This window comes from Dama dama, chromosome 5 (genome assembly GCF_033118175.1).
Source record: "Dama dama isolate Ldn47 chromosome 5, ASM3311817v1, whole genome shotgun sequence".
NCBI lineage: Eukaryota > Metazoa > Chordata > Mammalia > Artiodactyla > Cervidae > Dama > Dama dama.
The window spans coordinates 108981908-109100542 of NC_083685.1; the positions used below are offsets into that span (position 1 = coordinate 108981908).

Genomic DNA, 118635 nt, shown 5'->3' on the forward strand with positions numbered 1-118635 from the left:
AGGAAATTTCTAACAGATAATATATTGCTGAATAATCCATACAGCTGAACTATGTAGACTCACCCTCATTTCCATTGGGCCACATGTAGATGATTCACTCTAGGGATTAGCTGTACTATTTTTTTTTTTTTTAGTTGTGCTAAATTTTATATCCCCAGAGAGTTCTATTCAATTTCAATTGAACAAGCACTTGCTGAAATACCTACTACATGCTTCATTTCATGTTAGGGAGAAGTGTGTGCAGTAAGGGAGCATTGTGAGCACTGCGCACAGAAAAGTGGGAGGCTTCTCCTCTTACTGGGGAGATGAGACAAACCCACGATGCAGTAAAACTTGAAGTCAAGGAGCATTTAAGTAAGTCAGAACACAGGGATGGCAAACACAGCAGCAGAGTTTCAGAGGAGGGTGAAAATACGGTCAGTCACAGCCCTCACACATCAGGCTAGAACGGAACCTAATGCCCCTCCTGGTATTGCCAAGAGCACTTGACACTGGAAGAACCTACAACAAGATCACGTTACACCCTGCTTAAAAATCTTCCATGGCTCCTCACCAACCTCAGGGTAAAGTTTTAACTCCTTAGCCTGGCACTTAAGGTCTTTCCGGATCTGGCTCAGACTCGGCTAAATTGTATTCAGTTTACTTCTCTCAATGTAGCCTTACTATGTGCCAGTACTGTCCCAGAAGCTGCAGATACAAAAACAAAAAGATATGGTCTCTGCTTAGCTGGGAAGACAGACAACAAATAACAAATAAAATGTGACGAGTGCTATAGAGTTATGGGTAAAAGGAGACGAAACAGCAGACTAAGAAAAGAGTGATTCTGGGAGTTCCCTGGTGGCCCAGTGGTTGGAATTCCAGGCTTTCACTGCCATGGCCCAGGTTCAATTCCTGGTCAGGGAACTGAGGTCCTGCAAGCAGTACAGCATGGCCAATAAATAAATAAAATTAAAAAAAAAAAAAAAAAAAAGACTGAGTCTGCCTGGGAGTGGAAGAGCTGGTTGCTAGAAGCTATAGAGAAATGCAAATGAGAAAGGCCTAAGAGGTAGTTCGCCAAAAAAAAAGAAGAAAACACAAAACCCAAGGAAGGGAATCCCAGCTGTGGGAACTATAAGCCTCAGTGGTATAAAAGTATATCGCTCATTTTTGGTAGGGGGGAGGGCAAGGGGAAGAGTGGCAGGATAGAACAGGTACTAAGTAGAGAGAAATAGTACAGGAAAGACAGGTGAACAGCCTCGGTATTATCAATTAGTAAATAACAGTTGCTTCTATTTATGGCATGTCTATAAATGGTCAGTTCTCTATATTATTATGTATCATATATCTCACATACATATATTCTATTCTGTATTTCTAATACTTAATAGTCACATGAAATATTATTAATCTGATGTTGCCTTTTGCAAAAGATTCACGGTACCTCGTTCAAGGTCACACAGACAGTATGTGCAGAGTCAGGATTTGCTCCTAGGTCTGCTGGTGCCAAAACCTGGGCGTTGACACTATGCTGTGCAATCCTTTCTATGGGCAGCTACCTGGACTAAGGTAGTGTTTTCCATCCCTTCCCTCTGTCCTAATCATCTTCAAGGGAAGTGTTATGCTCATTTTATAGAAAAGGAAAATGAAGCTCAGAGAGAAAATTACTACTCCAAAGCTATACTAAGGCACACAGCCTGAATTTGAACTTAGTTTGTCCACTATATAATAACTTGAACTTAACTGTGTAGGCAATGGGAAGACCTCTCATAAGTCCAGGAATTCACATGATCAGATGGGTGATATAGAAAGGTAATTCTGGAATCAAGTAAGGCTTGGAAAATGCAAAGGTAAGAAACAGCAAGACCATTTATAAAGCTATTAGACTAGTTACCAGGTGACGCTAGTGAATCTGCCTGCAAACACAGGAAACACAAGAGACACAGGTTTGATCCCTGGGAAGAGAAGGTCCCCTGGAATAGGAAATGGCAACCCACTCCAGTAATCTTGCCTGGAAAACCCCACAGACAGAGGAGCCTGGTGGGCTACAATCCATAGGGTTGCAGAGTTGGACATGACTGAACACATACACACACACACATAATAGTTCAGGTAATAGACTATACCAGCAAAAACAGAAGAAGGAATAAAGCTAAGAGAATCATCCAAGATATGGCTAAATAACACTTCTGTGAAAGCTTCCCTGTTTTTCCCAGGTTGAACTACTCACTTGTTCCTCTGTTCATCTTTATATCCTATCACATTCACTTGGGGAATTACTTGTTTACATGTTTGATTTCTCCACTAGACTCTGAGCCCTGAGAAAGAAGAGACTATATTACTCATTTTTATGTCCCTAGCACAATGGCTGGCACATAGCAGTTACACAGTAAATGCTGGATGGAAGGACAGATGGCTAGAGAAAAGGGGACTGGAAGATGACTAACACTAGGAAAAAGAGATGGCAAAGCTGGTGTGACCACGCCAAAGGTTCATGGTCTGGAGGATGGAAAAGAACATTAAGGTTAACTACTGAGGCTATGACTAGAATGTAAAGAGTCTTAAAAGCCCAGGAGGGAAGAATAAACTTCACTTGGTAGACAAAGGAGAATGACAAAAAGCTCTGAAGTGTGAAGGGCTATGACTAAAGCACCGTTTCAGGAAGATCGGCCTTTCTTTACTATCTAGCACACTTCTGGGTCAACCTCCTTCACCTCCAGCAGAAGTGCGCTTGCGGAATGCAAACTCATTTGAGTAGTATGATAAACAGAATATATTAGGGTGGTAAATCTGTTGTATCTCACACCATGTAAGCGGTTCTGGGATTATCCACATGATCAACTCCATGAGCCATCAGCATAAACAATGAGGAGGCTAAAACAAGCTGTGTGAGAAACAACTTAGGAGCAGTGAGTTCACTCTATGCTGATCCGACTGGACATGAAAATTCAGTCGCTAGTTCTAATCTGGTGAACTTCTGATTCCAGAAGCCTCCAACTTCCCTGTTTGACCTTCATAGGAATTGCTACCCAGGAAGCTTCCTGACATGTGCCAGGGTTCCGTGGGTGGCTCGGCAGTGGGCTGGCCACCGCTGGCAATCATTTGTTACCTGCCACCATCAGAAAACCTGACATGCTGGGAAACGCATTCCCGAGACCAAGGACGTCCACGTGAGACCGAAACTCCAGGAAAAAAAAAGAACAGAGAGCCACAAGGGCCAACAAATCCACCCCTGGGTTTATGTCTCCTTTTTACACCTCGGTTTTCCTGCTCCCGTTTCTGAGTCTCAGTGCTCTCTGTGAGGTGGGAAGGTGTGCTGAAGGACAAATCTATCCAAAGGCTTTAGAGAGGAAAAATATTTACTGAAGATTTTTAAAGTAGCAGGAGAAAAGAAAAAGGCAAGGAAAGGAGGTTCTGGGTCTGCATTAAGCAAAGAAAATGTGTGGACAGAATGGGGGAAGAATGTGGGGGAGAACTGAGCAGACTTAAGAATAAATCTGTTCCTCACACCATTCACAAAAATTAACTTAAAATGGATTAGAGATCCAAATGTAAGAGTTAGAACCAAAAGAGTTTTTCTTAGAAGACTGAGTTTTTCGCAGAAAAAAATATAGGAGTAAATGTTCATGATCTTGGGTTAGCCAAAGCATTCTTAGATATGACACCAAAAGTACAAGTAAGCAAAGAAAAATAAATTGGACTTCATCAAAACCAAGGAAAAACAGATAAATTGGACTTCATCAAAATTAACTTGAGCTTCAAAAGATACCATCAAAAAAGTTAAAAAGATAATCCAAAGCATGGGATAAGACATTTGCAAATCATGTATCTGACAAGGGACTTGAATCTATAATATGTAAAGAACTCTTACAAGTTAATTATAAAAAAATAAATAGCCCAATTTTAAAATGGGCAAAAAAGTAATTGGCAAAGGATCTTAACAGATATGTCTCCAGTGAAAATATACAACTGGCCAATAAGCACATGAAAAGATATTCAACATCATTAACTATCTAGGAAAGGAAAACGAAATCACAACGAGATACTACTTCAAATCTACTAAGATGGCTGTAGTAAAAAAGACAATAACAAGGGTTGATATGATTTGGAGAAATTAGAACTCACATACACTACTGGCAGAAATGTAAAATGGTACAGTCACTTTGAAGAATCAGTCTGGCAGTTTCCCAAATGGTTAAAGATAATTACCATCAACCTCTCCTATTCCTTCTGATCACTGGGGTGAGGCTTCATACAGACCCAGTTCCTAAAACAGCCAAAAGGTTATCAAGCCACGTCTGCCTCCTCTGGTCTCTACATACTTCTCTCAGGCCATCTTGTCCCTAACTCCAGGCTCCCTGAACTGTATTTCATCCACTAAAACACTGGTTTCTCTCTCTTTACTAGTTCTCCTCTAACAGATCCAAAGTCTTCCGATCTTTTCTTCCTGTTTCCTCCATAAAGTCTAGGGGCTGCATCTCTTGTGCATGACAGGAGGTCCTGTTTCAATACTGAGGTCAAAGGCCTCTTTTTCTACCCAGAAGTAAATCAACCACCTCACGGGAGAATATGTAACTGACTTGTGCTATAGATAAAGACATATACATCCTTCATCTACCATACACCATCAGCCAGAGACCATCAATGCCTAAATGCGTAAATGGGTGAGAAACTAAAGAAACAAACAAAAGGTGACATTTTTTTTCTAAAAACTTAGATTGCAAAAAGTTGCAGCAGTGGGCTCTGAAGGTAGGTAAACTCCAAGAAAGGTTATCAATCCACCAAAAGAAAGTGGTCCTGACTCCCTTGAGAACTGCAAGATGTTATAGTCTTCTGGGGAGATGCTCCATTTCACATGGGGACCCACGAAATCCTAGACCTTATTGCAGGTCAAAAGGAAGCAATAAAACTCTTGACTAACTGATCTTCAAAGCTGGGCCTGTCAAGGACAGTGGTGCCCAGTACATTTCCCCTGAGGTGCTTGCTCAGTATATCCAGAGGCTTGGGTCTTACTTAAAGTCAATGCCTTCCCAGATAGCTCTCAAACAAACTTTCTTAAAAGTTAGCAAAGAAAGAGGGTGACTGCCTAGTCAAAGAGAACCATAGATACCTCTTCATTAGCAGAGTTTCACTGCCTGCCTCTGGGAAACCAAGTACCACACACACTCAGGGAACTGGCAGATACAGGCACACACATCTGAGCATACATTCAGGTTCTCTAACAAGACCATAATTCTCATCTGTCCTGGAACTTGGCTGAGAGGCAGGACAAGGAACAGGAGGCAAATAAAACACGACCTCTCATTCAAGCACATCATCAGCCAACACAGCCCATGGTGTGGACAATGAGCTGCATTTTTTTGCTCTGCAAAAGACCACAGGTGAACTAATTCTCCACTCAGGGCTTTCATTTCTTGATGTATAAAATAAGGGACTCAAATCCCTTCCAACTAGCAGTAATATTCCTGACTCTCAGACCACTACCAGTTCTCCACAGGATGCCTTCTAGTGAGAAGCAAGCTCCACAACAAAACCAAAGATTGATTTCCAGGCAAGGACATAGGGTTCACATTTTAATGACCCACTTTCCCTTGCAATATTGTCAGATGACCCCTAAGGCAGCAGGAAGCAGACAGAACAAACTCTGCTGGACTATTGGATCAAAGCAGCTCCCAGAGAAGATTAAATTGGTCAATTCTAAAGGAAATAAATCAACCCTGAATATTCATTGGAAGGACTGATGCTGAAGCTGAAGCTCCATGTGAAGAGTTGACTCATTGGAAAAGACCCTGATGCTAAGAAAGGCTGAAGGCAAAAGGAGAAGGGGGCAGCAGAGGATAAGGTGATTAGATAGCATCACTGACTCAATGGACATGAATTTGAGCAAACTCTGGGAGACAGTGGAGGACAGAGGAGCCTGGCGGGCTACAGTCTGTGAGATCGCAGAGTTGGACACCACTTAGCGACTGAACAACAGCTCCCAGAGGTCTAGGCATAAAGCTAAACCACAGAGACCCAGTGGTTCTCCCCACCCTAGCCAGGACCTTCACCTCAGTGAGGTCTCTGAAAACAGTAACTTGGCCAACACCAGGAAACCTGTTGGTTGTCTTCGTTAGACCTCAACATACTCATGCATTTCGGTATTAGAGGTAAAACCCTGGCTGGGGCTGTGGTTCATCAAACTCCAACCTGAGGCTGTTCCAGTAAAGCAAAGCAAAAAGTCCTGCTAGCCCTGCACCCCTTTGTCATCACTTGGTCTTGTGGGCAATTTCAAGTGCTCCGAGAAGTCAGGGAGCCTAAAGAACTGATGGATATCCACAGAAAACTCAAGCCATTAGCTTCATTCTCCTCATTCCAAACTTTTAGCTGGTGAAGTGGCATTTCAAGTCTTTATACTTCCTTCTCCTCATTTCTGGTGTAGGGACTCAATGAAATGGTCAGAATGCAAGAAGCAAGTAGTTGGAAGAGAAAGACAGACTCCCAAACAAACAGGACACAAAGTCCTCCAGCTCAAACACTGTGCAGGGTTCCAACTTCCTAACAGGAGCTATTGGACAATCCCAAAGCTACCCAAGGATCCAGGGAACCTCTTATCCTAAACATCGTTACATACAACAGAAAGCACACCACCTAGGAAGTCAACATCTTTGACATGAACCCCACAGCATTCAGGTCCTCCACTATGAACGGTCCTCATAAGCAGCCCTCACTCCTCTCAGATGGTTACGCTCTCCCTTCCCCCTAACCCAGGAAGACCCCAGTGAAGTGTCCATGGTCCAAGGAAGCCTGTGCTTCTCCGTGGATACATCTTCAAGAAGAAAAAGAGGAAAGCCAGGGAAGATTTCCAGTCGGTGGTAAGGAGGTCTGGAGGATGGGGAAACTCTGAGCAGCCACATCAACCAAACGATCACAAACAGAGGAATACTCAGCAGACTAATGCCACTTGCCTCTCAACTGGACAGCGAGCTAGGCAGCCCATTACAAGGAACAAGGAGGAAAACAAATGCAACTAACGGGATGAGGTGAGAGGAGAGGAAGTGGGGATGAAAGCCCTTTCATCCCACCCAGGCCTTCTCTCTGCGCTCCGGGGGCTGCCCGAAGCCAGATGTATGAAGCTTGAGAGGCTGGAGGGAAGGGGAGGACGCGACGGCACGCCACCGTCGGTGACACCAGGCCTCGCGTGGCGCGTGGGGAGGCACACCCGGCCGGGACAGCGTGCAAGGGTGGGGTGGGCGTGCAACTGGCTTGGCTAGGGGTGGCAGGCGTCACTGGCTGGGCCTGCCGAGCGAGGGCCCTGGGGCTGCGGGGGGCGTGGGCACGCGCGGGGCCGCGCTCGGAGGGGCTGGTTACCGTGTGGTTCACCCCCCACATCAGGACGCTGAGGATCGGCTCGCTGGCCCGGAATAGCTTCACTTTCTGGCACACGAAATGCTTCTTCTTGGTCTTGGTCTTGCTGGCGCTGAGTGGCGCCACCGCCACCGCCGTGGTGCTGGTGCAGTTGGACGACATGCCCGGGGCGGCGGCGGCGGCGGCAGCGAAAGGGGGGGCGGCCGAGACGGCGCACGAGCCAGCGGTCCCAGGCCTCCCCCGGACCGATCCCCACCCCCCGCTCCCTCACCGCGCCATGGTCGCGCCCGTCCCGTTACCTCCCCACCCCGCCCCGGTGGTTCCGTCCGCCCCACGCTCCGCCCTTCCCGTCCCGCCCCGCCCCGCCCCGCCCCAGGGAGCCGGCCGGCCCGCTCTGCACCCCGCCCCGGGCTGTGCCGCAGCCCCGCCGTCACCAGGCCCTTTCCTCCCTGCCTGGGTGGTACCGCCCGTCCCGGGGAGGTAGCGGGCCGCCCAGCCTGCTCCTCCTCCCCGGGCCTGACAGGAGCCAAGCCGGCCTCCGCGCGCCTCAGAGCCCCGCGCCCTAGCAGGGAGGGGAGGAGGGCTCGGTAGGTCTCGCAGACTACTGCGGGAGCATCTCCCTGATCAGGCCCCCCAGAGCTAGGGTTTGGGTCTTTCCTCAACCTGACGTGCCAAGATGGCGGCGGCACCACGGGTCCGGAGGGGAGGAGGGGCGGGAATGCGAGGAGGGTGGGACGTACCATCCCCACCCCGGGGGAGAGAGGAGGAACACAGCGAGGGCAAAAGGAAGTCCTGCCGGGAAAAGCAAGAAACGCCCCCTCGCCCCACCCATGCGTGGATCTTTCCCACTCCCCTGGGACCGGGGGCGCGGTCCACCCGCGGGACACGCCCTCTCCCCCCAGGGCCAATGAGAGGAGCCAGTCGGAAGCCTCGGGTTTTATGAATGGGTCCCGCTCTCACCCACCGGCGGCCGGCCTCCCGCCAAAGCGTCCGGTTCAGGGGCAGGCCGGCACCTTAAGACACCTATCATACGGCAGGGAATTATAATCGTCTTACTCTCTGGCTCACTCGGTGAAATCTTTGAGTAAGCTGCCCACGCTTTCTTCATAATTCCTCTCGGACTAAGGCTCTCCGTTTTATGTTGGACACAAATCGTGGATCAACATAGTTCTGTATGGGAATTCGGTACTCAGCACAGGTGGCTCTTTACACAGTTACAAAAATAAATGTAGTTTTTATTACCAAGTAATAAAAGACATAATTAACCCTAGTATAGGGAAGCGGGATAAGGTGTTAAATTGAGTAACAAGTGTATGTTACTTTCTCTCTGGGGAAAGGCTGGGTTTTAAGCATAACAGTGTCTGGCAGCATAAGTGCTCAAAAAATGTAAATCCAAATTCGTTTAAGAATTAGGAATTAGCAGAACAAGGAACTAGCCCAACTAATGTGTGGATCAAGAGTACCTAGGACTCCTGAGTCAAATGAGGGCTTCTGGTAGGAGACAGGAAAGGGGTGAAGACAGGAGATTGAGCCTATGAGTTTGGATTTTTTTTTTTTTTTTTAATACCTGACTAAAAAATAATACCAAACAACTCCTGAAAACCTAGACTTTGTAATAAGATTACTACATGATGAAAGGGAAGGCATGAAATAAACAGCTTCCACTATACTTTAAGAGCCAGGGTGCATACTGAGAGTTTGGTCCTGACTCCTAAAATGATTTGACTTCATTTCTGCACTGCCCACATCAGAGACTATAAGCAGTGTAAAAAGGACAGATAACCTAGATCCTATCAACAAATCCTGGGCCCTTCCAAAATTTGCCAGATTTGCAGACTAAAGAAAAGCTGACCTGCCTTACTGTGTTACTGGATAACAAGATACAATGAGGTTCTATTACATAGTAAAGTCACTTACCAAACAAGATAGTCTCACAAAGCTAACTTCTTTTTTTCCAAAAGCATGTAAAAATTATAATTTATACATATACACACACTATATTTTACAGTTTGATAGTCCAAATAGTTAACAGTTCATTTAGGGTTTTTTTTTGCATTGTTTTCCCTCCCAGATTCTTTGTCGCTGCCTTGGCTCTGCCCTAATCTGACATCATTCTGTCACATCATCTACTAAATCAAGTTAAGTATTCATTTACCTTGGTAAGAACAATCTTTCTGGGTGATTGAGGGTGAGGTGAGGAGAGAGGTTTCTGGGTGGGTGAGGAGAGGTTTCTGAAAGGTCCAGTCTATTCTGAGGTGGTAGGGTTAACTCTGTTCACACAGGAGGAGGGAAGAGGCATAGGGAGGCTCCCTCCAGAGCAAGATGAGTGCTCACACCTAAATGTCCCAGTGCCTACCCATTGAAAAACCTACTCTGCACCCAGCAAAAGTTACCAAGGGTCCCACAGAGCAAGTCACACTGGTTCTCAAAAGAACTGAGCTGTTTCTGGAATCCGTGGAGGAAAGTCACTTTGAACAGTGGTGGTTTGACATCTGTGAAAGAAGCCATTTGAACTCTTATAAAGAGAATTTTTAAGGGATCAGCAGCCTCCCTGGAAATTTCAGGAAAACCAGCAAGAGAGGGGATGGCTTTCATCTTTTCATAAAGTTCTTCTCCAGAGCTACTGAGGTTCTCTGGAGAGAGTAAATATTCCGCTTCACCCGATCTTCCAGAGAGGAGGTAGATGCGCTCTCTAGCTTCATGCGGCTGGAAAGAGAAGACAGGGGAAAGTTAAGTAACAAGCATTTGTTAACTGGTCAACTACCTGGCAGAATTAGAAGAAACAGGTTGTTAGCCATAAAGCAGCTGTAGAAACACAAGGTCTCTTTAAGTCTACATAGATAACTTTTGAGTAGCTCCATCTGGAACTCAATTTTTTTACAAATTTGTAAGGGAAAATTTATCTGTTCTGGAAAATAAGTCCAAGCCTCATTTGAAAAAGGCTTCCTGAGCCATGAATTCTTAGAAGGCCAAGAAGATTCAGTAAAATACCAATTCATTTCTCCTCCCCTCAAATCAAAAGCATCCCACTGTCTGGCCAGAAGTTGAGAAGAGCAACAAAGGTGTCTGGGGGCTGAGCTCCACACAGACACAGAAACACTGGGAACACAGTGAATGAACCAGTTTTCTGATTGCCTCCTTGGGACCACTGCCATGAAAGCTGTTAGGCAGGGAAAAGATGCACTCACTGGATAAACTTCCCATCCCGGGAGTCTAGCTTCTCCAGCCTCTGCTCCCGCTCGTCATCCTTGGCATGCCTCTTGAGGATGTTCAGTCTCTCTTCCTCCCGCCACTTGGCGTTTTCCATCATCTCTTGCCTTTTTCGCTCCAGCTCCTCTGATGAGAGCTTTCTGTTGAACACAAAAATCACCCTAGGGCCTACTTCTCTCCCAGACAAAAAAATAGAAATACCACAGGAAGAGAAACCAGGTAAGACCCAGGTTCTCCAGCCCATAGCTCTCTTCCCTTGGAAATGCCCAGCCCAGTGCCACACTCAGCAAGTTTCCTTCCTTCCTAACAACTTCATCAGGTGGTTTCACTCAAATTTCAACAACTTTTAGTAAAGGAATCCATACTCTCATTCAATAATCTCTAGAGTAATTATTCTGAAACAATAAATACATAATAAGAACTAATCAGGAGCCTCCATCTATGGCAATTATATTCCAATTGTTTGTTTAACAACTTATAGAAGAACAGGGAACCAAGTTTATCCATGTGATGGATGACATCTACCACCTACCCACTGGAGATGCTTAGAAATTCATGAACATAGCTCATGAGTGTATCATTCAGGACTAAGCTAGAAGCAAGTTGCCTGAAGAATTTAACTTAGTCTTAGACAGTAATAGATAGGTCTTCCTTCCTAGCACTCACTGCAAATGAAGAGCAAGAAGAGGAGGTGATGAACCAGCTCAATCACTATTTACCTATGTAAGACATCCAAATCTATTGTTTCTCAAATTGGTGTGATATACAGATCCCCCTTTAAAAGGAAAAATAATTATCAGAGTCCCATAAGGGAGTGGGAGCCCAATTTTGAGAAATAAACTTAAGATACTAAAAATCTGACATTAAGTTATCTATAGCGAAAGGAAGACTCCCCTTCAAAAACCCCACTAACTAAAAAGAAAATGGAAGAGGAAATAACTCTAGATAAGACACATGTGAACAAACTGTCAGAAGATACAAGAGGATGAAGCCGTGGTAACCACTTTAACAGATTAGAGGAAACTGAATCATAAGTGCCCGATACTGATCAGAGGCAATTTACACTGTAAAACCCAGGAGAGCTTCAGGTACTGTAGGCTCTGATACTTTGGAGTGTGGTGCACGAGGATGAAAACAAAGGGGCTAATTTAAAGTCTGTATAAGGAACAATTAAGACATCCCGGGATCCTCATGCTTGACTCAGGGGAAGTCAGGGCCTGCTCTCCCAAATATCTACAGGAGACCCTCTAGAGGGTAGACTCTGGTCTAGAGAAACTGAACCACACAGGAGAACCACACCAGACACCTACATGTAAAAGAATAAAATCAGAACATTTTATCACACCACATATAAAAATAAACTCAAAATGGATTAAAGACCCAAATATAAAACCAGAAACCATAAAACTCCTAGAAGAAATAGGTAGAACATTCTTTGACATAAGTCATAGCAATTTTTTTTTTAATCTGTCTGCTCAGGCAAAGGAAACAAAAGCAAAAATAAACAAATGGGACCAGATTAAACCTGAAAGCTTTTGAACAGCAAAAGAAACTATCAACAAAACAAAAAAAATTACTGAATGGGAAAAAATATATTTGCAAATAACATGACTGACAAAGAGTTAATATCCAAATTAAATAAACGCTCAAACAACTCAATAGCAGAACACACAACCCAACTAAAAAATGAGTAGAAGACCTGCAGAGACATTTTTCCAAAGAAGATATACAGATGGTTAACATGCACATGAAAAGATGCTCAACACTGCTAAACATCAGAGAAAAACAGATCAAAACCACAACGTGATATCACCTCACACCTGAAGAATGGCTAGCATCAAAAGGACCACAAATAACAAAGGTTGGTGAAGATGTGGAGGAAAGGGAGAAGCTTCATCTTTTCAATTGACAAGAAAGGTGTTTCAGATCACTAATTAAAACAAAACATTCAAAAGAGAGCTCAAAAAATTTTAAATTCTTGCAGAACCCTCAGACCCTTGAGGAAATATCCAATGACTCAGATCTGAGAAACAATATAAATAGTGCTAAGAAAGGTTTTACAGTTGTAATCTTTCTTTCGTTTTTCAGTACCCAAATCTTGGTTACATCTTTGGTGTTCAACTACCTGGAACACCAAACCAAAAAAAAGAGATCACAAAATCCATCCTTTCAAGTTTCTGTGTTTCCATTCCTGGAAGACTGAGATCTTGAGGGCTCTAACTCACTTTTTTATTTAAATTTTATTGAAATATCGGTCTATTGGTCCTATACAGTAGGAACCTGTTTATTCTAACTCATTCTAAATCACAAAATTCAACAAAAATTCTAACAGCACTAAGGAGAGGTTGACAAAATGAGACAAATTCAAGTGATGGCAGATGGCAAAAGAGATAGAAAAACAAAGCAGGATCTGAAAAAGCAGACCTGGCACTGACCAAGAGTCTTAAAAATATATTAAAAAAAAAAACACATAGTCATGAGCATCCACCCCTAAGAAGAGCATGGATTAGAGCACAGCTGAAGAACTGACCCAGCGATACCAACAAGAGATTAAATACCATGCAGTATACCCTCCCTCTCTGGAAGGCAGGGAAATATGTAATATTTTGGAAAGTTGCCAGTCAAAATTAAACCTTAAACTTAGGGAATCAGGCAATTAAGAGTTAAAAGGGACCTTAGGGTCTGCATCTCTTCTAATACCATAGTGATTGAAAGAGGTTGTTATGAACTCAGTGATTTTTCAGTGCTGGTTGTGTACTGGAATTACTGAGGTAATTCATGTCCATTGAGTCGCTGATCCTAACTAACCATCTCATCCTCCCAGAAATTATGTCATAGCAGCTGCCAGGGAATGGGATTTGGGGTTTTCTTTAAGCTTTTCAGGTGATTCTAATATGCAGCCAACTGGGGAGGCAGTTAAAGGAAGTACACAAAAGTTGCCCAACTCTTTTTTTTTTTTTTTGCCAAATCTTAGTTCCTTCACCAGGAATTGAACCCAAGCCCTCAGCAGTGAAAGTGCAGAGTCCTAACCACTGGACCACTAGGGAATTCCCTCATCTAATAACTTCTAAGAGCAATTGAGACCCTTTGGGACAGCCTCTCAAGGGCACAGCCAACTCCACTCAGGTCCCAAGACTGTACATCCGTTGTCTGTCAGACCCAAGCCATACCTAACTCAAATGCAGAGTTGATCTTAGGGCATTTGCCCTCAAGACCACCCTGCTTCCCTTTCAGCTGATGCCTTAAGAAAGGAGCACTCTTAAGAAAAGCTTCCTGTGGAAATCTCTGTGAGAATAACCGTGGTTTACAGATGTTGACAGAGAATCACTTAATGAATTGGTCATCAGTTCAATAGTTCAAAACTATTTACTTTGTCCTTTCAATGTGACTCACATGGAGTAAGGGGTGGGGGTGGATGGTTAAAAGTTAACAAGTGGAATAAGAAAGGGGTAAACAAAAAAGGTGATACAGATTATCCTCTTGCCCTGGTCTGAGCCACTCCTAGACTCAGGCCTGGGAGTCTGAAGTGGACCTCCTGGGCTCTGGACTCACCTGGTGTACCCAGGAGCATGCCGCCTTTGGTAAACCTCCTTTTTAGGAGATGGGCTCTTACTTTGGCCTCTGTCTTTCCTATTTACCTTAGAGTTGTGCCTGTAACAAGATACAAAGGGCAGAGAGGAGAAAAGCTTTTTCAATATAGGGGCTTCTATCATGTCCTTCAAAAGATGGAAGAAAAGCTAACAGCTTCAGAATCATAACCCAAATTGAAGAAAATAGAGGGAAGAACTGGAAGAAAAACAAAGGCATAAGGATATGTAAGATTTGGTATTACTGTCACTCCAGAGATTCCACACATACAAATAGTATATGTGTATGTAGTTCTAGAAATTTGAGCTTTACATTAAAAAAAAAAAAAAAAAAAGGAACAATAGTAACAAAGCAAAGACATTTGGAAGAGTTGATGAACAGATATGGCCAAAAGCAAACCCCAGCTGTGACCAGGCCCCCCACATTCACAGGTTATTGCCCATTGAATTCCCACACTCACGGTTTGCTTGGCCTTGGGGACCGAGACCTTCTGCCAGGGGATCGGGACCTCCTATCCCGGGACCCTGCTTCCCTGGTGCTCTTCTTGCTGGTATGTCTGGGAGGTGAGGAAGAGGAGCTCCTGGACCTGGAATAATTCTTTAATCCATGCGCTCCCTTTCGTTCAGCCATCAGAGAACCCTGCAGTCCCTGGCTATGGTCGGAGTTCCTGACCTGTATCATCAAGGAAAGGAAGGAAAGCTGTATGTAGGAAGATCCAGCAGCTCAGGAGAAGATGCAGTGAAACAAGAAAAAGAATAAACACTGAGGTCCAATAAGGGGCCCACTGGGTACACCAATCCCATCATACGGTTATCACTGAGAGCTACATACACTAAGGAAAGTCATCCTCAGAATGCCCTAAAAGGATATATCGCCCAAGCACTTAAATTGGCCTGGCTCTTCTCTATAGCCTGAGGGGGAGTAGGACGCAGAACATGGAGGACAGGACCTGAGGGGGAAAAAGGAGTCCAGAGGGATGTACATTTATCAAAAAATCATCAACCCATACACTTAAAATGTATGCATTTCATGTAAATTACCTGCAGAGGGAAGGGGGGATGCCTAAATGCCCATTGGTGGTTTAGCCCATCTACTCAGAGGGACTTCAGCTTAGTGAGAGGCTCAGGAGTAGGGAAGAGGCCTGTTCCCCAGCAATCTCAGTCTCTGCTGCCCAAAGTCCCTTCTTTCTGTGTGTCTGACTGGCTGCTAAAAATGCTCTATGTCCTTGCAGCAACATGAATGGACTTAGAGACTGTCATACTGAGTGAAATAAAAGTCAGTCAAAGGAGAAATATGTATGACATCCCTGATATGCAGAATCTAAAAATGATAGAAATGAAACTGTTTACAAAACAGAAACAGACTCAGAGAATGAACTTATGGTTGCCAGGGGGAAAGACTGGGGGAAGGAATAGTTAGGGAGTTTGGGATGGACAGGTACACACTGCTACATTTAAAATGGATAACCAGTAAGGGCCTACTGTATATTGCACTGGGAACTCTGCTCAATGTTATGTGGCAGCTTGGATGGGAGGGGAGTTGAGGAGAATGGACACATGTATATATATGGCTGAGTCCCTCTGCTATACACCTGAAACTATCATGACATCATCTATACTCCAAAATGAAATAAAAAGTTTAAAAAAAAAAGCTCTATATCCAAAAAGGCTGCCAGGTTGGCACGTTCCATGGTCCCACAGTCACTCCCTTTGAGAAGCCATATCCTTACCTGTAAGCCATATCCAGGGACTTTGGACAAAACAGGGGAAGAATTTGCCATCTTCTTTTGAGATCTAAGAGATTAAACACATACTATTGAAAAAGAAGACGCCTAAAGGTCCAGTTTACAGCTCTGTGCTGAAATGTGCTTCCTGTTTCAAATGTGACCTCTCCCACCTCCCGGCTCTCATGTGGGAGTATGTTTCTCTCTCTTTGCTGGAAGATGCATCAGCACAGTCATGTTTTTCCTGTGAAAAACCGTGGGCCTCACTTTTCAGCCCCAGCGCCCGAGCACATTCTCCTCTCACCTCGTGCTGCTATTCTAGGGACTCTGAGTCAGCAGCGACAGCGCTGGCGGCTCCCTCAGAGAAGACACAGAACAGGCCCAGATGGGCCCATTAATGCATTTAAAAAGAAAAAGAAAAAGCCTCCATAGAACCCACTTCAGTCTTGGTGGAATCAAGAGCTGAAATGAGGGACTGCTCTGGCAGTTCAGCGGTTAAGATTACGAGTTTCCAATGCAAGAAGCGCAGGTCCCATCCCTCATCGAGGAACTAAGATCCCACATGCCATGCGGTGCGGCCAAAAAGTAAATAAATAAATAAAAATAAAAAGAGCTGAAAATCGCATCCAGGACATCTGATTTAGGACTGACACGGCTGCAGCCAGTCCTGCTGGGGATCTTGCCAGCACCTCTAGGAACTCGAATGCTATCTGGCAACTCCATGGGCAGAGAGCCAGAGTGTGCAAGTGCCCTCCACCGAGCCCCCAGAACCTAGCGGTTCTCGGCCCAGAGCAGGCGCTCGTCCACTTCTGTGGAAGGAATGAGAGTGAGTGAATCAGTGGTGCAGGAGGCCGCGCAGTGCTCTCACCTCCCCCGGCTGCGCTCATCCTCGCTGCTGCAACGATCGCTGCCTGAGCTTCTGTGCTTATGTTTCTTGTGCTTCTTTTTCTTCTCCTTCTTCTTCTTCTTCTCCTTTTTTTCCAGACTCATTTGCAACTAGAAAATACCCAGAACATAACAGCGTAAGATTATCCAGACCTGTCAGTCTCTCTGAGGGTCATGCGCAAACTGCCTGACTCCAGGTCGCTGGGTCTACAGGGATTCGGGGACATGATCAATCAGCTGCCCTCTGTTGACAACAGTGGAGGGTCTTGACCCTGGTTGTGCAGAAACACCCACTAGACTACAGAATGGACTTTCTGGTGGGTGGGGCTGGGAATCTGTGTTTTGAAACAGTCCCCAGAACCACTGCCTAGGAATTTCTATTCTCTCAAAAGAATCCAACTCCACTAAAAGTAATTAGGGACTGCAAGATCAATTTTTAAACTTTTCTTACCAACTGATCCAAGAAACATGCACATAAAGGGAGTTTAGGGGAGAATGGATACATGTGTATATAAGCCTGAGTCCTTTGAGGTCAACCTGACACTATCACAACAGTCAGCTACACTCCAATATAAATAAAAAGTTAAAAAAAAAAAAAAAGAAACAGCCACATAATATGTGAATGATGAATGGGCCCTAATGATGAATGGGATACCACCTGATCTCCTAAACACAGTGTACAATCATGCTTTCCACAGGCATATCCCAAAACCCTTCTTTTTCTGGAAGAATGACATCACATGCTGCATTTCCAACCAAAAGACATAAAAGAGAAAATCAAGCATAACTAAGCTTGATATAAGATTGCATAAAATCACCAGGAGACAGTCTCTAAAAGACAAAGACATTTAAAGCCATTCTGTTTTCCCTCTCATAAGAATAAATGGAGAGAAGGAAAAAAAAAAGAATAAATGGAGAGGAGTTCTCACATTAAGTAGTTCTTAATGCTTACATAATGCACTACTTACCAATTCTTTGATTTTCTTCATTTTCACAGGATTATTCAATACTTCTCTCTTTTTCTCCTCCTCTTTCTTCCTAAAGAAAGAGAAGAAGTTATAAAAATTATGATTATTTCTTCAGAAAGGGAATTAAGTCATTCATTCTACTCTCCATAACTCTATGCAGCAATTTTTTTCTAAATGCAGGCAGACAAGCCCTATGCTGCAATCTGCATGATGGTGTGAAAGCCAGAAATCTTCCCCAAGTCTGCATGAGGGATTGCATATTGTGGGTAAAGTCCATACTGGCTCCCTGTTGTGCAAAAAAGTAAGTTTGGTCTGTTGCTTGTTAAGCTTCATGCTCAAGGCTTCCTAACTGGTCAAGTAAATGTATGTCATCTTGTGTATCAAACGTATGTAGCATTTCAATACTACCTCCACTGTTTAGCATGATAACACATTGAAAAGTAAAGAGAATGGATTCGTCTTTCAAGAAGTCTTATTCTCATATATTCATAGGAGGATAAACAGGTCAATTTTCCTGGAGGACAATTTGGCAACATTTATCACAGCCTGTACCTACTCACAAACTCTTTAATCTTACAAATGCTTCCTCAAGAATTTATTGTTGAAGGGATATAATCAAGGAAGGTCACTAAAAAGTTGTTCATATTAGAACCATGAAAGCCTGGAAACAAGTTAGGGATTCAATAGGAGAATATTAATAAAATAAATTATGGTATATCCATACAATATAGATATTAAAACTGATGTTATAAAAGCGTGGTCAGGAATAAAAAAATATGCCCCACATATATGATTAGGTGGAAAAAAGGAGTTTATAAAATAACATGCATATTTATACACCAATGTTCATAGCAGTATTATTCATAATAGCTAAAAGGGGGAAATAATCCAAATGGGCATGAGAGATGAATGGATTAAAAAATGTGGTATAAACATGCAACTATCATTCAGTCTTAGGAAAGAAGGAAATTCTGATACAACCTGGGTGAACCTTGAAGATATTATACGAAGTGAAATAAGCCACTCACAAAAAAGCAAATACTGAACGATTTCACTTCTATGAGGCTGAGAATAGTCCAACAATAGGAATGGAAAGCACAATAGTGGTTCCCAGGGACTGTGGGGGAGGGGAAATAGAGCATTGTTTAATGGGTATAGATTTTCAGTTTTGTAAGATGAGGATTTTCCTGGTGGCCTAGAGGTTAAGATTCCGGGCTTTCACTTCAGTGGCCTGGGCTCAACCCCTGGTCGGGGAAGATCCAGTAAGCCTCGCCAAAAAACAAAAAACAAAGAGATGAAAAACTTCTGGAGATTGACTGAATAATAATTCAAATGCCCTACTACTGAATTGTATACATAAAATGGTTTAAATGGGAAATTGTACATCATGTGCATTTTACCACAATTTTTAAAACAGAAATTCTGACACATGCTAACATGGATAAACCTTGATGACAAGCTGAGTGAAATAGGCCAGTCAACAAAACAATAAATACCATATGATTCCACTTATACAAGTAATTAGAGTATTCTCATAGAGACAGAAAGTAGAAGTGGTTGCCAGGAACTGGGAAGAGGAGGGAATGGGGACTTATTGTTTAATGAGTATGAGGTTTCAGCTGCAAAGATGAAAAAGCTCTGGAGAAGGATGAGTGGGAGTGATGGTTGCACAACAATGTGAGTGTACCTACTGCCACTGAACTGTACACTTTAAAACAGTTAAGATGGTAAATTTTATGTTATGCATATTTTACTACAAAATGGGAGAAAATATGTACATATAAAGATATATAAATAAGAAATAAACATTTTCAATGTTCAATCTCATATCCTTGAAATAAAATTATGCAAATAAAAAAAAAACCACACACACTACATGATTTTATTTAACACCCAAAAGGCAGCTTTACTTTGATCTGTTCTGTATTAAGATTTCAAGTAAGATTATAAAGTTTCTTTTTAAAGGGTTCTGCTATGAAAACAGGTAAACAAAGGGAAGGGGAGAGGGGAGGGGAAAAGAACTCTATACATATCCCCAAATTTCTAAGAAGCTGCCAGTCTTTCTAACCTTGCTTCTACCTCTTATTATTTAACGACTAAGGGTAAATGGATAAATCTGGTTTGGTCTGGTACATTTACCAATCTCTTCCCAACTATAAAGCAAGAGGCAAGATAACATCTCGGCTGAGCATCTCTACAAAACCCCCTTCCCAGACCCTCATCAGTACCTGATGATGAAAAGCGGGTCCTCTCGGATTTTGCTGGCCATGTCCAGAAGGGAATTGGCACCTGACGGGGCAAAGATAGAGCCTGGGAGGAGTCCTGTCTCCGAAGAACAGCCTGCCTCCTTCTCCTCCATCTTTTCAAAAACATATTTGTCAATAGGACGCCCCAGCAAATACTCATCACGGTTCACCATCCCACCAGGACCCTGGTACATCCAGTCCAGTTTTTCCTCCTTTTTCCTAGTTCAAGGGAAAAAAAAAGAAATAGTCAAAGAAAATGTAGACTCCTGCAAACCTGAACACAAGCGATAGATAAGCACAGCTAGGGGAATTCCCTGGCGGTTCAGTGGTTAGGACTCCATGCTCTTACTGTCTACGTTGTGGGTTCGATCCCCAGTCAGGGAATTAGGATCCCACAGGTTGCAAGGCACGACCAAACATTAAAGAAAAAAAAAAAGTGTGGCTGGTCAGAATAGGACTCATTCTACAGGCTCTTCAGCAAAGGCTAAACACCACACTCCATGAGGCACTTGGGAAGAAATGGTACTTGCTGTCATGGAGTTTACATTTTAGTGGAGAGATCATTTCCACACAACTAAAGCAACCTGTGAGGACAGAACGTTCCTCAACCTGGGGCGTGGATCTTTGCTCAGGGCTTCTCAAGTCTCCTTTACAAAGTCTTTGTGTAGTGCCTTCATGTCGAGGATAATCTGAAACAGCTAATGTGCACATTCTGGATCAGTTCATCACCAAGAACAATTCCAGTGACCACACACGCAGTGGTGTTTATCACGTGTTTTGGAACTTACTGGCACATTGGTACCAGTGGTAATACCACATTCAAGAAGATAATGAGAAAAGATAAGCCATAACAAGTTACGTTTTCAAGCCAAAAGAGGGAAGCCAAATTATGTCACAGTATCATGCCAAATATTTCCCTGCGGTTCTGAGAGAAAAAGTGGTGAGAAAATTGGGTCTCCATGCAACAAACAATAAAGGTGTGCTGAACTCATAAGAGTATGTATTGGGGCAACCAATATCACATTCACATCACAAGCAGCAAAGTAGTTTCATCAAAATAGTACTATCTATAACATTAGTTCCAATGATTTTTGAATATGACATTTTTTGTATATTGATTTTTAAGATTATGTAACAACTATAAGCATAAATAATATCTTTCTAGCTATATCTTTGCACATTTAAAAAAAATGTTTCAAATATTTACTTTTATTTATTTCGTTGCGCCAGGTCTTAGTTGCCACACGTGGGATCTAGTTCCCTGACCAGGGGATGAACCTGGGCCCCCTGCATCGAGAGTTTGGAATCTTAGCCACTGAACCACCAGAGCAGTCCCATGTTTGCACGTTTTAATAAAAATAATTTAAACCAATAATAGAGGGTCTAACCTTTTAGATACCTCTTCTCTTATTAAAATTATTGGTTTGGTTTGATGGACTTCCCTGGTGGTCCAGTGGTTAAGAATCGCCCATGCAATGCAGGGGGAACGCAGATTTGATCCCTGGGGAACTAAGATCCCATATCCTCAGAGCAACGAAGCCCTTGTGCCACAACTACTGAGTGCGTGAGCTCTGGAGTGCCTTGCAGCACAACCAGAGGGAAGCCAGTATGCCCGCAGCGAAAGAGCCCATGTGCCACAACTAAGACCTGATGCAACCAAATGAAACAAATAAACATATCTTAAAATAAATAAATAAAATGAAAGGACATGTCAAAGATGACTCAAAGGATCATGCCTATACATGCCTGACATGAACATGGACTGGGAAGCGGGGACTAAAGGCTCATTTTTATTCATTTGTAAACACTGACTCAGCATACTTCCTGTGTGCCAGGCAGAGGAGTAACACTGGACAGATGACAAAGATTCAGGCAGCTGAGCTGCTCTCAGGGTACCTGATAAGGCACAGAGGTTGACAAATCACCAAAGGGTGCCACTGAGAGCTATTGTGACGAGGTGACTGTGGGGCACGTGAAGCAGAAACACCTGAATATGCAGAGATACACGTGGGAGTCATCAGCATGAAGCTGACACTGGTACCAGAGGAATGAAGGCACTCTTTTTTTAAAAAAACAATTTTATTTTATGTCTTCATTTATTGGCTGTGCTGAGTCTTCATTGTGGCTTGAGGGCTTCTATCTTGTGATGCACAGGCTTAGCTGCCCAGTGGCATGTGTGATCTTAGTTCCCTGACCAGGGCTTGAACCCACGTCCCCCACACTGGGAGGCAGGTTCTCGACCACTGGACCACCAAGGAAGTCCCTGGAGGCACCCTTAGAGAATAAAGGGAGAAGAGCATTGCGCCTTGGGGAGCAGGAGCAGTTATGAGATGAGGGAAAAGAAGCTAAGTGACAGAAAGAGAAGAGATGATATGAAAAGGTAGGAGGGCTGGGAGCCTGAAGGCAAAACAGCAAAACCTGTCCAGAAGAAATAAGGAAAAATGAAGACAGATACTTCTATGAAGTAGTATTTTCAGGGCTCCAGCTTTTAAAAGGACTCAACCAGGGCTTCCCTGGTTGGCTCAGTGGTAAAGAATCCACCTGCCAACACAGTAGGCATAGGTTCAATCCCTGATCTGGGAAGATTCCGCATGCCACGGAGCCACTAAGCCCATGTGCCGCAGCTGTTGAACCTGTGCTCTAGAGGCAGGGGGCGGTAATCACTGAGCCCTCGCACTGCAACGCCTGGAGCCTGAGCTCTGGAGACTGCTCAGCAATGAGAAGCCACCACAGTGAGAAGCCCAAGCAGCACAACTCAAGAGTAGCCCCCGCTCCCCACAACCAGAGAGAAGTCCATGGAGCAACAATGACCCAGCACAGCTGACAATAAATCAATTAATTAATTAAATTTTTTTTTTTTAAAAAAAGGACTCAACTAATATGAGTCCTCCTCAGGCCCTCTGGTAAGAAACCATGTTGTAATCACAGAGATCCAGTGCCACTGGACTTGGCCTGGTTCCACCACTAACCAGCCCAGTAACCATGCAAATTATTTCTTCACACTTCCACATCCTCACATCTAAAATGGACCTAGTTTCCCAATACAGGGGACATGAATTAGATCCCTGGTCCGGGCACTGAGACCCCACACGTCACGGGGCAACTAGCCCGGGTACACTACTGCTGAGTCCACGTGCCTCAGCCTGTGCTCCCCAACAAAAGAAGCCACTGCAATGGGAAGCCCACACATGGCAATGACAGAAAGCCCTTGGGCAGCAATGAAGTCCTAACCAAAAATAAACAGGTAAATAAAATGTTTAAATAAAATGGAGCTAGTAACTGCCAACGCTCATTGTTTTTAAATGAGATCCTCTCTCTGAGTTTTTAAATAAGAAAAGATATAGGGTAAAAGTCATATAAAAATGAAATAATCTATAGATTTTTGCTGTTGCTATCATTAACAATATAGAACAGGTTCTTGAGGCTGCCCACAGGGCTCACCCAGGGAGATTTTTGTTTTTGCCATGCAAGTGGCTTGTGAGATTTTAGTTCCCTAACCAGAGACCAAACCTGAGCCCTCGGCAGTGAAAGCCAAGAAGTGAGAGGTGTCCTAACCACTGGGCGGCCAGGGAATTCCCAGGGAACTCTTAAAATCTACAGATGCCCTTGCCCCAAACAACCCCTGCTATTCTTAGGAAGTTGGCTGACTGGGAATCACTCCCATCTTCATTTATCTAATCTCCCAAGGACACACCGAAGTGTAAGGACTGAGAAATGCTGGTGTAGACCGTGCATGGAAAACACAGTTTTCTAATAATATCAGAGAAAACTAAAGCAACACTCCACTGCAAAGAGGAATCTGGATGAAGGTCAAGGATAATGTAGATATTAAGGTTTTTTTCTTTGTTCTAGGAGAGAAGCATAGTAAACATAGAAAAGATCATCTGAACCATAGACGTGAGCTGTTAAACAGGAAACGGTTTTCACTGGATACATAAAAGGCACGACACTGCAAAGAACCACACAAGCCAGCCCGCTGGACAAGCAGATCGTCGTCGTAACTACGTCTACAAGGAAAACCCGAGAAAAGGGACCTACATGTTGACCTTTGAGTTTCACGATATTGGAGGATATGGGTGATGGGGGTGGGGCAAAAAATCAAAAGAATATACAATCACCTTCCTCCCATTCACAGCAGATAAGAGGGCGTGAGGGTCAGCAACATGGTAAACACTGGACTCCCAGCTCTGAAGCTGCTCATCTATACTCTGACCTCATCAGACTCTGCAAAGCCCAAAATTTCTGACATATCAGGTGCATAATCTGTAACATTTGTCTGAATAAAAATTTCAAAATAATTTTTTACTTTTGGTTAGTTGGGAAGTAAACTCTTCTGATTAACAGATAGTCTGTCTAAAGTTGACATTTGTTTTAAAATCAAGGGTTCAAAAAAATAAATAAATAAATAAAAAATAAAATCAAGGGTTCACAAAAAAAATAAATAAATAAAATCAAGGGTTCACAAAATCTAAAAGGTCACATATAAGAATGTCTTATAAGCTGCCCAGGAACTAGTCCAAATGTGTGAAACTGATTTAGTTTAAATTATAAAGGATGTAATTTATAAAAAGTATGAAAGGTAAAATAATTTAATGTGTGCCTATGGTTAAAAAAAGAGTACAGAATTTGATTCTCTTAGCTCATTTTATATATTAATGGCCTAAATATATTGTGTTGTACTTTAAAAATTCCAAAACTCCTTTTATTTTAAAATATTCCAAATATTTTAAACTCATACTTAAGTCAGAATGGCATTCTCCCAATCCATTTTCCTGAAAGAATGTAATTGTTATCCTGCCTAAATTCCGTAATACCATTTCCATGAACTGAAACTAAGTCTCTCTCTTGGTCTGTGTCTCTTCTCTCTCTCTCACTCACACACACACACACACACACACACACACACACTCAAATGTCATTAATCCTCCTGTCATGAAATTACTAAGGAAAAGTCTTATATATCCAATATAGTGTAAAGTATGTCACGTGTCACCCTGGAGACTTGTCCACAGGATACAAACAAGGAACAGTACAGACTACTCAATTTTATTCTAGAGTTTTTACTCAATTCTGATTTAGGAATATACTGCATATTTTATGCTTTTTATTTTTCTCAGAACACATTTACTCCTATCGCCTTTTTTGGAGGCTGGTAGGGTACATCATCTGTTACTTCTATCGGATATTATACAAGAGGAAGCTGAATGAGACTGTCCACAGTCACAAAGCTTTCACTGACAGACACAACATCTATCTCCTTCCATGGGACCTCACTGCCTCCCTAAAATGAGCCTGCAGTACACACATTAACAAAGCAGGAATGTGGCCTCAACACAGTAAGCAGGGTAGAGGCAGTCATCCTCAGTCACAGTTACTTGTCAATTGTGTCCCATGAACTTGGCCTACACTAAGGTCTTTACATGTCATCTCATCTGATCCTCTAAAAGCCTTAGGAGTTGGGTACTCTCACCTCCCCCCTGGTTCTATTGAGGTCACTGAGGCTCCCAAACTTGCTCCCAGATACATAGCTGGGCTAGTCCATACAAAGTCAGCCTTAGAACCCAGTTCAGACTGACTCCAAACTCATTCTCTTATGCAGCTATTATGCAACAATTGGACGATGCACCCACAGGCCTGCAATTCCCCACACACCAAGACACCCCCAGCCCAAATGGCCCCAGCGCCTTGCTTACTTGACAGCCCCGACATCCTCCGCATAGCGCTGCATCTCCTCCCGGGCCCTCTCCTCCCGCAGCTCACGCTGAAGCTCCTCAATCTTCTTCCGCTCAGCCTCATGCTTCTGCTCAGCCTTCCACACTTTCTCCACATTGCGGAGGGTCTGAGGGTGCCAGCTCTTCTTCAGATTCTGTGGCAAATGAAAGGAGGGAGAAAACAAGACAGGGAGTAGGTGTGTGGTGAGTATAACTGGCTTGCCTCACCCCACCCTGTTCATGCCAAGGCAGCCATGTAAGGGCAAGATGTCTCTAACAATGGCGAGGTTGGCACCCAACAATCTCTCACATGTGGCAGGAGGAGGAGAGGTTGTTCAAGTATATAAAATTTCAGAATAGAACAGGCCCCTCCGAGATTCCCTTCAACTACTTCTATCCTGAAATGTATGAGTCTAACTTCCACAGGCCATGCCTGAAGTGAGGGTCGGCGATGACAATACAGGAATGAGGCAGAGAGGTGGGAAGGTATAGACTCTGAAAGGTGAAAGAACTCAAGTGTCTTTGGCATTGGACACATTCTTAAGAATACAGCCTTCTTTTCCTTGAGTCCACTGAACTTGCCTTGAACTTGCATGGTTTACAACCACACCTAGTATCTCTTCCAACCTTCCTTCCCAAGAGTCTCCCCCTGACTCTGATCTTCCCTTTCACCCTCAAGAAGTGCTTCACTTCTGCCTTCCTCCCCATGAGTCACTGCATTGGTTCAGCTTCCCAACCAGGGAAGGTTTTCTGGAGGAAGTGACATCTAAGGACAATTAAAAATTATCCCAGTGATGTAGGAAGCAGGGATGAGAGGAGTAGATTTCCAAAGAGAGGTAACAGCACACACAGCTGCAGGCCCAGAGGTGAAAGAGAACAGAATACAAATAATTCAGCATGGCTGGAGATAGGAGAGTAACCTGATGGGAAGGGGACTCAAGATGAAGCCAATAAAGAAAGTAACAGGTTAAGGGCCTTATAAACCATGTTAAGGGACTGAATTATCCTGTTGGCAGTAGAAAATATTAAACATTCATATGCAGCTAACATGCATGACCAGCTTAGCACGTAAAGAATGAATTGGAGAGGATCAGGATTGGAAAGGCCTGGTGAAATTTCCTCAATCTTGAGGTATCTCTCTTATCTGATTAAAAGCTTTCTAACAGACATAAAACACCTTGTTAAAAACTAGCAAGGGGGCACTCTGTCCCCTTCTGACGTCTATGTCAGAAGCTTTCCCTATCTCTGTTATACTTTAATAAAACTTTGGTACACAAAAAGCTCCAAGTACTCAAGCCTCATCTCTGATCCCAGTTCAAAATCCTCTCCTCCGGAGGTCACAAATTCCGGTGTAACACATGGCTCACAGCAGCAACCCTTCCTCCCCCACCCTCCACCTTGTCCTAATGGTCCTTTCTCGCTTGCCTTCAATACAGGTGATTGCGTCTCAGGCATCATTCGGGAATGTCTGTAGACACTTTTGGTTGTCACAACTCAGGGAGAATGATGCCACTAGCCAGAGGCCAGGGATGTTGCTAAACATCCTACATGCACAGGACTACACACACAACAATTATCCAGCCCAAAATGTCAATAGCGGTGAGGCTGAGAAACTTTGGATTCGAGCTTTCCTGTCCCTAAATGCAGCTACTTGAAGACACTAAATCGGACGAACCTTGATGGTATCTTGGAAGTCATTCTAATTGATAACATCTGACAAACTCTAATATAGCTACTAGACAAATGGCTAAACGGATCTATTTGCTGATTCAATTAGCTACACTTTCAGGAGATTAGCATTTTTCTGATATTGCACCACATTCTTATGGATATATTTTCCCATTTGGTGGCTATACAGGTTATGAGAACTAGCCACATAACTTATAATCACTGCGGACAGTGACTGAAGCCATGAAATTAAAAGACACTTGCTCTTTGGAAGAAAAGCCATGACAAACATAGACAGCATATTAAAAAGCAGAGACATCACTTTGCTGACAAAGGTCCATATAGTCAAAGCTATGGTTTTTCCACTAATCATATATGGATGTGAGAGTTGAACTATAAAGTAGGTTGAACATCAAAGAACTGATGCTTTCGAACTGCGGTGTTGGAGAAGACTCTTGAGAGTCACTTGGACTGCAAAGTGATCAAACCAGTCAATCCTAAAGGAAATCAATCCTGAATATTCATTGGAAGGACTGATGTTGAAGCTGAAGCTCCAATACTTTGGTCACCTGATGCAAAGAGCCGACTCACTGGGAAAGACCCTGATGCTGGGAAAGACTGAAAGCAGAAGAGGATTACAGAGGATGAGATGGTTGGACGGCATCACTGACTCAATGGACATGAGTTTGAGCAAACTCTGGAGACAGTGAAGGACAGCAAGCCTGGCGTCCTGCAGTCCATGGGGTCACAAAGAATTGGACACGACTGAGCAACTGAACTGAACTGAACTGAGCGACTGAACAACAATGAATGCATAAGAAAGCTCTGCCACTACAGATCAGAATGCTGCACCAAAGGAGTGAAAGTCAGAAAGGTGAACATGAGGAAGATCTGTGATCCCAGAACACGGCTCAGGGATGAGGAGAATGGGGCACAAGTCATCACAACTACAGCGCATGACAAGACTGAATTCCTAGTTCAGGAAAGGCGAGGTACCTCAAGACAAAATACACAAAACAAAATCTGCGTGACACGTCCTCCATACCTGCCTCCTTTCCTAGCCACGGTTGGAACCGTCCCAAAGCTCCCCAGAATTTCCAGCCAGAAGGGTTTCCTGCCAACAAACATCACCTGCCATCCTTGGCGACCCACCTCACACACCTTTCCAAGTCTCCGCCCCGTCCCTCCAAGGCCTCAGTGATCCGCCCCCTGTCCAGGGCTACAGCTCCCTCTCACCGAAAGCACAGCTGCGTTATCAAGAATACTCACCGCCACAGCCGTCCCCAGCCCCACTTGGTCTCGGGCCTCGGTCCTCCCCCAGCCCTGGGCTCCCTCACTTACCAGGTCTCCGCCTCCCATGATGGTGGAGATGTTTCCTCACTCCGCGGATCTAGAAGACGCAGGAAGGATAGGAGAGAAACTTGGAGAAATAGTTCAACAACGACCTCCCGAGATCTGGTCCCGGGGGCAACCGGCTACCACTTTCACTGCCCGATCCAGAGCCCACTTCCGGGAGGGCGTCCTATTACAGAGACAGCGTCGCAGGACAGTGACGTTTAATACTAGCTGTCGCGAAAAAAAAAAAAAAAAAACCACCTAGCTGTCGCGTTACGTGGCGGTAGCTTCGCGAGCAGTATCACAGGGTACGGCCCATGATATCGCGGGATTTGTGGTTTACTTTCGGTCACCTCGAGTTGGCTCTTCCCCGTGGCTTTCCAAATGGTGTAAGAGGAAGCTCTGTGGGGTTGTGCTTCCAAGGTGGCGCTAGTGGTAAAGAACCCAAATGGCCAGTGAAGGAGACATGGAGAGGCAGATTCCATCTCTGAGCCAGGAAGATCCCCCTGGAAGAGGGCATGGCAACCCACTCCAGTATTCTTTCCTGTAGAATCCCGTAGGCAGAGGAGCCCCGGCTACTGAAGCGACTTCTCACGCACGCGCTGTTTGGGTGTTCTAATTGAGCCTGGGCCTCACCTGGCGGTTCTGTTGCCATGGCAGTGCACTGTGGCATCCTTGGGAGCTCCCTTCCGGATCTCACTCCCGAGCCCCAGCGTGGACCAGCCTAGGCCACCCAGAGTTTGTAAAACGGCTTTTTAAATCAGCACTCTCCTCAAACCTCGACTAACAGCCACCTCCCTTTCCCCCCTTTCCCCAGGCTTATTTTACGGAGTTAAACAGAAACCAGCCAACCGAAATTCCATCAGCTTCCCTGCATCACCCTTTCCTTTCCCTTCGTTTATGGTGGAAGAGGCATCCCTCCTAATCTAAGGCATGGAGGTTCATCTGCTGGGATCCCACCCCCTCACATCTGGTATTGATAAAGTACTTGATTAAATAGTTAATGCCACTAGGGGATTGTAAGTAGAAAAACTATGGGAGACCCTTCTAAGTTAATGCTTACTAAAAAAAAAAAAAAAGCAGGCTTCCCTTGTGGCTCAGCTGGTAAAGAATCCGCCTGCAATGTGGGAGACCTGGGTTCCATCCCTGGGTTGGGAAGAACCCCTGGAGATGGGAAAGGCTACCCACTTAAGTATTCTGGCCTGGAGAATTCCATGGAGTGTATAGTCCACGGGGTCGCGAAGAGTTGGAGAACGACTGAGCGACTTGAAGAAAGCAGGCTTGCTTAGCAATAAACCATGCAACAGAAGCAGGACACATGCCCATAAAACAATGAATAATGGCATGAGATCCACATCCTGCCCAGTTGCTAGGTCACGACTCTCTGCTCACATAAAAAACAATAATTTGTGGACCTAGCTTGATCACGTAGGAACAAGAAAACTCCCTTGCCCAACCTGGAGTAGGAACTGATAGTAGAAGCATGATGTCTACTGAAGAAAGACAAAGGTCTTCTCCCCCTCCCCACTTTTCCTTTCCTTATAAAACTGTAGCCTGGACACAACACCACCTTGCCCTCCTGCTTGTAAGCCTCACAAGCATCCTATTCTAATAAATCGCTTCTTGTGTATCAGTTTGCCTCTGGCTGAATTCTTTCTGTGCTGAGACATAAAGGACTATGGTTAGGAGCTCTTTGGAGCCCCTGAAAGTGACACCAAACATTTTAAGTATTACTCAATTTCTCACTCTCTCCTCTAACTCCCTAAGTATTGGCTTATTATCATCACCATTTTAGATATCCTTAGTTGATCCTTTAAAAAGAAAGAAGTTCATGTCTTTCCCTCAGCTGCTCCAATCTCCTGTCTTTAGCAAACTTAAAACAAGTTGCCTCCACTGTGGAGGCAAGATGCTTCCGCTTCAACTTTGGCTTAACCTGAACTCTCCAGTCAACTATTCTTCCCATGACCTTCAATAATACGCCCCTCCTCATATTTAAATAAAAAACCACATTTCACCCTCATCTGGACTACCTTTAACCTTTGGTATTTAGGACTACTCTCTCCTTACTGAAATACTTTTTACTTAATTCCTTCCCATTACTGTCCAAATTTTCATTCTCTAGATCCTTCTCAGGGAACATTTTTTTTTTCTTCCTCACTCCAACTCTTAAGTTCTGTCTTAGGCCTTTTCACAGTGTTCTCCTTTTGTGACCTTATCTACTCACAGGGCTTCAGTTACCATCTATTAAAATATGCTAATGATCCAAAATTCATTATCTCCAGTCATTGCTCCCTTTCAAGCTCCAGGGTTTTAAGCCTGGCTATTAGGCATTTCCACCTGGACATGTCAAGATTTAGAGATATCTTGCTTTCTATGTGGGTGCAGGCTGTGTCTCTCTAAAACATATGATTTTATCAACCCACTGCTTTAAAAAGTTTCACAGCTCCCCATTATTCATACTATAAAACCCACATTTTAAAAATGTCAAGTCCTGGGAATTCCCTGGTTGTCTGGTGGTTCGGACTCCACACTTTCACTGCCAAGATCCTAGGTTCAGTCCCTGGTTGGGGAACTAAGATCTCACAAGCCACAACGAGCAGTTCTTTCATGACTTGACTCTTCTGACTCCTCCAGCCTCATAAGACTTCCTACCTCTCACTCACTACACTACAGCTAAATTTTTATTTCCCTATCCAAACACTCTAAACAAAAACATTTTTAACTTGTAAATATGTTTTTTTTTTAAATATTTATTTACTTACTTTTGGCTGTGCTGGGTCTTCATTGCTGTGTGGGCTATTCTCTAATTGTGGTGTGTGGACTTTTCATTACAATAGCTTCTCTTGTTGTGGAGCATGGCTCTAAAGTATATGGGCTTCAATAGTTGTGGCACATAGGCTCAGTAGTTACGACTCCAGGCTCTAGAGCAGAGTAATTGTTGCCCATGGGCTTAGTTGCTCCAAGGCATGTGGGATCTTCTTGGCCCAGGGATCGAACCCATGTCCCCTGCATTGGTAGGAACAGTCTTTACCACTGAGCCACCAAGGAGGCCCTGTAAATATGTTTTAAAAGATAGAAAAGTCAACGTGGTACAGACTTCCCTGGTGGTCCAGTGGCTAAGAATCTGTGCTCCCATTCCAGGGGCATGGGTTCTATCCCTTGTGAGGAAACTAAGATACCACATACCATATAGTGCTGTCAAAAAAAAAAAAAAAAAAATCAATGCAATAAAATTCTCCCACCATCCTTATATCCTCCTCAATCAGCGTTTCATTTATCTCAAGTTTCCTTTATGTATCATTATAGTTTTATACTAAATAATGTTTTTAGTCTTCAACCCATTTGGAATTTTTTTAATTGTCTTTCTGATTGGCTACACATTCATCTCAACATCTCTACAGAGTAATCTTATATTTTCCCCACTGGTGAGAAATACATGCGTATGCACATATACCATATTCCCATTTGTATCTGAGTCTGTTTCTGAATTCTCCATTCCACTCCATTAATCCATTTATTCATGTGTTCTTATCAAACTGCCCTGAGAGCTTTGTTTTAATGATACAGGCCCACTGCACCCTCGCTACTATTCTTTTCCTAGAGTTTCATGGTTCTTCTTACAATTTTAATTTTCTAGTCAACTTGTCCAGTTCCAGAAATGATGTTTTTAATGTTATTATTGAGAAATATATTAAATTCATAGATCACTGACTCTGTATTAAAATTGCCTATATATATGTCTGCATCCATGCAAGTTCCATAATGCTAAAGACCTTCACTTTGTATCCCTTATGCATGACACACTTTCTGGCACATAGTAGTTGTGCACGTGTGTGTGTGTGTGTGTGTGTGTGTGTGTGTGTGTGTGTGTGCCCAGTCGTGTCCAACTCTTTGCACGTCCCTAGACTGTAGCCCACCAGGCTCCACTGTCCATGGAATTTTCCAGGCAAGAATAATGAAGTGGGTTGCCATTTCCTGCTCCAGGGGATCTTCTCAACTCAGGGATCGAACCCAAGTCTCTTGCATCTTCTACACTGGCAGGCAGATTCTTTAGACTGCACCACCTGGGAAGTCCTGTTTAATATTGTTAAGTGAATACATGAATGGATGGATGATCCTTAAAGGCCCTGTGTTCAGAAATCACCATAGACTAAGGTGTTTTGCATAGGGCATGAATTCATAGAAATAATTGTTAATATTAATAATTTCACATAATAATAAGGGAGTTATATGCTTTAAAAGTTAAAAAATAATGGGGTTATGTGTTTACCTCCCTCCTGAAAAACCTGTGTGCAGGTCAAGAAGCAATAACTAGAACCAGACATGGAACAACGGACTGGTTCCAAATCGGGAAAAGAGTACGTCAAGGCTATATATTGTCACCCTGCTTATTTTACTTATATGCAGAGTACATCATGTGAAATGCTGGGCTGGATGGGTGGAGAGAAAAATCAATAACTTCAGATATGCAGATGACACCACACTAATGGCAGAAAGCAAAGAAAAGCTAAAGAGCCTCTTGATGAAAGTGAAAGAAGAGAGTGAAAAAACTGGCTTAAAACTCAACATTTAAAAAACTAAGATCATGACATCCAGTCCCATCACTTCATGGCAAATAGATGGGAAAACAATGGAAACAGTAACAGACTTTATTTTCTTGGGCTTCAAAATCACTGTGGACAGTGACTGCAGCCAATTAAAAGACTGCATTTAAGTGACTGCAGCTCCTTGGAAGAAGGAGCTCCTTGGCAGCTCCTTGTGATCAGCCTAGACAGCATATTCAAAAGCAGAGACATTACTTTGCCATCAAAATTCTGTCTAGTCAAAGCTATAGTTTTTCCATAGTCATGTATGGATGTGAGAGTTGGACCATAAAGAAGGCTGAGTGCTGAAGAACTGATGCTTTTCAACTGTGGTGTTGAAGAAGACACTTGAGAGTCCCTTGGGCTGCAAGGAGATCAAACCAGTCAATCCTGAATATTCATGGGAGAATTTCAGAATATTCATCCTGAAAAACTGAAGCTCCAACCCTTTGGCCACCTGATGCGAAAAGCCGACTCATTGGAAAAGACCCTGATGCTGGGAAAAATAGAAGGCAGGAGAAGGGTACGACAGAGGATGAAATGGTTGGATGGCATCACCAACTCAATGGACATGAGTTTGAGGAAACTCAGGAGTTGGTGAAGAACAGGGAAGCCTGGCGTGCTACATGGGGTCGCCAAGAGTTGGACATGACTGAGCAACTGAACAACAACATGCTTTTAAAAACTATGGCTTTGACTTGAATTTCAATCTCAAGTCTGTCAGGTATGTTACATAACCTTGGACAAGTTACACAACCTCTCTGAGGATTTTTCCTCATCTGTAAAATAAGAGCGATACCACCTACCCTGCAAAGTTGTAAGAATTAGAAGCAATAAAATTTGTAAAACATATTACATGGTATCTGTTAGATAGTAGGTGTTTAATAAATAACAATTCTACCAACAAATTACCAATATCCATAGTAACTTATCTTCTAGGGCTGATTGATAACAAATGTTAGCAGGAAGAAAATGATTCTAAAAGACCACAGTGCCACAGTTTTGTGGTGGAAAGTACTTGAAAACAAGACAGGGCTATTTTTGAGGTAGAAATAACTGAAATTGCAGAAACTGCATGAGCCAATTTCTTTTCACCAGTGTTTCTCAAAGTGTGACCTGAGACTATAATAGAATACATAGAAGGTGTTCTTAAACATGACAGATTCCTGGACTTTACCCTTGAACCATTGAATCAGACTTTCCAGGGGTGAGATTCTCAGATTCTAGAAAGTTCTTCACGTGATTCATGTGCACACTAGAGTTAGAAAACCACTGCTTTAGAATAAAGTTATTTTTCAAGGATAAATAAATAAATGAAGTGGTCTTAAGCCAAGAAACATAAAGGTTATGCACAAACGCTGTAATACAGCTGTTTTCTCAGTGAGCAGAGGGGAGATAGCAGAGGTGAATTAAGAAGTTAATTGCCACGACCAATCTGTGTTGCCTTTCATCTAGTTACTCATTATTTATGAATTTGTTCATTTTTCCATTCACTGGATGTCAGACACTGGACAAATTGTACTATAGCCATAGTCTGCAAACTGATAAATGCTCTTCCCAAGGTAGAGTCAGATCTTTGCTGCTCCTCAGCTACTCCAGAGATGAATGCCCAAATGATGCTCCTTTGGATCTTGTGCCAGTCAGTCCTACAGTCAAATAACCACAAATAGCCCCACAGCTACTAAATCAGGTTAACAAGTATAGGCCCTGATCAAATGGTCTGCTTAAACATGAATTTTTGCAGAAAGTGGTAGAAGAAGGATCTATTGAGGTGGGGTTAAGTCAAAAAGTTTCATCCAAATTAGGAAACATTCCTTTCTTCCTTCCTTATTTCCTCCATTCAGCAACTTAAGGGAAGATTACTATGGGCTAGTTCAGTTCAGTTCAGTCGCTCAGTCATGTCCAACTCTTTGCAACCCCACGGACTACAGCACACCAGGCTTCCCTGTCCATCATCAACTCCCGGTGCTTACTCAAACTCCTGTCCATCGAGTCAGTGATGCCATCCAACCATCTCATCCTCTATCATTCCCTTCTCCTCCTACCTTCAATCTTTCCCAGCATCAGGGTCTTTTCCAATGAGTCAGTTCTTTGCATCAGGTGGCCAAAGTATTAGAGTTTCAGCTTCAATATCAGTCCTTCCAATGAATATTCAGGAATGATCTCCTTTAGGATGGACTGGTTGGATCTCTGTGCAGTCCAAGGGACTCTCAAGAGTCTTCTCTGGCACCACAGTTCATAAGCATCAATTCTTCGGTGCTCAGCTTTCTTTATAGTCCAACTCTCACATCCATACATGACTACTGGAAAAACCATAGCCTTGACTAGATGGACCTTTGTTGGCAAACTGATGTCTACGCTTTTGAATATGCTGTCTAGGTTGATCATAGCTTTTCTTTCAAGGAGCAAGTGTCTTTTAATTTCATGGCTGCAGTCACCATCTGCAGTGATACTGAAGCCCAAGAAAATAAAGTCTGTCACTGTTCCCATTGTTTCCCCATCTATTTGCTATGAAGTGATGGAACCAGATGCCATGATCTTAGTTTTCTGAATGTTGAGTTTTAAGTCAACTTTTTCACTCTCCTCTTTCACTTTTATCAAGAGGCTCTTTAGTTTTTCTTTGCTTTCTACCATTAGTGTGTTGTCTTCTGTATATCTGAAGTTATTGATATTTTTCCCCACAATCTTGATTTCAGCTTGTGCTTCATCTAGCCTGGCATTTCGCTTGATGTATTCTGCATATAAATTAAATAAGCAGGGTAACAATATATAGCCTTTCCCGATGTACCCCTTTCCCGATTTGGAAACAATCTGTTGTTCCATGTCCAGTTCTAACTGTTGCTTCTTGATCTGTATACAGATTTCTCAGGAGGCAGGTCAGGTGGTCTGGTATTCCCATCTCTTTAAGAATTTTCCACAGTTTGTTGTGATCCACACATTTATTTTTAATAAATTTATTTACATTTGGCTGCACTGGGTCTTCGTTGCTGTACTCTAGTTGCAGGACTTTCTAGCGCTTCCTCTAGTTGTGGTAAGTGGGGTCTACTCTTTAGTTGTGATGTTCAGGCTTCTCACTGCAGTGGCTTCTCATTGCAGAACACAGGCTATCGGGCATGCCAGCTTCAGTAGTTATGGTCACAGTCTTAGGTGCCCCACAGCATGTGGAATCTTCCTGGAGCAGGGATTCAATGTGTGTCCCCTGCATTGGCAGGTAGATTCTTAACCACTGGACCACTAGAGAAGTTCTGAATTTTGTTTTTTAACAGGAATCACAGAGCATAAAGGTCTTCACTGATAACTCGGCAGGTAAAGTATCCACCTGTAATGCAGGAGATACAGAAGATGTGGATGCTATTTCTGAGTTGGGAAGATCCCCTGGAGTAGGAAATACCCGGTCCAGTATTCTTGCCTGGAAAATTCCATTCCATGGATAGAGGGGCCTGATAGGCTACAGTCCAAAGGGTCACAAAGAGTTGGACACAACCGAGTGACTAAGCAGCGGCAGCAGCACAGAACATAATAATAGTCTCCAGTTCACCAATCTGCATTTTCTATGCTGGGCCGTTGGCCCATAGCATTTGGCTGGTTCTGTGGTTATTAAGGAGTCTTCCTGTATTCTAGAGAGACTTGAATAGTACACACTCTGGATATCACTGAAATCACAGTCAACTCTAGTCTTAACTAGCTCACATCACTCCATTTTGGGTCTACCCAAGGTAGTAATGAGCCATCTCTGGAATTTATTTTTGTGTATGGTATGAGATTCATCTTCTTCCATCTGGATATCCAGTTATTCTGGCTCCTATTTGTGAAAAGACTTTTTCTCCCCATTGGATTATTTTGGTGCCTTGGTTAAAATCAAATGATCAAATAAGTGGGATCTATTTCTACGCTCTCAATTCTCCACCACTGATCTATTTGTCAATCCTTATGCCAGTACCATCTGTCTTGATTACCATGCTTTTTATAGAGTATGGGAAGCAGGCCATGTTAAGTCATTCAATTTTGCTCCTTTCTTTGAAGATAGCTTTGGCTATTCTAGGACTTTTATGTTTCCTTATAAATTTTAGAATAGCTTGACAACTTAAAAGTGCTGCAATTTGAGTGAGATTGTGCTAAATCTATGGATTTGGAGAATTGACATCCTCTATCACTACTGAGTCTTCAATATGTGTTTTTTTTAACATGGTATATTCTTTTATTTATTTGAGTGTTCTTTAATTTTAGCAGTACTTTGTAATTTTCAGAATAGAGATCTTACATATCTTTTGTTAAATTATTCCTAAGTTTTTATTTTTTGTGATGCTATTTTACTTTTTTATTTTTTTGGTTGTCTGGGATGCTTGTATTTCACTCATATTCTCTTTTTTTAGAAAAAAAAATATTAAAAGAATAATGAAGGAATTTCCTGGGAGCCCAGAGGTTATGACTTGACATGGCTGGACAAACAAACAAAAAAAGAATTCCTTTTATCTGAATGTATAATATGAACATGAAATTTTTCACTTTACTGCCTCAAATGTGAGGTGTGAGAGCTGGACTTCCCTGCTGTACAGTGGATGAGAATCTACCTGCTAACGCAGGGGACATGGGTTCGATCCCTGGTCCAGGAGGATTCCACATGCCTTGGAGCAACTGGGCCCATGTGCCACATCTATTGAGCCCGCACGCTGCAAATGCTGAAGCTCATGCACCCTGGAACCTGTACTCGGATACAAGAAAAGCCACCGCAGTGAGAAGTCCACACATCACAAGTAGAGAGTGGTTTTGCTCTCTGCAACTAGAGAAAGCCCAGGTACAGCAACAAAGACCCAGTGCAACTAGAAAAATTACTGATTTATTAAAAAAAAAAAAAAAGAATAGTGGGAGACTTACAGATATTGAAAACAGATACCAAAGGGGAAACATGGGGTGGGGGGAGGGATAAATCAGTAGCTTGGGAGGAACACACACACACTAGCATATCTAAGACAGACAACCAACTCTATTGCATAGGGGACTCCACTCAGTATTCTGATAACCTATATTGAGAAAAGAATCTAAAAAAGAAAGAATATTTGTATATGTCTGAGTCATTTTGCTATACACCTGAAATCAACACGATATTGTAAATCAATTACACTCCCTAAACTCCAATAAATATTTTTATAAAAAGAATAGTGTATGCAAAAAAAAAAAAAAAGAATAGTGGAAATGATTCATTTGTCCATTAATAGAATGGGTAAATAAACTTGTGACACAGTCAGACAATAAAAGATGACCAAAAAAAAAATCACAATACTGATGGAGACAACAACTTGACTATATCTCACAGATGTGATAATGAGTAAACGAACCAGAACGTATGTACTGTTCATGTGCTGTATATTCCCATTATATATAAAGTTCATAAACATGCAAAACAAAGCTATAGTGTTTGTGTCAGAACACTAGTCAGCATTAGCAGCAGAGGGACCACAAGGGCACCTGGGGAGGAATGCTGCATGCTAGTTACCCGGGTGCACTCAGGGTGGGATGTTCATTGACCTGCACACTTTTAATATGTGCTGTCTTCTCTATGTGTGCTTCAGTGATTGTCACACAGAAAGAAATCATCACAATACCCACTCAGTGAGGCAAGATGTCCCTGGTAAGTGCTGGAAAAGCAGGTTTGGGGCTGTAGGTCCAAGCATGCTTCCCAAACCTGGCAAAGAACTTGAATGAGCACAGTCCTGCTGCCGTCGCTGAGTGCTAAATGAAGTTGTTGGCTTGGGGACGCCTCTGCCTCGGTTATGCCCTGTATCATGACCTGATGTGGGATTATTTATGCATTTATTTATTTTCTGTCTTCCCAACTAAGGTGTGATCTCACTGCTGGCACATAGTAAATTCACAACAAATATTTATAGGATGTATTTACCTCTATATCCTCTATATCCTTTATATCTATATCCTTCACTAACTGAGCAGAATTTGCCTTTCTCATGAATACATTTTTTCACCTTTATTCTTTTTTTGCCAACATCTATTGTCTGATATAGAAGCAAAATAAAAGAAAGAGGAAAATTTTCCCTGTGATGAGAACTCTAAGGATTTACTCTCCTAAGAAATTTCATAGATAACATCTGATAGTGTTTATTATATTAATCATGTTAAACTACCATCAGTTACCCTCATTTCACATACTAGCAAGATTATGCTCAAAATCCTTCAAGCTAGGCTTCAACAATATGTGAACCCAGAACTTCCAGATGTACAGACTAAGTTTAGAAAAGGCAGAGAAACCAGAGATCAAATTGCTAACATTTGTTGGATCATGGAAAAAGCAAGGGAATTCCAGAAAAACATCTACTTCTGTTTCATTGACTATACTAAAGCCTTTGTGTGGATGACAACAAATTCCAGAAAATTCTTAAAGAGATGGGAGTATCAGACCACCTCACCTGTCTCCTGAGAAACCTGTATGCCAATCAAGAAGCAATGGTTAAAAATGGACAGGGAACAACTCACGGTTCAAAATTTGGAAAGAAGTATGACAAGGCTGTATATTGTCACCCTGCTTGTTTAACTTATATGCAGAATGTGTGTGTGTGTTAGTCACTCAATCATGTCTGATTCTTTATGACCCCATGGGCTGTAGTTCGCCAGACTTCTCTGTCCATGGAATTCTCCAGGCAAGAATACTGGAGTGGGTTGCCATTCTCTTCTCCAGGGGATCGTCGCAACCCAGGGATCGAACCCGGGTCTCCTGAATTGCAGGCAGATCCTTTACCATCTGAGCCAGCAGGGAAGCCTATATGCAGAATGCATCATGCAAAATGCTGGGCTGGATGAATCACAAGCTGGAATCAAGATTGTGGGGAGAAATCTCAACAACTTCAAATACACAGCTAATACCACTCTAATGGCAGAAAGTGAAGAGGAACTAAAGAGCTTCTTGATGAAGGTGAAAGAGGAGAGTGAAAAAGCTGGCTTGAAACGCAACGTTAAAAAAATGAAGATCATGGCATCCAGTCCCATCACATTATGGCAAATAGAAGAGGAGTAAGTGGAATCAGGGACAGATTTTATTTTCTTGGGCTCCACAATTACTGAAGATGGTGACTACAGCCATGAAATTAAAAGATGCTGCTCCTGGGAAGGAAAGCTATGACAAAACTAGACAGCATATTAAAAAGTAGAGAAGGGGGGGGGAGGGGGGCTGGAAAAAAAAAAAAAGTAGAGACATCACTTTGCCGACAAAGGTGAAGTTCGCTCAGTTATGTCCAACTCTTTGCAACCCATGAACTGTAGCCCACCAGGCTGCCCTGTCCATTCCCCAGACAAGAATGCTGGAGTGGGCAGCCATCCCCTTTTCCAGGGGATCTTCCTGACCCAGGGATCAAACTCCTGCATTGCAGGCAGATTCTTGACCATCTGAGCCACCAGGGAAGCTGATAAAGGTGCATATAGTCAAAGCTAGGATTTTCCCAGTAGTCATGTATGGATGTAAGAGTTGGACCATAAAGAAGGCTGAGCACCAAAGAATTGATGCTTTTGAATTGTGGTGCTGGAGAAGACTCTTGAGAATCCCATGGATGGCAAGACGATCAAACGAGCTAGTTCTAAAGGAAATCAGCCCTGAATATTTATTGGAAGGGCTGATGCTGAGGCTGAAACTCCAGTACAGTGGCCACTTGATGCAAAGAGCCAACCCACTGGAAAAGAACCCTGATGCTGGGAGAGACTGAAGGGAAAGGAGAGTAGGGCAGCAGACAATGAGATGTTTAGATGGCATCACCGACTCAACGGACATAAATTTGAAAAAACTCCCGGCGATGGTGAAGGACAGAAGAGCCGGGTGTGCTGCAGTCCATGGGGTCGGAAAGAGTCGGACATGACTAAGCGATTGAACAACCACAGTACATCCCTGGTACTTGTTTATTTTATAACTGGGAGTTCATACCTTTTGACTACCTTCATCGAGTTCTCCCACCCTACCCACCACAGGCTACCTCCAGTAACCACAAATTTGATCTCTTTTTTACTAGTCTGTTCATTTGTTTTTGAAGTATAATAGACCTGTAACACTATTTAAGTTGCTGGTGCACAACACAGTGATTCAATGGGTGGTGTGTGCTAAGTCACTGCAGTCGTCCAGCTCTTTGTGACCCTATGGACTGTAGCCCGCCAGTCTCCTCTGTCCATGGGGTTCTCCTGGCAAGAACACTGGAGTGGGTTGCTGTGCCCTCCTTCAGGGTATCTTCCTGACCCAGAGATAAAATCCTTGTCTCTTACCACTAACCTGCATTGGCAGGCAAGTTCTTTACCACTAGTGCCACCTGGGAAGCCCAATATTGGTATACATTTGTGAAGGGCAGGGTGAACATGGTGAAAGGCAGGGAAGCCTGGAGCGCTACAGTCCACGGATGGGGTCACAAAGAGTCGGACAAGATTGAGCGACTGAACAACAACAAAATTGTGATATTGTGATGTAATAAGAAATACAAATATTTGGTATTCATCTCTTGACAGGAACTCTTAATCCACTTCTAATTGCCTAAGGGATAACAGCAGTAAAGATGAAAGGGGCATCTTTTGTTATTCATAACAAGCCTCTTTCAACCCGCTTATTACTACAGGACAGCTGGTTGCCAGGGGAAACGACCTTGAGACTAGAGGGTTGGATATTTTAGCTCCACCTGCTGACTGCAGGGGAGAGGAAAAAGACTGGAGTTTGAGTTAATCGGCAGTGTGCAGACCTATATAATGAAGTGTCCATTTAAAATAAACTCTTAACTGAAAGGATTCCAGAGCTTCCTGGTTGGTGAACACGTGGAGATGCTGGGAGGGCAGCCCATCAGAAAGGTCATGGAAGCCTAGCGCTCCTTCCCACATACCTTCCTTATGCTTCTCTTCCATTTGGCTGTTTCTCAGTTGTGTCCTTTTATGTGCTTAGTTGCTCAGTCATGTCCGACTCTTTGTGACACCATGGACTCTAGTCCGCCAGGCTCCTCTGTCCGTGGGGATTCTCCAGGCAAGAATACTGGAGTGGGTTGCCATGCCTTCCTCCAGGGAATCTTCCCAACCTAAGGATTGAACTCAGGTCTCCCACATTGCAGTTGTCTTCTTTGCCATCTGAGCCAATAATAAACTGGTAATTTAGTAAGAAGCTCCCCTGCTTGTTTAAATGGTAAAAAATCTGCCTGCAATGCAGGAGACCCTGATTCAATCCCTGGGTCGGGAAGATCCCCTGGAGAAGGTAATGGTTACCCACTCCAGTATTCTTGCCTGGAGAATCCCATGGACAGAGGAGCCTGGTGGGCTACAGTCCATGGGGTCGCAAGGAATTGGACATAAGTAAGCGACTAACACTTAGTAAGTAAACTGTTTTCCTGAGTTCTGTGAGCTGTTCCAGCAAACAGTGGTCCTGAAGAAGAAGTATGGGAACCAAGGATATATAGCTGGTTGGTCAGAAGTACAGGTGACAACCTGGACTTGCATTTGGTATCTGAAGTTTCTAATGAGACTGAGTCCTTCATCCTGTAGATTGGATGCTGACTCTAGATAGAAAATATCAGAACTGAATTAAATTGAATGCTGGGGACTTCCCTGGTGGTCCAGTGGTTAAGACTCCATGCTTCCAATGCAGGGGATGTGGGTTCGATCCCTGGCTACAAAACTAACATCCCACATGCGGTGTGGTGCAATCAAAAAATAAAATAAAATAAAAGACAGGGAGAAACCATGTCAGCCCCACTAGAATGGTTACAGTGAAAAAAAAAAAAAAGGAAAAAAATTGAATGTTGGACACCCAGTTGATATCTACAGAGAACCAGAGAGTTACTTGATGTGAAGAAAACTCTCACACATTTGGTGGTTAGAACTGAGTCTGTGAGTAAGAGAAACTTTTTTTTCATCTATAAAAACATAATTTTTGTATATTAACCTTATATTTTACAACCTTGCTAAATTCACTTATTAGTTCTCATAGCTGTAAACGAAAATCAACCCTTTGGAAAACAGTCTAGCAGTTACTCAAAAGGTTAAACATAGTTACCATATGACACAGCATTCCACTCTTCAATATATACACATAGTTTAAATGAAAACATACATCCAAACAACAAAAAAAAAGAAAACATATATCCATACAAAAAGTTATATATGAATATTCATGGTGATGAAATAAAACCCATATTTTATAACAAGACAAGAAAAATTTGGGGACTTCTCTGGCAGTCGAGTGGTAAGACTCTGCTTCCACAGCAGGAGGTATGGATTTGATCCTTAGTTGGGGAACTAAGATCCCATACATATATGCTGCATGCAGCATGGCCAACAAACAACAAAACAAGAAGACAGGAAAAATTTAAACATAAAAATTTTCTTTGTCCATTTGGTCCTGCTGCCTCCCCTTTAGTGGGTATTGTGCATCTGCATTAACTAGACCTCCTTAGAGATAACATTCCTTCTTAAACTCATCAAGGGTCATAACTCCTCAGGAGATAACCTTCCTTCTTAATCCTATGACTCACCCACTGCTTGCATTGTACCTGTAGATCTGGATTGTGTAAACTGTCAATAATGTTAACATCCCTCAGTCTCAAAACCACATATAACTGTGCTTTGACCTCTACTGGGCAGAAGAGCCTGGAGGAGGGCATGTCAACACACTCCAGTATTCTTGCCTGGAGAATCCGATGGGCAGAGGAGCCTGGTGGGCTACAGTCCATGGTGGTGGTTGTTTAGTCGCTGTGTCTGACTCTTGCAATCCCATGGACAGTCCATAGGGTCGCAAAGTCTGTTGTTTGCCCAACAATTGCCATCCTATAAGGAGCATCCAGTGTGCATCTAGCATGTAATAGGCTTTCTCTATTGTGATTACACGAGCAAATGAGTGACTGTGAGAATAGAGAGGACTCCTGGCCATTACAGAGAGCAAGCACAGTAAAGCTGTTGCTCCCAAGAAATTACAGCTCAAGACACGGGCCACATTTATACACAGTTAAAAATCAATATAGGGCTTCCCTGGTGGCTCAGTGTTAAAGAATCCACCTGCCAATGCAGGACTCGATCCCTGATCCAGGAAGATCCCATGTGCTGCAAATCAGCTAAGCCCATGAGCCACAACTACTGAAGCCCTCACACCCTAGGGCCCATGCTTTGCAACAAGAGTAGCTCCGACTAGCCACAACGACAGAAAAGCCCACTCAACAACAGGACCCAGCACAGCCGAAAATAAATAAATAAAATCCATATAATTATTGGGATTTCCCTGGTGGTCCAGTGGTTAAGACTCCATGCTTCTGCTGCAGGCGGTATGAGTTCAATCCCTGGTTAGAGAACTAAGATCCCACTTGTCATGCAGCACAGCACCCCTCTCCAAAAAATGAATTTATCATAGAGAAACAAACATGGAACGTGTGTATTTAGCTTCATTCCCTCCCAAAACTCAGCCAAAACAATAGCATATATAACTTGACATGGAAAAAAGAGAACTGGAAAGGGAAGAGAAGAGCTGGGTCAGTTTTTGAACATGGAAAGTGGTGATGATGCGGGCTATGATTTAGCAGAGAAGAGGAAGCTGAAACCTAAGTGTTGACTCTGGCAGTACACTACATTTTGAAAGCATATTAAAATGACCTGTAAGATAAAGAAACAAGTGTGGAGACCTGGGTCCCACTAGGTATAAATAGTTCAAAAATATCTCTGGGTATATGGCAGTTCCTCAAAAAATTATATATAGAATTATCATATGACCCAGCAATTCCACCCCTGAGTATATATGCCAAAGAAACTAATGTAGGCACTCAAACAAATGTTTGTATATTCTGTTCATACAGTTCATAGTAGTATTATACACAGTAGCCAATAGATGAAAGAAATGCAATGCAAGTGTCCACTGATGGATGGATAAACAAGATATATATACATATATATATATAATATAAATACACACATATATATGAATTGTGTATATTGCAGGCAGACTATTTACCATCTGAGCTACCAGGGAAGCCCCTGAACCATATCATATATGTATGTATGTGTGTGTGTGGTCTGTCTCGACCAACTCTTCGCAACCCCATGGACTGTAGCCCACTAGGCTCCTTTGTCCGTAGGATTTCCAGGCAAGAATACTGTTGTGGGCTGTCATTTTTGCCATTTCCTCCTCCAGGGGATCTTCCCGACCCAAGGATAGAACTCATGTCTCCTGCATCTCCTGCATTGACAGGCGGGTTCTTTACCACTGAGCCGCCTGGAAAGCCATATATATATATAATATTATATAAGACATAATTATACAATATATTAATTATCATTGTTATATTATTCTAATATATTATAAATATATAAAATATATTATATAATAATTGTATATTTATAATTACAATTAATTAATAATATAATTATTATATAATACAGTATTATTATATATTTATTAATATTACATTATATATTATATGATTAATGATTGATTATATAATTAATATTATATAACATATTATATAGTATATAATATATATATTATTATATAGTATATTATATAGTATATAGTATATTATATATAATATATATAAATATATATTATATGAAATATATGAAATATATTATATTATATATAAGGTATATTATATTATATATTATTATACACAATATTATATTAATAGGTATATAATATTATATAAATATTATATAGCATATAGCACATATTATTATACATATATTATATATAATTATTTTATATAATATGTATTAATTATATATAGTATATATAATATCTAATATAATATATAACTAAATATATATTATAATATATTATATATAATTAATGTATATATAAATGATATATAATATATTATGCATAAAATATATTAATATGTTAATATTAATGATAAAAATGTTAATATATTAATATAAATATATTATACATTATACTATATTATATAATTAATATAGATAAATAATATATAATAATATATTCTATATTATTATATATTTTATTTATATTAATATTGTATGTTATATTATATAATATATAATGTAATATATATTACAATGTAATATGTGTATGTATAATGTATATATATAATATAATATATAAATATAATATTTATATTTATAATATTATAATATATATTATATTATTAACTCTAACCCTAACTGTGCCATAAAAAATTACAGTTAGGGTTAGGGTTATATATAATATATATATTATATAATATTAGGGTTAGGGTTATATATTATATATATATTATATATATAATGTAATATATATATTACAATGTTATATAATGTAATATATGTATATATAATATAGAATGTAATAATATGTTATATAATATTATTATATTTAATATAATATTATATCTAATATATAATATAAATATATTAGGGTTAGGGTTAGTTAACTGTGGCTCTCAGTGTCAGGTTTATGGTGAGGGGGTAAGTTTCCAGGTTGTCTCTGGCCAATCATTCTGACTCAGGGTCCTTCCATCCCGGTGGCACACACACTGCTCAGCCAAGACAGATTCCAACAAGGAGGATTCTGGGAAGTTGGTAGGACATGTGGCATCTCATTTTGACCTTTCCCAAAATTCTTAAGTTAGTGGTGTCTTGTTAATTTCGTCTTCCTTACCAAAATCTCCTGTTGTAGAGTAACTCATGCAAATGGTTACTATGGTGCCTGGCCAGGGTAGATGGTTTCAGTCAGTGTTTCTCCTAACATTATGACACCTGCTACAACATGGAGGAATCTTGAATCTTCACTTTATGCTAAGTGAAATAAGTCAGACACAAAAGACAGATACTGTTTGATTCCACTTGTATGAGGCACTAGAGTAGTCAAATCCATACAGACAGTGGAATGCAAATTCCAAGAGGGAGAACTGTGGAGAGGAACAGAGGAGAGCTAACTGATAGTTGAGGAACCCTGGGAAAACTAGGAACTTGGCACCACCAGGTGGGCTGCAAATAGGGAATTCACCTATTCTGCAAATAGGTGAAAGTCTGTATAAGGAGCAGTTAAGATTTTTTTGTTGTTGTTAATTGTTTATTTATTGAAAGACTATTTCTCACCCCAGATAGTCATAGTTTCATAGTTCAGGAACACAGGAAAGTGACAAACTTCCATGGAAATCAACCCAAAGAAATTCTTTATATTCCAAATCACTTAGCATTCTGAAAGATACCAGCCTTCCTCATCTCCTCAAAATCTTTCATGCAATCATAATTTCTGTAGAAATCTGCATATGCCTTCTTTCTTCGTTCAGCCACAGCAAACTTATAGAAAGTTGCAAACACCAGGGAGACCATGAATGCTCCAACAATATGAAGTCGCAGACGTTTGGCCAGGAGGCCACGCATCTGAGGTTTTTCCAAAGCAGTGGACGTGGTAGTTTTTCATCTTGACGGCTCAACCGCGACGTCCTGCAGTTAAGATTTTTAATCTCTGTATTTCCAGTCCCACAGGTGAAAGATTTGTTGAAGAGACTGAACCTGAGAGATTCCTCTACTTTCAGTTGGATGGCCAAGGGCTTTCAGAATCTGCACTGGGGATTAACTGAAAGTCTGCTTATTAAAAAATAGGATCACTAATTCCCTTCCTCCTCCCTGTCCTACTCCCAAAATGATAGCATCAATGTGTTTATTCTAGGCAGGAGATCTCAGAATGTTTCTATGGTGAAACTAAATGACCTGAGGAATGTAGGGGATAGTGATGCACAGATACAGACATTTGGAAGTTCCCAAATGAAAAAGCTGCTCAGCATTGGGTTTCTCACAAGCAAGTTCACCAGTCAGCAAGCCCTACCCAAGAACACAGAGCTTCCAATGGCCTTTATCCTACGGAGTTAATTGGTGAATGCTCTCAACACAAGGATCCCAAACCAAAAGAAACAGCAGTAGAAAGAACTTTGATGGAAAAATAGACACTTCTTGGAGAAAAAGAATACTTCAGTTCAGTTCAGTTCAGAAACTCAGTCGTGTCTGACTCTTTGCAAACCCATGAACCGCAGCAATCCAGGCCTCCCTGTCCATCACCAACTCCCACAGTCCACCCAAACCCATGTCTATTGAGTCGGTGATGCCATCCAGCCATCTCATTCTCTATTGTCCCCTTCTCCTCCTGCCCTCAATCTTTCCCAGCATCAGGGTCTTTCCAAATGAGTCAGCTCTTCGCATTGGTGGCCAAAGTATTGGAGTTTCAGCTTTATCATCAGTCCTTCCAATGAACACCCAGGACTGATCTCCTTTAGAATGGACTGGTTGGATCTCCTTGCAGTCCAAGGGACTCTCAAGAGTCTTCTCCAACACCACAGTTCAAAAGCATCAATTCTTCAGCGCTCAGCTTTCTTTACAGTCCAACTCTCACACCCATACATGACCACTGGAAAAACCATAGCCTTGATTTTAAAGAAACAAGAGACTAACCAGTATCCATAAAACTAGAACAGGATGTAATAACAAAGGACCAATTGGAACCATGAGAAAACTAAAATCAAAGAGCTAACACTGTAAGATAATGAGTAAATCTCCTAGAAAGTATGACAAAAAGACAAATGAGTCAGGCGGGGGCGGTGGGGGGGGGTGGCTGTGGCGAGACAAAGGAACAGTAAGAGAAAAAAGATAATTTCCCCAATGAGCAAATGAAAGAGAACAAAGTATCAAAGAAATAATAAAATTTGGTACTTCCCTGGTGGTCCAGCAGTTGACTCCAGGCTCACAATGCAGGAGGCCCAGGTCAGGGAACTGGATCCCACATGATGCAACTACTGTATCCTGCAATGAAGATTGAAGATCAGACCTGGCACAGCCAAATAAATAAACAGATAAAAAGAAATATTAAAAAATAATAATAAAATTTAAGATTAAATCTCTAGATTGAAAGGAATCACCAAGGACATCAATGAAAAACTTCAGAACATCAGGAGCAAAGATTCTAAGATTTTATATAGAGAAAGAGTTCACATATAGAAATAAGAATGACATCAAATCTACCAAGAGACGCTAGAAGACAGTGATTAGCAAACTTCTGAAAAAAAAAATTCTCAACAATAATTTTATTCTCAAACCATCTCTCAAGTGTTTAGGTAAAATAAAAATATTTTCAGACCCAACAGGACTTTTTGCCTCCCATATATTCTTTCTCAGGAAGCTCCTGGGGGTTATTTTTGACCATACAAAGAAGGAAACTAAGAAAAGGAAAACGTTACCCAGGAGACAAAGAATCCAACCTAGAGGAGAAGGATTAGGAATTTCCAAGGCACCCCAAGCTGGATGGCAGGTCTAAACAGCTTGAAACAGAAGGATACAGACTGTCAGAACTTCCTTGAAAAATTAATTTGGTAGGTTTGACCAAGTATGTAATTGCACCCTGAGGCTATTGAAGTTCAAACTGTCAACAGGCACAAAGAAAAATACACAAGTGAGAAAATGAGGTAATTTTCTTCAGAAAAGTTTTCAAGAAAGAAAATGCTATCACAGTCAATAGTATTTACACAATCATGATAAAATGTGAACACGATTTAATACAAAATTTTTATTTAATTAATTTTAGCAAAGAGGAAATAAAGGGGTATGAGAAAGCAAACACTTAGCTGCCAGGACTGAAAGTTATAACTTATCATGCTCTCTTACAGTGGTTTCTTCATGGAGAAAAAAAAAGTATGGTCATGATACATTCACTTTTATACCCAAACACCCCTCCAGTTCTGGGGTAATACCTCATGTTGTCAGACTTAGTGAGATAAGACCATCTTCTCCCCTTCATTGGAGAAGGAAATGGCAACCCACTCCTGTGTTCTTGCCTGGGAGAAACCCACGGACAGAGGAGCCTGGCGGGCTACAGTCCATGGGGTTGAAAGGAGTTGGACACGACTGAGCCATTAACACAGACTTCTCCCATTCATGGAGGAAAACGACAAACGTGTCAGACCACGGCTCAGGCAGTCAAATGCTTCCACTTGGCATTTTCAAACTTGAGGAACTGTCCTGGAGATGTAGGTGCAGCTGGAACAATATCCACAGCACAGTGACTAATGTCTAGGGTTGGTGGCACCAGCAGCAGACATTTCTAAGTACAGGACTGAGCTGGATTTCTAAGTTGTACCTAGAAAAAGTGAGTAGGTCTTTTTATTTTTTATTGGAGTATAGTTGATTTACAATGTTGTGTTAATTTCTTCTGTATAGCAAAGTGAATCAGTTATGCATTCTTTTCCCATATAGATTATTACAGAGTACTGAATAAGTTCCCTGTGTGGTGGGTCTTTTTAAAAGCTATCTCTTTCTTGAGCAATAAAGTGCTCTTGCTCTAAATGGCTATGTGGAAATGTGTGAACTTCCATTAGACTGAAAGTGAATCAATTTACCATAGACTGGGACTCGAACCCAGTCAAAACCCTGCTTGGGACTTGAACCCAGACAAAATCCACAGTATCTGGTTTCAGGGCCTAATAAAACTCAGGTTCTTGATGTCTCATCACAGAAAGAATTCAATGAGAGAGAAAGTGTGATAGGTAAGAAATGAATTTATTCAGATTCAGAGAGAAACACATTCCACAGACAGAGTGTGGGCCATCGCAGAAGGCAAGTGTGGCCATGAAATGTGGCGTAGTTGGTTTTTATAGGCTGGGTAATTTCATATGCTAATGATTATTCCAACTATTTTGGGGAAGTTTCCAGGATTTGGGCCACTGCCCATTCCTTGGTCTTTTAACAGTGTCTTGGAACTGTCATGGCACCTCTGGGTGTGTCATTTCACTTCTGATTGAGGACCAAGGACTAGACTAGTCTGCCATCTTGGTCCCATTTGATTCTAATCAGTTTATGTTGTGTCCTTAGGCTATGTCATTCTCTCAAAAGTTGTGTCCTCCTTCCTGTTAGAAAAGTTTAGGAAAGTTGTTTGTGAAAGTTGTTACAGAAGTCCTGCTTCCCTCTTGTTACAGAAGTTCCCTGAGGATAGCTGCCCTCTTTCATCCTTTACCACAGCCTTATGTGCAGTAAGCCCTCAACTATATATGTTATACCAACATCTTTATCTTTATTCTGTCACATGTCATATCCATAAATTGTAATCACAGTTCTCAGATCTAAGAATTTCCTCAGGGACTTTGTCTTAATTGAAGACCAGTGGAATCTTCCAGGGATTTATCCTCAGTGGTTGTTTGGAATATGGGAGTAACTAGTAAGCTGGACAAGAATCCCTTGGGAGTTCTTGTCTTTCTCCTCTAGTCATCCTGGGGCTGGGAGTGAAGTATTAAATGAACATAAAATGGTAAAGAATGAAGGGGGCACCTGGACTTGAACCAGGGACCTCTTGATCTGAGGTCAAATGCTCTACCCCTGAGCTATACCCCCACAGCCTATTGGAGGTTATCTTCCTTGTCCCATACTTATGGTGACTCAATACAAACAGTTTCCACCCACTGTAGAATTCCTGCAAGCTTTGTATTCTAAGGCTCCACCCCTTTTGTATCTGTAATCTGCTTTGGCTTTTTTCTTGGCCACCAATAAAAGGGGTGGGGGCACTTGAAAACTGACACGCTGGAAACTAGCTGAAAAGGAAACTGATATAGCATTAGTAGAGAAAGCTTTCACAAACACCATATTACTGTGTCATGATCCTCAGCTCCAGATATCACCCTGTTCATCCCCTGCCTCGTGATGAGTTGAAGGTGGGAAGGAGGAGGAAGACATCAGTTCTTCTGGATGGGGTGATCCAGAAAAATGAGGAACTTCTCAGGACAACCAACAATCCCTGTGGCCACATTGCCTGCTCTGTTCTTGATGGAAACAGTAGGTAGCTTCTGACCTGGGCCCTCCTGATGCCTGGGGAAGAGTTTCTGAGGGCTTAAGTAGTGTGCTTCCTCCTTATACAGGGGAGACCAGAGACTTCTCCTTTCAAGTCTGGCACTCTATTTACATGGAATTTAAGGGCACAACCTGAGATACCCTTTCCTCTCCCACCTCCTCCACAGGGTAGAGAAGCTGAGGGTGGAGAAACTAGCTTTCCCCCTCCCCCAGCCTCAGGGATGAAACAGAACACTGAGGCACTTACACAAAAGTTTTAATATAAAATAACACTGGGAGTTCATATAGACATCTGTCTTAGAAATTCAGGTGGAGGAGCATGAAGAGAAGAGCTGCTGTTAAAAGAGGGGGAACCGGGTGATCTCTCCAAAGACAGATGGGCAGTAGCGAAGGGCTGGGGTGTTCCGGCGATAGCCAAACCGACCATTGAACCCCTGGGTTGCCTTCAGGTTGGTATTATAGTGGTCATGCCCGGTCACTTGCTGGAGAGAATGCCCTTGGGGGACAGAGAGAGAGGCCTGAGCCAGTATTCAGCCCCTTCTTGTTTTCCCTACTCCCACTGGGCTGGTATAGGAGGCTCACTCAATTATAGTCACTGTGCTCCCATGTCCCTGCTGAACCCCGAGTCCTGAAGAGCCAAGGGTGGATGAGGTGGAGGAGACAGATGGCATCCTGGAAACCCATCCTCATACCAGGGGTAGCATGCAGAGGGAGCGTGAATGATATGTGCTGGGAGAAGAAGGGCCAGAAACTTCTGGGCTTGGTTGAACTTGCCTTGTATCCTGGAGAACTGAGACGATTTCACCCTTGTATCTGACCCATCTGGAGAAAACAGATGAGCTCAATTTGGCCAATGGCGTGAGGGATCATGTGACTAGGTGGGGTAGGAGGAGGGCTCACCCTGCCAGAAAAACAGCTCCCTTTTCCTACTGCTGCTAAATTGGGCCTGGAGAGCGAGCAGGACACAGTCTGCTCTGGGAGCAGTGAGAACACAGGCTTTCCTTGGAAACAGTGTAATTTCAATCTCAGCTCAGCCCTTGGTGATGGTGGTTTAGTTGCTAAGTCATGGCTGACTCTTGTGATCCCATAGACTATAGCCTGCCAGGCTCCTCTGTCCATGGAATTTCCCAGGCAAAAATACTGGAGTGGATCTATCCCTTGTGGCTCAGATGGTAAAAATACTGGAGTGGGTTGCCATTTCCTCCTCCAGGGGATCTTCCCAATGCAGGGATTGAACCCATGTGTCCTGTATTGGCAGGCAGATTCTTTACCACTGAGCCACCAGGGAATTCCAACCCTTCTTAACAAATCATTTTACCTCTCTAAAACTCAATTTCCCTGGCTGTAACTTGATATTCTGAGGATAAAAAGCACCTGACACAAAGTGGGTGTTCAATAACTAGCTATTAGGGAGCACTGTGACACCATCTGCTCATGCATGAGAAGAAAACTGGAGGATGCAGTCAGTCGCTAGGTCTCTTTCCCTTCCAGGTCTCTTTAGGACCCAGTTTCTCTCACTGGGGAAGGCACACCACTCTTCCCAGGTGAGATCATGATGAGATTGGAAAGGGAGGAGGCACTTGCCTGCCCCTGCCCAGTTTCTCCTGTTGAGGTATCTCTGTCCTTGCCCGAAGATGTGGAAATAATCCACTATCCAGCCATCCCTTCCTGTGCCGCCGTGATCCTGAGAGTGAGAGAGAAAATGCAGAAGAGTGTCAGCCGTGATGCCGAAAAAAGCCCAGTCCAAGCCTTGCCTCCTGGCTTGTTGGGGGAGGGAGAGGTCACAGCCCAGGGGTAAGAGGGCCAGACAGATTAAACATAGTGACCTATTGCCTTTCAGCGAGATGCATTGTAGTTTGGTAGTTACAAGCTCAATGTCTAATGCCAGAGAAAGTGAAAGTGTTAGTGGCTCAGTCCTATCCAACTCTTCAGGACCCCATAGCCTGTAGCCTGCCAGGCTCCCCTATCCATGAAATTCTCCAGGCAAGAATACTGGAGGGCTGTAGCCATTCCCTTCTCCAGGGGTCTTCCGAACCCAGGGATTGAACCCAGGTCTCCCACATCACAGGCAGATTCTTAACCGTCTAAGCTATCAGGGAAGACTGGTTCCATTTCCAGTTCTGCCCGTAACAAGACCTGAGGTCAGACACAGCTTTTTTGGAGCTCAGTTTCCTCAACAGTACTTTGAGGTTGAAGTGAGACATAAACGGGCCTCAAATAAAGGGTCTGGCAAATTTCAGTAAACACGATCTTTATTTAAATGAAAATAGTACCTACCGCAAACGGTGGTTGTGACTATTAAAGAAAACTTACAAAATGGAACATAGACAGTTTCAAAAGTGTGTACATCATATTATTTTTCGAACTTTTAAGTTCTGGAGTTTTCCCCCAGATTCTGCTTCCTTCTGTTATAAATATTACATGAGTAGTCAGCGAACGCACCCAAATATGGCACCGATGTGGGTCCGTATGCCTGTGCTGAAAACACATGCGCACACACAATCACCTGGGACCACTGAAAACCCAAGATGTGTTTACAGAATAACCCGCATTCAGTTCTCTTCTCCCCGTATCACTGATATGTATTAATAGTGACAAATACTGGAAGCAAAAGTGTTGAAAAAAATTGGAGCCGTCAGCCTGTAATAGACTCAGAATCTTTGATCCCCCGTAAGGGGGATGTGCAACTGAGTAGAAGCGAGGGCTGGGTAAGTTGGGAGGTTTCCTTCCAGTCTGTTCAAAGAAGGTCGCATTACATCACCGGACCGAGGGCACCTCGCCTAGTGGGCCTCGGCAATTCTTTGTCTTGTTCTCTGAGGGTCGGGCTTTGAGAATTTGCGGCGGGAGATCACCCCAAAAGGTGAATCCGTGACGCCAAAAAGGACAAAGAACCCAATTTCTCTGGCAGAGGCTTGCAGAGATCTGAAATGAGATCATTCTGAAATTCAGGCATGGAAGGTGAGCTCAGTAAGTTCGCGCTCAACACCTGTCTCCTGCCTCCAGCAATTCTGGAGTTTCATCCAGAAAGCTGAGAGGGTGCAAATCGGGCAGCCTCCGTGGTGGTGAGGGCGCTAGCATCAGACGCCCGGATCTGGGAAGCCAGCCGGCTACCTGGGCCAAGCTCTGCGGGCGCAGATAGCCGGGTCCTACGCGGGGCTCGGGTACCTGATCAGTCTTCCTTAGGATGGGCGGAACCACGCGGCTCCGGAAGTACCGGCGGGAGTGTTGGTCCTGCTGCGCGTTGTAGGGCGGAATCGCGGACCAGAGCTTGGGCCTCAGGTGCTCGTAGGAGCGGGCCACGGTGCTCACGGCCACCCCATCCAGAATGAAGCCCTTCTCTCGCCGCAGAGGACACGCGCAAAGGTGCGCCATCCAGACAACCGCAGCCTCCAAGGGCTTTTCTGGCAGAAGCGCAGTGTCCTAGGTGGAGGTTCCCTGGCACATAGTGACGTGGAATTAAACATCACGTAGGCGTCACAGTAGGGGACACAAACCCTATTGTCCCCATCCTACGGGGTAGCCTCGCAGGGATGTGGGGGTAGTTGCTTGCATGGTCCCGAGGTAAGGGATGTCTAGGAGGTAACTATGCAAGGAGTCAGAGATTGAAGAGAAGGGGGATGACTGAATGTGGTTGTGAGCGCAATCGTCCCAACTCTCCGTGCTCCTTTTAAGAGCAAGGTTCTCTGCTCCCACGTTGTTATATACTATTTCCCAAACCCAGTTCCTTTGAAAACCCTGAAACCTGAATGACCAGTTCAGACAGCATCTACTTCCAACTTGAATTTTACAGAACTCTTAAGTTGAAGCTAGGAAATGTTGGAGTATTTCCTAATTCATTTAGTGACAGATCCAGAACCAGAACTTACCTCCTGGCTTCTAGTATATCCATTTAAATCACTTCTTCCCTCCCTACCCAATTCATCAGCTAATATACCTCCTCCTGATAAATTTAAAAACTCAACAGTAAGTTGACACATATTACCATACTTTTCCCCTCTGGTTAATTTTGTGTATATAATAGGATACAGCAAAACATGAACAATCATTTTCTCTATTGTTAAAGTGATTTTTCTTTCTAGTTTACTTCTCCAATTTCCCTTTATATAGATGCTTTACAAAGGGCCTTATACAAATTTCTCTGCTCCTCATACAAACTGAGGTGCTATTATTTCACAAATGAGGTAACAAATTCAGGAATTCTTTCATGTTACTAGTTTACTGTGGTGGTTGTTTCGTTGCTAAGTCATGTCTGACTGTTGTAACCCCATGGACTGTATCTTGCCAGGTTCCTCTGTCTATGGGATTCTCCAGGCAAGAATAGTGGAGTGGGTTGCCATTTCCTTCTCCAGGGGATCTTCCCAACCCAGGGTGGAATGTGGGTCTCCTGCATTGCAGGCAGATTTTTACCCAGTGAGCTACGAGGGAAGCCTGTTTATTGTACAAAAGCACAAGTATTAATTAGAAAAAGGTTGCATCATACCTGCTTCCCTGGTAGCTGAGTTGGTAAAGAATCAGCCTGCAGTGAAGGAAACCAGGGTTCAATCCCTGGGTCAGGAAGATCCCTTGGAGAAGGAAATGGCAACCCACTCCAGTATCCTTACCTGGAGAATCCCATGGACAGATCCTGGCAGGATACGGTCCATGGGGTCACAAGACTTCCCAACTAAACCACCACATACTTGTACACAATCACTGGTCCTGATGTATCAACTTGGCATGTTTAATCTTTTTACACTATGATAGGCAAGTCTTATGTTAATAAGTCAAATTTTAAATTATACGAAGTCTATAGTTTGTGACACTGTCAGGTCTTGACTCTTTGCAACCCCATGGACTGTAGCTCGTCAGGCTCCTCTGTCCATGGAATTTTCCAGGCAAGAATATTGGAGTGGGTTGCCATTTCCTCCTCCAAGGGAATCTTCCCCACCCAGGTATCAAACAGATCTCCTGTACTGGCAGGCAGTTTCCTGGAGTACCTGGGGGCTTCATGTCACATTAAAGACCTGAAATTCACCAGTCTGGAGGATGGGGTAGGGGAGAGTCAGATCTATCCTACAACTTCACTAGATACATGAACACAAATCCTTTTCCAACATCTTTAGGCCAGACTTTTGATCCAAACCAGCTGAGTGGTCATTTCCCAAGCCCTGAATGTCACCTAAATCAACTCTCATTGCTTGGGCAAGGTAAAAGGGTATTAGCCTGCTGTGTTAACATTCTATCATCTTTTATTCTCAAACTAGGGTTTGGAAGATGTATGCCATCAAAATAGTTTTGATAGCAAAAAAAAGGACTTGTAGATATTAACAACTTAGTCATCTTTCATGAGAACAATTACCATGTGTTAGGTTTTACAAATATAAATGCATTCATGCACCAACTTACCCAAAGAAAACCTGTAACTGCAAAGTGCACATTATATACCTGTGTACCTTGTCCCTATTCACATCATTCCTTGAAGTCCATGAGTGTCCAGGATCTGACCATACATTCTACCTTATCTCAAATACCTAATTGCAGGGCAGTTACCTGGGGTAACCTGTAACCAAACAGTACAGATCATCTGTAATTTAAGAACTAAAAAACTCAGGTAAAGATTAAGTGGTATCAAGAGTAACATGTAGAAACAAACAGCAGGGCAAGCATTGGGAGCAAATAATTTTTATTTTTTACAAATACACCAAAGAATCATGCAATGCTGCCAGCATTGGATGCAATCCTGGGCCACAAGTCTGCACATTCCTTTGCAACTGGTCCTGTGATGGCAGAACCTGCATAAAAGAATGAAGCGACACATAAGCTCAAAAGGTCCTTTCCTTGTGCACTTTTTGAGTTGAATCATCAAGTCTCAAAAGCTGAACAAAGATGTGGATTCTTTCTTACCTTTCATCTCGCCTTTATTGTTTACTATGACCCCTGCATTATCTTCAAAATAAAGAAACACACCATCTTTTCTCCGATATGACTTTCGTTGTCGAATTACCACCGCTGGATGTACTGAGAGGGGGAAAAAAAAAAAACAGCTGTCATTAAACCTGTCAAGTACCAATGGCACCATGAGAAAGCGGTTTACACCTTGTCTAGCTTCCCAACATTCCCCATTTGGACAGAATGCATCCTCATTAGCTTTTTCATTTCCTAAAATCAAGTGCGAGAGATTAATAAATATCCGTCACCCCTTAAGAAAAGACCTTACTTCTAAGTTCAAACTGCAAGCATTTCCTTACAAGCATAAATCTGTACTCTGGGAGTACAGATCAGCAACATACCAACAGGAAACTTGTTAAGCACTTTCTATACATTTCCCTACTTCACCAAAGAGGTAGGTACTGTTAAGATCCCAATGTCATAGAATTGGGAAACGGACTTTCCTCATACTGGAGAGGCTCATTACACAATAAATATTCCATCCTCATTTCTATCAAGACCTCCAAGTACAAACTTTGATATAAAATTAGCACTTTATGCCATTCTAACTGCAAGGTACATGTTTTACTAGGCAAACTTGGAATTAACCTAAATTCCTCATGGCACATGCACAGAACATAATCACTTGAAATGATTATACATTTCTGTCACTTTTTATATCCAAGACAATCATCTGTGAAGCAAGAATGAGTTATGGGAAGGAAATGGTCTTGCACTGGAAAATAGGACATACTACAAAATACTAAAAATGATCATCTCTTGGCGGCCTAAGAGTCAGGTAACAGAAATTCAACTTGTATTTCTTATTTAATTAACTCTAGGTTTAACTTTTTGAGAAAGTGCTTTCCAGGGTCGTAAGTAACTTTTAAAACCTACCTGCTCTGAAGTGAATACTTTTCCCGATATTCAAAGCATCGACTGCACTTGATAGAACTAGAGTCAGACAGACCTGAATTCAAATCTTGACTGACAGTAGTTTGGAGACCTTGAACAGATTATGCAATCTTATGACGTTTAAGCTTTCCTCTTGCAAACTAGGGATAATAGTTAAAATTTCTATATTTAAGATGTGGTGGTTTAGTCGCTAAGTTGTGTCTGACTTGTGCGACCCCGACTGTAGTCGAACAGATTCCTCTGTCCATAGGACTTTCCAGGAAGAATACGGGAGTGGGTTGCCATTTCCTTCTCCAGGGAATCTTCCTGACCCAGATATCAAACCGGGGTCTCCTGCCCTGCAGGCAGATTCTTTACTGACTGAGCTACCAAGGAAGCCCCATATTTTAAGATGAGACTGGAAATACAGAATTTTTTTAGGACAGGGATCCTGGCTATCCTTGAAGCAAGTACTGTGTTCATAGACAGTCTTTTGAGTTTTTAACACACTGAGTGACAGGTAATGCTGACCGAGACTCTCCTCCATTGGACCCTCATGTATTTAACAATTCTCACAGGGCTTCCCTGGTGACTCAGAGGTTAAAGTGTCTGACTGCAATGCAGGAGAGACCCAGGTTCGACCCCTGGGTAGGGAAGATCCCCTGGAGAAGGAAATGGCAACCCACTCCAGTATTCTAAAAAAAACAAAACAAAACAAAAAACAATTCTCACAAATGAATCTAACAAATAAATAAGGTCATATGAATTCAGGATTCTGGATTTCCAGTCCTGTCCTTTCCCACATTTCTGCATGTTATAATGTGAAGTCTAAAACCCATCTGTAACTTTTAGTTGACACTCTGTATCTGCTGATTCAACCAACCTCAGGTTGTCTGGTACAGTAATATATATTTAGTGGGAAAAAAAATCTGTGTTTAAGTGCACCCGTGCAGTTCAAACCCATGCTGTTCAAGGGCTAACAGTATCATTTAGAAGAAAGAAGTAATAGAGTCGGAAAGTCAGACTTAGTTTTAAAACAAGAAGTATTCTCTGGTCTGTCCCACAACTGACTGAGACAGACAGCACGCCCTGCTGCCCATCTCACCCACAGTGATGGACAGCTGCTCTGCCCGTCCCTGACAGCTTCCCAGGCCACAGACCAGACCCAGCAAGCGTTCTAGGAGGAGAGCCTGTCCAGTTGCATGCTGACCCTGAGCAACACACTGCTTTATCAGTGTTTAAGTGCAATGGTTATTCCTTGCTTACCAAGTCCCCAAGTGCATACTGGAGGGCAACAGAGCTGGAAAGTCAAGTGCATTGAATATCAGAAGCTGTAAAGCCAGACAATTCAGCACCGTCTCAGCCCCAACCCCTAATTCATACATGCAGTGGGAAACTTTTGGGGGTGGTCCACAATTAGGCAATGAGCAGCCTCTGGTTTCAGTTTCTATCAGAAGAGATTTAGAAGTAACCATACTCAACTTTTGTTCAGTCACAACCCTGAGTTAATCTCATCTATGTGTCACTACTCCCTTTCAAATTGGCTCCTGAAAAGAAACTTGCCTGGGGTGATTCAGGTCTTAGGGCTGCCCTCTCACCTGGTACCATCTGGCCTGTAGCCAAGGAATCAGCAACCAACTAAAGACAATTATCTGCTCTCACAGAAGACACAACCCTGAATGTCACATACAAAAATCACCACCTGGATTCAAGGTTATTTGGAAAAGGGGAGAGAAGGGGGTAACAAGCAGAAGACGACTAGAATTAGAATATTCCAGATAGGGGACACAGCAAGAATCTGAGGCACAAAGGAAAGAATATAAGTTGGAACAAAAAACCAAGAACTAAAAGGAGACAGCTTGGGAAGGACTCATGTGGATGGACTGTAAATCCCAGTAGGACAGGGCTCTTGCTTCTACTTAAGGTGTAGGTATGTGAGACAAGACAAGTCTGTTAACTATTGTTAACCAGATCAAGCTTTTAAGAGGCCCTGAGAATGGCAAAATTACTGTTCCATTTTTCCAATAATGAGAGAAATCTCTCAACTGTCCACAGACCAAAAGGAGAATTCCATCTCGCTACTCACCCTTCTTTCTGAGCTCTGGTTTGCCTTTCTTCACTGTGGCCATCACCATGTCACCCACACCAGCAGCAGGAAGTCTATTCAATCGTCCCTTGATCCCCTTCACAGAGATGATATACAGATTTTTGGCTCCTATAAAACAATGTAAACAGAAATGGAGACTAGTTTTGAGGGCCAATCAGGCAGTGCTGCGATTTTCCAACACCACCTCCTCCAGTCACACTCCCTAGCAGTTAGTCCCCACTAGGTGGAACACCTTGTCACACCACCGATTGAAGCCAAACAACACAACATGCTGCCGCTTCACCCAAAAGCGGTGTTTTCACTCTGCCCTTTCTTGACGGCTCAGCGGGTCATCAGCAAAAGGCCCACTGAGTGCTTTTAAAAGGGTGAGTATGGCAGGGGGCAGCCGAAGGTCTCACCTGTGTTGTCAGCACAGTTGATCACGGCTCCAACCGGAAGACCCAAGGAAATCCGGAATTTCGCACCAGAGGACCCACCACGTCCTGTGAGTAGGAAGGGAAACAGCAGAGGTCACTGCCCAGACATGGTTCTGGGTCACTGCCCTTTCACATGCTTAAAGTAGAAGTTCACTCGCGTATGCTTTGGGAAACGGCACAATGAATCCACACACTCCCTGCCCCATGTGCCACCCAGCTCTCAAGGCCAATAGCCAAGTCCTCACTACCACCACATTAGACTGACATTAACTGGCCTGGAAGACTCAATTCTCGATCCAACTTTTGCACCACGCAATTCTTCCTGCAGGGTGGGAGACTGCACAAGCCGCCCACACTGGGGCTTAAGTCAGTCCAACTCCAATCCCTTCACCGCAGCGGTGACGCGGAGTGAACCCGCAGAGTTCGATCTAGAGTCACGACTGGATCCTGCCAACTCAACCCTCCGGCCGGCCCCGTCACTTTCAGGGGCTTTCCCGGTGCTCTCCCGATGAACCCTCCAAGCCCTCTCGGGCCTCGAGCAAAGCAAATCGTCCCAGCTGCCCATGGCCGCCGCTACCGGCAAGGCCAGCAGCCACAGCGGAACAGATGGCGAAGGATCTTCCAAAGTCAAAACCTCACCTCGCTTCGACATCTTGAAGGCCGGAAAGGGACAAAAAGGAAGTAGAAACAAAGGACACTGGGATATGAACTCCGACGCCTCGCCCAATCTGGGCACGTGACCGGAGTTTGCCCAATCCGCCTCTTTCCCTAGGGCGCTGTCTTACTGCGTCATAAACGCGGGACGTCGCCTAGAACTCGCGTTACAAAGTGAGCGGTGTAGGGGTTGAGGGCTGCAGAATGAATGATCTAAGGAGTACACTCAATAGGAGCTCGGAAGTAGTTGTTTGGGACACAGAAACATTGGTTTAATTGATCGGACAACCTCTTCTGAACACTATGTGCCAGGGACTTAGATGGACACTAGACATTCAGAAATGATTAAATGGCCCCCAGAGAACTCACGGGCGTTGAGGGCAAGGGTTAAAGAGCTGGAAATGGTTTCATTAGGATGTGATATAACTGAGAGATGCCATTGTAGGGCTACAGATAATTCCATATTGTGTGTGCTTGGTCCCAGACCCATTTGTATTTTCTCTATCTTGCTATATTCATCATTCTTTTCACTGCCTCAGGCTTTCCCATTCTTCAGGCTTCTCTCTGTCGATGCATTCATTCAAATATTAAAAGACTACTGATTCCAGATTCTGTCCTGGGCATAGACTAGACTATATCAGAACAAAACAGATCATTCTTGCCCTTACGAAAGTTACATCCAGTCAGGGTGGTGATGAAGGTGGATATTAGATACTGAACCACAGATGTAATAATGGCAGCATATAGTATGTTAGATAGGGATAAGTACTTTGAAAACAAAAGTAGAAAAAAGTAAGAGGGATCTGAAAGTGGGAAGAGGGGCAAATTGCAGTTCAAAATAGAATGGTCAGTGTGGGCTTTATGGAAGAAGTTGACATTAGGGCAAAGATTTTGAGATGAGAGAGTTAACAATTTGATTGTCTAAGAAGAGCAGTCCAGACAGAGTCATCAACCAATGAAAGACTCTAAGGTGCAATTGTGCCTGAACAATGTGAGGACCAGCAAGGAAGCCAGGAATGACTGGACAGAGTAAGTGGAGGGAAAAGCAATAGAATGAAGGTCATAAGTAGTGGAACTGGATCATGGAGGGCTCTGTACATCACTATGGACTTTGACATTTACAGACTGATTTGGAAATCATTAAGTCATAAGCAGAGGAGGGACATGATCTGACTAATATGTCAGAAGGATCACTCTGACTGAGACTAGACTGTGGGAGGGAACACAAAGATACAAGTAAGAAGACCTATTTGCGAAGCTCTTGCAGTAACTCAGAAGAGAAATGGTGGTGGTTTGGACCAGACTGGTAGCAGTAGAAGTACTGTGATGTGATCAGATTCTGGATATGTTTGGAGATAGAGTGAACAAAATGTGGGATAAAGAGTAAGAGAAGAAAATGTTTCCAAAGCTTTAGGTCTGAGCAAGTTGCCATCAACGGAGATGGGGAAAGCTGTGAGAGGAACAGCTTTGGGGGTAAGAATAGCAGTTCAGTTTTGGAGATGTTGAGTTAGATGTAAAAAGGAGATTTCAGTAGCAGGTTGGACGTATTAGCCTGGAGTTCCAGAAAGAGGGAGATAGAAATTTGGCAGTTGTCAGCATATAAGTAAAGCCACGATAGTGGATGAGTTCAAAAAGAAGAAAGGGTCAATAAAAGAGACCATGGGCTAACCTCTGGAGCACTTCAACTTTAAGAGGTCTCTAAATCTATACATTTATAAATCGTCCTTCTCACTGTTAAATACTTCACTTGCTCCTGCCAGTTTCTCTAGCTACCAGTTTCTCTCTCTCCACTTAGCCGAATTCCATTTGTTTCTGAATATATGATTTCATTATCATTTTTGCCTCTCTTGATAAACGGAACCAGCATCCATGTAGGTGTGCCTCTGAGATTCCTGCCCAGGTTCTTTTCAGTCTGCCTTCTCAGTGTCTCTCAAGTCTGTCCACTTCTCTCTATCTCCTCTACTAACACTCTGGTCCAAGCCACCTCCAACTCTTGCCTAAACTACTTCTGAAGCTCTGTAATAGGTCTCTTGGCCTCTATTCTCCCTCGTCCATCCACTCAGTCTTCATAAAATGGCCAGAAATAATTTTTCAGAAATGTAGATATTACTATGTTACTCTCCCGAAAATCCTCCAATGGTTTCTGCACTCTTAGAATCAAAGTTAAAATCCATATTATGGCCTACTGGGCCCTGATCTAGCATTGTCCTACTTCTTAACCTCGTCTTGCACCATGGTCTCTCTTGCTCTGCAGAGTTGGCCTTTTTGTCCCAGACACCATATATGCTCCTGAATAGCCATTGGCCTCACACATGCTTGGCATACTCTATCCTGTCCACCCTCATCGTGTATTTTTACATGATGTAAAGTGTTACATTTTTTACATCTATTGATTTTTACAGATCTCAGCTTAAATATCTTTTTCTTGGAGAAATTTTACTCTGACTTCTCTTAAGAGATATTTTTCCATCATACTATTTATTTCAGTCCTTAAATATGTATTTCATGACTTTGCTGAATGACTTCCCACCCCCGACAGTCAATCTATATGATCAGTAAAAGTTGAGTTCATTTTTTTTGTTGTTGTTGTTCAACATTATATCCTCAGCATTCAGCACAGGGCCTGACTCAATAAATACGTGGCAAATGATTGCTGAACAAATGAAGTCTACCTCAATGGTGTCCATATGTCAGCATCCTGACATGAAGGAAATTTTCATTCTTCTATGGCAAAATTAGAAATATTTGGAAAATACTGTGTTTCTCATAAAGCTACATTTGCTCAATTTAAAGGATTATCTTCCTTCATCTTTTTTGTTGTTAAAAATGTTCCTTTAAATCCTATGTCAACTTTTCACCACCTCAACACTGCCGTCTCTGGGGTAGTTTCATTGGTCCATGAAAATCAGAGCTGTGAAATGATCTGTCTCTACTTCTTACTTCCTGGGTGCACACATTCCTTGGACCCCTGTAATCTAGTTTATTTCCTCACTATATGACTGAAATTATACTAGAAATTATGTATACTGATAAATTATACTAGAAAGTTCACCGTGACCTACTCTTTCCACAATCCAAGGACACTCCTCAGTCTTTATCTTACTTGACCTCACATTGTTGCACACTGGCACCAGCCCCATCTTCTTAACACTCTTCACCTACGGTTTCCAAGATGCTAGTAATAATAGAAGTTACTATTTATGGAGTGTTCTTAAATACTAATCATTAAGTTAAGCATTTTATAGGAATGTGACTTCTTGAATCCTCCCCACAACCCTGTGACTTAGGTATTATTAATCTCATTTTACAAATAAGGAAACTAGGAAATAGAAAGGTTAAGTGCCTTTATCCAAGATCAAACAAATCATGAAAAGTAGAGATAGAATGGTATCCTGAATTTGACTGATTCTGAAGTACAGGCTCTAAGCCACTATGTTATATTGCTCTCTCCTTACTCATTGTCCCTTCTCAGTATATTTCTCTGAGTGATCACACCACCCAGTACCTTCCATTACTATCAATAAGCTAATAACTCCCAATTCTGTATCTCAGCCTAAGACATTTCTGCTTATATATGGAAACAGTGATAGGGACACCTCCACAGGCACTTCAGACTGACACATCCACAACCAAAATCAATTTTTCCAGAAATTTTGCTTTTCTGCCTGTATTAGTTGTCTTGGTTGGTTACTTAGAGCATTGGTTCTCAAATATTTTCATCTGAATATCCTTTACATTATTAAATTATTGAGGACTCCAAAACAGTTTTGTTTGTATAGTTATATCTATTTACTGACAGTCAACAGATTAGAAATTTAAATTGTGAAATATTTAAGATGATCCATTAACTGTTAAAATCTGTTAAGTTCAGTCGTTCAGTCACGTCCGATTCTTTGTGACCCCATGGACTGCAGCATGCCAGGCTTCCCTGTCTATCACCAACTCCCGGAGCCTACTCAAACTCATGTCCATTGCGTCCGTGATACCATCCAACCATCTCATCCTCTGTCATCCCCTTCTCCTCCTGCCTTCAATCTTTCCCAGCATCAGGGTCTTTTCCAATGAGTCAGGTAGCCAAATATTTGTAGCTTCAGCTTCAGCATCAGTCCTTCCAATGAATATTCAGGACTGATTTCCTTTAGGACTGCCTGGTTGGATCTCCTTGCAGTCCAAGGGACTCTCAAGAGTCTTCTCCAACACCACAGTTCAAAAGCATCATTTCTTCGGTGCTCAGTTTTCGCTATAGTCCAACTCTCATACATGACTACTGGAAAACTACGGCTTTGTCTAGACAGACCTTTGTTGGAAAAGTAATGTCTCTGCTTTCGAATATGCTGTCTAGGTTTGTCATAGCTTTTCTTCCAAGGAGCAAGCATCTTTTAATTTCATGGCTGCAGTCACCATCTGCAGTGATTTTGGAGCCCAAGAAAATAAAGTCTGTCACTGTTTCCATTGTTTCCCCATCTATTTGCCATGAAGCATTTGCCATCGGATGCCATGCTTTTCATTTCTTGAATGTTGAGAAAATACATATGCTTAAAAAGAATTGTACTTAAATTTTAAAAATAATGAGAAGAGCGGCTTGGCTTTACATTCTTTTAGAAATTTCTTTGATATCTGGCTAAATGAAAGACATCTGGATTTTCATGTTTTCACATTTAGTCCGTTGTGACATCATGTAGCCTCTGGAAAGCTGTATGCATGAGTGGACAAAAATGAAACAGGTAAGGAAGTGAGAAGTAAATTCTTTTTCCCTATGTGGAAATGGTCTCACAGGCAGACATGGAAGGATTCAACTCCCAAACACATATTGGAACCCATAGGGTGGACAGGAAATTTCTTTGTTTGGGTGTTGACCTTTTTAGAATGTGAAATCCACAGATGCCTGTAGTTGGCCAATTTCTGTATTCCCAGAAAACACTGACAAATGACTAAACATTTGCTACCTATCATGTTGAGGTGGATAAGGGTTAAAAGTGAGGAGTCGAGGGGGCACCCGGATTTGAACCGGGGACCTCTTGATCTGCAGTCAAATGCTCTACCCCTGAGCTATACCCCCTCTGCTGGTAAGAAGAAGATTACAGTTTATTTGTAGTGTTTATGGGCGCAGACGTTGCCTTGGTGATTAATAATAGTTTGATACATATGACCAGTTCTTTCAGGTTTCCCAGGTTGATGCTTAAGGACCAAGAGAAAAGGCAATCCAGACCCAAACGGACCCAGACAGTAGGAGGGAAGGACCAAAGGACGAAGTCCAGTCCGGCCAGGCATACTGGGGGGTGTGCGATGGGATTTCCCTCCTCCAACAATTACAAGCTCTTATACCTCTGACGTCTGAGAATTCTTTAAGTCTAATTTCCATCCTCCCTGCCTGCATCCCGAGTTGTACTAAATCCCCAGCCTATGCTTTGCACACGAAAGAAAATGCTTCCCTTGTCTTTCCCAAGGTATCTCCAGCATCTTGCGTCTCTTCCATTCGCTTTGCTCCTTCAGACATCAATAGGTTTCCCCTAGGTTGGAAAATCCTCCCTTTAGCTATGATCACCTGTCCAGTTTTTCTTTTTCACTATCAAATATTAAGAAAGTCTTTGACTTCATTTCTCTCATTATCAACAAGCTTTCCTCACAGTTCTATTACTCTCTACATTTACTTTCTCGACTGTCAGGAATTTTTCCCCCTTGGTGTCTGTATCTTGTTTCCCCAATAGACTAAGTTCCTGGAAGGTAGGATCACGTTGCTCTCCGTTTTGTATTCCTCATAGTAGTTGGCAGAGTGCCTCATTCACTATAAACCTTGGTGGTACCTATCAGCCAAACCTCATTAAACTCAGACTCATTCAACTCAACTATGGCATTACACCAAGCTTGCACCCAAGCAGTAGAATGAATGTTGTTAGAGGAGTGCTCAGAAGTCTGAGCCACTCCACCAACCTGAAACAGGCTCCATGTCTATTGCTCCTCCACCACTGACTGCCTAGATTCACTTTCTCACTTTCTAAAATGATTATTTCACACACGTTCTCCGTTCTCAAACCTTCTACATCTTATCTTTCCTCCTCAGAGAATGCTGGCCTCTTCCTTTTTGGAGAACATCAGAACCGGTCAGAAGCAGGGTTGTGCTGATAAAAGGCTGATAACTGGCTCCCCAGGACCTGATTTGTAGGATTTGCCAATTCTCACAGAGTAAATACGTCCATCTGCTAATTTCAAGTGAAATCAACTGGCTTTAAAAATTCTGGAAAATTTACCAATTGGTTCTCACAAGCCAGTGTGAGTCGAATCTAGCACACTTGTGGGATTGATTTTTCACCAGCTACCAGCTACATACTGACAACTCTTCAAATCACATTTCCAATCCAGACATGTTTCTGAACTTCAAGAAATAACTGGATCTCCAGCTGCATACTTAAAATCTCCTCTTAAATGTCTGTCGGGCACATCAGACAGCATATTGACCTTATACTAGAATGTGAAGTCTATGAGGTAGGGGGCTGTACTTTATTACCTTTGTTTCAGAGTGTTAAAAAGAAACTCTTGAAGATTTTTTTTTTTTTGGTAAATTTACTCCTTTCTCAGTGTTCTTTATTTCAGGAAATCACATGTACCCAGATAGTGAAGTCAAAAAAGAAGAGTCATTCTTGTTAAAAAAAAAATTTTATTAAAAAAAAATTTTTATTAAATTCCATGGACAGAGAAGCGTGGTCGCCTACAGTCCGTGGGGTCATAGAGACACCACTAAGTGACTAACATGCACAAAACGCTTAGTTATTTTACAATGTTGTGTTAGATTCAGGTATACAGCAAAGTGATTCAGATATATATATATATATATATATATATATATATATTTTTTTTTATAGTTTTCCATTATGGTTTATTACAGGATACTGAATATAGTTCCCTGTGCTATACAGTAGGGCTTTATTCTTTATTCATTCTATATATAATAGTCTGCATCTGCTAATCCCTCCCCAGCCCCTTGGCAACCACAAGTCTCTTCTCTATGTCTGTAAGTCTGTTTCTGTTTCCTGGATACATTCATTTGTGTCATATTTTAGACTCCACAAATAAATAATATTATATGGTATTTGTCTTTCTCTTTCTGACCTTTCTTAGTATGATAATCTCTAGGTTCAGCCACAGTGTTGCAAATGGCATTGTTTCATTCATTTTTATGACTGCTTAGTATTCTATTGCATATATGTACCACATCTTCTTGATCCAGCCAGTGGACATTTAGGTTGTTCCCATGTCTTGGCTATTATGAATAGTGCTGCTATGAACATAGGGTTGCATGTATTGTTTAGAATTATAGTTTCACCCCTAGGACCAATGCAGCAGCCAATTCCTTTAACTGGAATGCCCACTCCCAACAGATGGGCAAATGACTGTCTCTTTCATGTCATCCACGTCTTAACTCCAAAATCACCTGTGAAGAAAACTTTTCCCTCCCTGACTATGCATCTTGAAATACCCGCTCATACCTCCCTAATACATATCTTGTCTTTTATTTTAGTCATCTTCCTTATTCGTTTATTCATTTGTGCACTTGTTTCTATTCTGTCTCCATTTGATTTTAAAGTCAGTGAGAATGAGAACCTTTGTATCTATTGAAAGTATGCTCTGCACTTACAATGGGGCACATAATAGTTGTTTCCTAAAAATAGAGAGGGACCACTAGAGAACATAGCCAGGGAAAGTCTCTCAGTGGACACGTCTGTTCAGCTGGTGCTTGCATTCTTTTTAGAGAGACCAGGAAAAAGGATTCCTTACTGTTTTGCAAGAAGCTCTTCTCTGACTTCTTAGGGTGAAGAGGTGGGTGGGATCATGGATAAAGAATTGAACTTAGAAAAGACAAAAGTTCACATATTTTCAAAATTCCATGTTTTTACTAGGTCTTTTAATGTTGTTCCTTGTTCTTACTATTCAATATCTTGTAGCAAGAGGAAACTGATTTTGGAAAAAGAATTTTCAGGAAAAAGAAAAAGGCTGGAATGGACGTAAAAAGAATTTACCAGACTATTTCCAGTAGAGGGGGTATAGCTCAGTGGTAGAGCATTTGACTGCAGATCAAGAGGTCCCCGGTTCAAATCCGGGTGCCCCCTTCCCTGGTTTTCCATTTTTCACAGCCGCAGGCTAACACAAACTCTGTGTTCTGAATCCAAAACTCTCTGGAGATTCTCAGAAAGTACTCTTAACCCTGAGAAGTAGAGAGAGAAACACTAGAAGTCACACAGGAATGACTGCACCACTTTTCCGGTGAGCACTCTACCTCAGTGGCCAGAAGCCCACCCACCTGTATCCTCAGTAGGTAGAAAGAAGGCTGAGACCTTTCCAGTTTGAGACCCTTCAAGACTTTGAAGTTAAGTTTGATGTTAATCATAGTTTCTTGGGAGGGGAAGAAATGGAGTGCCTGGGCGGGGCAATATTATTTTGCCTAGTTCATAAAAGTGGTGAAGTCACAGCACAGATTTAAGATGAAAAGTGGACGGCTTTCGTCTTCTTTATACTAGCTCAAAGGCAAGGTTTTGGCCTGATAAACCTACAGGTGGAGTCTAAGGCCTGGTGTCCAGGAACGGGATGAAAACTTAGCTATTTCTCACCTCTGGGCTTTGAAGGGCACAGCAGCTCTGCTTAATCGCCATGTCCAGCTTCACGACTTGTCTTACAGTAATGCATGCTCACTCAGTCGTGTCCCACCGTTTGCCACCCTGAGGATTGCTCCTCAGCCCATGGGATTTCCCTGGCAAGAATGCTGGAGTGGATTGCCACTTCCTTCTCCAGACAGTAACGGGAGTCCTGGGGAAAAAAATATTCGAGTAGTATTCCCCTGGGGCCCTGAGGGCTGACACAACCAAATTCCAAGTTTAAAATACCACAAATTCCCCCTGACTCAAGAAGCATGCCTCTCCCACTATCCTTTCTTTTTCCTTTTTTTGGGCAAAACCTAGTCGAGAGGGTCGATCTTGCTCCCTGATCTTTTTCCTTGGACCCAACAGTGATAACCGCCAGTCACACAGCGGACAGTCATCTGTCCCCGTCTTTAGGTTATGAAACTTAATGGCCTTGTATTATTTGCTCAGTGGTTCTCAAAGTGTGGTCCAGCAGCATCAACACCCCCTGGGAATCTGTTAAGAATGCAAATTCTTGGGGTCCCACTCCAGGCCAAGAGTATCAGAAGCTGGTAGTTGGGGGGTGGTGGTGGTAGTGTTTTAAGGAGCTCTCTATTTAATTCTGACACACTCAAGTTTGAGAACCACTACATTAGTTTATATCAGGATGTAACTTTATTTTTGTAAATTAAAATGAGCTTTTGGGTCGGCATTCACCATTTCCACATTCTCAAACTGCTTTCACTGTGCTGGTGTTATGAGCAATAAGGAAAGGTGCTTAGGGCACGCGCTTGTCACCGGTAATAAAGAAAGTTGAAGCTGGAGAAAATCTGTGTCTGTGGGTTTTCTTCTCTTGACCCACCCCTACCCAAAATGAAACACCAAATTGGGGGAGTCTTGCCTTCTGAACCAGCGCCTGGAACCGCCTTACACGACTGAGGCTGCCGCCGGTGACCGCAGAATCCCGGTATCTCTGGCGTGGGTCGTGGGGACCTGAAGTTTTTGTACCTGATTTGTGCCTATACCCACCCCCTCCTGCTGCTGAGTACGAAGTAAAACCGAAAGCCTTCCGTTACGGTTGGAGAATGAGGAAGGAATTTTAAAATAGCTTTTCTCTATTTTCTTTAACCTAGGACCCGAGGTTAAAATATGGATCAAGAAGGAAAGAATTATACTAGACAAAAATTAAGAAGAAATCTCCAAGGGGGCACCCGGATTTGAACCAGGGACCTCTTGATCTGCAGTCAAATGCTCTACCACTGAGCTATACCCCCACGCCGCGCCTTGGCTTGGATGTGGCTCTTTTGAGTGTTAAGACACTGCTACACTAAATGGGAACAGTAAAGGTAAGTAAGGAGAAAGAAACGCAAGAGGAAAAGGGGTCAAGCGCAAAGCAGAAGCTCGCTGGATTCGGGGAACTACGGGAAAGTTGCACGGCAGAGGCGCGGGGACGGAAGAACTAACCCGGTCTGCGAGAGACTGAGTCCTGGAGGGAGGGACGGGTTCCGCCCTACAAATTGTGGGAGAGGATGTTGCAGGGCATGGCTAACATCCTAGGGGCGGGGCAGGGGGGTTCCCGTAGATCCGCAGATTTCTCGCCAGGTACCGACGGGTACAAAGGAAGTCCCGAAACCTGGCGACTCTGGTTGGGTGTTCGAGTGGGTTCGAACCCCAGCCAGAACAGTTGCGAGGGGCTCGCCCGCCCTGCAGCCCAGGTGCCCAGACGTGCAACCGGATCGCCCCCGCCCCGCCTCCAGCGGCGGAAGGGCCCTGGGCAAGGTCGCCTGTCCGCGCCTGGCCTCCAGGCGCATTCCAGGGCCCTTTCTGCTCGCGAGCTCACCTAGGCGCGTACCGCTGGGCCCGCAGTCCTCCCTGGAACCCGCCCCCGCGCAGTCCCACGTCGCCGGGAGAGCGCGCCTCGCCGCGCGCGCCCCTGCCCGCGCCCGCGGCGCGTCCCCGCCCCGGCACAGCCCCTCCTCCCCGCTGTGTTTATTAGGGGAAGGAGGGCGGGGGCGGAGGCCAGTTCCCTAGCTCTAGCCGCCGTCGCTGTAGCCTGTGCAGTTAAAGCCGCGGCCGTCTCCCGCCAGCTCGCTCCGGGGAAAGAGAACGCGCGCGAGCTCGGGCGTCCTCGCCCCAGCCTTTCCCGGAGCCATGAATCCTAACTGTGCTCGGTGCTGCAAGATCGTGTACCCCACGGAGAAGGTGAACTGTCTGGATAAGGTGAGACTCGAGACTGGAAGACGGGTCTTTGCAGTCCCCGAGCTCCAGATCGGAGGAGGAGAGCGGGGCTGGGTCTCTGCCTTCCCGTTACCGCGATCCCGGGAGGAGGGAAGGTGTGTCGTGTCATGGGGTGTGAGGGACGGACCCCAGTCTGGAAACCAGGAGATCCGGGGCGAGGAAGCGAGTCCACGCTTGGCGGGCAGCCTCAACTGGAGACGAGTGGGCTCGGTGCCCCGGGGTGGGGAAGCCGGGCCCCGGAGTTGGGGTGGGGGGAGTGAGGGAAGGTTAGGGGTGCAGTCCCGCCCCCTAGGGCCGGGAGAGTGAGAGGAGACGGCCGCTCCCTCTCCCCGCCTCGCCGAGCGCCAAGTAGGCGGAAGCGCTGGGCGCTGGGGGAGGGGGCGGCGGGGGGGCGGCGCAGAGGTTGGGGGCCCCTGCTAAGCAGTCCGCTCCGGCGGCTACTGGCCCGGCTTCCTGGCCTGGAGACTGGAGGGTGGGGGCCGTCAGCGGGCAAGTGTTGGCTCTGGTGAACTGGCCTTCGGATAAGAACCCGAGCCCCATCGCGAGAGCCCGTTTTTTTGGACGACCTGCAGCCCTCTAGGTGGTTCAGCGGTTAATGGACTAGCCGGCGTTCTCCGTAGCTTCCCAGCCCCCACCTCAAATTAGAAGCCCACTCCCAGCGATGGTCCGCCCAGCGGGACCCGGGCGGGGTCGCTTGCTGGAGTAGGGTGGGTGGGGGTTGCCTCACTGAGATCTCCTGAAATTGTGTTCAGAGGCTGAGTCCACCCTGAAGAACAAAGAGCTAACTTTTCAGAGCAGGTTTCCCCAATGGAGGGTGGGGTTGGCTGAGTTCAGGGGGAGCCAAGAAAAGGGGGGACGTGTTGGGGGGAAGGGAAGATGGCCTTCTGGAAATTCACTGTCCTCTGGGGGCCCTTAGGCGTCTTCCTCCCCACCCCCCCCCATCATGCTGGACTCGTTCATCTGGTTGCCATTATACTTTTTGAAGGGGGGCGGAGAGTGGAACTGGGTATTTCCTGCAGTTTGGGGTAGGATCCGGACCTCTTTTAATCTCGCTAAGGTCCTAAGGCAATCCACCTCCCCTCTCATCCCCTCCTCGGTCTGGAGGAGAGGCCTCTAGAATTCTGTCCCCTTCTTCATCGTGCCTTTCATTCACCTCCTAAAGCTGGCCCCCTGTCCACATATTCCCTCCTTCCTGTCTGGATTGGCCAGGGGTTGGGGGGCATGGGATGGAAGAGGGTGCAGGGCCCACCTGGAGTCAGGTATTTTTTGTGGGGGGGGGGGGAAGGGTCGCTCCTTGGATTCTTTTGTCTTTCCCCTCCTCCTTAGGGTTGGCGCTTCCTCAGTAACCTTTGGCCTCTGAGTCAGGGTGAGGGGGTGGGGTTCCATGGTTCTGAGATCATTTTGATACTGCTCTTGGAGGAAGGGGTCATGTGGGGCTGCTGCTGTTTCAGTCTTGTCTCCTGGGCCTGGCTGGGCAGGAGAAGAGAAAGGCCATGTTATGGTGCAATGAGTGTGGGTGCTGACCTTCCCAAAGACCATGCGGGAGGGCAGGACTTGAGCCTGGGGGCAGGAGCTGAGAGCTCTCTGGCCTTGCACACTGGTGTTTCTGCTCTTCCCTGGTGGGAGGGATTTTGGCCTCTGTGTCTTGAGTTCCTTGTGCTCCCCTTCTGCACAGTCATGAATTGAGAAGAGGCAACGGCCACTTTCCACCCACATAAGGCAGAAGCAGTGTCTGATGGAAGGACTGCTAGCCTGAGCATTGGAAGACTTGGTCCTAGTTCCAGGTCTGCTCACCACCAGCTCGATGAATGGCTCTAGGCCTCAGTGTTCACATTCTGTCAGATGGGTATGATGATGTCATTTCCATGGAGGTGGGGAGGTGCACTCAAGTGCCTGTCACAGCGCCCGGAAGGGGATGTGGTATAGGCTGTGCGCCCTCTCCTTTTCTGGGGTACTCTGTCCAGCCCCATACCTGGCTTTCCCTGTAAAGACCTTTGGTGTCCGAGGGGAGGGTGCAGACCCTTTAAGGCGCCCTCCCCAGCTGTTTTCTTTCCCTCTCAGGAAGAGGACATTCAGGTGGAGGGCGCCCTGGGAAGTGAGAGTTGGCGGTTCCTCTCTCTTAGATCTGTGCCTACAGGAGGTTTCCCTGGGGAGATGTCACCCCTGCCCTGAGCAGGAGGCCTGGAATATCCAGGTATCAGACTGGTTCCTCCCAATGCCCTCCAGGCAGTAAGGGCAGGCACTAGGAATGGGGGTCTGATGCCTGAGGAGGGACATTCAGTCCCATAGACACAGCTGCTAACCAGCTTCCCAAGGCAACCCATTTACAACAGGAGAGATTCAAATTAGACTCACCTGTTTCACTCCAAGTTCCCTAGGACCCGCCATGACCCAGAGTACAAGCTACGTCCTTGGTGTCAGCCTTTCCTCCTCTCTGAACCTTATCTCCCAAAGGCTCAGGTGAGTAAAGGCTGCATCACCTCTGATGGCCACCCTCCCGTCAACCTGCATTACCCAGCGTGTCCTCCTGCTGAATAAATGTGTACGGCTGGCCACGGTGTTTGAGGTCCAGATTTGTTTCCCCAACTTATGGGATTAGAGCTGGGGAAGAAACAGGGTGGTGTCGCTTGCTCATTCATTCAATGAATATTAAGCACCTACTTGGTGCGGGGGCCCTCTTGGGCTGCTGCAGGGCCTCTGCGGAGAGAGAGAGGCTGTGTCTCAGAGTGTCCTCTACCTTTTGACAGACTTGGAGTTTGGTCCTAGATCACATTGGGAGGCATTAACATGGGGACTCACCGAGTCCCCCTGGCCTGGCTTGCTTTTGCCGAGCTCCTGAATACAGATGGAGGCATTGAGGAGGGTAGAGGATTGGTGGGCTGAGTCCGCTGGACTCCCCCATTGGGAGGGCTCCCTGCCTCTGTAGTACCCTCCTTTCTCCCCATCACCCCCCAGGTGGCAGCAAGGTAGAAGGAAATGGGCCTGGAACACAGACGAGGGGAAAGGCCTGTCGCCCTGGTGCCTCGTTTCCTAGCTAAGAGCACCCCACAGTCATCCCATGACCGTCCCTGCATAGACTCCTTGGAATGTGCCAGGCTTAGTCTTCCCGGGAGCCTCACAGAGCAGATGCGATGGCTCCTGTAAATTATGACCCCCGTAAGCAGAGGCCCAGACAGGTCATGCGGTTCACTCCCTGCAGCCCAAGCTGGAATTCAGCTCTAAAGTTCTTGGTGCTCAGCTCTTCTGCCTGTTGTGTTTGCCAAAAAGTACTTTAATTTACACTATCTCCCTAATGTTTGTGGTGGGCCCTCCCCTTCCTGACCCTGGCCTGTGGAATGCTCAGGGCCTGAGCTCTTGAACCAGGAATAATACTCCCTGGGAATCTGGGGAGGTGCAGCCATGGTCTCTGCCTTTAAGCCAGCCTCCCAGGTGGCCAGCTGAGGTAGTGACTGGGCCAGGGTGGGGCTACTATTGCCCCTGGAGGAGTGAGAAACTGTAACCCTGGTGACAGGAAGGGAGGGAGAGGTCTCATACTCTAGCCCTGAGTCATAGGGCGCCCGGGTGGCGAGGGTGGAGTGGGCAAGATCCCAGGCGGCAGGCACAGCAACCTGAAGTTCACCGCACCCCCCACCCCCAGAGCCGTGAGCAGTTGCTCCCCCCACCTCTACGGTGACTCCAGAGAGAGAAGGCTGACCCCAGCCTTGCCCAAGTGCAGGGGATCTTGCTTCTGCCCCCAGCAGCCTCAGTTTGCCTTTCTGTGGAGTGGGTTGCAGCTTTGGAGCTCCAGGCCAGGAAGAGTGGAGGCTGATACTGGAGCCTGGGACATGGGCTGAGAGGCTGCTAACGGGCACCAGAGAACTAGGTTTTGGTGAACAGGGAAGCCGTGGACTTCCAGGGCAGTGGGGAGGATTCGAGTTGCATGTTTAGAGGTAACTGCTCCCTAGTCCCGGGAATGCTTCTCTGAAACTTTACCTGTGGCTCTAAGAAAGAGGGGACTCCTCCTCTGCGGCAGGGCTCCTGGGGCAGGGAAAAGAGGTGGACAGAGGGTTAGTGTGGGGTGTTACTGACGTTTCCCTGACTGTGTCCGTTACCAGACCTGACTGAGACAGGGATGGGTGTCTTTTCATTTGGGGTCTCCTTGGGTCTTCCTGGCCCACAGGGGCTATTGAAATACTTGCCATTTTCTGCCCCCCATCCCCCTCACTCTCCTGTCTCCAAAAGGACACAGTGGTGGAAGCTGCTGGATTTTCTTGAACCTTTCTTGGCGCCTTCCTCCAGAGAGGGGAGGGAAGTGAGGCTAGGTCACCTCCCAGCACCTCCATGGGACTGGGATTTTAGTTCCAGTTTACAGATGAGTTCCGTAGTTACCCGGAAGGCATTCAGTCCCCTCCTTTTCATTATTCTGTTCCTGGACCCCCCCTGTAAGAGAACAGATGACCACTCCCTATCCTCTAACGTGTCTAGCTGTGAGCAGGAGGTGTCTGGAGGTGAGGTGGGGAAGAGCTATAGATAGAAATGGGCACTGTTCCCTTGTATGGGGCTCCCCTTCCTTCCAGTGGTAGCTGGCGGCAGGGGGTGCCTTGTAGAACCCCTGGATTGGCTGCGGGCCCTGTACCCCAGCCTGGTTGGTATACTCTGCCCCCTTCCCAAGGGGCTTGGCTCCAGGGTGGGTACCTGGCTGTGAGCTAGGGTGCACGTGTCTGCGTCTCTCCCTTTGTCTCCCCCAAGTCAATCAGGGGGGCACCTTTGGAGGTCCCCAGGCCGAGGACAGTGCGGATTCCTGCCTATGTGTGTGTGAAAGTGGGTCATGGTCTGGATTCCAGAGAATGTTTTTCCTGGCAGGCCCCTGCGGGGGTGGGGGGAGGCGGGGGGCCCAGGCAGGGGCATGTGCAGCTAAGCAGGCAGAGGCCAGCAGACTGGTTGGTGACAGAGCTGGGGCACTGTGCCAGCACCTCCCAGGCATTGCGGGAGGCTGGTGGGGGGCAGGGACCACTCTGTTCTAGGTTTCCCGTGGGCTGTGGGATCAGCCCAGGTTGAGTTGGGAGCCCAGCTTCACCAGCCTCCTCTTTGCTTCCAGACTTCCCCTGGCCTTCTTCCCAAAGAGCGGTTCTCCTGCTCCTTTGGTCACTATTCCACTCCTGAAGAGGCCTTTGGGCCTCCTTGATAGAAAAAGTACCCTATTAGAAGGTGACTACCCCCCCCCCCCCCCACACACACACACAATTACCCTGTGGGCTCTGGTCAACATGGGCCAGGGTGAGGGAGGTGGCATCCCAACCTCTCAACCTTTTTTTCTGTCCCTTTCTCCCAAGTGGCCCAGAAGCACCTCTTGGCTGGGAAATACATTTGAAAAGCACTGCCTCGGGGGAATTTCTTGATAGGTGGCCAAAAACCAGGTGTTTGCTGGGTACCTCGAAAGTCTCCCCGTGCCCTTCCCTGGCTTCTGGCCTCGTTCTCTGAGGAATCAGGAGTGTGTCCCTTGGCTCCTGGGAAAGGGGGCAGGGAAAGGCCAGCTGGGTCACCCCAGCAGCCCGGATTCTGGGGCCCTGGAAGCTGGGCTCCTGGTAGGTGTTAATCCCCGGGCCTCGTCCTGGGCTGCCAGGTGCCAGGGGCGAGTCTCTCATCTGCCTGGATTTTCTCGAGCTTCAGCATTTCTCGGGATGGGGTCACTTCTGTTACATTACTTCCCCTGCCCTCGTGTTCTTGGACGCTGTTCCCCTCCCTTGGCAGCCCTGGATTGATCCTCGCTCTGTTCTGGGTCCCTGGCCTTTGCTGGGGTGTTCCTGGTCACGGAGTCTCACTCACAGGTCTTCTAGCTGTGGTTGGGCACCGTGGAGCCCCGCCTGCACCCCAGCACTCACACACCTCCTGCCCAGCCCCCTCAGCTGAGGGTCACCCCTGCCACACCCAGCACCTGGCATTTGAGTACTTAGAGCTGCCGGGTGCTGTGCTGAGGGTTTTATAGGTGATTTTTCATTTATTTACTTATTTATTTTGTGTGATTTTTTTCATTTAAACCTCAACAGTCCCAAAAGAGATGGGTATTAAGGTTTCCATTCTGCAGACACAGAAGTGGCTCAGAGGTGTGGGTCCTGAGCGAGGTCACCCAGCTAGCCAGGGTGGGGCTGTGATGGCCACTATGCAGATGGGGGATCCACCTCCAAGCAGAGCTCTATTGCCTCCGAGGGAGACCAGCTGAGGGGTGAGACCAGCTGAGGGGTGGGAGATGGGTGAGGAGGGAGGGAAGTGGTGTGGGTGTGCTGACTAGAGCCTGGGGCGCTCACCCACACTCTGGGCAGGGGTCCCTCAGGAAGAGGAGGCACTGGGGCTGGCGCCTTGCCCAGGCCCAGGTGTGTCTGGTGTGGGATCTGGGAGGGCCTGGGTGCATGGGGGCTGGGCCCTCCTGTCCCCCTAGACCTTGTCTAGGCTGAGGCGCTGCACCTCAATGTTCAGCAGCAGCGGCTTCTTAGCAACGCCTGGTGCAGCTTTGCATAAGCAATGAGGCTTCTCCTCCTCAGGCAGGCAGGCTGCAGGAGTGGTCTGGGGGAGGTGAAGCCAGTCTAAGGGGGCGCAGGGGGTAGTTTTTCCCCACTCACTCTGGGGTCTGCCCTTCTTCCCCTGCAGACAGGATCAGTGGGACAGAGGAAGGTGTCATCAGCTGTTGGAGCCCGTGACCTGAGATGTCCTTGGCTCACTTCTGTGTGTGTGTGGGGGGGTGGTGTCTGTTCCAGTCCCAGAGAGGAATGCTCCTTTCTGGGGCCTGAGCCCCCTTCCTAAATCCTACTTATCTGATGGTGTCCTCCCTCTGCCTCTGCCCCCAGTTCTGGCATAAAGCATGCTTCCACTGCGAGACCTGCAAGATGACCCTCAACATGAAGAACTACAAGGGCTACGAGAAGAAGCCCTACTGCAACGCGTGAGTCCGCCTTGGGCAGGGGCTGTTGGGCAGGCACTTAAGGCTTCCCTGGTGGCTCAGATGGTAAAGCGCCTGCCTGCAATGCAGGAGACCTGGGTTCTATCCCTGGGTCAGGAAGATCCCCTGGATAAGGAAATAGCAGCCCACTCCAGTAGTCTTGCCTGGAAAATCCCACGGACGGAGGAGCCTGGCAGGCTACAGTCCATGGGATTGCAGAGAGTCGGACACGACTGAGCAACTTCACTTTCACTTTCATAGCTTCCTTCTGTTCTGATACCCACAATGTGGCGGGGCCCAGAATTTCCACCCTCTGCTCCACACGTTTTAACCGTGTTGAGTCCTCTTTACCACGGCTAGATGATAGTCAGGACTGTTAATATGCCCAGTTTACAGAGCAGGAAACTGAGGTTTGAGGAAGGGAAGGGACTTTCCCAAGATGAATGACTAGCGAGAGGCTGGTTCAATCCCCATATAGCTAGCTTATTCTCTCCACCGCACCCTGCTGCAAGGGAGGGATCCACGTGGTCTTTCAAGAAAAGGTCCTGTTTCTGGCCGGTTGTGTTCTCCGCGTTGCCTTCCACATTCTCACTGTGATGGCAGCTGACTTGTCACCTCTCCCCTGCCCTGTCTCTACCAGAGAATCTAGGCCCTGGGCCTGGGGGCCCCCTGACTGTCATTTCTTGAGACTGGGGAATAGCATGAAGGATGTGGCCTGACCCTAGGCAGAGCTCTTCCCTGCCTGCTGAGGGAGGCAGAGAATTTCGTGTCTTTTCCAGTGTGAGTTTGCTCTGGCCTGCTGTAGGGAGGTGGGTCGAGGTGGGGTCTCCCATCCCAGGGAGACACCCTGTCCCCTCCCACGCAGTTTCAGAGAATGCAGCACCTTCGGGTTGATCATGTGCAGGTCTGGGCTCATGTAGGACTTCACAGCCTTGCTGCTCTGTGGGGGGCTTTGGAAGGTCAAGTCACTTAAGTAGGCGGCAAGGTCAGCATTCAAAAAAATTTAGGATCTGACTTGAGTCCCTTTATAAAAGAACTATTTCTATATTTATTTATTTGGCTATGCTGGGTCTTAGTTGTGGCATGCAGAATCTTTAGTTGTGGCATGTGAACTCTTTGGTTGTGGCATGTGGGATCTAGTTCCCTGACCAGGGCTTGAACCCCGAGACCCCTGCATTGGGAGCACAGAGTCTTAGCCACTGGACCACCAGGGAAGTCTGAGTCCTTTTTTTGTTTTTTCCCTTTTAAAAATTCTCAGCCTGGAGGCTTTCTACAGCTGAAGTTCACATAGGAGGGGAACTTTGGGATTTGTCTAAAAGGAGTTGGGGTCTTAAACCCCTTTGAATGGCTGTCTCCCCCTTCCGGGAGATAGTGAAGGACAAGGAAGCGGACATGACTTAGCAACTGAACAACAACTCCCCCTTCCTGTCTTCCCCTCCCTGCTCACACTACAGCCTCATCTCCTTGGCTGGAGCCTGCATCAGGCACTTACTGCCTGCCGGCTGCGAGATGCCAACCTGTGCCAGGTGCTGGGAAAACCGATAAAATCTCAAGCCCAAGAAGCACCATGAACCTCCTCCCTTCTGGGAGGGACTGGGACGCTGGGGAGACTGCCTGGGCTAAAGAGAGGGTCACAGCTAGGTCCTGGCTCCTCCTTCAGCTGCCCCTTCTCTATTAGCTCTACTGGTCCTCTTTCCCCTGCCGACCCCTCCCATCCTCCCCCCAAGGGAAATGGGACATTCTTCAAATTCTTAAAGGCTCACACAAGCCCTGATTCTCTGCCACTTCCTCCCTCTGTTGGGGAGTGGGGTGGGGTGTGGCAAAGCCAGTGGCTGGGGCAGTTAACCCCTTGATTGCTGGCCCACTTCAGGCTAGTTTCTGGGCACGAGACTCCTTTGGGGACAGCTTCTGAGCCTCTGCTCCTCAAGGCAGGAGTCTGGCAGAGCCCAGAGCTCAGTGGGCAGTAGGGACTGAGGCGTCTTCCTGTCTCTCCCTGAGACTCTGGTAGCCTAGAATTCAGTGAGCTCTGGGAGTTGGAAAAAGAAATCAGGCTTGTCCTTGTTTTCTCGTGTGTTCTCAGCCTAGTACCAAAAAGTCCCAGCTTACTTTTTTCACCCTCTTCTAGGAGGCTGCAGCCAGTAGGGGTGGGGAGCTCCTGTAGGGCTTGGGGGGCTCCAGGGAAGGCGGAAGATGACACACCCCTCCCAGATACTGCTTCCCACCTGCCCAGGGTGAGATTCCCCTGCCTCTCCTGGCCTCCAGCCAGAACAGCAGGTTGATCCCTCTGTTCCCCCAGCCTTTACAGCTCTTATTCTTCCCTGCCCAGCTGACCTTTGACCTAGCTGGGATGTTACCTGGGAAGGACCTGGGAGGAGGGGCCAAAGACGGGGAATTTGTGACCCAGCTGTGTTTCCTGGGAGCTCTGGCAGCACCTTGCCTGAGGCAGCCACACTCCCTTAAGCCAGAGTCTGCTGAGTGGCTGGTCTGTGCCAGTGAGCCAGACATGGGATTCCGGGATATCTCAGATGCAGGCCCAGCTTGTTTTGGGCACACTCTGGACTTGTCTGGTCCTCAGTTATCCCTTGGTTCAAAATTCCCACCTAGGGATGCTGGAGCCTAGACCAGTTTTATTGAACAACTGTGCTGTGCCAGGCACTGTGCTGAGTGTTCACTCTCATCCCTTCCTGTTTTCTTCCTGCCTCTGACCCCATCCACCAGTGACATTCAGGTTCCCCAGTCTCGGGGTTTCTAGGCTATAGCTGTGCCCCAGTTCCCAGCCTGGCCTTGCTGTGTGACGCTCAGGCCTGGCTTTTCAGTATTTCCTGCTCAAGACCCAGAGGGACAAGTGATCATTCTTGGCCCCAGGCCCTTTGCCAGGGAGTGAGCCCACCTAGGGAGGGTGTATGTGAGTTGGTGTGCAGGGGGGGCCTCTGCGTTCTCTGGTTAGTCCCTGAGCCAGGATCTTGCAGGAGGGTGGGCAAGAGAAGGAACGCTGTCTGTTTCTCCCTGGTGGGCTCTGAAGACTGAGATTTAAGTTCTGGAAAGTGACTGAAAGCAGCAGAAAGGCCTCTTGTATTTTCTCTTTGCACCAGACTTGTCTGGGGTGAGGCTGGGGAGAGAACACAGGCCAGAGCCCACAGCCGGCCTTCTGGGTGGTAGTGGACCCCCAAGGCCGTGCATTCACACACGTGCCTCTGGATATCCAGACACACGCCGCCGGCTGTGGGGCCAGGGGTAAGCGCCAGGGAATCGGACTGAATAGGCCGCGTTTGTGTTCATACTTCCCAGGCCATTGGCACCCAGCACTGCTATGGCAAGGTAGAGGGAAGCATGCCTGTGTTTGTATAATTCTTTCTCGAAGCATCTAGGTAGGCGGGGTGAGCCTGTTCCACTGGTTAGAGGAATATATATGCCCTCAATTTATGCCCTGGACGATTTGTTTTGTAAACTACTTTTTCTGATAGTGGGGCAGATCTGGTCACAATTACAAACCTGGTCCTTTATCTTGTCTCCAGGCAAATAATTGAAGAGCCCGGAGGTCGGGGTGGGGCTGGGTGGGGGTGGGGAGGAATGTTCCTGTTCTTCCTCCTTGGAGCCCATGAATCGATGGAGGCTGCCAACTTGAGGCAGTTGCAGGCCCGGGGGACCAGCTTCTGGGGTGTTAAGTGGACAGGGGCTGGGGAAGAAAGGGGAATGCTCAGTTGTATCTTTCTGGGACTGTCCTTCAGTTGCCTTGAGCTGTGGGCTGAGGGGCTGAGGAGGGTGGAGGTGTCCCTGGTTCTAGGGAACAAGAGACTGTGGTCCTCCTTTCCCCAGGCCTCAGGGGGTGAGGTGGGACCTGTGCTGGTGGGGCTTGAAGTATCTCTGGGGTCTAGTTAACTGGGGATGGGGCAGTGACAGGCACATCCAGGACTGGGGTCTGGGGCTTTCCCGCCTCCCCAGAGTTCTCTGCCTCTAACTGGGAAAAATGAGATCAGGAGAAGGGAGTAGGAAGGGGTGTGTATGCTATGTTTAGGGGGGCGGGGAGTCCAAAGGGGCACACATAGTAACCTCTAGGCAGCCCCCACCTCACTCTCACCTTCCAGCTCCTTACACTCAGACATCAGGACCTCAGGAAACCTCAGGGATCACTTTGCTTCCTAACAGCCCATTTTATGGATGAGGAAACTGAAACCCAGTGTTTCCATGCCTTTCCTGACTTGACATGATCATTTCTCTTTGTGTATTGCCTTCGATTTTGATTTTTCGTTTTATCTACAACCCCTGAGGGCTGGTCAGTTCTTCTTCTTGTCTAGCCTTGATCTTTTCAGCTGCTCATTTTTTTCCTCTGGTCAGACAATGCCTCTTTGTTGTTTCCTGTCCCCACCATTTGGCCCCTTAGGCCTGGGGGACTGGTGAAAAACAGGGTTAGAGGGGAGTCCTCCCTGACTGCCCATGGGCAGTGTTCCCAGCAGGGGGATCAGTAGCTCCTTCCACAGGCAGGATGTCAGGGCTGTGGGTTGTTTTTCTTTTTTTTTCCCCTTTTGGCAAAACCAAAGGCTCCTTGTTGCTTTTTTGCTGTATTTTTGTTCCTCCTTGAACAAAAAGCTGTGGCTTTTGAAGGGATCCAAGGCTGAAAGGGGCAAGGCTGCCTGTCGAAAGCGGGTACTGGGCTTCCAGGATACTGGTCTATTCTTGTTCTGTGTCTGGAACTCGGCTGATAGTGGGACTAGGGACAGGGCTTTGCCCTCCAAGCGATCCCTGTCATCAGTAAGCCCATTGCAGGAGCCCTGCAGTCCCTTCAAGCAGGAAGATGACTCAGAGGTCCTCTGGGAGGAGCCCCCACTTCTACACTGCCCCCCGCCCCGAGGTCACTGTCTGAACCTGCTTTAGAAATGTCAGAAGGAGTAGGTGGCTTCAGGCTGGGGGTGGCTGAGAGACCCCAGACGGTTGTCTTAGAATAGCCATGGTTGGAAACTGGTTGGCTTTGAAAGAGGAAGTTCTCCACCCACCCAACCAAGCATTTCTTTCCCCAGAACTAGGAGTAGGCTGGCGTTCACCTGGGGGAGGGAAGTCAGTCTGCCCTTAGCTGTCCGGACATGTGTGGAATGGGGGAGAGTGCATTGGGCCAGATCTCTGTCCTTGACACTGAGTCTCATTTTCTTTATCTGTCAAATGGGCACAGGGATATTGCCTGCCTTTTCTAGCCCAAAGCCTTGTGGCAGGTTTCAGGAGAGAATGTGCATAGGATACAATGTATCCTGAAGTAACTTTACTTGACTCTGACTTCTCCCAGAGGCCTGGGCTGCTGCCAGGTGCCTGCTTATCTTGCTCAACTCTGTTCTTGCCCTCATGAATGCTAGATCCCTTCCCCTGCACCCTCCACCCCCAGGCTTCCTGTCCTAGTGGGCTATCTCCGTCCCTCTCTTTCCCAGAGCAGCTGATACTGCCATTGAGGGTGGGGAGGGGCATCAGCAGAGGGCCTGCCACTGGGAATGATTAACAAGGGGCCGGGTGCAGGCTGGCCCACAGAAGGGACAAAGAACAGCTGTGCTCTGGACCCAGCTCCAGGCCAGGGTTGGGAGGCCTGGTTCTCCCCACCCTGGCCCCTCGTTCTCCCACTGTGTGGGCCCAGGCTGTTGTTGGGGCTGCGGTACCAGGGGGGTCACTAGCTGGGGTGGGGGACCTCTCTTCTGCCCTAGCGCCTACATTGGGATACACATATATCCATTCATCTCGACTGGGATCTGAGGGTAGTAATGAGGGAGGGTGGCGGAGCTTCAATCTGAAGATGGAGAGGGAGGGAAAAGGTAGAATCCCCAGCAATTAATTGTTTCTGGGAGGAGGTCACATCAGTTATAGCCCTCTTGAAGACAGTTATGCTGGTGGGGGAGGGGCACAGCCCTGGCCTTCTTGTGTCCTGCCCTGAAAACAAACCTGGGGCTCACGTCTTCCTCATCTGAACCGTCTACAAGTATCCTGCAGACACAGCCTCCTGGTTTTGCCCTCACAGGTTCCTCTGCAGTTGAGGATACGCTGGCTGTCTGTGTCTCTTCCCCCACCCCCACAGACTCGCTCTGTCTGCCTGCTCTCGGCCGCTCTGCTGCCTGGAGCTGAGGATGAGGTTGCCATGGGAACCTGAAGCGCAGTGAGCAGGGGACAGGAAAGGCAGAGTTGTCTCGCCAGGGTTGGGGGCTGAGGGAGGGGACAGGGTTGACCCAGCAAGAGGAATATAGCCCATGCTTATGTCTGCCTGCCTTTTTCTGACCTGGGGTTGGGGTTTAGGAGGCAGGGGTAAGAGATCGGTGGCTCCAGAGCCCCCCTTTAATCTATCTTAATCTGATGCTTAAAATCCCCCTCCTCCTTCCAGACTGAGCTGAGTTGACGACATCCAGGCTGGTCCCCCCTTCCCTTCGGATGGGATTAGTGTTCTGGCCCCAGGTGGGGGCGCTGAGATCTTGGGGTCATGGTGGCTCCCAAGAGAGAATGAAATATCTGCCAGCCCCATCCATGCAGACTCCGGCTGCACGGTGGGGGGTCTCCTGAGAGCCTTCTCAGGAGACTGTAGATGTGTGAATGTGGACCTGCCGGCCTTGGCATCTAGGAGATGAGCATTGCGGAGGCCTGTCTATATATTCACCACGTGTGAGGAATAACAGAGCGTTCAGGAGCCGCAGAATTGCAGAGTGGGGGCACGGCAGGTGTATGTGTCTGGCTGACCTTGGACCACTGGACCCGGCACTCCCATTTTAACCCTGTACCTTCAGGCAAATGGGAAACTGCAGGTTGGCAGACTGGCTCCTGTGCATATGTGCTTTCTGAGCCTGCCAGACAAATGCTTTCCCATCAAATGATAATTACACCATCTTCTCTGAACTGACTCTTCAAGTTCTGGGCCAGAGCCACCCTGAAGGTCTTCTCCAGCCCCCTGCTTCTGGACCTGACCTCCTTCCTATGCTCATGAGCCTCCACTTATAGACTCTCTCCTCATGACACCACCAGCCCTTGATGCTATCATAATGGCTCTGATTTGGTGGGAGAGATCTTGCCAGTCCTGCTAGAGATCTTACTTAGATCCCTCCTGCCGTTCTCCTTCTGTGCTCCGGGAACAGATTCCCAGTTGATCCTCCCTTCCCCTGGAACTCAGGAATTTTGAATGGAGCTTCTCCACTGTGGGTGGCCCTGGCTTCGTGGAGCTGGGCCAAACCTGGGACTGGGTCTACAGCCTTAGCCCCACCTTCATCCATGCAAGACTTCTGCTTCCGGCTGCAGGCACCTGTATTTGCCTTTTTTAGTCTCTTCTCTGGAGAAGGCGATGGCATCCCACTCCAGTACTCTTGCCTGGAAAATCCCATGGACAGGGGAGCCTGGTAGGCTGCAGTCCATGGGGTCGCTACGAGTCAGACAAGACTGAGCGACTTCACTTTCCCTTTTCATTTTCATGCATTGGAGAAGGAAATGGCAACCCACTCCAGTGTTCTTCCCTGGAGAATCCCAGGGACAGGGGAGCCTGGTGGGCTGTCATCTATGGGGTCACACAGAATCGGACATGACTGAAGTGACATAGCAGCAGCAGCAGCAGCAATCTCTTCTTTCACTCTTCCCACTGCTCAGGGAGCCATGGGCTGGGCTGATCTGGGAGGAAGGACTCAAGTGGGCAGTGGAGGCTAAGAGTTGGGGCATTTTACCTGGATCTGCCTGGTAGAATGGGGCACAGGTGAAATCACCTTGCTGTGATTCTAGGTCCAAGATGGTGAAACAGCTCACAGGGAAAAAAAGATTCGCCAGAGTCACCCCGCAAGGCAGTGGCAGGGCTGGGCTCCTTCTAGCCACTGCTCCTCTCCCATTTAGTTGGGTTCTCTAGCACCTGAGTCCTGCCCTTGACACGGAGAAGTTGTGTGATTACTGATAGCTTTGGCTCAGGATGGGGGCAGGTGGCTGGAGAACATGCCAGGCTTGATGAAACCCACAGAGGTAGGAGGGCTGCTGGTGACCAGTTCTACAGCACATCAGCTTACCTGGGTGGCTGGAAGTGGGTGATCTGTCTCTTACCTGGGGATACCCTGTGAGTCGGGCACCAGGCCGTGGTCACAGTTGAGGCGAGGTGTGGTCAGCCAGGGCTGAGAGTGGCCTGCCCTTGGCTCCTGCTACCTGCCAGTCCCTGAAATCATTGGGGCCCCTGTGGACCCCCAGCCCTTTCACATACCAGCACCTGCACACAGACCACAGTGACTCAGGGCTGCCTCTCTAGCTAGTTTTCTAGGGACCCGAGGGGTGGGGATGGAAGAGAGAGACCTGAGTTCTAATCCTGGCTCAATTTCAACAGCCTGTGTAGGACATTTGTTTATTCAACAAATATTTACTGAACACCAGATTTCTGTTTGGGGATTTCTGTTTGGGGATAAGTCAGTGAAGAAAAAGCACTGAGAACCCTCTTACCTCAGAGAACTAGTGGAGAAAAGACAGTCCACTGATGTGATAAATAATCATGAAGTCTGCTAAGTGCCCGGCACCAGCACACAGCCTTCTTCTCGAGGAAATGAGGGGTTTGGACTGGATGGCCCTGGAGGTCCTGGCAGGCTTGGCTCTGAGGGCTGCCCTGGCTCCTGCCACCTCCAAGCCAGGCCTCCTTCTGGGGGATAGGACCCTGGTCTGGCCTGTGTCTGGAGGTTGGAAGGTTGGGTTCAGGGTGCTGGGTCCTGAGACATGGTTTGGGAACAAATCTGGATGCCTCCACTAGCCCTGTGCCTTGGCCACACTGTTTAGTCTTTCCAAGCTGCTCTCTCCCATCTGTCAAAGGGAGACAATAGGGTGATTTTAGGAATTTGGTGAACTAGGGCATGGACACCCTTAGCACAGGGAACATCAGCTGTGGTTACAGTGTTGTTATCTATCACATGGGGACTTCTCTGGCCTCAAGCGGATCTCTCATCTGCTCTCTGGTTAAGTTGGACCCTGTTTGCCCTTTGAAACACTGGTGCCTTTTTTCTCTCTCACTGTCTTTTCCAGAAAGCCCTCCTGCGTCTGCATGTCCCTTTCCCCTTCTGTCTCCCTCCCACCTTTCATCTGCTTCATTGGTCTCCATTTCTGGTCTCAGCTGAAAGCCTTGTCCTGAGCCCATGAGCATCTTCTCCCCTCCTGAGTGCCTGGCCCCCTTGACCTCCCTGTGCAGTAGACATGGATTATTTGGGTGATCTGAAACTTTTAGAGAATCTCCATGGCCTCCTGTGGAGTTCTTGGTGGCCACCATTCAGACCTGATGTATCAGTTCAGCCCAGGCTGAGTGAGAAACACTTGCCTCCCTGCAGCCATGGGTGGTGGGCACCGTGGTCCTGATGCTGGGGTAGGGACCACCCAAGGATAAGGGGGTGAAAAGCCCAGAAGTTCCCAGCCTCTCACCTAGAATGAACCCCTTCTGTGTGTTTTCTGTCCTGCAGACACTACCCCAAGCAGTCCTTCACCATGGTGGCTGACACCCCGGAAAACCTCCGCCTCAAGCAACAGAGTGAGCTGCAGAGTCAGGTGAGGGAGTGGGGCTAGAGCTGGGGCCTGGCCTGGGCGGGGCGGGGCCACCCCTGGATTTGGCAAGAGCTCCTTCCTTCTGTGGTTACTCAGCAAGGTGCTGAAATCCAAGCACTTGCCTAGTCTCCCTGCCCCCACCCCCAGTTACTTTACATTTCCTGACTTGATCAGGAAATGTAAAGTGGGCGAGAGTGTGCCCGTCCACCCCCTACCTAAAGTGGGTTGGAGGGGTGTGGGTTTCAGATTCTTTCTACATCAGGAATTTTGTGGGAGGCCCCTAAAGCCCACCTCCTCCAGGAAGCTGGTCCCCTCTCCCTCCTTTCTTTTCACACCCATCCTCAAAGGAAGGTCCTTGGGATGGCGGTCCAGTGGTTAAGACTCAGCCCTTCCACTGCAGGGGACACGTGTTTGATCCCTGGTTAGGGAATGACCAGGGAGAGTGAAGTTACACAGTCTATCCTCTAGGCATGTTCCCAGCCCTCCTCTACCTGTCCTAGGGCAGGCTGCTAAGGGAGCCTTGCCCCAGGGGCCTGTCCTGCCCACATCTCCTTGGCCTGATTTTCCTGCGCCCCTCCTCAGGGGAAGCCCTGCTTGCCACTGCAGTAGGGGAGGAGATGGGGCTCCTGCACCAGGGACAGAGAGCTGGGGCTTTAGGGGTCACTGAGGAATAAGCAAAAGGTCCAGAACCTTTCGATCAGAACGACTTACCCTGACTGGGGGTCTGAAAGGGCTTCCCGGACAAACCTGGCCCGGACTGTAGGGTGGGACAGGGTAGGGCTTTAGCAAAGACCTCTTGGGGGATGTAACCAAGTGGGCAGGGTGCCCAGGGCCAGGAAAATGTCTTGGAAGGATCCACCTGGGCCTCAGGGGGATCCCTCCTGATCACTCCAGGTGGGGCTTCTGCTGCCTGATCTTGATGTGAATTCTCTGGCTCCCGATCTCCCAGTTGGTCACATGAAGGAGAACTAGCCCTGGAATGGCAAAGGCTTAACATGCATTCTCTCCTTTAATCCTCCCAGCAACCTGCAAGGAAGGTGCTGTTTTCCCACTGTACAGATGGGAAAACTGAGGCTCGGAGACAGTAAGGGGCTTGCTGAAATCATACAAGTAGCAGTAGCGGTAATAACTGTATTAGACGCTAACGTATGGAGTGCTTGGTGTTCTGGGTGTGTTAGCGTTCACGCCTCACAATAGTTCTGTGCAGTTGGCAAGATCCCTCTCACTTTACGGAAGAGGAAATAGGTGCTAATGACTTTGAATGCCGGTTTGTCTGAGACTTGTATTCTTTCCAGTTTTCCACCCAGTTCCCTAAGGAGAACTATCTCTACTTTGATAATAAACATGATAGTTCCTCCTGTTGGTGAGAACTTTTATAGGTTAGCAAACATTTCAGTTACTTTACCTCATTTATCCTTGACTTGACTCCAGGCGTCAGAGACAGGGAACCAAGGCTCTGAGAGGCACCGGACTTTGCCTGTTGACACGCACTCTCAGTGAGCTTCCAGGATCCAGGCTTGGTTTTTTTCACTCCCAAGTACAGTGACCTTGACCTTGTGCAGCCCTGTGAGGCCAGGGGTTCAGGCCTCCCGTGTATCCCACCGTGATGGGGGAGCAGGTGCATGCGTGCTAAGTCATGTCTGACTCTGCGACCCCATGGACTGTAGCCGGCCAGGCTCCTCTGTCCGTGGGTTTTCCTAGGCAAGAATGCTGGAGTGGGTTGCCACTTTTTTCTCCAAGGGATTTTCCTGACCCCTGGGATGGAATCCACGTCTCTTGCATCTCCTACATTGGCAGATTCTCTACCACTGAGCCACGTGGGGGCAGGTAGGGGAAGCTAATTTGGCTCTTAGCACAGTTCACATCTACCAGCCCAGGCTCCGCCACTGTTGTGATATGAAAGCCGCAGTCACTGTGGGGGCTAATGTGGGCACCAGAGCCCAGCTGACTGAGGAGGGCTGGGTGGCCCAGCTGGCAGGAAGAAGGCTTGAGATGGCACTTGGGCCTGGGCCTGATCTGCATAGGGCATGCCCTGGTCAGGCCCTGACAACCACCCTGGGGACTCCCCACCCTGGGGAGAAGGGGCTTCATAGGGAGAGCAGGTCAGAGCATTGTGGGGTGACAGCGTGAGAGGAGTGTGGGAGTGTGTGTACACACTCAGGCAGAAGCAAGGGACACACATACACCCCACACACACACCTACTCTCAAGAGGAGAAATTCAAACCCTGCTAATTCCCTTAGCCTTTGTCTGTCCCACAAAAGCTGGACTGCAGCTCTTTTTTGCCTGTGGAACTCAATCCCTGAGGGGCGGGGTCTGTAGGAGGAAGCACCCCCGGCCCACCTCCAGACCCACCCTGTCTCCCAGGGGCCTGGCCCACTGCCTGTCCCCGGGGTTCCTGATTCTTGGGAGGGTGGGGAGGTCATGAGAAGGCCGGTCACTCTTCATGGGTCATCACAGGGGGCCGGGCCTGACCTCATTCAGTCGTCACAACCACCTTGATGATGGAGGGACTCTTGTCCCCTTGCTACAGATGGGGACACAGGTTAAAGGCCATGCAGAGCCAGCTCCCTGACAGAAGTCAGGCCCTTTGCTCTCGGCCACCAGGGGGATGGGGCGGGGGATGAGGGTGGCGTTTAGAATGCAGAGTCCTCGGCCCCACCCAAGGGGATTTTGGTTGCCACTTCTGGGCCAGGCCCAGGGAGTTGCATTTGGGCAGCCCTGGCGATTCTGCTGAGGGCTTTTGGTCCTGCAGACCTGCTCTGAGCGGCTTAGAGCCAGGCTGTGGGGGTAGAAAGGGAGGTGAAGAGCTGCTGTGAGGGGTGTGAGTTGAGGCTTTGCATTGAGACCACTGCTCTAATCTCCTGCAGTTGGGCTCTTGAGGGCTGGGGCTCGGGGCTGGGATAGGCAGAGGGTGAAGAGGGGTCCTGTCCTCTTTGCAAGTCTGGTTCTGTCTCCTGCTTCCCCGGGCTGTGTGGTGTCAGTCTCACCCCTTTGCCTCAGTGTTCTTTTCTTTCCTGGTAAAATGGGGACAGAAAGCCCAGTTGCCTAGAAGTTGAGGGCTGGGCCTAAGGTTCTGAGGCTTGGAAGGGCTGAGTGGGCCTGGCTGGGGGCGGTGGGCCGTGACAGTTCTGGTTCCTGTGGTCCTGTGGGGGCAGGGTGGGTCGTGGGGGCTGGGCCGGCCGGCTGGCGGGAAGCGGGAGCCTCCCTACCTACCCCGCCCCACCCGCCGGGGGTCAACCCCTGTCTCCTTCCAGGCCCCTTTCTGGGCCTGCGTTGGTGTCTGTGTTTCTTCTGTCTCTGGGAAGTTGCCTGTGCTATTTCAACTTTGTTTTCCTATTTCTAGATTGGTTCCCAAAGTGGTACTTTCGGTGTCTGGGACACCTGGAGCCTCCCTTGTGGGGGTGGATAACCACAGGGCTGACCAGAAATGACCTTCTGGGTGGGCCTGTCCAGGCCTGGCTGAGGCAGAGCCCTGGTGATGAGGGCCTAGCAGCCCTCCACCCCCCTACCCGCAAAGGGCAGCTCTCCCACCCCCAGCCCCAGGACTAGTAGAGGCAGCAGCTTTGGGGTGGGGCTGAGCTGGGGCTGTCTGTGTGGCCCTCTGAGCTCAGACAAAAGTGAAAGGAGAAGGTCTCTTTAATTTTACCCTCATCATCCTCGGTGCTGTGCTTGGGAAATGCCTTGGGGCACATACCACAGGGGACGGGAGATTGTAGCAAAGTCCTTTGCACAAAGTCCTTGTGCCTTGCCCTGCTGTGTGCAAAGTTCCCACTCTCTTACCTTGAATCTTATAACCTGCAGGGTAGGCAGCATACCTGTGTCACTCATACCTGAGCCAGTTGAAGGCCAAATCCTGGATCTGTCCTCAGTAGTTCAGTGACCTTGGACCAGTTATTTAACCTCTCTGAACCTTAGTGCCTTTATCTGCAAAGTACAAATTACCTCTCTCCAAAGGTTATTGTGATATATTAGGTTAGTATACAGTAGGTATTTAGAACAGTTCCTGGCATACAGTCAGCACTCAGTAAATGTATTACCATTCTCCTGGTAAGGAGAGAAGCGGGAACTTGGATATGATCAAGCTGAGGAGTATTAGACCTTTTGATGACTGCTTCCAGAACTGACCTTTTTCATTAGCTCTCCTCCCCATCTGTGTGTGTTTACTCTTAAAACAATTTCTTTTTTGTTAGAAGTGGGTGGGTTACATAGTATGTGGGTCAGCACATGGTAGGTACATAATAAGTAGAAATTGTTGGTATCATTTTTTTCAATATATATATTTTTAAGTTGTGATCTTTCCTCTTATGTTGGGTCAGCAAGGCAGTTGTTTTTCAACTTATGCTGCCTGTTTGGAGATTTTATTTCTGCATTCGATTCATTCATCATTTACCCAACAAACCTTTGTTGGTACCTACTGTTTGCTATGGTAAGTGATGAACAAGCTAGAATCTGGGAGAATAATTAATAAATCTATATATGAAAAGTAGAATTTCTTAGGCCCTGGTTGTTCAGGCCTGAGGGGCCTTAGGCATCACTGCCCTCTCTACTTTGGGAGTGTCCAGGGTGGGAGGCAGGCAGCATTCAGACAGGACTCCTGAGTTGCATCCTAATGTACCAACAAGGCAGGTTGAGTGACCTTGAGCAGGTCACTTCCCCGCTCAGAGCCCCATGTCACATCCTGGTGAGCCATCCCAGAGCGGGGCAAGCCCTCCAGCTTGGGTGATGAGCAAGGTTCTACATGGGGCCCTCCGCAGACTTCTAGGTCCTTGACTTTTACCTCTGCCACCTACTCCAGCTCCAGATGGCCAGAGAATCTTCCCCACCTTGATTCTCCATTGTCAGGGGCAGGTGCTTAAATATGGTCAGAAACTCCAGAACCAGGAGGACTTTTATTGATCAGCTGGCTGGCCACTCTCAGGAGATCCAGAGAGGGGGACGAACTTGCCCAGGAACACGCAGCAAAGTAGTGCTGAGCACAGGCCTCCATCCTTTCTTGCCCCCTGCTCTTTCCAGCCCCGCCCTCTCTGGGCTGCCTGTGCCAGGAGTGAAATGAATTATCCTTCCCCAGCAGGGAGGGAGAGGCAGTTCCTGAGCCTGGGAACCAGCTGATGTCATTGTAGTGTTGCCATGACAATTATTCCCCTGGATTAGGGGCCAGACCCTCCAGAGGGCCAGGAAGTGGAGGAAGGAGTCAGGGACTGGCGTTTGTTCAGCATTTGACAAAGCACCTCTACACTTAACACTTATCCTTACACATTGAACCCTGCCATGTGCTTCATAAATGTATTTGTTGCTCTAAAGCCACCTGTATCTTTGATTAGAATGGGTTGTGTCATGATCCCCATTTTACAGATGTGGACACTGAGGCCCAAGAGGTTAAATCAGTTGCCCAAGATCACTCAGCAAGTGGGAGACAGCCTGTGTTCATACCAACTCCCTCGGGCTCTTTGCTCTTGCTTGGTGGTAGGAAGCCCCCTCTCCATTATGGACAGTCCTCTTACAGGTGAGGAAATCAAGGCCAGAGGTCTTGGATCTGGGGCCTCTGCATCTGGAGTTATGCATTTTTGACTCTTAGTGCTTTACCTTTCTTGATGCCCGCTTCCAGAAGGGTCTCCTCACCAACCCACCCCTACCGCTGAGTTGCTGCGCTGACCCAGGCCTGCTTGGAAAGCTGCTGTGGGGCAGTTCTAGGCCCTTGGGGTGGGTTGGTACCTGGACCCACTGTGTTAACTTCCAGTCTGAGGGGACCTAGCACATTCAGGCCTTTATTTCAGTCTGGGTCAGAACAAAGGAGGTTCTGGAACTTTTTAGGGACAAGAAACCCTTGTTGGATGGGTGAGCTGGGGCTCTGGAGACAGACAGGGACTCCAGCCCGTGGCGGGTGCAGAGCAACCGACAGGTGCGTGTTGTCAATCGGGTCACGGTGCATCTCAGCCCTGAGGCCAGATGACTCCATGCCTGGGAGCGGCCTGGAAATTCCCAAGGTCCTAGGCCTTGTGTCCTGGGCTGACCTGCCTCCAGGACAGTGCAGCCTGCATGGAAGAAGTCCAGGCAGCTGGCGGGCTTTGGGACAGCTGCTGCCGAGGTAGACAGTAAAGACTCTGAAAGCCGGAGGAATAGGTCCCTGTCCCAGGGCCATTTCTAGCCTCCATTCTGTGCTTCAAAACCCCCAGGGGAGGAGTTTTCATATTTCAGTTCCTTTAGTGCTTGGGAAGTCCTTTCTGAATGTCTGACTTAAGTCCCTCTAGTACTCAAGTTTCCATGGAATACTCAGAAGAGGGGGGCATAGGAGGGGGTGGTAGGGGTCTTTCTTGGTGCTTGGAAGCCTGAAGTGCTATCTCTCTCCCACCCATTTCATCCCCTCCCATGGTGCTGACCTCAAAAGCCAGCCTGGCAGGCTCCGGGCAGCCACCGGGGCCTGTCAAAGGCTCATTGATTGAGTCTTCCAAGTGTCTGTCTTACCGCCCTCCTTTCTGGGCACCAACTTTGCCCCTTGGCACAGCCCTCACTCAGAAACTCCCCCAGGCTCTCAGCGGGTAGGACCACATCCTGGCCAGGGTGAGGGCTTGGGGCAGTCCTTGGAGCTCTGGAAAGAACCTTCTTCCTCTCGCTGTCAGACAGGATGAGCCATGGTGAAGGTTGAGGAGTCAGGCAGATGAAAGTTTCATCCTGTTGGCTCTGAATTTGTGCTGCTAAGCTGTGTGAGCTTGGGCAGGTGATTTTCCCTCTCTGTGGCTCAAGTTTCCTTGTCTGTAAAATGGAACTAACAATAGTCTATAGCAAGACTTAAATGACAGTTCATGTAAAGCTCTTGGCACTCAGGATACACCAAATATGAATACATATTAATAGTTTCTTATCACTGTTCTGATACTTTTTGGCCAGGGTTTCTGCCTGGAGGTGGGAGGTGGGAGTGGATGTCACTGCAGGGGGGTTTCTGGTCAGGGTCTCTCCTGGCTGGTTGCTGCAGGCTGGAGCCCTGTCTGCTACCCCTGCCTCGACTCTAATCCCTCTCCACCACCTTGGTCCTCCAGGTACGCTACAAGGAGGAGTTTGAGAAGAACAAGGGCAAAGGCTTCAGCGTGGTGGCAGACACACCCGAGCTCCAGAGAATCAAGAAGACCCAGGACCAGATCAGTAACGTAAGGTTCCCTTGCTCCCCGGGTACTACCCTGACCCTGGCGCTCCCTTCTCGTCTCCTCCCCACCCACCTGCTTTCCTCAGCAGGCCTGGCTGGTGCCTGCTTGAGCCGAGGGAAGGGAAGAGTTTGGGGTTCCCAAGTTGCCTTTCCTCTGTGTACCCCCAGATTGCCCCTTTGATACCCTCTGCCCACATAATATTTCCACCTTGAAAGAACTGGACTTTTTTGGGGGGTATACAGGGAGGGCCTTTGTGCTCAATCACCCCCCTCATCCCCCACTGTCTCTGAAATTCCCCCCCTGCCACCCCCCGCCGCTGGCTTTGGTGAGGGCCAGGGTCCGGACTAGCTGTTTTGTCTGAGCACAAAGGTCAGAACTGGGTGGCGGGGGTGGGGAGGGGCCGGCCTCCCCATCAGACTGCCTCTGGGTGCTGACATTGCAGTCGTTTCCGCCCTCCTTCAGCCTCCTCCCCCACCTCGGCTTGCTCTTCCTTCCTGTGTAAAAACCCCAGCTGGGTTTTGCTCGCTGGCTCTGCACCCCTTGGCCTGGCCCTCCCAGGCCCAGGGTGGTCACCAGTGTCTAGCCCTGGCAAGGCTGGGTGTGCAGAGTGGGCAGTGGATCAACGCCCCTTATGGCACCTGTGGCTGGGGACAGGCCTCAGTTTCCTGCTTGGCAGAGCCACAGAGTAGCAGCCTGTGGGGCCCTGGGCTTGTGGGGAGGCTGCTCAGGGGGCTTTGGGCAATGCGGGGGCACCGCTGTGAGTCACAAGCACGGACAGGGGCTGCAGGCCTGTGTGCACAGAGTCCCGTAAAGGACTGGGCAAGCAGGTGTCTTCAGGTCTGGTTCAGGGGGGCTTGGCAGGTTGCCTGGTATCACTCTGGGCTGAGGGACTGGGGATCGAGGCTGCAGGGGGCCTGAGTTTTAGGTGGTCTATCAGGCATCCAGCCCTCAGACCTCCTTGATCAGGCACTCTTGGAAGTGAGTTGGACCACTGTTAGGGTCAACTCACTGTGGCTCAGGTGGATGTCAGAAGCCAGGACCCAAGCCATCTGAAGTGGCCATGCCTGAGACCTTGGCTCTTAAACTTTGATCAGCAGCCTGCAGTATGAAATACATTTCACGTCGTGGCCCACTGAACAGGCTTGCTGATTTATTTAAGATAAACAGAACCAAAACTTTCAGGAAAGAGTGCTCTACCACTTAAAGGGCATTTGGATATTTTCTGTTCTATTTTAGTTTGTTAAAGATGCTGGGTTTCGCAATTAGATTGTTGACCCGCAGCTTGAAACACAGCTTGAAATCCGTGGCTTGAGGAAATGGAGTGCTTCCCTTGGGCTAAAATGCCTCTGACAGCTGTAATCCCCCCTTCCCCTCAAACAAGCCTGTCTCAAGTGCTTCTTTATAAGCCAGGGCCTGGCCTCAACCCGAGAGCTTCCCTGCCCAGAAGAAGGTGGAAAGAAGGTGTGGGTCTCAGCTGTCCTCATGGAAAACAGGAGGGAGGGGAAGCCTCAAGTAACAGGGAAGGAAGATACTGAAAACTGGACTCTTGAGTCTTTAGCCTCTGGCCTTTCATTGTGAAGACTGTTATCTTGGACACCTGCTCCCTTCCTACAACCCCAACCCCCCAGCACATTCACTCATTGTTTCCAGCCTGTGGCTTTTAGAAGGGGGAGGCAAGCCCAGTCATCCTTGTCTGCTTTTCTGGAAGGCTTCCAGAATACTCCACACCCAGCCTTTTGCACCTGTACTTCCCAGCCTCTCCCCCGCAACTAGTTATTGGAGGTGTTAATGTCTGAGGAGCCCTGGTAACAACTCACTCTGGCCAAGACACTCACACCTGGGCAGATACCATCTTATCAGTAGCCACAGGGTTGCAGTGAGCTGATTGTCCTCTATCTGAGGTGGGGAGGTGACTGATGCCTGACCTGGTTCTGCTTTTGCAGCTTTAGCTGGGACCTGTGACACATGACCACAAAGCTGGAAGAGTCTTGGTTTTAGCAAATGCAGTTAGTCTGTCAGCTGTGGGCTTCCAAACAGCTGTACTTCAATCACTTGAAAAGGTTGATTGAAGATACAGGCTAAAAAAAAGAAAAGGCAGCCTCAGAGGCCTCCTCCTGGGACTGCCTGGGAGCAGAGCCCAGAAACTAGCATTAATTTTATCTCATTTTTAGGAACTAGTTTTTTTTTTTTTTTTTTTTTTTTAAATGTTTATTTATTTATTTATTTGGCTATGCTTGGTCTTAGTTGTGGCATGTGGGATCTAGTTTCCCGACCAGGAATCGAGCCTGAGTCCCCTGTGTTGGGAATATGGTGTCTTCGCCACTGGAGCACCAAGGAAGTCTCAGGAACTAGCATTTTATTTTTTAAATTATTCTGTTTTTTATCTTTTCTTCCATTTTTATTGAACTGTAATTGACATACTGCACTGTATATGTTTAAGGTGTCCAGCATAATGATTTGATTTACCTCCATCATGAAATGATTATCACAAATAAGTTGAGTGAATAGCCATCATCTCGTATAGATACAAAATTAAAAGTGATAGAAAATAAAATTTCTTTTTCAAGAACCAGCATTTTTAACACATTCCCTGAGTTCCCTGAAGTTTGAGAATCATCACCAAGAGAGTTTGAAAAGAGCTTCACCAAAGGTGCCAGTCCTGGCTACATCCCAGAACCCCCAGGGAACTTTAAACCACCTTATTAAATTGTCCTTCCTCCAGAGGAGTTTTGGGAAAGATGATGTCCAGAGCCACACCTTTTGTTTTGTATCCAAAATAGTGTTCCTGTATGAGCTTGTCACTTACTTCCCAGGTTATCGTCAGATGCCTCCTCCTTTGTGAAGAAAATATCAAGCACTTAGTCAGAGATAAATACTGTCCATTGCTATTAATTTAAAGGTAGACTTTGCTTTCTACATGGTGGTGAAAGAAGGGACATGGACTAAAGTTGGGCTGAAAAGTTGGGCCTTTGTCTAGTACTAAAAATGCATGGAAACTTGGGAGACAAGGTGCTAGTAAGTTAGACCTTTGTGGTGTGTAATTGACTTTTTTTTAGTTGAAGTATAGTTGGTTTACTATGTTGTGTTCATTACTGCTGTATAGCAAAGTGATTCAGTTACACTGGGTTGACCAAAAAGTTCATTCAGTGTTTTCCATAGAATGTTAGGGACAGAAGCAAACGAACTTTTTGGCCCACCCAATATTGATCTGGCCTTTGGTCACCAGCTCTGCTGGCTGTAATGGATGGGAGTCTCTCTCTTTGGCTGTGCTGGGCCTTAGCTGCTGCTCGTGGGCTTTCTTGAGCTACAGTGCCCTGTTCTCCAGTTGGTGTGCACGGGCTTCTCGTTGCGGAGCAGGGGCTCTACACGGGCTTAGTTGCCCCACAGCACGTGGGGTCTTCCCAGACCAGAGATCAAACCTGTGTCCCCTGCACTGGCAGGCGGATTCTTAACCACTGGACCACCAGGGAAGTCCTGGATGGAAGTTTTTAATTGCTGAGTCCCTTTTACCGGGAGCCCCTGCCTTCAAGTAGGCAAGTTTTCATTTACCTACATGTTTCCTCATATGTAGATTTCCTGTATACAGTTTTGGGTCTTTTTAACTTTTCCTTTTTCTGTAAAGTATAACACATAAACACCTGTGTGTGTGTTCACCATGCAAGGCAGGAAGCAGAGCATGACAGCCCCCTGTCAAAATAGAGCTTTCAAAGTGTTCAAAAAAAGACATAACTCTCATGTAGTGAGTACCTATCATATAATTAACTTAATTATGAGGAACCAGCTGGGAGCATCTGACAGGCAGAGGTGAGGCCTAGTCTGTGAAAGAAAGCACTGGATATAATTAGATATAGAACTGGTTAGTGTTCTGCCATTAGCTGCAGAACTAGTTAATGTCCTACAGGACTGTAAAACCATAGGCTTTGGAGATAGCATTGCTACAGGCAGAAATCTTTTGCATTTCTTACAGTCAGAAATAATTAGCAGCTCATATTTCTTAAATTAACTTCAGGCCTTATGCATGCATGCATGCATATGTGCTAAGTCGCTTTAGTTGTGTCTGACTCATTGTGACCCTATGGACTGTAGCCCACCAGGCTCTTCTGTCCATGGAATTCTGTAGGTAAGAATACTGGAGTGGGTTGCCATGCCCTCCTCCAGGGGATCTTCCTGACCTAGGGATCGAATCCATGTCTCTTACGACTCTTGCATTGGTAGGTGGGTTCTTTGCCACCAGCACCACCTTGGAAACCTTTTAGTCCTTATAGTTTGGGCCCAATCAGTAGTAAATAGTAAAGTCAAAGAAAATTCTAGCCCCAAAGTCAAATGGCTGGAGATGGGCTTGTTGGACACCCTGTATGCTTTTTTTAAAGTATGTAATATTTTTTCTTTTTTTAAAGCTGAAGTACAGTTGGTTTACAATGTTGTATTAGTTTCAGATGTACATAAAAGTGATTCAGTTAACTTTTTCCAGATTCTTTTCCCTTATAGTTTATTATAAGATATTGAGTATAGTTCCCTGTGCTGTAACAGTAGGTCCTTGTGGTTATCTATTTTATATTTGTGGTTATCTATTTTATATTTAGTAGTGTGTATATGTATTGCAAACTCCTCTAATTTATCCCTCCTCCATAACTATGCATTTCTGAATACTATAGTTTTGTTTTCCCCAATTTTGAACATACAGTATTTTTGTGTGTGTCATATCCTTGGGGCAACACTAGGTTTAAAGCATCATGAAACTGTAGCTTATTCTTTTCTGTTGTTGTGTTATATTCCGCTTAAGCTGCTTATCCTACATTTTGTTGATTCTGGGGTTGGTGGCATTTGGATTACTTCCGTGGCTGTGGACAGCTTCATACGTATTTCCTGGTGTTAACGTGGAGGGCAATTGTTGGATCATGGAGGCTATGTTCCCTCAGCCTTACCAGATAACGCTGAAATACTATTCAAGCAGTGGTATTGATTTACCCTCTCACCAGCACTGATGAGTTTCCATTGCTCTGCATCCTTAGGTTTGTTCAATTTAGCCATTCTGATTGTGCGTAGTAGTATCTCATGGTTTTAACTTGCATTCCTGTGATTAGTAATGAAGTCGAGCACAGATTTACATTTGTTTTTAAAAACAAAATAGTGTTAGTCTCTCACAGGGAGCACAGCATTACTTGTGGTGGTTAAGGTGGTTAAGAACTAAGGAGCTGATGGTAGGACTCATTTATGCACCTGTTACCTACCTCCTGAGCCTTGGTTTCCCTGTCTGAAAAATGGGGATGATCATAGTACATTGTTCTTGGGCTGGCTGAGAAAAGGAAATGAGTAATGCGTATAAGGGCACCACAGAGGTCCGCAACAAATGGAAACATTGTTAGAAAAACCAGACCTTGGCTGGTGAGTTGATTATTCCATCCAGAGCCTGATATTCCTTTCTTGGCTGTGATGTGGAATCATGTGGGAGCAAGTGTGGAGTCAGACCTTGGTTTTCCACCACAATCAGGAAGGAAAACACGGGTTCAGAAAACAGACCATCAGCTGGCAGAGAAAATGCTTTTTCCATAGCTTTGGAATGGACCCTCAACGAGTCATGCTGGAGTCCTGGCAGGCAGGGCCCTGGGTGAGTGGGGAGGGTCCTCCGGGGCCTGGACCCCTCCACCTCCGTGCACTTGGATCTCCGGGTGTCCTTCCATGGAGTCCCAGGACAGTTTTCGACTGGGCCTCTGCTGACGTTTCTGAGCTTATGGTGACCCCTTTCCAGGGCACTTAGATGACTGGAACTTTGCTGAGCCTGGGACTGAGATCAACTAGGGCCTTGGCCTCTGATAAGTGTTTATTTCCCTTTTGGATGTGCTCACACCCTTTAAGGTGCCTCTTTGCTTCTCAAACTATTAGGTCGATCAGCAAAGTAATAATAGTTTCCTTGTTTCCTGTGCAGGGGAGGGAGAGGAAGTTGAGAGGACTGAAATTTTATCAGGTGGCCCCCGGGGCGGGCAGGGAGCTGCAGCCTCACTTTTCTCAGTCCATTTCCGTTCTGCGCAGCTGCTCCTGACTTCAGTGCCTGGCGCCCCTTCTCTCGTAGTTAGGGTGACCTTGTGATTATCATCCCTTTTGAAAGCGAAAGGGAGAGCTATTCATATTTATTCTAGAAGACATGAACTGGGACCAGGGGCAGACTTGGGCATGTGTCACCCTGTCCCAGGAAAGGACCCGTCCAGCTGTGGCTTTGTCCTTGTAGCACTAGCTTCAGCCCTGACTAATGAAAGTCACTTTACTTCTGTAAAATTGAAATTAAAGTGTACCTATGGGACTTTTTTTTTTAAGGGTGATTATTGTCAAGGCCAAGGGAGATTATATGCAGAGAACTCAGTGTGAAGAGCTGAGTCGGGGTTATCACAGTGAGCAGGTGGTTCCTGTATCGGTGGTGGGAAGGGTTCTCCTGTGTTCAGGCTGCCGCTGCTATGCCCACCTGTATCAGCTGGCCCTGCGTAGAGTGGCTTTTTAAGGAGCAAGATGGATCCCATCAGCCACTTGCGGAAACGAACACACGTCCAGACTTGCTTTCAGCTCTAGGATTTGACTAGGTTCCTAGAGGTAGTTGGAAGCCTTAGGACCGGACCACATGGGAGCAGATGGTGCCATGGCCTCTTTTTAAGATGAGGAAATCCAGGCCCAGAGGGGATAGGACTCTTCCAAGTTCACATGAGCAAGTGAATGGCTCGTGACTCTAGGGGTAAGGTGTGGGAGGGACGTGCAGTCCTCGATGAAGGACTGAGTCTACAACATGACGGGGGATGGGACCCAGACATGCTTCTTCCTCCAAGAGTCACCCCTTCACTAATACAGACAGAGCCGCATCCTGAGAAGTGGACTGTCAACCAGGGTAGTGGGGGCCTGCCCCTCAGCCCACGTCCTGGCTCTTTCAGGGCCCGCGGCAGGCCTCTGTCTGCCTCCACGTGGTCACTAGCTCCTGGGGTCAGGCCTCTTTTCATTACCAGAAAGTAAACACGGGAAGCTAATCTTTCCCACCCCCAGGACAGAAGTCAGAAGGGCAGTTGCCTTGAGAGCCTAGAGGCGTCTCCTTGTCCCCACTCCCCTCCTACTCCTTGCCAGAGGAGTGGGGCTCACTGAGTTGGCTCAAGAGAGACTCTCACCTTTTGCCCTCGTCTTAGGGATCTGAGAGCAGGATACTGGTCCTTGACCTTCACCCCTGGGTGTTCTTCATGGGAATTTGGGGATCCGATGGGTTTTTAGTCTGATCAGGGCCAGCTGTCTCCCCTTCAGGAACTGGCTCAGTTTATTTTGCTCTTTGGGTGTGGGTCCTTGCTTGGGCCTGAAGGAAAGGGGCAGAGGAGGAGGGGGGCTCATCCTGACCCAAACCCCTAAGTGAGGCACTCCCTGCCTCCCCACCGGCCCATCCCATGCTGTGCTGCTGCCCCACCTGCTCTCCCAGCCCGGGCTGCAGTAAGTCACCATCATTCAACAGCGGAAGAGCAGCAGGGAGATGCGGGTGGGCCCAGTCGACCACCCCTGCAGACCTACAGCCCGGCTGCTCCTGGCTGAGTTTTAGCTCTTGCCCTCCTTATAAAGGGGATGCGAGAAAGCAGCAAAGAAAGTGAGAAGGGGTGGACCACGGGAGCACCTGGGCTCGGACAGCTGGGTCAGGCAGGTTCCTGAGCACAGAATTGCAGGTTCCTTCTGCTCCTGGAGGCAGGGCAGGCTTGCCCCCTCCTTACCCTGTACCCCTCACCCCACCCCCTTTTCCACTGGGAGCAGCGCAGGGCAGGATCCTAGCGAACCGGAAGTGAGAACCAGCCTCCAGGCCGGTGGTGGTCTGAGGTCTGGAGAGAATTCAGGCCTGGGTCTGCTCAGCACCAGACCAGTTTTCTGTGTCCCCCTTTCTGAGTTTCCTCTGGGGGTGAGTGCTCTTCGTCACTGTCTCACTTCCTCCACCAGCCCCAGCCCAGCTCTCCCGGAGTGCTAACCATGGACCTTCTACCTCTCCTCGGTTGCTTGCTTCCTTCCCCCTATCCTCTCTGAAAAGTCAGTAGGTCCTCAAGGTGGGGTGTGGGCATGTTGCCACTGGGAATGCAGGCAGAAAATCCTAGAATTCCTGACTCTGGTTCTTTTTCATCCTTTGTTTTATTCATATTTGTGCATTTTACACCCAAATGTGTATAGACATTCCATGTGTGTAAAGTGGTACTTGTGTGTAATTTATACAGTAGGTGCAACTTGGGAGGATTGTGCTGAAACAGATACTACCAACAGGAATATTTGGGCAAATAGGGGACAGCAGACTTTCTGTAGAGCTCCAAAATGTTTTAGGCTTTGTGGGCCGAAGGGCCTGTCAAAGCTACTCAGCTCGGTAGTGACAACGTGAGAGTAGCCAGAGATAATATTGAGATGAATGGGTGTGAGTGTTCTAGAACTTTATTTCTGGACACTGAAATTTGAATTTCATAGAAATTTCATGTGTTACCAACCTTACTCCTTTTAACTCTCCCCACAGGCTCCAAACGTTACTAAACGTAGTACCCGTTTTTAGCTCATATGCAGACCATGAGCAAATGGGCTGCGGGCTCATTGACCAGAGTTTGCCAACTTCTGCTCCAGATCACTGGTTCTCAAACTTGAGCCTTCAAGACTCAGACTTACCTTGGGGAGCTTTTAGAAGTGCATAAGTCTGTGTGTGCTAAGTCGCTTCAGTCATGTCTGACTCTTTGTGCTATGGATCGTATACCTACCCTATGGACTGTAGGCCTGCCAGGCTCCTCTGTGCATGGGATTTCTCCAGGCAAGAATACTGGAGTGGGTTGCCATGCCATTCTCCAGGGGATCTTCCCAACCCAGGGATCAAACCCATGTCTCCTGGGTTAGCAGGTGGGTTCTTTACCGCTAGCGCCACCTGGGGAGCCCCTTAGAAGTGCATATTCCCTCCAAAAGAAAGAATAAAGGTGCACATTCCAAAACCCCAACGCTGATACTGTAGATTCTATGGAAGGTCCTGGAACCTGGGTTTAGCAGATAGTCTGAAGACAATTCTGGGTCCTGGTGGTCCTTGGTGAAGACCTAAGGTGTGTGGCTTCTTCAGGTCTCTTTTTGCCCATTTTTTAACCCGAGGAGAGAAGGAACTCATCTTCCAGATACTGACATACTCTCAGAGAGGGCTGGGCATTTCTTGTCCTGCAGGCTGGGGTCCTCAGCGGAGTTTTATGAGGTCACACCCACAAGGGGCAGAATCGCCTGCTGGTTAAGAGCACAGGCTCTGAAATCTCCGTGAGCATGGGTAACTCATGTTGCTTGTCAGGGCTTTAGTCTCCTTCTTGTCTTTTGTATGGGGACTATACTGTACCCCCATACAGGTGCTGACATGGTGAAATGAGCCTGTTATGCAGAACGCCTGGCATAGTGCCTGGCACCTAGCAGATGCTCTAAACCAGAGTCACTGCTATGGGCCAGGGTGGACGCGGGGCAGCTCCAGCCCTGCCACAGGGACATAAAACTGACAGCTTACATTTGTCTGGTGCTTTCACTTACATTCATTCCCTTCTGAGGGGAATGGCAACCCACTGCAGTATTCTCGCTGGGAAAATCCCATGGACAGAGGAGCCTGGCAGGCGACAGTCCATGGGGTTGCAAAGAGTCACAATTGAGGCACTAATACTTTAGTTTACATGGTCCTTTTTTTTTTTTTTTTTAAATTTATTTATTTTTTCAGTGGGTTTTGTCATACATTGACATGAATCAGCAATAGATTTACACGTATTCCCCATCCCAATCCCCCCTCCCACCTCCCTCTCCACCCGATTCCTCTGGGTCTTCCCAGTGCACCAGGCTCGAGCACTTGTCTCATGCATCCCACCTGGGCTGGTGACCTGTTTTACCATAGATAATATACATGCTGTTCTTTCAAAACTACATGGTCCTTTTACATCCACCATCTCATCGCATCTTCCAGCAACCCCTGAGGGGAGATCCTTATGCTCACCTCTGTAAGGTGGAAACTAGACTTGGCGAGGTTAAGTGCTTGCTTGAGGGCAGGTCCGCAGCACACCCCTGATGAGAACCTAGCTCTCTTGGCCTGGAGTCCTGCAGGAGTCTTTCCCATCCCAGGATCTTGAGTGGCAATGGAAAAGGGGAGCTTTGGTTGGCTTGCTGTGGGTCCTTCAGCCAGTGCTTTCTGTCCTTGCAGATAAAATACCACGAGGAGTTTGAGAAGAGTCGCATGGGACCCAGTGGGGGTGAGGGTCTGGAGGCCGAGCGCCGAGATCCCCAGGAGAGCAGCTACCGGCGGCCCCAGGAGCAGCAGCAGCCTCACCACATCCCCGCCAGTGCCCCAGGTAAGTGGGAGGGCTGTGGGGACCGAGGACCTAAGGCAAGGTAGGAAGGAGGTGAGAGGGAAGCCTCGAGTACACACACACACACACACACAGACACACACACCAGGTCCCATTCCTACCCAGGCACGCACGCGCGCGCACACACACAGACACACACACCCCAGGTCTCTCTCACACACACACACACACACACACACACACACACAAACACACCAGGTCCCATTCCTACCCATGCGCGCACGCGCGCTCACACACACAGACACACACACAAACACACCAGGTGCCATTCCTACCCAGGGCGCGCGCGCACACACACACACACACAGACACACACACACCAGGTCCCATCTCTACCTAGGGCGCGCGCGCGCGCGCACATACACACACACAGACACACACATACCAGGTCCCATCCCTACCCAGGGCATGAACACACAGACACACACAGACACACACACCAGGTCCCATCCCTACCCAGGGCGCGTGCGCGCACACACCCCAGGTCCCATCCCTACCCAGGGTATGAAAACACACATACACACGCACACGGACACACACACACACACAAACACCAGGTCCCATCCCTACCCAGGGCATGAACACACAGACACACACACACGGACACACACACACAGACACACACACACACACACACACCCACACACCCCAGGTCCCATCCCTACCCAGGGCATGAACACACGGACACACACACACACAGACACACACACACACACACTCCAGGTCCCATCCCTACCCAGGGCATGAACACACAGACACACACACATGGACACACACACACACACAGACAGACAGACAGACAGACAGACACACACACACACACACACACAGGTCCCATCCCTACCCAGGGCATGAACACCAGGGTCAGGGCTGTGCTGGCCCCGCTGTGATGGGGAGGATGCAGCTGGGACGTGTCAGCAGCATGTGTGCAGACAGACAAGCCCTTGAGAAGTGGGGGTTGAGAAGCTTGTGGGGTTGGAAGTACATGACATGGTCTCATGGAGGAAGGGAGGGGGCTCGGGGCGGGTCTGGGTTTGGCAGGACAGGTCCTGAGCCATCTCCTGCTGGCTTCCAGTGTACCAGCAGCCCCAGCAGCAGCCGGCAGCCCAGTCCTACGGTGGCTACAAGGAGCCTGCAGCCCCGGTGTCCATACAGCGCAGCGCCCCAGGCGGGGGCGGGGTGAGTGGCCCTGGCGGAGGGAGGTGTGGGAGGTGGGGTGAGCCTAGGGAAGGCTTCCTGGACTTGCCTTTAGAAAAGACCCTTCTTGGACACCCTTTTTTTGTTTTGTTGTGTTGTGTTGGACAGCCTTTAGAAAAGAAAACTCAGGCGGGGCAATTCTCAGAGAAATAAAGTAGCCTGAGATAAGAGACCTGCTGGGGCCTCAGGCTCCAGATGCACAAGTGAGGGAAGGAACTGTCAGTGCTGTCTGGAGTGTCTGGGTGTCAGTGCTGGGTGGGTCTGAGAGGTCATCTGGAGGCTAAGGTTCCAGATAGACCAGCCAGTGCTTCAAATACTTACTGAGCATGTTCTGGACAGAAGGGATTTGTTCTGAGTAAAAGTTCACCTTCCTGCCCTCTCGGGAACTTACATTCCAGTCAGGGAGACAAACATGAATAGATAAGTAGGTATGTGGCAAAAGGTCATAGATAAGCCTTGAAGAAAAAGGCAGCAGGGTGAGAAGGGGAGGGGGCAGCAAAGGGCTCAGTAAAGGAATGAGTGGTGAACAGCAAGTGCCAAGGCCCTGAGGCAGGAGAGTTCAGAGATCTGCAGGAATGCCAAGGTGACTGGAGAGGGACAGGTCTGATCACACAAGGACTTGTAGGCTTCCAGCTTCCTTGGTGGCTCAGACGGTAAAGAATCTGCCCGCGATGCAGAAGACCCAGGTTCAATCCCTGGGTTGGAAAGATCCCCTGGAAGGGAATGGCTGGCTACCCATTCCAGTATTTTTGCCTGGAGAATTCCATGAACAGAGGAGCCTGGCATGCTATAGTCCATGAGGTCGCAAAGAGTCGGACATGACTGAGTGACTAACACTTTGCCTTTCAGGCTGCTGGGAGGCCATCATGACTGGCAAGCTGTGCAGAGTAAGGGCTTTGACTTGAGTTTTAAAAGCTGGCTTCAGCAACTGTGTTGAGAAGCAGCAATAAAAAGTTGAGGGTGGAAGCAGGGAGATGAGTTGGGTGGCTGTTACAGGATGCAGGCGTAGATGGTGGTGACTTGGCCCAAGAGATTAAAGGCACAGTTGGTGATAAGGACTGAGGTCACTTCAGTCATTCTATCAGGGTTGTGACCTTTTTTTTTTTTTTTTTTTTGGTGGTTTCTAATATTTATTTTTCTGGTTATAAAAGTAGTGCATGAAGAGCACTGGATTGGGAGAGGTTATGAATCAATCCTGCAGGAATTAGATAGGTTACTTTCTCAGAACCTGTGTTTCCTCATCTGGAAAGCAGGATAAGAAGCCTGGAGGGTTGTGATCTCTTTTCCATAGTCTTTAGGGCTGATGAAGCTGGTTTCTGCTGCACGGTGGGGGGTGGGGGGAATTTGAAGTTTTGTGCTAAAAAGGATAGGGGGCCTCTGAAGGGTTTAAAGCCAGGAAGTAACTTCATCAGGTTTGCATTTTGGAAAGTTCCTCCTGAGATCACAATAGATGAACAGTGGGAGGAGGCAGACCAGGGGAATGGAAACAGAATGTCTGAACAGGGTCTTGGAGGTGGGGTGGGGTGGTGGAGCAGATTCTGATTTCTGATGGATTCATCCAGCCTTGGACCCAAATGGATCCCAGAACCTGGCCTGGGGGACCCTAAAGGCTAAGCTGACTCCCAGAGACAAGTCAGTGTCAAGGGCAGTGATGGTCAGAGGACGTTAGAATCTTGCCTGCTTCCAAGATCACAGTTGGATTTCATGTGTTTTTACTGGACTTTTCCTAGAGCTGGGGTTTAAACACGAGACTTTGGCTGAAGTTGGAAGGTGGGACCTGACAGGTACTTCTTGTATCACCTGGAGTTTTTTCTCCCAGGAGTTGGTCTTTATCCTGAACTTAAGAACCAGATTCATCAACAGCTTCAAAAAAAAAACAAGGAAGACTGGTGTTTATAATAATACAGATAATAGCACGCAGGGCAAGTCATAATTTTAAGCTCAACCCAGCATGGTGTCCACTGGACAGTACTGTATTCCTGTTCCGAGAGACGGGGTGGAGGTATTGTAACCGCCGTCCCTGTTTGTGTCTGGCCCTTAGGAGGTGCCAGATACAGTGTTAATAAGGTGATCGCTCTCAGAAAGTGTGACACAGAGGTGAGAAAACTTGAGGCAGAGCCTAGCCCGTCTTTGTCTCCCAGCTCCTGGTGCCCTCTGCTCTGGGGTCCCAGAGAGGTAGGCACCCTGACTGACCGCACCCCCACCCCTGCAGAAGCGGTACCGTGCTGTGTACGACTACAGTGCTGCCGATGAGGACGAAGTCTCCTTCCAAGATGGGGACACCATCGTCAATGTGCAGCAGATCGACGACGGCTGGATGTACGGGACCGTGGAGCGCACCGGTGACACGGGGATGCTGCCAGCCAACTACGTGGAGGCCATCTGAGCCCACCGGGCACCGCCCGCCCCATCCGTCTTCAGTGCATTCCACAGCATCGCGTCTGTCCTGGGCGTGACCTGTCCACCCTTCAGTGTCTCTGTTTTTTAAATTCTGCAACGGCTTGTTTATCCTCCCCCTCTTCCAGCTTCTTTTGCCAACCGAAGCCTTGTTCTGCCACTTTCGCGGCTCCCCTTCTGGCAGGTTTTTCCCTTGACCAACTTCTTGGTTTTCTCTCTGGATGGAACACGTGTGAACCGCTCTGTGGGAGGCCAAGGCCTGTGGGGATGGTCTGGGTGGGTGACCCGTTGGCTCCCAGGCCTCTGCCTTCTCTCTTTTCTGCCCCCTCAGCCCCTCCTACCCACCTCCTCATACATCCAAACATTCCAGGACTGGGGTGAGCCCCAGATCCCCAGGACTCCCAGAGGAGGGGCTCCACACATTCCCAGGAGTGGGACCCTGCTGCCCGTGCCCTGGGATGGGGGTGGGGGTGGGGAGGGTGCTGCTGTTGTGCCAGTGAGATGGGCTCTGCCTCTGTGTCTCAGAGATGGGGCTGCCGGCCCTCCAAGAGGTCCCCTCACCACCCTCTTCCTGCTCAAGGTTGACAGAGGCGGGTAAAGTTCCTGCTTTGGTATTCATTCATCCTTCCCCACATGGTTCCTTTTCACACTGTGATTTCGCTCTCCTGCTCACCCGGGCCTGGTGTGGGCGAGGCTGGAAGCTCGGCTTGGGTCTGCGTCTCACCTTTCTGCTTTAGGGACAGCTGCAGGAAAGAGGGGAATGGGGTGTTCTCTTCACAGCCCTTTTCTCTCCTTCCCACTGAGTCTCCAGGGTCCCTCGCTTGCCTCCTCCTGAAAGATGGGGCAAGGAAGCTTCAGGCCTCTCAGCCGTGCAACCCAGCCCCTGAGACCTGGTTAGACGGGCCGCTCCTCCTGGGAACGCAGCTTGGGGCCTTCCATGGCCTCCCCCCATCCCACACCACCTGATCTGACCCCACAGGGACTGGACCATGCAAAGCCACAGCCCGCTCTGTATCTCCACGACTTCCTGGAAGGGGAAGGAGTGGGTATCTGCAGGTGTCTGTGACAGGCGAGTGTGCGTGTGAGCGTGAGAGAAGCAGGCAGGGTGCAGGCTTTCAGGAGGGTGCACAGAGGGAGGTCCTTGAGGGAGAGAAGTTCCTTGTGTTTTCTTTGGAATGAGAATCCCTCCTTTCCTTCTATCCCTGGATGGAGGAAGCCCACCACCCCCCTTTCCAAAGTGCAGAAGTGAGGAGGGGGTGTGTACCTGACGGAGGCGGATGTTGGGGCCTGTAGCGTGCTGGAGGAGTGGGGAGAGGAAAGACTTCATGACTCCAAGCAGATACTTTCCCCCCATCTCTGTGTCCTGGGCTGTAGATAGGGAGCCAGGGGACCCTGTGTCACCTACACTGAGTTCTCCCCTCTTGCTGCCCACCCCCTTCCACCCTGCCCTGCCCCCAGCTGGCCCATTTACCTAAAGTCTCCTTGAAATAAAGGGAGAGAGGGTCCCAGGGCTACAAAACTGGAAGCGCAGACCCGAGTCAAGGAAGGGAAAGATGGTGCTATCTCCAAGTCCCTTCTCTCACTCGTGGGTGGCTGTAACCACCCTTGCCTGATTTTATTCATCTCTGGGCTTTCCTGCCACCCTTCTGGGTCTCCCCTTCCCATCTTTACCCCAAGGCCACTGACTCAGGCCCTGTGGTTGCCATCTTTGCATCCTTGTGCCCTGCAGGAGATGGAGGGGCCTGCAGGCGTGTTTAACATCTAGTCCTCACTGCTTGTGAGCTGGCTTGGGAATATTTACCCCCCCGATCAGAGGTTTGAGCCCCTGCCTGACTGACCAATCTCTTTCCCTCCTTGGCCACAGCCACCGTGAGGGTGGGTGGAGAGTCTCATACTGGGCAGTGTGGGGGATGAGGGAGGCAGAGAAGGAACGATTTTGGGAGCCGTGGGCAGACGCTAGTCCATTCTGTTTCCTCTTAATCTCAAAGCACAATGCGGATTCTGGGACCAAAGGTCAGAGAGATATCCTGTTGGAGAACCTGTGGTTGGCAGGGAAGTGAGAGGCTGGGAAGGGGGGCTGGAGAGTAAGAAGTAGCCTGTTTTCGCTCAGCTTAATTTTTCTTCCAAAACAAGGCAAGCCAGCCACTGGAATCTTGCTGCCAGCCCTTGGTTCCTCCCATCCTAAAAATAGGGGACCTTTTCTTACACAGCCCCAGAGAGAGGAGGAACTATCACACTGGTGCTGAGGGACCTAGGGGCTGCTGAGAGTACTTATTCCTTTCCAGAATCATCCATCCCTAGCAGAGCACAGAACCTGAGGGCTGGACCGAGTCCCTGGTCTTTTCTTACAGTTCACAGAGGGGTTTTTTTTTTTTTAGCCAATCTAATCCCAGGAAAGAAGATGCAACAAAGCTAGAATGTGAATATAACTTTTGTGGACCAATAATAAAATGCAAGAAGCCCAATAGTGAGAAAAGTGAATTCTCTCAATATTGCTTCCTGTTTTCTTCCTCATGTCCCTCCAGGGAAAACTACTTTATTGCTTAATTTCTGCCTTTTCCCCCTCACATATGCACTTTTGGGCCTTTTTTTTTTTTTTTAAACAGCTGGAAAAAAAAAATACCACCCCACAAACCTGTATTTAAAAAGAAATAGAAATGATCACGTGGAATTTGCTTCTGTCCAAACATTTCATCTGTGTGTGTGTGCGTGCGTGTGTGTGTGTGTGAAGCCGTCCATCCATCTTTTTATATGGGGTGGTTGTCTTTTCTTGGTCTGTTTTGGTCCCCTCCCTCGTGGGCTTGTGCTTGGGATCAAATCTTTCTGGCCTGTTATGATTCTGAACATTTGACTTGGACCACAAGTGAATCTTTCTCCTGGTGACTCAAATAAAAGTATAATTTTTACCTGCGGACTTGGCTTGCTCTCTCTGGTCTTGAGGTGGTGTGTGTGTGTGTCCTGTCTCCTTGGGGGCATTTTAGACACTTTTTTTCCCCTTTGACTTTATGAACAGCCCTATGAAAGAAGTAACTGCTTGATATCCATCTTACAGATGGGGTTCCCTGAAGCCCAGGAAGGCAGTGGTTTGGTGGGAGTCACACCAGCTAGTGGCAGGGCTGGAGGTCTCAGGACCCCATTGTGATGCTCCTGGCCTCCCGCCGTGACCTTGACAGGAACCCTGCATCCACACGCTTTGCCCTCACCTCACAGTATTTCCCAGGCTCAGTTCTTTGCTCCAGGTGCGTTGGGTCTGAACTTTGACCAGGTCAGGCAGCCTGCCTCCCCTCTTCTGCCGGGTTGGGAAAAGGAGGTGGCAGAGAAGGAATCCAGATCCTTTGTCCGCAGCTCGGGGGCCACCAGTCAGCCTTGTGCTGCGGCCTTGTGGAGAGTGGTGTTCTTCACTCCGGGCACAGAATTCAGGCTTCCCCTGGCTTCAGGATAGCAGCAGGGTGGAGAGGAAAAGGGCTTTCCCCAAAGTGAGAGCCTTTGTGATCAGGAGATGACACGGCTGCTCCGAGCAGCTGAGGCAGCGCTGGGTGGGATAATTACAGATGGTACTGACACCACGGGCGGCCTAATGTGTCCCCAGTAGCAGGCAATGAGTTGGCAAATCTTGCCTCCATTGGCCTGCCCCTGTTTGCTCCAGAGCTGTAGCCCCCTCTCCCCAGGAGGCTTCATTCATTCCCCTTTTCGGGACAGTCTGCTTGGGAGGGAACCAGTGCCAAGTCTCCACTCCCAACTCACAGGAAGCTCCTACCCTGCCTCCCTGTGCGAACCCACGCAAGCAGCTTCTAGACTCCCTTCTAAAGCAGCCTAAGTTCCTGAGGCTTAGCATGACGAAGGGGCTGCTGTTGCCCCTATCCTGTGCGCCTCAAAGGAGCTAGTTAGGGTGGAGCCAAGGACGCTAGGCCTCAGAGGTGTCACAGGGAATTTGCTTTTTTTTTTGCTTTTGTTTTTTAATTTAATAGGAAATAAGGCAAAAGGCATAATAAAAACAACAAGGCATAGCTACCCACCACCCAGCTTAAACTATGAAACATCAATTCTTTCCCCTCAGAAAAAGCCACTTGAAAAATGTGAAAAAGATATATATGTACAACTGAATCACTTTGCTGTACAGCAGAAATTAATACAAAATTGTGAATCAACTCTACTTCTATTAAAAAAAAAAGTCACCTGAGTTGCATTTCTAAACACTTAACTGCACAGGGATGGGCCTGACCGAGAGTTCTTTAGTGCCCTCTCTGGGTATAACACTGCAATGAGCTCTGAAGAGGATATAAGAGAAGATAAATGTGGGAAATGACCACAAAGAGATAAGGAATGGTTGGAGGAGAGGCCTCTGATGCTCACACTGTCATAGGAAGGATCTGTGCAAAATGCAAGTTGAGAAGCGCAGGTGGACCTGAGAGGGTATTTCAGATTAACAGGGTGGGCCGGTCTGGGGCGACAGAAGAATGTAGATTCCGGAGTGGACCAGCCTAGTTTTGAATTGGTCTCTGGCCTTTCCAGTGAAACAGGCAGATCATCTCTGAGCCTCATCTATAAAAGACTTGCAGGGAGGTTGAAATTACACCACGAGTGCAATAGCTGACACAATATAGGAATCCCGTTAAGTCTCAGCTCCATCCCCTTGAGATGCCATCTGAAACACACGTGAGACCTTTGTCCTTGTCCCTCCATAACCTGACTCTACAACGTGCCAATGGCCCACCCAGCCCCCAACCATCATTTTGAGTTCCTTTGCCAAGGATTCATGAGAGGAAAAAGAGAAGAAAAGCACTCAGGAGGTATCCTTCTTTGGGCACCTGGATACAGGTCAGATCTCTTCCTTATTTCCATAATATACAGACTCTATTTAGATACAAAGGGTAGGATTGGTTTCCTAGGGAGAAATTGAGCCTCTTCATTTCTGCCTGGTCTAAATCGAGCAATTCCTTGGTTACCCGCTCCCGAGCTTTCTGATTGGTTGGCGAAGGAGGGGAGCGCGGGGGCGGGTAGTAAGCTGCCGCTGGAGCCGCAGTATCCCTTAGTCTCAGGCACTGGAGGGGGGAGGGGGAAAGGAGGGCTAAGCTGTAGAGGGGAAGGGGAGCCATTTCTCTCCACTGGCTGCAGTCTCCGTGCTCATATTTCCTCGGAATCCAGAGGCGTCCTCGGCCAAGGACTCCACAATGCTGGATATTTTCATCCTGATGTTCTTTGCCATCATAGGCCTGGTCATTCTGTCCTACATTATCTATCTGCTTTAGGGACACGAAGCGGCGGCGTGGAGCCCACAGCTCAGAGTGGAAGGATGAAGCTGACTGGCGGAGCATCCTGCTTGCTGACGCACCGGTAGATTTTTGCTTCTGGTCATTATTCCGGGTATTGATTCAAAAACAAAATTACAAGGGATCTTGTTTTCCATTTTTTTTCCTCAGATGCACTGATGTTGCATTTCCCAGACCACTCTGAAAAGAATAAGAAATGCCAACTTCTTTCTTTGAGACCTAATTTAAAATAATGATTTTTAAAATGAAAATAAAGCCCACAATCAAAGGATTTTTAGGTAGAATGGGTTGGGAGTGGTGTGCATGGTGGGAGGGACTATTATTTCCTAGTTTTTTCTTCAAGTTAGGTGCTCAAACTCCACTTTGTCCATTTTCTCCTGGTAATTAAAGGTTAAAAACATCTTTATGTCAGTAGAGTGGCTTACAATTATGCTTGCATAATTGCATTAATTAATTAACTAGTAACTCATTCTAACTTGAGGATGAGATAGCAAATGAAATTTACTTGGGAGTGGGATTTGGGGAAGATGTCAATTCTTCCCCGACTGTGGGGTTTGGCGGAGAGAGAAACTCCCAATGTAGGGAGCTGATACCTTTGTATTCCCATCTGAGCCTTGCTTTTTCTGGGTTTCCCACAGCTCCTGGATTCCAGTCCAACAAGAGGCCTCTTATCAACAGAAATCCTGCTGCCCAGCAGACCTCTTCTAAAGCTCTCCAGATATGGTTAACCCCTGTCCAACAAGGGGATTGTTAGAGTTCAGAGGCAGAAGCACTCGGCTGGGACATCAGGAATTCATGGGCATGGCTGGCAACTGCTGCGTGCATTTAAGCTGTAGATGGAGGATGTTGAGAAAGAGCTAAAATGTAGACTCATTAAAGTTACCATGGAGAACTGCTCAAAAATTCATCTGATAGCCTTCCCTTAGGTCTTAATTGCAACTTCATATTAAGCTAAATTATGTTCTTTTCTTGCTCACATGAAGGGTGTTCCCTTGTAAGTCCAAGAGCATGTTGTCTATCTTCATCTATGAAGTAGTCGCTTTATCACTCACTGACTTTAAAGATTGCACAATCTGGGTTTGTGTGGTTTCCGTGTCTCACTCTGTATAAAGAACTTGTCATTTGAGTTTTTAAGATTTATCTTCCCCACTCCATGCCCCTTGGGCTCCAGCTTCTCATTTAACGAGAGCAACAGTCCTCATTCTTTCTGCATACCTGAATTATAAATTATTGAAATAAAATGGCTACACTTGTTATTTGGGAAAAACTTCTCTCTTACCCTCAAATAAGTGTGTTTTTTGTTTGTTTGTTTCTTTTTTTTTTCTATTGCCAAATGTTCTCTTTCTAAAAAAACAAAAGCAAAAAACTTTCAACATTTCTCTGTCCAAGTAGGGCTGAAGAAACCATATATTTGAGGGTCCAGAGTAGAATTGGGCTCCAAATCTGCAGTATCTATTTCTTTGAAAAGTCTGTCATGATTGTTCTACATTTGATTTTTCTTTCTGGCTTATAAACAAGGAGAGAGATTAGCCTAATAGTTTTATTTATAACATTATGTTTAATTTCCATGTTTTAAAAAGAAAATGGAGGGGAAAAAAAAGAATTGAGGAAGTATAATATACGTCACAACATCTGGCCAAGAAAAAACACTGTTCTAGGAACTTGTCTAGGCAACAAACTATGTGATCTTCAATAAGTCACTTAACCTTTGAAAGTAAGTCGCTCAGTGCCTGAACTTTGCAAACCCATGGAGTATACAACCCAGGCCAGAATACTGGAGTGGGTAGCCATTCCCTTCTGCAGGGGATCTTCCCAACCCAGGAATTGAACCCAGGTCTCCCAGATTGCAGGCAGATTCTTTACCAGCTGAGCCATCAGGGAAGCCCACTTAACCTTTGGGCTTCAGATTATTCTGATAAAAGAAATGGTTGGACTGGAAAATTTGTTTATGAGCTTTTCCATTTCAAAATTCTATAATTCTAGGATGGAAATTCCATCTTTGAGAATAGAAGTCCCACAAAACAAACTCTTTTATAGTTTACCAGGAGTCCGCTTTTCTGCTCTCCCCAAATGACATTTTATAATGAAAACTCACCTGCAAAACTCTTTTTGGGTACCAACAGCCACATTGTGAGGAGAAAATGAAAATATTTATTTACCCCCAAACATATATCAGCGATAATTTGCCTAAGCTGTTTAAGGAATATTAACAAGTACACTATGAGGTGGTATGTAGCAAAATGAGGTAAGCTGAGAGATATACTAATGGGGAAAGCATGGCTCCGAACATTAATATATTCAGGGATGATCTTCAGTTATCTGGAGTCCATTTCCCACTAAAATGCTCCTCCAACTCTGGCAAAACCTGTATTTCAAACTAAACTTTGTACTTCAAGTCAAGAGAGCAGCTCTCGGTCCTTTCCTAGGTAAGTAGGGCAAGTGTCAATATTTTGGAGTGGTCCAAGTTACACAGTTAATTATGGTAATGTAGATCTTCATGGTATATATAGAGTCTCTAACCAGGCTCCCTCTTAAGTCTTTTATGAGGTCAAGGCTCTTCAATGTGTATCCACATCGGTTTAGTTGTGTCAGAATCCTTGCAGCCCTATGGGTGTAACCTGCCAGACTCCTCTGTCTGTGGGGATCCTCCAAGCAAGAATACTGGAGTGGGTTGCCATGCCCTTCTCCAGGGGTCTTCCCAACTCAGGGATCAAACCCGTGTCTCTTATGTCTCCTGAATTGGCAGGCAGGTTCTTTACCACTAGGGCCACCTAGGAAGGCCATACAAAGTTGATATGACTAATCAATTCAGTGAAAACAGTCAGCCAATTTCAGTTGTACACCAGTGATATTGGGCACAATATAAAAACAGATCATATTTTCAATAACTTGTAAAATATTATGGTTTTAAAAAATAAATAATTACATTTTGGAAGAAATTTTATGACTTTGTGTCCATATCCATGCTATGTCAGTTTACAACTTGAGTTTTCCTGTGCTCATTTCGGTAAAAGTTTTCTAAATTTCACAT

At 46.5% G+C, this 118635-nt stretch overlaps 5 protein-coding genes and 4 non-coding genes across 10 annotated transcripts in view; 2 read left to right on the forward strand and 7 right to left on the reverse strand.

Moving 5' to 3' along the window:
- The window catches only part of PIP4K2B (phosphatidylinositol-5-phosphate 4-kinase type 2 beta), a 26712-nt gene extending 19118 nt beyond the window's left edge, over positions 1-7594 (reverse strand). Inside the window, exon 1 of the mRNA XM_061143879.1 lies at positions 7327-7594. Coding sequence (XP_060999862.1) covers positions 7327-7485 — 159 coding nt within the window. The 5' untranslated portion in view covers positions 7486-7594. The remainder of the gene's footprint in view (positions 1-7326) is intronic.
- A 934-nt stretch (positions 7595-8528) lies between these two features.
- CWC25 (CWC25 spliceosome associated protein homolog) lies at positions 8529-28860 on the reverse strand. The gene is made up of 10 exons (XM_061143878.1): positions 28664-28860; positions 25637-25809; positions 19926-20162; positions 17698-17767; positions 16713-16840; positions 15851-15914; positions 14582-14793; positions 14086-14184; positions 10512-10673; positions 8529-10029 (listed from the first exon to the last, which is right to left on the reverse strand). The coding sequence occupies exons 1-10, from the start codon at positions 28679-28681 to the stop codon at positions 9915-9917; spliced, it is 1278 nt and encodes a 425-aa protein (XP_060999861.1). The 5' UTR covers positions 28682-28860; the 3' UTR covers positions 8529-9914.
- A 23471-nt stretch (positions 28861-52331) lies between these two features.
- SPMAP1 (sperm microtubule associated protein 1) lies at positions 52332-56425 on the reverse strand. The gene is made up of 3 exons (XM_061141123.1): positions 55177-56425; positions 53596-53695; positions 52332-52507 (listed from the first exon to the last, which is right to left on the reverse strand). Exons 1-3 carry the CDS (start codon positions 55381-55383, stop codon positions 52350-52352), a joined length of 465 nt encoding a protein of 154 aa, XP_060997106.1. The 5' UTR covers positions 55384-56425; the 3' UTR covers positions 52332-52349.
- Positions 56426-57656: 1231 nt separating this feature from the next.
- Positions 57657-62092, reverse strand: RPL23 (ribosomal protein L23). Its single transcript, XM_061143880.1, has 5 exons — positions 61975-62092; positions 61318-61401; positions 60899-61027; positions 57895-58008; positions 57657-57782 (listed from the first exon to the last, which is right to left on the reverse strand). Exons 1-5 carry the CDS (start codon positions 61985-61987, stop codon positions 57700-57702), a joined length of 423 nt encoding a protein of 140 aa, XP_060999863.1. The 5' UTR covers positions 61988-62092; the 3' UTR covers positions 57657-57699.
- On the reverse strand, positions 61151-61286 carry LOC133058169 (small nucleolar RNA SNORA21). The gene has a single exon (XR_009693277.1). It is a non-coding gene; the product is annotated as a small nucleolar RNA SNORA21 (small nucleolar RNA).
- A 4884-nt stretch (positions 62093-66976) lies between the features above and the next one.
- TRNAC-GCA (transfer RNA cysteine (anticodon GCA)) lies at positions 66977-67048 on the reverse strand. Its single transcript has one exon. It is a non-coding gene; the product is annotated as a tRNA-Cys (tRNA).
- A 2974-nt stretch (positions 67049-70022) lies between these two features.
- On the forward strand, positions 70023-70094 carry TRNAC-GCA (transfer RNA cysteine (anticodon GCA)). The gene has a single exon. It is a non-coding gene; the product is annotated as a tRNA-Cys (tRNA).
- A 1709-nt stretch (positions 70095-71803) lies between these two features.
- TRNAC-GCA (transfer RNA cysteine (anticodon GCA)) lies at positions 71804-71875 on the reverse strand. The gene has a single exon. It is a non-coding gene; the product is annotated as a tRNA-Cys (tRNA).
- Positions 71876-72599: 724 nt separating this feature from the next.
- Positions 72600-113240, forward strand: LASP1 (LIM and SH3 protein 1). Of its 2 annotated transcripts, XM_061143882.1 has the most exons (7): positions 72600-72821; positions 79661-79755; positions 89169-89253; positions 96287-96394; positions 106575-106722; positions 107816-107919; positions 110150-113240. In XM_061143882.1, the coding sequence occupies exons 1-7, from the start codon at positions 72753-72755 to the stop codon at positions 110321-110323; spliced, it is 783 nt and encodes a 260-aa protein (XP_060999865.1). In that variant the 5' UTR covers positions 72600-72752; the 3' UTR covers positions 110324-113240. The 2 variants fall into 2 exon arrangements, with proteins under 2 accessions (XP_060999865.1, XP_060999866.1); XM_061143883.1 differs by lacking the exons at positions 72600-72821; positions 89169-89253 and having other exon boundaries at positions 79675-79755.
- The last annotated feature ends 5395 nt before the right edge of the window (positions 113241-118635 follow it).

Excerpts from the sequence above, each read along its gene's own strand:
- CWC25 (XM_061143878.1), bottom strand. Across the intron at positions 16,841-17,697 it reads TGAAGAAAATCAAAGAATTG|TTGCAAATGAGTCTGGAAAA; the intron begins GTAAGTAGTGCA and ends GGTATTTTCTAG. Across the intron at positions 14,185-14,581 it reads TCCCCAAGGCCAAGCAAACC|GCACAACTCTAAGGTAAATA; the intron begins GTGAGTGTGGGA and ends ATCTTGTTACAG.
- SPMAP1 (XM_061141123.1), bottom strand. The coding sequence starts at position 55,383 with ATGGCGCACCTTTGCGCGTGTCCTCTGCGGCGAGAGAAGGGCTTCATT. Across the intron at positions 53,696-55,176 it reads TCCTAAGGAAGACTGATCAG|GATCACGGCGGCACAGGAAG; the intron begins GTACCCGAGCCC and ends TCTCACTCTCAG. Across the intron at positions 52,508-53,595 it reads GAGAAACTGGGCAGGGGCAG|GGCATTCTCTCCAGCAAGTG; the intron begins GCAAGTGCCTCC and ends CTGTCCCCCAAG.
- RPL23 (XM_061143880.1), bottom strand. Across the intron at positions 61,028-61,317 it reads CAACTGTGCTGACAACACAG|GAGCCAAAAATCTGTATATC; the intron begins GTGAGACCTTCG and ends ATTGTTTTATAG. Across the intron at positions 57,783-57,894 it reads CAATAAAGGCGAGATGAAAG|GTTCTGCCATCACAGGACCA; the intron begins GTAAGAAAGAAT and ends TCTTTTATGCAG.
- LASP1 (XM_061143882.1), top strand. The coding sequence starts at position 72,753 with ATGAATCCTAACTGTGCTCGGTGCTGCAAGATCGTGTACCCCACGGAG. Across the intron at positions 79,756-89,168 it reads AAGAAGCCCTACTGCAACGC|ACACTACCCCAAGCAGTCCT; the intron begins GTGAGTCCGCCT and ends TCTGTCCTGCAG. Across the intron at positions 96,395-106,574 it reads CCCAGGACCAGATCAGTAAC|ATAAAATACCACGAGGAGTT; the intron begins GTAAGGTTCCCT and ends CTGTCCTTGCAG.